This window comes from Peromyscus californicus, unplaced genomic scaffold, assembly GCF_007827085.1.
Source record: "Peromyscus californicus insignis strain IS unplaced genomic scaffold, ASM782708v3 Scaffold_20__1_contigs__length_68692818, whole genome shotgun sequence".
NCBI classification, from domain to species: domain Eukaryota; kingdom Metazoa; phylum Chordata; class Mammalia; order Rodentia; family Cricetidae; genus Peromyscus; species Peromyscus californicus.
The window spans coordinates 64127400-64268341 of NW_026294503.1; the positions used below are offsets into that span (position 1 = coordinate 64127400).

The 140942-nt window shown below is 50.1% G+C and overlaps 4 protein-coding genes, 1 long non-coding RNA gene and 1 pseudogene across 12 annotated transcripts in view; 2 read left to right on the top strand and 4 right to left on the bottom strand.

Moving 5' to 3' along the window:
* The window catches only part of Tmbim6 (transmembrane BAX inhibitor motif containing 6), a 19656-nt gene extending 6400 nt beyond the window's left edge, over window positions 1–13256 (top strand). For 3 of the 6 annotated variants that reach the window (XM_052748920.1, XM_052748924.1, XM_052748922.1), the window contains exons 2-10: window positions 4442–4524; window positions 4898–5006; window positions 7246–7366; window positions 8220–8268; window positions 8356–8453; window positions 8649–8728; window positions 9282–9382; window positions 10054–10170; window positions 10210–10297. In XM_052748920.1, coding sequence (XP_052604880.1) covers window positions 4469–4524; window positions 4898–5006; window positions 7246–7366; window positions 8220–8268; window positions 8356–8453; window positions 8649–8728; window positions 9282–9382; window positions 10054–10170; window positions 10210–10282 — 804 coding nt within the window. In that variant the 5' untranslated portion in view covers window positions 4442–4468 and the 3' untranslated portion in view covers window positions 10283–10297. Of the gene's footprint in view, window positions 1–4441; window positions 4525–4897; window positions 5007–7245; window positions 7367–8219; window positions 8269–8355; window positions 8454–8648; window positions 8729–9281; window positions 9383–10053; window positions 10336–11550 lie in introns of those variants that run through there. The other 3 variants (XM_052748923.1, XM_052748925.1, XM_052748921.1) reach the window with 2 other exon arrangements.
* Window positions 13257–27322: 14066 nt separating this feature from the next.
* Nckap5l (NCK associated protein 5 like) lies at window positions 27323–65325 on the bottom strand. 2 transcript variants are annotated; one of them, XM_052748927.1, is made up of 13 exons: window positions 65194–65325; window positions 41406–41466; window positions 39818–39946; window positions 39367–39435; window positions 39243–39281; window positions 38495–38614; window positions 34870–34983; window positions 31331–33948; window positions 29518–29674; window positions 29279–29360; window positions 28705–29013; window positions 28477–28619; window positions 27323–28209 (listed from the first exon to the last, which is right to left on the bottom strand). In XM_052748927.1, exons 3-13 carry the CDS (start codon window positions 39926–39928, stop codon window positions 28000–28002), a joined length of 3972 nt encoding a protein of 1323 aa, XP_052604887.1. In that variant the 5' UTR covers window positions 39929–39946; window positions 41406–41466; window positions 65194–65325; the 3' UTR covers window positions 27323–27999. The 2 variants fall into 2 exon arrangements, with proteins under 2 accessions (XP_052604887.1, XP_052604886.1); XM_052748926.1 differs by having other exon boundaries at window positions 41385–41466.
* LOC128117080 (uncharacterized) lies at window positions 60629–77425 on the top strand. 2 transcript variants are annotated; one of them, XR_008220704.1, is made up of 4 exons: window positions 60629–64863; window positions 69307–69356; window positions 73803–74262; window positions 77316–77425. It is a non-coding gene; the product is annotated as an uncharacterized LOC128117080 (long non-coding RNA). The 2 variants fall into 2 exon arrangements; XR_008220703.1 differs by lacking the exon at window positions 60629–64863 and having other exon boundaries at window positions 68150–69356.
* Bcdin3d (BCDIN3 domain containing RNA methyltransferase) lies at window positions 76899–83159 on the bottom strand. Its single transcript, XM_052748928.1, has 2 exons — window positions 82794–83159; window positions 76899–77901 (listed from the first exon to the last, which is right to left on the bottom strand). Exons 1-2 carry the CDS (start codon window positions 83022–83024, stop codon window positions 77278–77280), a joined length of 855 nt encoding a protein of 284 aa, XP_052604888.1. The 5' UTR covers window positions 83025–83159; the 3' UTR covers window positions 76899–77277.
* Window positions 83160–104597: 21438 nt separating this feature from the next.
* On the bottom strand, window positions 104598–114329 carry LOC128116185 (60S ribosomal protein L4-like; annotated as a pseudogene).
* The window catches only part of Faim2 (Fas apoptotic inhibitory molecule 2), a 32929-nt gene continuing 4404 nt past the window's right edge, over window positions 112418–140942 (bottom strand). The window contains exons 3-12 of the mRNA XM_052748929.1: window positions 138890–138993; window positions 138413–138477; window positions 137979–138032; window positions 131810–131860; window positions 131496–131535; window positions 131062–131099; window positions 130480–130567; window positions 130175–130270; window positions 128561–128614; window positions 112418–115720 (exon numbers count right to left, since the gene is read on the bottom strand). Coding sequence (XP_052604889.1) covers window positions 115571–115720; window positions 128561–128614; window positions 130175–130270; window positions 130480–130567; window positions 131062–131099; window positions 131496–131535; window positions 131810–131860; window positions 137979–138032; window positions 138413–138477; window positions 138890–138993 — 740 coding nt within the window. The 3' untranslated portion in view covers window positions 112418–115570. The remainder of the gene's footprint in view (window positions 115721–128560; window positions 128615–130174; window positions 130271–130479; window positions 130568–131061; window positions 131100–131495; window positions 131536–131809; window positions 131861–137978; window positions 138033–138412; window positions 138478–138889; window positions 138994–140942) is intronic.

Genomic DNA, 140942 nt, shown 5'->3' on the forward strand with positions numbered 1-140942 from the left:
TCACTTGTGCTAGGCAGGTGTTCTACCACTGAGCTATTCCTTCAGTCCAGGATTTCTTTTTTTCCCTTGGCAAAAACATAAAGCATTGCCTCTTTAAAAATAGGAAAATCCAACACATGGCCCAATACAGAAGACGGTCTGGCTGTACAAAACATCCTAATTTGGATTTTTTTTTTAAATGTATAGGTCAGGGCCAGGCATTGTGGCATATACCTTTAATGCTACCACTTGGGAGTCAAAAGCAGGTGGATTTCTTTTGTGAATTCCAGGCCAGCCAGGGCTATATGGTGAGACCCTGTCTCAAAAAAGAAAAGAGGAAAGGGGGGAAAAAAAACCTTGAGGGAATATTTTATCTCTAGTTACACCTTTATTCTGCTCAATTTGGAACAACTCTAGAGCAGGGTTGCATTTCCTTCATTCTGAGACCTACTTTTCCCCTTACATTTCAACATTTCCAAAATGAAATATGGCATATACATTAAGTAAGTACATTACTACTTTAAAAATAAGTTCAGAATTTTTATCACTGTGTGTATGTGTATGATGTGTATGTGACCATGGGCGTGTACGTGACACAGCATTTGTGTGGAGGCCAGAAGATAACTTGGTGAGAGTCAGCACTGTTTCGTTGGGAATGGATCTCAGGCATTAGGCCTGCAAAGCAAGTGCTTTTATTTTATATGAGCTGCCCCTTGGGCCTTTCGTTACCCTCCCACCCCTCTGCACTAACAGTAGTAAAGTAAATTGCTGTAGTTAGCATATTTCACCTAACCTTTGAAATAGACTGGGCATGGTGGTACAGGCCTTTAATCCTCATTCTTACACAGACTTTGCTTTACCTTTGTTTCTTTTTTGTTTGTTTGTTTTGGTTTTTGTTTTTGTTTTTCGAGACAGGGTTTCTCTGTGTGGCTTTGTGCCTTTCCTGGAACTCGCTTTGTAGACCAGGCTGGCCTCGAACTCACAGAGATCCTCCTGGTTCTGCCCCCCCCCTCCCCCCAGTGCTGGAATTAAAGGCGTGCACCACCACTGCCTGGCTTTTTTTTTTTTTTTTAAAGACTGAGTGTTTTGCATGCAAATATGTCTGTGCCCCACGTGCGTGCCTGGTGCTTTCAGAGTTCCAAAGAGGGAGTTGCGTCCCCTGGAGCTGGAGTTACAGCTGTAAGCTGACATGTGGATGGTAGGATTGAACCTGATCCTGTGAAAGAGTAGCAGGTGCTCTTAGCTGCTGAGCCCTCTCCAGCCTCTCTCTTACTTTTTTTTTTTTTTAATCAACTGAAAGCCCCAGAAAGAGGCAGTCAGTACTTTCTGGAACATGTCAAAGAGCAAACTGGGAAAGAAGAGTTTTTGCCATTGTGCTCTCTCAGAGCTTTTCCTCAGAGGGTCTGGTTACATGAGTATTGCCCCTTTCTGACTAACATCCCCTGGGTATTCAGGCCCCCTCCCCCTATTGCTGATTGAAATTGGAAGCAAGAGGTGCTGTAGCACTTGTACTGGGAGTACTGAGAAACCTGGCTGTGGAGGTTGCAGGTTCTCTCTGGGGATGCCATTAGGAGTGTTAATGGAAGCCTTAAGACACTTTCCAGTTGCTGGATTGTGCCATCCTGTAAGTGTGCTCTCTGGAGAGTGCACTCTTCAGGGTGTGGAAGACTGCTTGGCCGTGCAACAGTCTGCAATCATTGCACCATGTAGACCAAGAGGGCGCAGAGAGAGGCCGGTGACTGGAGAGGAGGGCAGCAGCTTGGTGAGGTCTGCTCTTGGTGAGGTCTGCGGCTTCTCACCAGATCCGCTCTTACCCTGAGTTAACAAGAGCCAGGGTAAGTAGGGTGGTGATGAGAAAGGAGGCAATCTGAGAAAGGCAGTCTGTACCTTTGTGATTGCTTCTTTGGAGGGAAGAGAGCCTCGGGAAACCCCTGGGGCGGCGGCGGCTGCGGCGGTGGTGGCGGCGGTGACCCTTCCAAACTGCATCTCTCCACGGCCATGGGTCCTCAGAAGTTGACTTTAGGGTTGTAACTGATTGCAGGCTAATGGCTCTTTTCCTTCCCCCTGCCCTTTTCTTCGGTGGATTGGGAATAGAGTAGGCATTGTGTGTTTAGTAAGAAGTGTGTGTGTGTGTGTGTGTGTGTGTGTGTGTGTGTGTGTGTGTGTGTATGTGTATGTATGTCTTAGTTCTTAGACTGAATGCGTTTATTTGGGATTGCATGTGAGATAGAAGGAGCAAAACTTAATCCGACTTACTGGTCTTGGTGTGATGTAACTGGATATGGTTTGGTTGGGTTTTAGTTTTTGCTTTTAAATGTGTGTGGGGGTTTGCACTGCCCATGTTTGGCTCTCAAGGTCACAGTGGAAAGAGGTTGGTAGAGGCCCTGCTTCGGTTTTAAAATGCAGTCTGAGTTACTGCAACTGTTGGGAAAATCTGAATAAGGTCTGTAAATCAGGTGATCATTGCAGCATAATTTTCTGGTTTTGATGGGTGTTTTCTGGATACACGCATTTATTAGAGCGTTGTCTACACAGTTTAAGAAAAATATTTTAAGTATTTATATTAAATATTGTTAAATGTGGAGGAGGGAAAAGCCAGATTTTAATATTTAGGAAATCTAAGAGGAGAATATCAGGTGGGTTGATGAGGTGGCTCAGTGGGTATTGTGCTTCCCACGAAAATGTTAAAGCCCTAAATGTGAGTCCTCAGAGCCCATGTAAAAGCCAGGCGAGGTAGCTCCTATATTTGACCCCAGTGCTCCTACAGGGAGAGAGGAGGTGAAGACAATAGAATCCGTAGCAGCTCACAGGCCAGCTAGCCTGGAGCTTCCAGTAGTGAACAAGAGATGACTGTCTAAAGTGGAAGAAGTGAGGACCAAGACCCAAGCTCAGCATCCTCTGACCTCAACATGTGAGCTGTGGCAAGCACATGTCCACAGTGGCATACATCACCAATGAGAGAACACACACACACACACACACACACACACACACACACCAAAGTTTTTTTGGGGGTTTTTGGTTTTTTGTTTTTCGAGACAGGGTTTCTCTGTGTAGCTTTGCGCCTTTCCTAGAACTCACTCTGTAGCCCAGGCTGGCCTCGAACTCACAGAGATCTGCCTGCCTCTGCCTCCCAAGTGCTGGGATTAAAGGTGTGCGCCACCACTGCCCGGCACAACAAAGATTTTAAAAAGAAAATAGAGGGAATATTTATACAATTAACAATCTTTCTGTAAGAAAGGTTCCAAGGAAGTCAGGCAGTGGTGGCACACGCCTTTAATCCCAGCACTTGGGAAGCAGAGACAGGCAGATGTCTGAGTTCCAGGCCAGCCTGGTCTGTGTAGTGAGATCCAGTCTAGTCTGAGCCTCTAGTAAGGCCGTGTCTTAGACAGATGACTGGGCGGGAACTGGAGAGGTGACTCAGCATTTAAGAGCTCTCGCAGCTGTTCACAAGGGTCCGTGTGGCTCCCAGCACCCACATCAGCTGACACACATACCCATAAAGTAAAACAATGACATTTTTAAAGGTTCTAATACTATAAAAACAGACAAAACAGAAATTTCTTCCTTGTGTACTTGTTTGGTTTTTCGAGACCGGGTTTCACTGTGTAGCTTTGGAGCCTTTCCTGGAACTCACTCTGTAGACCTGGCTGACCTTGAACTCACAGAGATCCTCCTGCCTCTGCCTCCTGAGTGCTGGGATTAAAGGTGTGCAGCACCACTGCCCGGCTTCCTTGTGTATCTTCCATGGAGATACAGAAATTTTAAAAATTGTGACTTCCATGGAATTTTTAAAGTGTGTTAGTGGAAATTGCCTGCCTGCATGTATATAGCTAGAATGCAAGCCCTAGCACAAGAGTTGACTTCATTCCTTGGTGGTGGCACACTCATTTAATCCCAGCACTCCAGAGGTGGGGGCAGACAGGTTTCTGTTGCAGACCAGCCTAGTCTATGTACTGGAATTCCAGCCAGGCCAGCTAGGGCTCACATGGTGGGACCATGTCTGAAAGGAATAAATAAATGGTCTTACAACTCTTTCTTTTTCTTCTCTTCTTTTTCTTTTTTACATCTTTGAGGTACTTTCCTGAGACAGTTAGTTCTCTAGTATGTCGAGACAGCGATGTAATTATTCTAAGGCTGGTAAAGCCTTTGCTGTGAGAGCCTTGAGTTCAGTCCCTGACACTTAGTCCATCTGTGGACAGTGAGAACTAACTCCCAGAAGTTGTCCTTTAAAAATGGTAGAAATTGTTGTCCTTTAAGAATTGTAATCACCTTCTGACATAGTGGAAGTCACATGATGGTAAATAGTTTTAGGGAGAAGATGGTTTCATGCCTTTGTCCTCTTAAAGGAGTTGATGGGGCCTTTTAATTGTTCAAAGCTTGTATAGTGCTTTTTTTCTTTTTTAATGTGCCTGTGCTTTTAAATGTCTCAGTGCCTATACAATCTTTTTCTTCTTTTCAGCGGGTGTGCAGAGCAGACTTCGGAACCATGAACGTATTTGATCGGAAGATCAACTTTGACGCCCTCTTAAAATTTTCCCACATGTAAGTGGTTTGACCTTGACTGTGGTCCCTTGCTGCATTTCTTGTCATACCTCGTTTCTTTCCCTGGTTGGGTAACTTTATAGATGTCAGTAAACAAACCGTCGGCTTGTTTGCGGAGATTGTGGAGAAGCCAGGTTCTCGGGGCTGCTCTGTACAAGTCACCTGTTCTGGTCGGGCACTGATGCCTGTTGGGTACCTGTTGGGGTTGGGCTCTTTAGCAGATTCTGTTAACCCGTTTTCCAAACATTCTTTTTATTATAATATCTTCCCAAAGTATCTCTAACTGTTCATAATAGAACTTTCACTTACAGAGAAATGATTTGTAGATTAGAGATGAGTCCAGACATGATGTGTTATAAACACTCTTTCCTAGAACTCCCTCGACACAGCAGCACCTAAAGAAGGTCTATGCCAGCTTTGCACTCTGTATGTTTGTGGCGGCGGCAGGGGCCTATGTCCATGTGGTCACACACTTCATTCAGGTAAGAGCACATTTCTCTCTGGGGGCGGCAACAGACTCCATTAGAAAAAAAACAACTTAATGGGGTAGTGATTCCTATGCCCCTCCTTAATATCTTTATCAGTAGTTTGATACCAGAACTCAGCCAGCTAGTAATTCAGGACACTATTAAACCGTTTAAGTTTTCAGTTCTGGCAACTGTTCCTCTCTCAGAAACTGAACACAGAAATCTCATCACTGGGTATTTGGCCCTAAAGGTGTGCAGCTGATGTTGGCTGACGCACGAGACCCCATCCTCAGACGTGAACCAGGTGCCGGCACTCCTTGGCACGGTGCCCGTCCACCTTTTCTTCTTTGTTGCCTCAGTGACTGTGGAATGCTTGGAACAAAACACCAGTTACATAATTCACTGTCAGAATGGGCAAGGTTGGGACTTGTATGGACTGGGCCATTGAATTATGTTCATGCTTGGGAGAAACCTCCAGCAGCTCGTGGTCCCGGGAGGGAAGTGTGGGTTTGACCCGCAGAAGCAGAGGCACACTTTTATTTTTATTTAAAGAATAACCAAAAAGTTTGAAGTTTCCCTAGTAGCCAACTTTAGAGTGCCTGTTGGTAGCGTAAATACGGAAGTGTATCTGTGTTGACATTTGCCACTGTAATGAGCTGTCCTTTTGTTCAGGAATCTCCTGCCAAGGGTTATATGAAAAATTGCTCCAGGCACTCAAAAGAACAAGGCTTTGATCCTTGAGTTCAAAGCAAGTTCTAGGTCTTTCTGCTTTCTGGTTGTTGTGTATTTTTGTTGTTTGTTTGAAGTAATGTAAAATGCACTCGGTTCGCAATACAAACTGACTTTGCATTTGGGATTTCAGCTACTCCAGGATCATGCTTCACTCACACGTGTTGTTTTTACAGGCTCACTGCCACCTTTCTGCTCTTTTGTGTGTGCCAGATTGAACCAGGCCTTCATACACGCTTCTTAGCGCTGAGCTGCACACCAGCCTGGTTTAGACTTTAGATCGGCTCTTATGTAGTTCTGGCTGGACGTTCTGCTTACTGCTGCCCCGCCCCAAGTGCTGCATTGCACTTAAAAGTGTATACCGCCGTGACCTGCCCTGCCTTTGCTTTCTTGAGTTTGCCAGAAACAACATGGTACTAAAGTGCTGTCTTCATACGATGGTTGATTTACTTCAGGGAGGAGACACCCTTAGCAGCTCTGTGAATGATAGGCTATGACACACATAAGTGTCCTTAAAAAGAAACACATATTGGGGCTGGAGAGATGGCTCAGAGGTTAAGAGCACCAACTGCTCTTCCAGAAGTCCTGAGTTCAATTCCCAGCAACCACATGGTGGCTCACAACCATCTGTAATGAGATCTGGTGCCCTCTTCTGTATACATAAAAAATAAATAAACAAAAAAAGAAGAAAAAGAAACACATGCAGCAAGGCTGTGTGTTAATCATTTTGTGAGAATCTGACCGAAGCGTTGTAGAAACCTCTGTATATTCCCAGGACACTCAGTTACACTCATTCAGCATCCACTTCATAACTGTATAACCTCTTACACAGTGACCTCGATAAAACTGTGCCTTTCTTTAAGGGCAGGAACTGCAGTGCCCATGATTATCCTCAGTGGTTTCCTCCTAATACCTATGGCTGGGTTTCCCTTTAAAACTGTTATTTTTGTTGTAAAAGTAATGTTACTGTAGGAAATTCAGAAATAGCTGAGCGATTTTAACCCTCCAGAAGCCAGACATCTGTGTGCATCTGTAATACCAGCACTGCAGAGCAGAGGCTGCGGGATCCCGAGTTCAAGCCTCCCCCCAGACCTTCCCTAATCCTGTCAGCCAGGAGTGTGTGAGCCTGGGTGTGTGTGAACCTGGCTGCGCCACAGGCACGAGTTTCTTCCTTTAACCATTTGGGTCCTAGGGATTAAATAATGCAGGTCAACTGGTGTTTTTGTATTGTTCGCTTTTCCTTCTTCTTAAGTGAACATAAAGGGGTCATTGCTGCTGTCCTACAGATGCAGTGTGCTTCTCGAATTTTTCTGTAGGGCTCGACCTGAGTAGTTCTGTAAAGGACCTCAGCGGGCCTTTGGCATCGATTGTGGTCTTAGCCTGGTTTCTCTCCCTCCATTCTCTCTGAGAACATACTACCTTTTCCTCTGCCGCTAGAAAAAGAAGCAAATGTTAGAAATTTCAGATGAGTATTTGAATCTAGTAAACAAGAAACTGAATTTTTGTGTGTTGACTGGTTCTACAGGCTGGCCTGCTCTCTGCCTTGGGCTCCTTGGGCTTGATGATTTGGCTGATGGCAACACCTCATAGCCATGAAACTGAACAGAAGAGATTGGGACTTCTCGCTGGCTTTGCTTTCCTCACAGGTAGGTGAAGAGGTTGTCTACTGGGGCTGCAAGAGGTGTTAAAAACCTGTTTAACTCTGACTTATCCAGGTAACATAGATTTTTTTGTCTGAACAGTTCTCTCTGTAGCGTTTCCCCAAATCCCATCACACCGCTGTGGTTTCTTTCTTTTGGTCTCCTTGATCTGTAGCCCCCAGTCAGTCACACTTGGATTTGAGTGTTTGCTTTGTTTGGGCTTTGTACTGCTTCCTTGTTGGAGGTAGATTTTAGAATTCTCATTGAGGAAAACAAGATTGGAGCTATAGAATAAAGGACTTTAAATGCACCGGGTTCTGATAGTCTGTGCAGTGTTCAGGATATTTTAGAAAGGAAGAGGTTGAAGACTAGGCTCGGGGAACACTAGCTGTTGGAGGTGGGGGCGTTATCAGGGAGGAAAGAGCCAGAGTAGGAGAAATGCTGGACTGCAGCAGGTTGCTCTCCTGTGGTCATGTGATCCCTGGGAAACTGGTCTGGCCGCTCTTCACTGCAGAGGTGTTGATCCTGCGGGGTCACTGGCTGCCAGGCTGTTTCCATCCTCTTACTGATCTGGCCCACATTACAGTCTCAGGGATACATGGCACTTGACATTTCTGCTTGTTCGTTGTTTCTAATTTCTATTCTTCCTGAGAACATCCATGGCTTTGAGCTAATGGGAGAGATATATCTATGAATTAACTCAGTTATCTATTCTCTTGAAATAAGGAAAGGGTAGAGTAAAGGAATTGCTTTGGTTCATATGTTAGTTGTGTGGATTTTTTTTTTTTTTTTTAAATGAGAATGAATGCCTGTGATCAGAATCGATGGTAATTTTGTGTTCTGGGGGTTTGTTTTCTAGGAGTTGGCCTGGGCCCTGCTTTGGAGTTGTGCATTGCTATCAATCCCAGGTAACTGGTTGGATTGTGTTCTGTACCTTTGTGAATATGCCTTCTAAACACAGTTGCAGCTCTCAACTCAGGCCTCTTCTTTCCCAGCATCCTCCCCACTGCCTTCATGGGCACGGCCATGATCTTCACCTGCTTCAGCTTGAGTGCACTCTACGCCAGGCGCCGGAGCTACCTCTTCTTGGGAGGTATGGACCGTAAAACAAGCTCTGGGCTCTGCTCTGGTAGGATTGTCAGCGGCCCCCTTTTCTACCTCTAGTCTCCCGTGACTCGGGTTAGCATTAAAAGCCTTCATTTGGGGAGACGGTTAGAAATGGCCTTGATGAGATTGTCTCTGCCCTGCTTTGGCTTTTCTCGTGACGACTTTTGCCTTGTCTTACTAGGCATCTTGATGTCAGCCATGACCCTCATGTTCTTGTCCTCGCTGGGGAACCTTCTCTTTGGATCCATCTGGCTGTTCCAGGTGAGATTTTATATAGACTTTGCAGCAGCCATTTGCCCCATACATTGTTCTCACCTAATTCTAAGTCAAAGAGGTGACTCCTCGGGCTGGAGAGATGCCTCGGAGGTTAAGAGCACTTGCTGCTCTTCCAGAGGTCCTGGGTTCAATTCCCAGCACCCACATGGTGGCTCACAACCATCTATAATGAGATCTGGCGCCCTCTTCTGGTGTGCGCAGGCACACATGCAGGCAGAGCACTGTACATAATAAATAAACCTTTAAAAAAGAAAAAGAGGTGATTTCTCTAGAGCCCTCCCTTTCTTGGGGCAGTGCCCGACAGACCTTCAGCACTTTCAGAGACATTTCCTTCTGCCGTATTGGGCGCAGCTGAGGAGAATCAGTTGCTCAGAGACTGTTCCCCTCAGTCCGGAATAGTGACCTAAGGGGTGAAAACAGAATTGTGTCTTGAGAAGGGATTCGGACTTGGCTGTCTTGTGGGTTAGCATGTGATGTGGTTCCCCACTACTACATCTACCACACGTAACTCTCCCTCCCTCTCTCTCTCTCTTGTTAGGCAAATCTGTATATGGGGCTGCTGGTCATGTGCGGCTTTGTCCTTTTTGATACTCAGCTTATTATTGAGAAGGCTGAAAATGGAGATAAGGATTACATCTGGTAAGTGTGAGAAGAACTGGCTGCATTGAGTAAAGGTTGACACAAACTCTTCCATTCCATAGCTGGACATGCATGTGAAATTTTGTTGATTTTTTTTAAGAGGCAAGGTCTCATGTAGTCCAGGCTGGCCTTGAACTCACAGTGTAACTGAGGATGACCTTGAACTTCTGATCCTCTACTTCCTGAGTGCTGGGATTACAGGCAGGCATGCGCCAGTGGTTTATGCTGGGGATTAGATACAGGGCTTCACCGTGCTGGGCAAGCAGTCCAGATAAGCTGTGGCACTGGAGCCGGGTTAGGACCCCAGCGCGGCACAGTTTGAAGAGCCTCCGCCCCAGCATCCAGGAGTAAAGGGCTTTCTCTTTTGTTTTCAGTGGGAACGATGAGAGGGTGTGCATAATTTAAGTAGAACAGTCCTTTGGGACTCTTCACTGGTCATTGGTTCTTGGGAGTTCTGGGTTCAGACTTGGTCTCTGTTCAGTACAAAGCCTTGTCTCATGATGCCTCATGGATTTGTTGAGTTGAAAAGGATAGCAGACTGTTTCCTTGGGGGGCAGGGGGTTGGAGTGTTGGAGGGAGTGACTCCCAGATGGGCATTCTGCCTGGCACTGTGGGGGCTTCCTGGTGGAGGTGTGGGAAGTGCTGTGAGTGAGCTGACTCTTGTCTTTCAGGCACTGCGTGGACCTCTTCTTAGACTTTGTCACACTCTTCAGGAAGCTCATGCTGGTCCTGGCTTTAAATGAGAAGGTTAGTGTGGCTGTGCACGCCTGTGTGCGTGTGAGGAGAAGGTTAGTGTGGCTGTGCACGCCTCTGTGTGTGAGGAGAAGGTTAGTGTGGCTGTGCACGCCTCTGTGTGTGAGGAGAAGGTTAGTGCGGCTGTGCACGCCTGTGTGCGTGTGAGGAGGTTAGTGCGGCTGTGCACGCCTGTGTGCGTGTGAGGAGGTTAGTGCAGCTGTGCACACCTGTGTGTGTGTGAGGTGGGGACAGTTGGTATTCACCATGGGGGTGAACCCAGTCTTCACTAACAAAGAAAAAAGACCAAGTGAAAACAGTTTCCTTAAATCTTAACTAATCCCAGGGATGAGTTTCAAATGGCAGACAATTTTGGTGGCTATGAAAGCAGTGTACCTTACAAAGAATTTTTTTTTCTTCTTTGGTTTTCAAGACAGGGTTTCTCGCCGGGCGGTGGTGGTGCACACCTTTAATCCCAGCACTCGGGAGGTAGAGGCAGGCGGATCTCTGTGAGTTAAAGGCCAGCCTGGTCTACAGAGCGAGATCCAGGAAAGGTGCAAAGCTACACAGAGAAACCTTGTCTTGAAAAACCAAAAAAAAAAAAAAAGAGGGTTTCTCTGTAGCTTTGGAACCTGTCCTGGAATTTGCTCTATAGACCAGGCTGGCCTCGAACTCAGCGATCTGCCTGGCTCTGCCTCTCGAGTGCTGGGATTAAAAGCGTGCACCACCACTGCCCTGCCCTTACAAAGAATTTAAGGTTACAAAGATAGTTAAGACTCAGAAAAAAGGTGTTGTAGAAAACATTGTGTAATGACAGCTGTCCTTTGTCAGAAGTAGATCAGTTTATCCACTTGTTAATCTCTTTGAATTGTGTTGTAAGTTTCTTAGGAATCTGTATGAGTGACTGCATGTATCCATGTATACTGCACGCATTGGATTCCCTGGAACTGGAGTTAGGGACAGTTAGGGCCTCCGCAGACAATTCTGAGCCCCTGCGCAAGGGCAGCCAGGGCTCGTGACAGCCAGACTGGCTCTCCAGTCCCATCCCTTTGTTAATAATTTTTCCCCAAACAGCAGTTTACTAGTCAGTCTAGTCCCACGGTAGGGAAACCAGTGAGCCTGTGAGCTGTCCTTTCTAAGCCTGGCTCAGGAGTACGAGGTAGTGAGTGCAGTCGGCTGAAGGCAGGGACAGGTGGGTTGGGGTCTGTTTGGGCTGGCCGCGGTTTGGACCGGATACCGCGGAGATAATGCTGTGTCCTCTCAGCTGCTGAACTCTGTTCTTTCCTGTCTGGGCTTGCACCTGAGGTGGGGAGACTGAGTTCCTGCAAGCGTTTCTCGTCCTCTTTGTCCAGATCCCTCACGGCCTTTGCCAGTGCTCATTTGGATTGCCTGTCGGGGGAAGAGACACTTAGGTGGGTTTTCTTTTTCACTTGTAGGACAAGAAGAAAGAAAAGAAGTGACTTGGCCGTCGGCCTCCCCCGCGTGACTCCTCCCGCCCCTCCTTCCTCTGCACACATTACAGGTCTCGTGTTCTGTGATAATGAAAAGCATCAGAAAAGCTTTTGTACTTTGTGGTTTTCTCTATTTTGAATCTTTTGATCAAAAAACTGATTAGTGAATATAGTTTGGAGTTTGGCTTCATATTCCTGAGGTTCTCCCACGCTCCCTTTCTGTCAGCCCATCCTTGCATTGCTCAGGCAGCCAGTCCACCCAGATGAGGAGTGAGGAGCAGATGTCCGCCTTCCTGCCACGCCTCTGCAGATGGACCCTCTGGACTGTTGCTGGAGCCTCTTAGGGCATTGTGTTTGGTTTTCACAGTCCAGTGAGACTGGGCAGTGTGTTTGCCCTGGGAAGGAGCTCACCTGTCCTGAGTTGTCGGCCTGCCAGAGAGCGACTCTGGTGGGTGCTCTTCCTCCTCTGCTGCCTGAATTGGTCTGGCAAACGCCTTTCTACCTTGCCATGATGGAGGGAATGTGGATTTGTGGGTGTTCCCTTTCCCACCCCTGAGGGGCCCTCAGGGACTCACCTGCTTTCCATCTGTGGGGTGGGCAGGCCTGTGTACAAAGGGCAGAACAGCTGTTGCTGGGCATCGTGAAGTGCTTTGTATGTATGGCAAGGTAGAGATGGCCGCTCTCAAGTTTCCCTATTGTATTTTGTTGTTGGTTTTTTAAAATGATCACCTTTGTTACTGATTGGCCTCCACTAGGTGGTTAAGTCTTGGGGGAAGGATAGGAAAGGGGGATGGTTGAGCCTCAAGGCTGATTGTACTGAATCCTGCCAGAAAAGCCTCTGTAAGGACTGCAGCAAGGGACAAGTCTCCCAGCCGAGCACTGCCTTGTGGGAGTCTTGACTGTGATGACTTGAAGGTGGCACTCCACTGCTCTTCAGTGCATTTTTGTCTGTCTGCCTGGACCCTAGTAGAGCCTCAGGCCAGAGATCTGAGGCAGGAGGTTCACTTACAGATGCACTTTAGTTTGGTTTGTTCACCTGTTTCTAGAAATTTGTGGTCTAGGCAGAAGCCAGGTGGCCAAACTGGGGACCCAGTCTGCACAGAGCGGCACCGGGAGTTGCCGTGGCCCTGGCTGTTTGTGGTTTCAGTCCACGGAACCAAGCCACTGAGAGCCCGTTGCCAGCGGGATGGCCTTTGTCTTCCTGCTCACAGCCAGGGCAGCTGAACACGGTGGCTCCTGTCTACTGTCCGGGACACTGCCTGTGCAGTGGTGTGCCCCGGACGGGCTCAGTGCCACGGGTACTGCCCTGTAGGCCTGCTGTCTCCGCCCTGGTTGGACTTGACCTAAGGGACATCAGCGGCTCTGCAGGAAAAGGCTTGTTTGCAAGGCCCGAGGATCTGACTTAGCTCCACCTCTTGAAGCCAGCCCCACCTCTTGTGCTTGTTTGCTTGGGATAAAGGAGTTTTTCTTTAGAAACAGTGCCAAGAATGATAAGATATAAAACTACTTTTAAAGAAAACGCCTAACGGGTTTTTAATACAGGGGTCGTTGCCGTTTTTACTTCCTAGTTCTTCAGTTTCCAGCTCAGGCTGCGTTCTCTAACTCATACTGTGAAGACAAAGGTGTTTTGATTAAAAAATATATCTACATAGTCTTAATTTGTAAAAAATAAAGAAAATTCCTTAACCTTTCCTGATGTCTGGGTGTGTTGAATCTAAAGGCAGGCTGGGTGGGGGTGGGGTACAGTTTGGGGTATTGCTGGTGGGAGCTGGGAGTTAACTAGACCCACTGTTCTCATAGAAGCAGAAGCAAGGAGCACACTTAAACCTCCCGCCCTGGAACCCCAGCATGCCACAGCCTGCAGCCCTCCCCTCAACCTTCGATGGTGGTAGTGGCTAGCAGAGTTAGTGAGGATCTGCATCGGCTTCCAAATTGGGGAGTGCAGATCACTCGCCCTACAAGTACTTGAGTTGACTCTAGCCAGGCCCTATTCCAGCTGCACCAGTGAATAAAATCCTTCTAAGTGCATGTGTAAGACGAGCTCTGTCTGGTCTCGCCCTGTTTAGCTGAACTCTTCTATTCAGCTAGACTAGGATTTGGTTGCTCTTAGCCATCCGGGTTGCTTCCAGGTGGTCTGTTTGGACCCCGTAAACCACCACCATCTGTAGTAGTTTCTTTTCTGTGCTGTGATAAAACACCGTGGCCAGGGCAACACGGAGAAGGAAGGGTTTATTTGAGCTTACAGTTAGTGAAAATGGTAAGAATCTTCTAACGGGCAAAACCTACCTCCACTGACAACAGGACCACACTTCCCAACAGTTCTACCAACTGAGGACCAAGTGTTCAGTAGTTCTTACAGGGACATCAGACCACCATACCCTGCCCCAGCTAAACACAGACACGTTCTCACCTTGAGAGAATTCCTCTTGAACCTCCACTGAAAAAAGGCTCATCCTAAGGACTTTAAAACCTAGTTTTATCCTTGTGTGGAAGGGAGGCACAAGCACTCGATTTTTTACTTCAAAATAGGAGCCCCTGGAGCTGAAATTACAGGATGCTGAAACTGCTTGTTGTGGGTTTGGGAGTTGAACTAGAGTCCTCTGAGAACAGTGTGTACTCTTAACTGCAGGGTCCTCTCCAGCTCAGCACACCACATTTGACTCTTAAACATCAGGCACCATGCAAAGTGACGTGTAAGTGCACCTGTGAGGTGGTCTTCAGGATTATTTCAGATTATTGTTGGGGGTGGGTTTTAGCACATGTTTGGAGGTCAGAGGACAACTGTGGAGTGGGTTCTCCCCCTTGTATGGGTTCGGGGTTTGGCCTTGGGTCTTCACCACCCATTCATCTCAACCCTGTTGTCTTACTAGCCAGAGAAGGTGATGCATTAACTACATCGGATCAGTTAACTTCAAGGTCACACCATCAGGTAGCAAGCAGTAAATTGTCTGCCCAGAAAAACAAAACAAGGAGCAATTGATGCCAGAGTCCTAATCTCTTCCTGTGTGCTGAGGAGAGTTCTGGGGCGTTGCCAGCCTTCTGTCCTTTGGGTGAGGGAAAGTGCATCAATTTCAGCAACATGTCACCACCCCGAATCTCTACAACCAGTATGAACTGCAGGAGCAAACCTCGTTTCAGCCTCCCTCAGCAACATTAATCCAAGGGTGACAACAGGAGTGCCGCGACCCGAGCAGCTGGAGCACGACATCTGGCGAGGGACGCCAGGTTAAACAGCACTTGACACCCAGTTTCAGTTCATCAGGGAAGCAGCTCTCTTTATTCGTACCAACATGGGCTTATATACCCCTCTAACAGCAGGGGTCAAGGAATGATTACTCTGTATCTGTAGGCAAGCCTGACACTGTTTTCCAAACAGGAAAAACCACAGGGGACCTGATCCCCAGCACCCTCCGGAAACCAACTGCACATTTTTCACACAAACAACTTAACTGGGACAGGACAAAAAAGGGCATTTACAATTAAGGCAGCAAACTTACTGCTGCCGACATGGAGCTTCTCCCGGCCAGAACCAGAGTGAGGAAGACATGGGCTGCAGCAGTGGATACTTCTGCATTGGACTAGGAGCCTCCCTGTGGTGGTCTGAATGTAATTGGCCCCCGTAACCACAGAGTGGCACTATTAGGAGGTGTGGCCTTGTTGGAGGAAGTGTGTCGCTGTGGGGGTGGGCTTTGAGGTTTCCTATGCTCAGGATAACCACCCAGTGTCTCACCACTTCCTGTTGCCTGCAAGATGTAAGAGACTGCTACTCCCATGTCCCACCTTGAGGATAATGGACTGAACCTCTGAACTGTAAGCTAGCCACCCCAATTAAATGTTTTCCTTTGTAAGACCTGCTATTAGTTAGTGCTGGAAAGATGGCTCAGAGGTTAAGAACACTGGCTGCTCTTCCAAAGGTGCTGAGTTCAATTCACCACACCCACATGATGGCTCACAACCATCTGTAATGGTGCCCTCTTTTGGCCTGCAGGGATACGTGCAGAACACTGTATACATAATAAGTAAATCTTTTTTTTTTTTTTTGTCGGAGTTGAGGACGGAACCCAAGGCCTTGCACTTGCTAGGCAAGCGCTCTACCACTGAGCTAAATCCCCAACCCCAAGTAAATCTTAAAAAAAAAAAAAAGTTGCCATGGTCATGATGTCTCTTCATAGCAATAGAAACCCTAACTAAGACAGTCCCCAATAATGTTTGTATTAGGGGTGTCTTTTCCCCCAGTGTGGACAGTCATTGTCCTCTAGCACAGGAGAGCTACCTGTAAGAGCCTCCTGTTTAGGAGGCTCAGGGGATCAACACTTGCAGTACAAGTTGGCTGAGTTCCGGTCCCCGGAACTCTTGTTGTTGTTGTTGTTTTTTTTTTTTTTTTTTGTTTTTTTTTTTTTTGTTTTTCGAGACAGGGTTTCTCTGTGTAGCTTTGCGCCTTTTCCTGGAACTCACTTGATAGCCCAGGCTGGCCTCGAACTCACAGAGATCCGCCTGGCTCTGCCTCCCGAGTGCTGGGATTAAAGGCGTGCGCCACCACCGCCCGGCTATTTTTTTTTTTTTTTTTTTTTTTTTTGGTTTTTTGAGACAGGGTTTCTCTGTGTAGCTTTGCGCCTGTCCTGGAACTCACTTGGTAGCCCAGGCTGGCCTCGAACTCACAGAGATCCGCCTGGCTCTGCCTCCCAAGTGCTGGGATTAAAGGCGTGCGCCACCACCGCCCGGCCGACCCCCGGAACTCTTGTAAAAGTAGGGTTGGCATGGACAGCCTGGGAGGCAGAGATGGAGTCGCCAGGACAAGAAGTTGCCTGACTGGAAGGTCAAGCTGTGGATTTGCTTCATGAAGCAGAGAGCAATTGAGGAAGACACGTGACTTCAGGCCTCCACGTACACACAAAACATTTGCATGTTTGAACAGGTGACCACTGTGGGCTTGCGACAGTCTTGGTGGGTCTGGGATGCTCCTTGGAGATGACATGAGCTAAGGCTAAATCCTGGAGGCTGAGTCGAAGTGAGGTGCAGTGAAGGGAGATTGGGGAAGGCTGGAGGAATGGAAGCTTCAGGCTAAGGGGACGAGAGGAAGCAGGCACAGGACACCTGTGCTCAGCGTGGGGAGCACAGGACACCTGTGCTCAGCGTGGGGAGCACAGGTTTTGTGGGTTAAGGAGAATAACTGGGAATGGGAATTAGGCAGTTACCAAGGACTCCAGTAGGAGGCGGTAAGGAGTTGACTGCCCCGAGGGCAACAGAGAACACTGGAAAACACAAAGGCTTGATTTTTACACCCTGCCGACCAGAGATTAGCAGGCAAAAGGCCTTTTCCAGACTCTGTCCCTGTTTCCAGCTGGAATCAACCAGATTGCCTGTTGGTGCTGAGAGGTCTGCATCAAGAAGTGAGCCTGGGATGCTCCGTCCAAAGCAAGCTTAGCCGAGCCCCACCACCTGGTCTAGGGTTAGGGGCCAGCCTAGGCTACATAGTGAACTCTATGATGGCCGACACCAGACTCCAAGGCAAACCCAAGGAAAATGCTGCTAGCTCAACATGGAACAATACAAGCATCAGTAAGAATTACAATGGAAACAACTAAAAAAATTCTTTTGTTTTTATTTATTCATCTTTTTAAAAAGTTTTTTCCCCTATTTTTATGTGCAATGGTGTTTTGCCTGTATGTAGGTCTGTGTGAGGGTGTCGGGTCCCCAGGAACTGGAGTTACAGACAGTTGTGAGCTGCCATCTGGGTGCTGAGAATTGAACCCAGGTCCTCTGGAAGGGAAGTCAGTACTCTTAACCGCTGAGCCCTCTCTCCAGCCCCTCATTTTGGTTTTTTGAGACAGAGTTTTGCTATGTAGCCCGGGCTGACCTTGACCTAATTATCTTCCTGCATCAGCCTCACAAGTGCTGGAATGATGACATCATGCCTGTTTTTCCTTTGAATTTTTGCTTAGATTTAGTTTATGGTATGAATGTTTTGCCTGCGTGCGTGCGCACCCGTGCGTGCATGTGTGTGTGTGTGTGTGTGTGTGTGTGTGTGTGTGTGTGTGTGTGTGTGTGTGCCCTATGCATCCCTGGTGCCAGTGGAGGTCAGTAGAGGACATTGGGCACACTGGAACTGGAGTTACAGGTGGTTGTGAGCCACCATGTGGATGCTGGGAATCAAACCTGAGTCCTCTCTAAGAACAAGTGCTCTAAACCATTAACCATCTCTCCAGCCCTCTGGGTTTTTGTTTTGTTTTTAAATCTAAGTACGTGTTTATTTTTTCACTTTTGAGACAGGGACTCATGTCATCCTGAGCTGGTCTCCAACTTGCCTAGGATGGCCTCGAACTTGTGATCCTCCTGCCTCCACCTCCCAAGTGGTGCAATTGCTAGCATCTGCCACCACCATATCTGGTTTTATTTGGTGGTGGGGTGTGAACCTGGAGCTTTGTGTGTGCTGAGAAAGCACTCTGCCAACTGAACTACATCCTCAGCTACAGCGGTGTGTGTGTGTGTGTGTGTGTGTGTAACTTTTAATTGTTTATTTTTTGTGTGTGTTTGAGTATGTCTGTCAATTTAAAAATAACTTTAAAGTTTGGGGTGTAGCTCAGTTGATCAACACTAGCCATGTGTGGAAGCGGGAGGACCAGCTCTCATCTCTACCATATGCAGCTCTGCGGTCCTGGTAGTCACCAGCTAAGCCATTCCACAGGCCCCATTTCACTGTATTCTTAAACTATCTTATCAGTCATCCTTGGAGGTGCCTAGCAACTAGCCACTCTAAGTATTTGGAAAGGGGAACAGCATTTTAGCCTTCCTTTTCTATCCTAACTTTATTTCCAGGAGCATGAGCAAGCATTTCCACGCAGAAATATTCCAATAAGGGATAAAGGAATTACAGTGTTAATGTATCCCTAATTTGAAAACCTGTGATGTATGAAGGCAGATGATGGTGGCCTTCACCAGGGTCATGTTAACAGAGGCAATGTGACATTATTACTCCGGGCAGAAGTAGACCACACTACCAATAAGGCTTTTTTTTTTTTTTTTTTTTTAATGACAATTAAATCTAAATCCTAAGAAGTTCTAGATCTAGATACTATTTACAGGAAAGACATTACAGGAACGTTAAGTAACACCACTCAGATGTGATGAGTAAAAACCAGTAATGGGAGTGGGGGGGGTGCTGCTGGAGAGAGGACTCAGCAGTTACTACCATTTCCCGCTCTTCCAGAGTAACTAAGCTCCTAATACCTATATCCAGTGGCTCACAATGTAGCTCCAGCACCTAGATCTGATGCCCTCTTCGGGCCTCTGTGAGCAGTGCACTCATGAGCACATACCCACACATGGATGTACACAAATACACATAATTAAAAATAAGAAAATAATTAAAATTTCCATAAAAAAACACTAAGTGGTAAACTAAGAAAAAAATGGGGCCATTGGGCATGTAGTTTGGTGGCAGAGCACTTGTCTGGTATGCCTAGGATGAGGCCAGAGGTTTGTGATTTTGTTCTACAGTGTATATAGACATCATTATATAATTTGTCAATTAAAATTAATTTTAGGGTGCCTAGCATGTGTGATGCCCTGAGTCCAATCTTGAATTAAAAAAAAAAAAATTTTAGCCAGATGTAGTGACTCATGCCTGTAATCAAAGTATTTAAGAGGCTAATTCAGGAGGACTGCCAGGGGCTAGGGGCCATCCTGAGCTACACAGTAAGTTGTAGGCTAGCCTGAGCTGTAAGTCCAGCACTTGGGAGGTGAAGGGAAGCCAGAGATCAGGAGCAAGGCTAATCCAGATGTCATGGGAAATTAGCTCATCAAGCATGAGGGGGATATAAGCTAAAGCAGGCATGAAATATGGCTAATATGTTTGTATATATGTGTGTGAATGTATGTGTACATATATGTAGGTATTGATAACAGTGCTGTTGAAAGTGTGGAGCAGCCGGCCCCCTCTGAATCACTGGGGATGGGAGGGGGGTGCAGCCTCTTATAAAATCCAACATAAATTAGACCTCAAACTCAGACCCTCTGTACTATGAAGCTGATTGGTGTATTGTCTGATATGCTGAGGCCACTTAGAAGGCTGGAGAGAAGTGGTTAGGAGCTTGGGTTGCTCTTGCAGAGGACCTGAGTTCTGTTCCCAGCCGCTCACAACCCAGCTCCAGGGGGACCTTTTTTTTTTTTTTTTTTAGGCGCTTACATTAACTGTTCAACCCAGCAATTGCAATGCTGGGTATCCTAGAGAAAAAGAAAGTACGTTCTCACAAAAGCTGTACCCCATACCTGTGTGTGTGTGTGTGTAGGCCACAGTTGTCACATCCGGTGGAGCTGGAGTTACAGGCAACTGTGAGCTGCCTGATGTGGATGCTGGAAATCAAAATCCTCTGCGAGAACAGTGTGTTCTTTTAACTGCTGAACCTTCCCTACTTATTTTCATTTTTGAGATGAGGTCTCATATGGTCCAGGCTAGCCTGAAACTCCCTATGTAGTTAAGGATGACTTTGAACTTCTAACCTTCCTGCCAGTCTCCCAAGTTCTAGAATTACAGGTGCTTGCCACCACATCTTGTTTTATGCAGAGCTGGGAACTGAACCCAGGTCAGGCTTTGTGCGCTTTAGGCAAGCTTTCTATCAAATGAACTATATCCCCATCTCCAGTTTTAGTTCTAATAACCTAAAACTGGCAACAATTCAGTTATTATTCTTTTCTTTGTTTTGTTTTTCAAGACAGGGTTTCTCTGTGTAGTTTTGGAGCCTGTCCTGGAACTCACTCTGTAGACCAGGCTGGCCTGGAACTCACAGAGATCCGCCTGGCTCTGCCTCCCGAGTGCTGGGATTAAAGGTGTGTGCCATCACCGCCCGGCTACTCTTCCGTTTTTGACTGAATAAACAAACCGTACATCCTCGGTATGGAAATTAATCATGGCAGATGCAACAACAGACGCATCGGAAGGCATCTTACGGTCTCCAGAAAGCTGAGGACGTGAATGGAGGGGAAGGCAGCGGGACAGTCTCAGGAATCCCACCACTTAGAGTGTACCAAGCCTCTGAAGCCTGTCTAGAAAGTCCTCTCAGAGCCCTCCCCGAGACTAACTTGGCGGCTGTGTTGGTGCCCTCGGTCACACGCCGGTCCACAGAGCCGCTCACATTCAGGGTCCACCCGAGGACCGCCCAGGGCTTCCCACCTGCTGGGAGCCCAGGGAGTGTCTGTTACAGACGCAGCGGGACTGGATAAAAAAAGAAGAGACGAAAGGACGGGTATGGTGTGAAGTTCACCTGCAGGGTCCCGACCTCACAAGGGTTTGCCTTGCCAGCCCCCTCTACACTGAGACTGGCTGCAGGAAATGTGTCTCCCGGGACGCAAGGCTGGTGGGGAGAACTGGCAGGGAGAGTTCCAGCCCTGTGAAGATGGACAGGCACGGGTTTCTGTGCAGGTTCTCCGGGCTTTGCTCCCCAGTCGGAGAACGCACTGTAGTTCTGCTTTTCACCGCACGGTGGCAGTGCAGCCCCGCAAACCACGAAGCTGCCTCCCTTGCACCATCTCCTGGCAACGTTTTGTTCTCAATTGCTAAGAAAGGATTTTTTTTTTATTGTTGCTTAGAGGACGGAAGCGTGGTATAGTGGCCCTATACTTTCAGGCCTGGAGGGGCCACAGCACGGGCAAGAAGATTGTTATGAATTCATGGCCAGCCTGGGCTACATAATGAGACCTTGTCTTCAAAAAAAAAAGGAAGATAAAATAAAATTTAGTCCAAGGAGCTCTCCTACCTTAGAGAAACACCCCTCCCTGACACTCTCAGGCTACCTGCTTGACTTCCACTAGGCAAGGACCGAAATTTAATTTCTTTTCTTTTTTCGAGACAGGGTTTCTCTGTGTTGTTTTGGTGCCTTTCCTGGAACTCACTCTGTAGCCCAGGCTGGCCTCGAACTCACAGAGATCCGCCTGCCTCTGCCTCCCGAGTGCTCTGGAGTCAGTGTCTGGACTTGAATCACAGCTCTTCTACAGACAGGTTTTATAACCTTTCAAGTGTTCCAGTCTCCTCCGCTCTATCAAGCCGGGGTAGCAGGATCACCCACATAAAGAGATTGCGTCTAGGGTTAGCTGAGCGTCCACATGCACAGCTGAGGTGCCCGGCCTGTTGTGAATGGCGTGTGTGTTTGCTCTTCTGTGAAGCCGGGGACGACCTCCCCTGGCCCCTCCCCTGCCGCCTCCGCTCCGTCACCAGCAACACTTCCCCTGGATTAAGCCCACGGTCTTCCTTTTCTAGTCCTGAAAGCAGGTGTCTGCCCCTGCTGAGAGAAGCAGTCTCACACACACACACACACACACACACACACACACACGCACGCACGCACGCACGCACACACACACACACACACACACACGCACGCACGCACACGCACACACACACGCACGCACGCACCCCACCCCGTTTTCCGCGGCTGGGTGCCACGGAGACTCCCAGCCCCCGTCTTTGGAGACTACTCCACGTCTTTACCACTTTCCCAATCCACCAGGTATGAAATCAAAGGCTCCGACAGTGCCTGGTGCACAAACCGGAAGCATGGCTGCCGTGTTCTGGGCTCCCCTCGGGACATGTGATGACTCGCGTGGCCCACACGCCAGTCCTCACACGGCTCTGCACCTCCCCGTACCTGCTGTTTCCTGAGAGCTGCCGTCTAGGCTCAGGCCCTTTTCAGCTCTGCTCCCAGGGACTAAGGTCTGGCGTGCGTGTCCTGTGGCTGCCGGCTCTGCTCCTGCAGCTTTTCCTCCTTCACACTTGGCCCTGGTGTCAGAGGCCTGCCTCCTTGTCTTCCTGCAGAGACCAGACTCTGTAGCTAGAGTTTTCCTGCCTGGCCCACAGTCAGGACAAATCTCTATCACCCGCCAGTCCCACAGCCGCTCAGACCCAACCAAGTAAACACAGAGACTTATATTGGTTACAAACTGTATGGCTGTGGCAGGCTTCTTGCTAACTGTTCTTACAGCTTAAATTAATCCATTTCCATTCATCTATACCTTGCCACGTGGCTCGTGGCTTACCGGCATCTTCACATGCTGCTTGTCATCGTGGCGGCTGGCAGTGTCTCTCTGACTCAGCCTTCCACTTTCCAGCTTTCTTCTCCTCCTTGTCCCGCCTATACTTCCTGCCTAGCCAATGGCCAATCAGTGTTTTAATTATTGACTAATCAGCAACACATTTGACATACAGACCATCCCACAGCAAGACTCAGTTCCCTAAACTTCCTCAGCTTTGAGTGTCCAGTCTTTGGTCTGCGCCACCCACTGAGCCTCCCTTCCCATTCATCTACTTTGTTGACTTTCTTTTCTTAATTTTTAAAAATCTTTCTTTTTTTAAAATGTGCATTGGTGTTTTGCCTGCGTGTATCTCTGTATGAGGGTGTCAGGTACCGTGGAACGGGAGTTACAATTACAGACAGTTGTGAGCTGCCCTGTGGGTGCCCTTTGAACCCGGGTCCTCTGGAAGAGCAGCCATCTTAACCTCTCTACAGCCCCCATCTTTGTTTGCTTGTTTTTCGAGACAGGGTTTCTCTGTGTGGCTTTGGAGCCTGTCCTGGAACTCACTCTGTAGCCCAGGCTGGCCTCGAACTCACAGAGATCCGCCTGGCTCTGCCTCCCCAGTGCTGGGATTAAAGGCGTGCGCCACCACCGCCCGGCTCCAGTTGTGTTTTTAAACTAGATGACTACTCCCATCGACCCCTCTTCTCCAATAGGAACACCTCTCTCTCTCCATCGTTCCGTTTAGTTGAGGATCTTCCACGATCTTATGATTACACTAATAACTTAATTAGCTAACCTAGTTACGTTGTTGTTTAGAGGTCAGAGACAATTTACAGCCAACAGTCTCCGCCTCCTACCATGTGGGTTCCAGGGATTGAACTCAGGTCCTGAGGCTTGGTGGCGAGTGCCTTTACCCAGTGAGCCATCTTGCAGGCGTGTTGTTTATTCAGGACATTGGTCTAGTATGTTGCGCAGGCTGGCTTCAAACTTCTAGGTTCCAATGTCTTCCTGCCTTAGCCTCCCAACTAGCTACTACTGTGGTACATGCCCCAAGCCAGGCCTAGGGGGTTGTTCAATTGTAACTCCTGATTTTCATGGTGTCTTGGAATGTTTAACAAAGTGTCCTTGTTCACAGGAAATAAGCACAGTGTATTCAGACGGTGGAGCGACAAGCTGGTGACCCTTTCGCAAGGCGTCTAGGAGAGAAAAGTTCTCTGCACCACATTGAAACATACATGCCAGTGCTTCAGAAACACGGCTTGATAATGATACACACTGAACTGTCTGCCTCACACTGGTGAGGCAGAGGCAGGAGGATTTCAAATTTGAGGCAAGCCTGGGCTATGAAGCAAGACTCTGTTTCAAAACACAAACAAACATACAAGCAAAAGTCTTAAAAATATTAAGACCGCATTTCTTTCTTTTCTCTTTTGAGACAGGGTTTCTCTGTGTAGCAGTCCTGGCTGTCTTGGAACTTGCTTTGTAGACCAGGCTGGCCTCAAATTCAGAGATCCCTCTGCCTCTGCCTCCCGAGTGCTGGGATTGAAGATGTGCGCCTCCACGTCCAGCAAAAGCCTCATCCTGACTGTCTCTTCCCCTGCATCCCGTTCTTCTGTGGCTGTCTCCTCAACCTCACAATTCTCAAAGCCTTCACTGCTCTTTGGAAATTCTGTGTACATGGGTGTTTGGTCTGCACGTATGTCTACGTTCTACATTTGTGCGGTGCACTCGGGGGCAGAAGAAGGCACAGGAACCCCTGGGACTAGAGTTCAACAGGTGTTAGAGGCCATGTGGCTGCTGGGGATCTAACCACTGAGCCATCTCTCCTGCCTCTACAATTTAAAATTTTATGTGTATGTGTGTTTGCCTGCATGCATGTACATGCACCATGTTCATACCTGGAGCTGATGGTGGTCAGAAGGGGGTGTCGGGTCCCTTGGAACTGGAATTACAGATGGTTGTGAACCACTGTATGGGTGCTGGGAATTGAACCCAGGTTCTCTGTAAGAGCAGCCAGTGCTCTTAACTGCTGAGCCATCTCTCCAGCTGCCTCAGTGAGTTTCTGTCACGGTGGGGATTGAAATCAGGGCCTCCTGCGTGCTAGGAAAGCATTCCACCAACCAAGCCACATCCACAGACTGCACTTTTAAAGGTACTGCCATGTTTTGTTTATTTATTTATTTATTTTTTGAGACAGGGTTTCTCTGTGAAACTCTGGCTGTGCTGGAACTCGATCCAGACCAGGCTGGCCTCGGACACAGGGATCCACCTGTCTCTGCCTCCCAAGTGCTGGGATTAAAGGCGTGCATGACCACTGCCCAGCCTTGCTTTCTTATTTATGAGATGGTCTGTTATTGAAAGTACAGCTCACCATCTGAATAGACTGGCTACTTATCAAGCCCTGAGACCTGTCTGGTTTTACCCCCCACCAGTGCTGAGGTTACAGGTAGACACTTTCACTACTGGCTTTTATGTAGGTGCTATACATCTGGACTAGGTCCTCATGTTCACACAGCAAGAACTGGGGTTAGAGATGGTTATTTTTATTTATTTTTCGAGACAGGGTTTCTCTGTGTAGTTTTGGTGCCTGTCCTGGATCTCGCTCTGTAGACCAGGCTGGCCTTGAACTCACAGGGATTCGCCTGCCTCTGCCTCCCAAGAGCTGGGATTAAAGGCATGTTTCACCACCGCCTGGCTAGAGATGGTTATTAACCAGCCAAAATTTGCATGTCTTTAATAATTAGAAAGTCTAAAGAAAGTTTGGCTCCTAAAATCATAGACTTGCCCACAAATACATACCACGAACTTGTGTCTTTAAGAGATTATACACTTATAGCCAGGTGGTGGCCAACGCCTTTAATGCCAGCACTCGGGAGGCAGAGGCAGGCGGATCTCTATGAGTTTGAGGCCAGCCTGGTCTACAGAGCGAGTTCCAGGACAGCCAGGGCCACACAGAAAAACTCATTCTCAAAAAACTAAAAAAAGAGACAAGAGACAGAGACAGAGAGATTATACACTTGAAGTACCTCAGAGAAGAAGGGTGTGTAGAGGAAGGAGGGAGGGTGTGGAGAGTTTGCTCCTGAGCATGCTTTTTGTTTTTAATTTTTTTAAACCTTTTTTTTTTTTTTTTTTTTTTGGTAAAGGAAACAAAGCATACTATTTGTGGGGGGGAAAAACTAGAAACAGGAAAAGAAAATAAACCATTGGCATTCCTGACAAAAAGCTCAGTTAACATTTTTGGGCGTCCCGCACAAGGAAAAGCAGCAGTGAGTGGAATCTGCTCTCAGGCCTTTGCTAATGCCCTGCCGTCTGGGGAAGGGCACGTGTCTGGCATCTGGGCTCCCTGTGTTCGGGAACGCCAGGCAAGGTCTTGCACTTTGGGAAGGCGGACATTCGCCCTTTGTTCTTGAGTTAGGGGTGAGGTCACAGCAACTTTACAAGCTGCTTCACACACTGAGATACCAAGTGTTCTGTCCCAGCCAGGACGAAGGTTTGCCAAGGCCTTCCTTGAAGTCCAAGAAACTGGGTTCCCTGGAGTATCAATAAACATACTCCTCCCCCAAACTGTTTCAGTCGGAACTGGGTTCTGCTGGGGGGTGGGTACAGTATGGCTGTGGGCTGCAGCTGTTACAACAGCTGACAGAGGATCACACAGGAGAACCATGGCGGGCAGGGCTGCCTTCAGGAACTGTCATGGCTCATGCAGCCTGTCTTGCCCTGGGACATTTCTCCAGTCAACTCACACTGGCCCAGGGACCCCAGTGGCACCTGGTATTTTCAGATTCCCAAGAACAGAGCCCAGGAGCACACCGACCAGGCCCTGGTGAGAACATGGACCCTTCTGTCTTAGCTTTGAAGGGAAAGAGATGAGACTCAACACACCATACCAAACTCCTTTCCAGAAAGGAATGGCCTCTTGAAGGCCAGGGCAGTTCTAACAGGAAATGATGTAATACATCAGGCTTAAGCCAATAACAGGCCAAGAGGCATGCCCGGAGGCTGCAGACTTCCTGCAGCCCACCTAGGAAGAGGCAGGGACATGAAGGCTGGCAAACTTACACGACAACTGTTATCAGACCCTGTTCTGGCTCCTGTCCATTTCTTCAATGATGACATCAACTAGGGGAAGAAGGTTGAGGCCAGATGTGGACGGACTGCCAACGTTACGGGGAAGCAGCTGATGGGACCCACCTGGCCTAGCACAATCTCATACGCAGATGGGAAAGCCGAGGTGTGTAGTGATTCCGTTTTTAAAATAGCAGCTTCAGTGATAAAGACCCTCGGCTTCTGGTCTAGTGCTCCGCAGCCATAGACGGATGGATGGGTAGACAGCATGGCGTGCGGAGTGTGAGAGAATTCCCACCAGGCTCCTCCCATCTCTGCCTAGGTAGTCAGTGACTGCTCCCTCTGCATGCAAAGCCAGTGAGGCCGCTCTTGACCTGGCCTGTCCCCACCAGCACACAGAGGGGCTTGGATGCGTGATCACAGTCCTCTTCCCCATCTCTCTCCAAGGCTGCCCAGCCTTGTGCCCCACCAGGCCCTGTCAGGGGCAGCCTCCAAGCTCAGATCTACACAGGGCCTCTTTCACCAGCCCACAAGTCACCTCCTAGAGGACTAGCCAGGCCTCTAGGGGAAGGGCAGGCACACAGCCTCCTAAGAGCATCTGGGGTGCTCTTCCTACCCACCCGTCCACCGCAGGGGGTTATTTATATAGAAGCTAACACAGAGGCAGATGCTGTCACACAGCATCCACGGTAGGGAGAGAGAGGCCTCCACGTTTTATTAGGGATATCATAGCAGAGGCTGGAAGCAGAGCAGCCGCCTTTTAACAACAGATAAATTAACCGCTGTGCGGGTCGGGCGTGGGGGCCGGCCAGACGCTTTTATATATATATATGTATGTATATATATAAAAACGAAGATGAAGACAGACAAACAGACCCCAAAGACGTGGGGAAGGGAAGCAGCACCATTCAGATAGCAGGGAGGACCAGGGCAGAAAAGAAGGCAACTTGTCCCCCTCACCCCCAAACTCCACAAGCCTGGGGCTTCCAAAATTGACCCCACGGGGGCTCTGGGGCAGGGTTGCAGCCAGGTTGGGCAGAGATGGCGGGCAGGAAGCCCAGCACCACAGATGGCTCCGCCTGAAGTGGGAGCTGGGACAAAGCAGCCTGGGGCCCCCAGTCCCTTAGAGAAGAGCCTGACTCTGGGCGAGTCAAGGGACCAGGGGTGAGGTCTCTCCCTGAGCCGAGCATGGTTGTCTCATCCACAGCAGCAGTGGGGTATGCCAGGGACCCCTGTCACCTTCTTATCCACCTTCTCCTTGGTCCCTTCAGATCGAGCCTCACTGGCTCCGAGGGATGAAGCATGAAAGCAGGCCCAGTCTGGGGTCCCTAGCTCCGGAGGAACTGTAGTGGGTGTGGCCCCTCAGCCCTGACTTCCACAGGATGACAGTGAGTCATAGAGTGAGTCACTTAGAGACTCTGAGGTCTCCAGCCCGGGGGCTCCTCCACTGGCCACTCTGCCTTCCTCGCCCATGTCCGATGTGCTGGGGGTACGACTGCCCCCAAACGCTGGGCCCTGAGGCGTAGATGTGCGGCTGGGCTCCAGGCCCTGCTTCCGGTCCACGGGCAGGGCCTAGAGAAGAAGGACTTCTGAGAGACGCTTCCTATGCACCTGGCCTGCTGGAGGGTCCACAGAGGCAGACCGGTGTTCTTAGTATGCACAGCCCTTCCAATGTTCTGGGGAGGAATGGAGGCCCTCTCCTAAAATGGGCCGGTGGGCAGGCCTACTCTCGCCTCCTTCTGGCTGTGCGGGCTATAAGCACACCTTACCAGGGACATCTGTCTCCATGTCACTCCCTCCCGACCGCCAGACCTCTTTTTCTCCCTTCTGTAAGCTTACCATGGGGGTCCTAGGCAGTCCCTCCAGTTGTCGGGGTGGGCACAGGAAGGGGTCACTGGAGCTGCCAGCTGCTCTGGTGTTGGGGAAGGTCCAGTTCTTGGCCAGTTGGACAGGTGGGGGAGGGCCTGGGTCTTCACAGGGATCTGCCCAGGAGAGAGAGAAAGTGGATGCATCTGGCCAGCTCGAAGGATCCTCTTGGGGATGTCCTCCTGCCTGTTGGACACTCACCATCAGGACAGGTCTGATGGCTTCGGTGGCCGGAAGGAGCAGTGAGCAGTCCAGGAAAGGCTGGCATGCTGGGGTGCCGCCCACTCACCAGCAGCTCTTCAATGCCTGGCACCTCCCGCTCCAGCGTGTGGGCACGTCGAGGGACTTTGGTGAGGGCTGGAGGCCGAGCTGGGGGTGCCCCTGGCGGTGGCTCCAGGCGCATTGACTTGGTCTTGGGGAGATTCTTGCTGGGGGTTCCACTGCTGCTGTGATCTGGGGGTGGGAAGGTCCCAATGCCACTGTCCAAGGTCCGAGTCAAGGAGCCACAGGCTGTGGAGAGGGCACACAGAAGAATGAGGCTCAGGCTCAGTCCTTTGCTCTCTCCCAGCTTCAGGCCACCCCACTTCCTGACTTAAAAGGCTCGTCTCACAGAACTCACCCCCACCCTTGAAACTCTCTCTCAGCTTGACAGAGGTGCCCCGAAGGGCAGCCACTGAGATCTTCATGCTCAAGAGTCAGGGCTGGGCACCAAGGTGCCACTCAGGATCTGGCACTGGCACTGATGGAGTGAAGTGGGGAAGAGGACCCTGCTGACCTGTAAAGTGTGTGGTGGAAACCGGCTCGGCCAGGCTGTCCTCTGAGGGCATCTCTTCCCGCCTACCTGGCTCACTGCCGGGCTGTGTGGGTACAGGAGATCTGAGTGTGCAGTCCAGTGACTCCCCCAAGTCCCCCACAATGGCTCTGGGGGTATGGGAGGCTGGGTGGTAGGCACTATGCAGGTGCCCGGGAAGGATAGAGCCAGGCCCTCAAAGCAGCCCCTGCCCAAGAACTCACCTTTCCAGAAGGTTTTCCACAGCCCTGAAGAGGGCCTACCAGGCCGTTCCGGGGCCCACAGGCAGGCCAGGGACTCTTGGGGTCAGTGGATACTGGCTGGAAATCCCCATACTCAGGCTTGGGCCAGCTCTTGGGGGGCAGCTCTTTGCCATCCACCCTAGGGACAACAGCACAATGGACGTGAGGGGAGTTGGGTGCCTAGCATGTGCCAAGGTCCAGTTAGCCAGCGTCTCCCAAGGCTTTAGGTGTTAAAATGTACCGCTCCTAATGAGGTATTAAGATGGAAACCCTAGCCGGGCGGTGGTGGCGCACACCTTTAATCCCAGCACTCGGGAGGCAGAGCCAGGCGGATCTCTGTGAGTTCGAGGCCAGCCTGGGCTACCAAGTGAGTTCCAGGAGAGGCGCAAAGCTACACAGAGAAACCCTGTCTCGAAAAACCAAAAAAAAAAAAAAAAAGATGGAAACCCTGGTGGCAGCACAAGTGTTTAATAGGCAGGTGGATTTCTGTGAGTTCGAGGCCAGCCTGATCTACAGAGTGACAGGACAGCCAGGGCTACACAGAGAAACCATGTTTCAAATCCGCCCCCCCAAAAAAGATGGAAATGCTGTCGGGCATGGTGGTGCACGCCTTTAATTCTAGCACTAGGCAGAGGCGGGGTGGAGCTGTGAATTTGAGGCCAGCCTGGTCTATACAGGGAGTTTGAGGACAGCCTGGTCTACACAGGGAGTTTGAGGACAGCCTATATATTGAGACCTTGTTTCAAACAAAGAAACAAAAGATGAAAATGCTTCCAAAGGTAGGACCTTTCAGGAAGTGACTAGGATTAGGCATCGTCATTAGGGTTCAGCCCCCCGTGACCGGTAGCTTTCAGAGGGAGATACCAACAGAGCCATGCATACACACTATCTCATTCCATGACACTTTGGGATAACAGGATTCTGGAAGCAGAAGGTAATCACCAGATATGATCCATGGATCTCTAGAATCATGGTCCAAAATGAAACTCTTTATAAAAGTAGTTTGTCTAGGACACACATTTAATTAGTGATTCAAAAGGGACTAACAGACCAGCCTCGGACCCTTCAACGGTACTGGCCCTACAGAGGTACTCCCCGCTGACCATCCTGGGGAGAGGGACATATGGATGACCCCACCTCCTGAAGCTTATGATGGGCAGGGGGAAGCAGAGAAGCCAGAGGGGGCGGGAAAAAGTGTTAAGTGGGAGCCCACCTTCAAATCCTCCCCGAGTCATGATGTTCTAGCTCACTGGCAGACCAGTTCACACACGGGACTACATACCCCAGTCCGGCCTGCTGCCCTGGGATTTCTGAGAACATGGTAGCCCAAAATGAATGCCTTTCACAGGGCCTAAGTTCTTCAGCCCCTTTACCCAACTGGCCTAGACAGAGTAAACATTGTAAGTGGGTCCCCTTCCCTAAACCACAATTTCCTTAGTGGCAGGAGGCAAAGGGATCTTTCTTACCCGCTCCCTGAGGTAGACTTCCATCAATCTGGTTAGGAAGAACATTTAATTAATTACACTTAATTAGTGTATGCAGGCACCTGAGGGGCTGCAGGGGGGCAGGAATCAGGGAGGTAGCATGTCAAAAGAGAGCTAGTCTGTGTCTGACACCAGCCAGCGAGGACAGGGGTGTGAACCCCGTTCTTCTCAATCCTAACCCTCCTTCTTGGTCAGGTCACCAGCTCACAGAGGCTTCTGTGGCACTGTATGCCCCTGGACGTCTGGGAAGCCCAAACTGCCAGGGTAGCCCCAGCCCACCGAGTATCTACCGACGGGGCCCAGGCCCTCACCTGTTCAGTAGCTGTTGCATGAAGGTGTCTGCACCCTGGTACATGCCGGCTAGCTGGCCTTGCACCTGCCCCAGACCTGAGCTGGGCACTGTGGCTGGACCCCCCGGCCGTGGGCGGGCCCTGCTGCTCAGGTAGGCCTTCTCCTCCTCCAGTGCCCGGCGCAGGTCTTCGGCCTTCGCCATCAGCTTGGAGATGTTGAGGCTCTCAGCCTCCAGCTTCCGGGCGTCCGTCTTGACTTCTTTCCGGAGCGGGGAGCCTCCGCCAGCCCCTTCCTTGTTCTTGGTAGCCTCTGCGCGGCGGTTCAGAGCCGGCAGCTTGCTCTTTTTAAGGCCAAACCAGCTGGCGATGCTGCTGGTGTTGCGGTGCTTGGCTTCGGAGCCTGGTGTCCGTTCCTGACCTTGGAGTCGCAAGACGTTCTCCTCGATGCCCTTCATCACCTTCTCCTCAATGGCCGAGTGTGGGGCCGGCCCCTCGGAGCCCTGGCTTGGATCGGCGGGGCCGTGTACTGGGGATGTAGGCTGGCCAGCGGTGCCGCCACAATCTGCCCAAGGTGGGCCCTTCCCTTTGTCAGGCTTGGAGGGCTCCTTGGCGCCCAAGGGTGCTACAGGCCGGGGTACCACCTTGGTGGGTGACTTGGAGGGCAGCTTTGTGGGGCTGCTGTGAGGGCTCTTGGGCTTGCTCAGGCTAGGGGCTGGGGTTGGCACTTTTACAGGCGTGCGGGGCATCTGGGGACACAGAGCCCCAGCCAGCCGGCTCTTGGCCAGCTCCACTTTGGTGAGGCAGCTCCTTGGTGAGATGGGCTCCAGGTCCACTCGAGCCCCCATGGAGTGGGACGAGTAGACTCGGGCCCCAGGATCTGTCAGTCCCAGGTCCTGCTGCTTCAGGCTGCTTGTGCCTAAGGCCACCGCTCCTCTCAGGACGCCCTTAGCTTCTGGCTGTTCAAGAGGCCTCGTGGTGGGAGGCATGTCTCCAGTACTGTCTCCTGACCGCCCTAGTCCCCTGGCCTTCTCAGTGCCAGGCCGGGCTGGCACTCCATTCTTTTCTGGACCTAGAGGCCCCTCGGGGCCTGTCTTCAGTTTTCCAAGGGCTGCCAATCTGTCCCGCAGAGGCGTGTGGCTAGGATCACCAGGTCGCCGCCCTGATCCCTGGCCAGGCTTCTTGGATGAGCTGCCTGGAGTCCTGCGGCTGGGATGGGGAGACTCAGGGCCTGCCTTGTCTAGACTCTTCTCCTGGGGGCTTCCATAGGGGCAGGATTCTGAGAGGCCAGGGCTGGGGGCCCCAGGGCTCCTGAGGACCTCAGGGGCCTGGGGTACCTCCAGAGTCAGTTGTGAGTAGGGGGGCACCTGCAGCGGGGATGGAGGTGGCTCTGGGGACGACCCTCTGAAGGTGCTCCGGGAAAGGTCCAGGATGTTGTCAAAGCAGGGAGATGCTACTGGTCCTGGGGACAGTGTAGTGGACACAGCCGACTGGGAGGGTCTGAGCTGCGCAGAGTCTGGGACTGCAGAGCAGGGTGAAGGGCTGCTGGGCAGACCCTGTGTCCCATCTGGGGACAGCTCTCCTCCACCCAGACCCCTGCGGGCCAGCAGTGGGGAGGGGCTGCCGTCCGAGCCACTGCTGCGACAGGGAATGCGAGAATTCCGGGGGAGCTGGGGGCTGAGTTGGGGGCCTGCTGGGCTGGGGACCTTCTCTGAGGCTGGAGGCAGCTTGAGAAACTTGAGACCTCTGGCTGGAGAGGGAAGAAGGGGTCCCTGGGCTTCCCCGGGAGAAGGGGGCCCAATTTGGAGCTTGCTTTTCACCTGAGATGAAGAATGGGGGTGGCCAGGCCGGGAGCCCAGTGGGGCATCCCCTGCACCCATGAACATGCTGAGGAAGGGAAGGGGCCCCTGGCCCTCTGAGGTAGCACCAAATCCCAGCCTGTTGGCCTCTGGGGTACCCCCACCCCAAGCTGACTTTGGGAGGCCTTTGGACTTGGACAGCTGTGGGGGTCCTGGATCTGGTGAGGATGGCTTCCCAGCACCTGGGTGGTCACCATTGAGAGGGCCTGCAGCCCCAGCCAGGAAAGCCTGGAGATAAGTCTCCGTGTCTTCGAGGAGTTGGCCCAGGTTCACCTGCTTGTGGGCCAGGGCACCTAGCAGGCTGTCGGGGCTGGGTGCCTCAGTGGGGTCCCCTGCTTCGTCGGAAGAGGAGGAGGAGCTACTGCCTGGGGCGCAGTGTGGGCCAGAGCTGGGGCCTTGGGCTGGTGGGGGTGCCCTGCTGGGAGCCCAGGGTTGCCGGATGCCTCCTTCTTCCCCGGAGCCCCCCAAGAGTCGCTCCCAGTGCAGCAGTGCCCCGAGGCTCCCAGGGCCGAGCAGCAGATAGGGTGCCCAGGGTGAGGGCTCAGGCTGGGGTGGGCCACAGAGCTCGCCATTGATGGGCTCTGGGGAGCTGGGGCCCTGGCCTGGGGGCCGCCAGGGGGCGGCAGGTGAGCACAGGAGCAAAGGGTCAGTCTCCTCCAAGGCTCGAAGCACCTCTAAAATCTGAGCTTTCTTCCGCAGAAATGGGGACAGGGCATCCAGCACTGGGGGTGGGGTGGCTGGGGGGCCTGGGCCTCCGGGTCGCAACTGCTGTTCCCAACACACCTGAGGGGAGAGAAGGCGTGAGGAAGAGACTGTGTAGCTGGCCTGTAAGGCCCAGACCTTAAGATAAACCTAAGAGAGTATCCTGGGAACAACCTTGTCTGGCTACGTCTGTCCCAGGAAGGGATATACAGCTCTTGGGATACAATGGCTCAGCTTCCTCAAGGATGGCTGAGCCCTGCTTAGCATGGCTGTTGTACCTCACACTCGGAGCAGACTGGCTACCCCATGTCCTGCCTCCGTCCCCACTGCTCCTTACATCGCCAGGCCTCACCAGCTACCGCTCTGAACTCTGTGTTTGTTCCAGGATGGAGGGAGGCCTGCCTGATTTTCTGGCTCCAGAAAGAAGAGATGTTCAGGAGGAGGGTGTATCATAGCCAGGACCTAAGTCACTCAGAGCAGGCAAGCCTGGGCCTTTCCCAGTCAGCCGAGCAGCAGGCAGGAGGGCCAGCAGAAGGGACCCGTGAGGACTCCATGCAGAGCCTTCTCCGGGACCCAGTCCTTTCTTGTTCTGGTACAGTGGTTAACTGCACGTATTCTGGAGTCAGAGTGCGTCAAGGCCAGGTCCACCTCATTTACACGACCTTCAGCAAGTCATGTGACCCCTAAGTTTTGGGGTGTCAGTTGTGAAATGAGATAGTAATTACGCTTAGCCCCATAAAAGAAAAGAGCCCCAAGGTGTCCTGCACAGTTGGTACCCGGCACAGAACGGGTGTGCAAGTGTGAGAGCTCTGACTCCTGCCGCATGACTTCATACATCGGCTTGCGGGCCACGGCTGGGGGAGGGGCGGGCCTGTTTTTCTTGACACTTCCAGCCTGGACAGGAGTCTGTGCACAGGAAACAGCCCTCCCCTCAGACTTGTCAAGAGCCAGCAGCGGGGAGCCCTCTAGGCAGTCAGACACAAAGCTCAGCCCCGCTCCTACCTCTCTTTGCCCAGCACTGTGTCCTAAGGGCAGCGAGGCGGCTGGTTCCTCAGCAGCGTTCAGGGACGGGGAGGCTGGTGGTTCGGATGGCGTCTGGAGCGGGGTGAACGGGATCTGCAGAGAGTCACAGCTGTCACCGACCCTCAGAGTCAGGCGTTCCGACCCACTGCCCCTCCAGCCATGTGGCTGACCCATGATGCGGCTCTTCTGCCAGTGAGGTAGGCCTAAAGCAGGAGCACCGAAGGCAGGACGGGTCCAGGGGGCACGGAAGTAGACGGGCACACTGGATTTGGGTTGGGAGAGATGTCCTGGGCCCAGAGGACCGCCGTAGGTCTAACCCAGTGTGCCTATCTCGGCTCCAACACAACTTTGCTTCCACTTATAAAGGAAACTACCATGAAGGTCCCTTCCTGTTCTGACCACCTAGGATCTGAGTACACAGAGATGGAAGGGCTGAAGACAACCAAGGCAGGACTGGTAGGATGGCTCAGTGGGCAGCGTGCTACGCAACCATGAGGTGCAGGATTCAGCTCCCCAGCATTCATATAAATGCCAAGTGGGCACGAGAGCCTGTAATTCCAGCGCACAGAAGACAAAGACGGGGTCCCTGAAGCAAGACGGCTCTGTGTTCAAGTGAGATACCCTCCCTCAGTATAAGGTGGGGAAGAGCAACTGAGGAAGACACACCAAACTCTGGACTCTACGTGCAAGTGCACGCACACACACACACACACACACACACACACATGTGCCCATACACATGCATGCATACCACACATACATAGACACACAGGAAGAAACAAACTGGAGCAGGCGAGCTGAGCTGGGGAGACAGGTCGGTAGTTGCTATGTGAGCACGAAGCCTAAATGTTTCGATCCCCAGTCCCCACGTGTAAAAAAAGGCAGGCGCAGTGGCATGCCCTTGTTCGTCCCAGCTCATCATTAGCAAAAAGCCAGTGAGACATCCTCTTCTTTCCTGCGTCCCTCCAGGACAAGGTGGACAGCATCTGAAGGATGTGTCACACCCAAGGCTGACGCGCGCGCGCACGCGCACACACACACACACACACACACACACACACACACACACACACAGCCAGAAGCCACCGTTCTGTGTCGCCCAGCGGTCTCATGTGAAACATCGAACAAGGAGGGTGCAGCCCTGGGCTTGCTGCTTTACTCTCCCCGCTTGGTTGTTGAGAATTTGAGTTCCTCTGGCATGTTGAACGGGAATGACTCAGCTTGAACCCTTCACACACCCTCACCCCTCACAGCCTTCACACCCGTGCAGCACCTGGGCCTTGCCTTTGGCCGTGTGCAGCCCAGATCTTCCCGCTTCTGGCCTGGACAATGCTTGGCATTCCAATGAGTCTCCTTGACCCCGCTCAGCGGCTGTTTAGTCTTGCACAAGGGAGCCAACACCTCCTTTTCCTAAAGCACTTTCCTGCTGCGGAGCCCCTTTCCCGGCCGTTCCCGGCCGTTGCCCACTCTAGATCTCCTCCCCTCTAGCCTGCGGATTCTTCAAGACCGCGGCTCCAGCTTTCCTTACTGGCCATCTTCTCACACGTCCTTCGCTCCAGCCAAGCTGACACGTGCCACCCTCGAGTGTTCTCTCCATGGGGATTCCTTCTCCACAGCGTCTACAGACTGTCATTCTCCTTCCCATCTACACAGGTCCAATGTCATTTCCTTACAGGAACCGAGTGTGTGTGTGTGTGTGTGTGTGTGTGTGTGTGTGTGTGTGTGTGCTCACGCGCGCCTACACACAGGCCTGCACACGTGCATGTCAGTGCTGTCCCTCAGGAGCCACCTGCCTTGCTTTGGGAGATAGGGTCCATCTCTGGGGCCTGGAGCCCAATGAGTAGTCTAGCTGGCTGGCTAGTGAGCCCTAGAGACCGTCCTGTTGCCAGCTCCCCAGAGCTTGACCTGTAAGTGCACAGCATCATGTCCGGCTTTTTACACGGGGTGCTGGGGATTAAACACAGCCCTAACACACTAATACCACTGAATAAATCATCTCCCCAGGCCCCTAGTCCTGCTCTGAGGGCCAACTGTCCCCATCCTGGGATGAGTAGCACTGCCACACTTGACTCTAGCATGGCTGTGCACGGACATGCCTCTTAGTGGTCTCAGCCTTCCAGGGCCACACCCACCCTGCACAGGATCTAACACCCACAGGGCCTTGAGATTCAGTTCAGTTCCTCGGGCTTTGGCAAAGGCATGGCTCACAGAGAAGCTTAATTAGTGTCTGCTCGACGGACCTTTGAACCTGGCGAAGCGCACCCTGGGAACTACATTAATAATACTAAACTGCTGCCATTTACTGATTTTCTGTGAACTAAGCACTCTATATTATCTCATTTAATCCTTGCAACAACACATAATGTAAGCATTTTTATGCCCATTTATAAGGGGAAAACCTATAGTTTACACAGTTTGATACTTTGCCTGAGGTCACACTTAGCTAAGAAGCAGTTCAGTTAGAAACTCAACCCCAGTTTCTTTGAGGCCAAGGTCTGTAATTTTCCATTGCACCATGGTAACCCAGACTAGAGGGATCAACTACCGGACAAGCCCTCAGCGGCCCCAGTGCTCTCTGCTCTGTTACCAGTCACTGAAACTGGGGGAGTCTGCTGCAGTACACACCAGCGGGGCAGTAATGACTGCACTCTGCCCTGCGGACTGGGGACCAGCTCAGGATCGAATGCCAGGCTGGATTATTCAGAGAGACACAAGTTCAGACAGACACGGCTCTGCTCCTCCTGCTAAAGGACTCCTTTTCTTGTCAGGATGGGGGAAGGGGCTGGCTGCCCCTCAGAAGCAACCTGCTGAACTAGAAGCAACGACTTCTAGACCATTCTTGACCTTCTCTCTGTGTCTCACCCCATCCTTAGTGTTCCTGACGGAGTGGCACCAGTGACAGCTGAACCCAGGACGCATCCCCAGAGCCCCCCACTGTTCCCAGGGCAGCAGGGTCCAGGCTGCAGCAGAAACCAGCGCCAGTGAAGGTGTGAGCCAGAGGCCAGTATGTGCAGCCGTGTGCATCCAGTTACCATGGTGACGAGCCTTTCTTGTCCTCTCTGTGACACGAAGCTAAGGGTTGCTTATGCTTAGCCCTGCCCTGTCCCTGGCTAGGAAGGAGCCACGTCAGTGGCCACAGGGGCCTCCGGGGAGCTGGAAACAACTGCATTTGTAACCTCCACCCAACTCCCCACACAGAGCTGGAGCAAATTCGAATTTTCTCTGTCAATAAGAAGGGCACACTGGGAGGGAAGGCCACACTTATCATCTCAGGACTTGGGTAGCTGAGGCAGGAGAATTGCCTCAAGTTTAAGGTCAGCCAGGGCCACAGAGTAAGACCCTGTCCAACAACAACAAAGGATGCTGTCCAGCTGTGGGGGAGAACCTGGAAATGGGGGGTGACAGCTAAGTCTGAGGGGGGACTCAGTGAGTTTTCCTCAGCTAAGGTCCAGGCCTGCTGGTCTGGTAGGTCTTCCCTGCATGGCCACAGCCCTGCGTTGAGGACACCTCACACCCTGCTCCTCTGAGGTGAACAGAACAGAGTGCTGGTGCCAACAGGGCCGCAGAAGCGGACCCCGGGGAGGAAGGGAAGCATCCTGCCCACCTGAGGGAGGGAGCTGGCTGTGAGTTGCAGTTTCTGCTGCAGGAGTACGCTCAGCATCTGGTTCTGTCGCTCCAGGTCGAACACCCTCTTCTTCAGCTTGATACACTCCTCCCGCAGGTCCTGTCCGCCCAGGAGGTACAGGAAGCAGAGGTGGGGAGGCAGGAGAGGACAGTGAAATGAGCAGACCACCCCAGCTAGCTGCATTCACGGCAACAGCCCCGGGAACGTGTACTCTAGGCTTACTACTAATGGGCTGGAAAGGCCAGTGTCTGTCACCGTCACCATTCAGGAGCTAGCTTCCTCCCTCTAGAAATCATGTCAAAAAAAGGCCACATAAGACACGGGCAACCCCGACGTCAAGTGGCTCATGTCACAGCAATCCTCAGGAGACAAGTCAAGGCCACTGAGCCTCGTACGTCAGTACTGCTTTGGAGGCCATCACAACCTAGAGAAATCAGCTGGGCTCAGACAAGGGAAGGTGCTGAGTCCAGAGTTCCCATAGTTCAGAGACTGGATCTGGCCTTACCTAACCCCCTTGCCTCCCTCCCAGTAGAGAAAAATGGGCCTCAGAGACAGTGGGGGTGGGGGAGAGGAGGGAGGGCCAAAGGCAAGCTCCTCCTAGATTCCTCTTGGTCCCTAGTGAAGGCTTGACCGAGCAGGCCTCTGCAGTCCCAGGACGGCCCCGACTACATCCTGGTCTATCTGGGGCGGTTGGATGGCAGCATGAGAGCTTCCTGGATCCGCTCACCTTCTGGTTCAGTAGTGCCTGCACCACGTGGTTGGCCACCTGGGGACAGAAAGCCGTGGAGCTGAGCTGGCGCCGTGTCCACCCATCCCACCCCCAGCACTGTCCTTTGGCACACCCCACAGACCTCATCCAGACAGCGCTCGTAAGTCTCCCGCTGGTTCTCATTGGCCTGGGCGAGTGCCGAGTTCTCTGCCTACAGGGGTGAGGTGGAAAGGGGAAGTTTGGCGGCTCATTCTTACCATTGCGGAAAGGGATGGATGAGCCCTGCCTTGTCCGTCAACTCCTGGGTCCTATTCAGCAGTCTCTGTGACCACCACTTTCCCTGGAGCCAGCAGAGTCGTAAGGGTAGGGAAGACACGTGGGGTACGCTAGCTCACCCCTGTGCATGTGTCTTGTCTCCAGGCTGCCAGCCGAGCTGGCGAGCGAAGAGGAAGGAAGGGCTTTTCAGGGGAACGTCACCAAGCCCCCGGCCTCCTCCAGCCGGGCGAGCCTTCTCCACACTGACCTGGGTGGGCAGCCCTGACTGCCAGGGTCCTGGCCCGCACCGCTGCCCCACCCTGTCTGCCACCACACACCTCCAGCTCCCGAAGTCGGTGCAGAAGCTCGTGGCAGGTGCCCAGCTCCACGCTGCAATCGTCACCAGCCGCTGGCCTCAGGCTTCCAGTGCCCCCGGCGGGCGGCTCCATGGCCTTGGGTGTCAGGCCCTGGGAACAAGAGAGCGAAGCCCTGGCAGGGTACTCACAGGCAAGAGGAGAAATGAGGAGGAGGATGACAAACTCTTCGGTGACCGGTCACACTTGGGATGATGTAACAACTCAGGTCAGGCTGGGCGACCCCTGTTTGCTCTTAGGGCAGAGGCTATAGAAACCCCAGCTCTTCCCTACACCCTGCTTAGGGGCCTAGACCCCCAATTCTCTGCTAGGATCCACCACAAACTGGTAAATCAATCAGCTGCCCTGTGAAGCGATGTCCCTGTTTACAAAATAACACCAACTTCAACCGATCTTACTTGCTGTTAACACATAAAAATTGAGTCTGCCAAGGTGACCTGAAAAGGTAAGGTGGGCTGGAGACATGGCTCAGCTGTTTGGAGTGCTGGCTGCTCTTCCAGAGGACCCAGGTTCAGTTCCCAGCACCAACATAGTAGCTCACCTCCTCGGCACAGCGGGAAGTATCCTGCGTGCCTCGGACACTCTCCCTTCTGGCTCCAAATGACCCGGGTACCCTGAGAGCTTAAAGCCGCCACTGGTCCCCGTGCTCGGGCAGCTTTGCGGTGCTGACCTCTCTGCAGACACCCCTTGATGCTGCCTGTCCTGCAGCTCAGCCAGGTCTTTCCACTGTCTCCTGGGCTCTCAAGCCCAGTTTGTGCTTCTGTCCTGGTCCCCTGACCGAGGCTGCCAGCTTCTGAGCACATGAGTACAACACTCACTTCCCTGCCCAAACTCACACTGTCCTCGTGAAATAGACCCAGGATGCAGTCAGGGGACCCTCTCCTGGGACTCCAGAGCATGCAGGAGACAGACTGAAGACAAGAGACTAGTCTACCCAGGCCACACAGGCACAGCGGAGCTCTGGCGGGCAGTGTGCTGTTCCTCCTGTCAACGAGGCTCCTGCCATTGCTGTTAGCTTTAAACGCCAAGGCTCCATCTTCCATCTGCATCCCACCATGTTATGGCTTGACTATGAGATGCCCCCCATGGGCTCGTCCTGGGCACACAGTCCCTGTACTCTAAGAGGCTCTGCGGTCTTTAGGACCTTTGGAGGACATAGCCCAGTCCCCTACGCTCACCCTCCCAGCTTCCTGGTCAGTAGGTTGTGAACGGTTTTCAGCTCACACTTTTGCCACCCCACGAAGCCACTCTGCAACGTCTTTTTTGCCAAAAGCCCCAACGCCTCTCCCGTTCAGGTGTTTCTGTCAGGCACTTTGGGCACAGCGACACAAAAGCCATGAATACACTGTAAACGGGGAACCTTGGTGGGAGGGGCTCCGTTGCCTCCTCCTTGCCTGATTAAAGGCCCCATGAAAGGGAACTAGAAATTTTGGATCCCAGAGAAGAGAGGCTCTCCACGCCCAAACCTCACTCCACACTGAGGCGCAGCGCTGCCTCTCTGGCCCCCAGCCCTCTCCTCAGTCCCTCTCACCAGCATGCACAGGCTGCTCACCGGTCTCTGTCCCTCACCCAGGCTGGCACGTTCACTCTGGCAGCCAGATCGGTCACCTCACCTGTAAAGAAACAGGGAGATGATGTCAGTGAGGCACTCTCTCGGTACCTGTGGGCTATGGCTTTGTGCCAGGTGCAGGGCCTAAGTGCAAGCTGAGAGCCCTCCCGTTCTGCTCTCAAAGTTTCTCCTTAGCGGATGCCGTGAGGCATGAGACAACACCTAGGTCTGACAACAGGCAGGGGCCTGCATGAGGCCTAGATGAGACCCCAGGATGGGAAAGGTACTCAGGACAGAGGAAAGGGCCAGTGCCAAGGTCCCCAGCTTTCAGCCAGAAGTCATTCACCTCACAGGCCAGACCAACTGTCCCATGTGACCCTCTGAAACCCACACTGTCTTCTTTAATCTTTGCAGATCAGAGGAGGAAATGAATTCTATTCCCAATGCTTGTATTTTAGAGCAAACCGAGGAACAGTTGCCCTAGCATACACTGAATCTACCCTGTGTGCACACAGCGCCAGAACTCTTCTGTATCCTTGCATCCAATCTCCCTAACAACCCTGGCCGGGGTTATCAGCTTTCTCAGGGTAAAGGATCTGCCACAATCATGTGACCGGTTCACACTGGACAGGCATGGATACCCCTCCTTTGTGGTCTCAGCTGAACACATTCAAGCTTTCCTGGGGCCACAGTGGCTAGAGCCTGCTGCGTGGACTCCTGGAGCGCCACGGCTCGGCGGACTCAAGCTGAGATACTGACTCCAGAGAATTACTTTCCTGGCTTAGGAAATGGGGATAAGGCTACTCAGTACAGAGGGCAGATGCAGGACACAATGAGATAATGGATACGGTGTCCAGCGTGAACTCACTGGACACTTCTGATAGCACCACGTGCTGATCAGGCAGCAAAGCCTGCTGGGACCTTGGGCTCATACACAGTAAGCCTGAGTTCCAGGCCCTCCACACTCGGGTCTTAGCTGCAGGGCTAAGGGTCTTAGGTCTTCGGCGCTGCCTAGCCTGTCAGCACAGGGCAGGCGCAGTCTTCACAGGGCGCTCTCTGCCTTTACACTAGAGTCAGCGAGCAGTTTTGAGGCCAGAGATGACAGGCAAAGGAGAGAAGCCTTTCTGATTGTTTTTGGACGGGGGCAGAGGGCAGGGCCAGAGGCCAAGGGGCATGCTAGGCAAGCTTCTGCCACTGAGCTTCAACCCCAGGCCCAGGAAGTCTTCCTTCCTTGTTGTGTGCATGCGTTCCGTAGTGGGCAGGAAAGGAAGAACTATGTAATACTTATTTTTAAACACTCCACAAAAACGTATAGTCCTGGCAGTTGGAGAGATGCCTCGGTGGTTAGGAGCACTGGCTGCTCTTGTAGAACAGGGTTCAGTTCCCAGCACCCACATGGCAGCTCACAAGCACCTGTAAGTCTAGTTCCGGGGGATTTATCACCTTCTCCTGACCTCCAAGCGCACACATGTGGCGCACTTACACAGTGCAGGCAAAACACTCACACACATAAACCTAATAAGCCTTTAAAGAAATAAAGCCCTTTGTTGTTTTAACGTTGTCAAATGAGCTGAGTATAACTTGATTTGCTGCCGACATTATCTCATTTGATATATTTAGAAATAGGGGCCTGGGAAAAATGAGAACAATCTTGAGAAGTATTTCCCTTCCCACACACATATAAGGGTTAAGACTCAGAAGGCCCCAGGTTACATTCACCCTTCGACAGTTCTGCCCTCACCCTCAACTCTGGGATCTCCATATCGTCCCCCAGCTCCAGTCTGTGGCTCCCGATGCCCAGTGGCCACCAGATTTCCCTCTAGCTTGCACTGTTTTCTCCATAGCAGCCCCAGGGAAGAGCAGCCGGCACATGTGCACACATCTGTGCCCTGGGAAGGTGGAGGAGGCAAATGGGATAAACAGGGCAGGGTCCAGAAACGATAAAGCTGCAGCTAGGGGAAGCCCAGCATGAAACAAAACCCCAAAGAGGACAGAGGTAATTTTATAAATGATAAGAAAGCAACCCAGTCAGGAGTGAGGGCCAGAACTTGAGGTCACTGGAGTTTTAGGTGCTGAAGTAGGTGGAGACCCAACACATCCCAAAGAGAAGCACCACCCTCTCCAAATCTGAACCCTACAGATGCAGAGGCAGGTGTCGAGTTCGTGGGGATGTACTGGATGACCTGACATTTCTTTCTTTTTTTCCCCTTTAAGATTATTTATTTATCTATACAGTGTTCTGCCTGCATGTATACCTGAACACCAGAAGAGGGCACCAGATCTCATTATAAATGGTTGTGAGCCCATGCCGGTTGCTGGGAATTGAACTCAGGACCTCTTAACCTCTGAGCTACCTCTCCAGCCCCGACTTGATGTTTCTACGCCACCCAGAGTGACAGTCTCTCCTGTAGCTCTCTGCAAGTGTTGCCCCAAGGAAGACTGAGTCATTCCCCCTGAGGGAGAAACGCCATTGTCCCCTTCACCAGAGGCATTGGCCAACTCAGGACGGAGTCTGCAGGCTTCCAAAGCAGGGAGCAAGAAGCTGTCAGCCCGTGCTGGGGACGGGCCACAGGACAAGTCCTGGACTTAAACTCGGTGCTGAGGAAAAGCAGATCTGTACTTGCGTCTCTGCCTATATGTGGGGCCAGGATGTGAGCAGAATACTTTTTTATATTTATTACATTTGTGTGTGTGTGTGTGTGTGTGAGAGAGAGAGAGAGAGAGAGAGAGAGAGAGAGAGAGAGAGAGAGAGAGAGAGAGAGAGAGAGAGAGAGAGAGAGAGAGAGAGAGAGAGAGGGAGAGAGAGAGAGAGAGAGAGAGAAAGAGAGAGAGAGAATGCCTGGGCACGTGTAACATCTCACACAGGGAGGGCAGTGGGTAACTCGTGGGAGTTGGTTCCCTCCTCCTACCATGTGGGCCTAGGTTGGCATGGGAAATGACTTTATATCCTGAGCTGCCTTGAAGGTGCTGGAGCTAAAGATTTATAAAAGAAGCTAGTGTGCCGGCACAAATTTGGAACACTTAGGAGTTTAGGTAGATGCATCATGAGTTCAAAGCCAGCCTGGGCTACATAGTGAGAGCCATTTATTCTTGAAAAATTTTAAAGATTTTTCAAAGAAACTTGCTGTGGCCCTCTAGGGAATACCAGAACGCACGAGTGACATGATCACCTCCAGCTCCAAGCCAAACTCAACAGGAACCCTCCTGATGACGGGTCGCATTAAAGCCAGCATCAGCTGTCTCTCCAGAGGCTGTACTGTGGGCTGTACTGTGTCATTGTGCCTCTGAGGCCAAGCACTCTCCTCCTCCCTGGGGGCAACCGAGGCTTGCATCCCAGGATTTCAGACATCCTCCACATGGTTTCCTAGTACATCGGAAAGGCTGGATCAGAACACTCCATGTCAACCAGGCTGGGTAGGGACGAAGCAGCTGGGTTTGGAAACTTAACTTGAACTGGAAGCTTCTGCCAGAACTGCAAACAAGAGGCCCCTCCTCTCACAAGGGCCTGATTCTCAGGAAAGTGACCTCAGCTGGAGGGAGGGAGGAAGGGCAAGCAGAGAGCTGAGGCAGCAGCAGACAGGGAAGGGGGAACTGAGGCTTACAAGTGTCTGGTCGGCCAGGTGTGTGGCTCACACCTGTCGTCTTGACACTGAGGCAGGAGGACAGCTGGGAGTTGAGGGAGTCTGAGATATGTAGTAAGACATACCACACCAGCCTGGATTAGAGTGAGACCCTGTCTTAAAAGCAAGATGAGCCGGGCGGTGGTGGCGCACACCTTTAATCCCAGCACTCGGGGGAGGCAGAGGCAGGTGGATCTCTGTGAGTTTGAGGCCAGCCTGGTCTACAAAGCGAGTTCCAGGAAAGGCGCAAAGCTACACAGAGAAACCCTGTCTCGAAAAACCAAAAAAAAAAAAAAAAAAAAAAAAGCAAGATGAATGAAAACCAAAAATAAATAAATGAAGTAAGAACTTTAAGCCCAAAGATACAGTGGCTCATGCCTGTAATCCAGGATCTGGCCATCCTGGGCTACAGGAAACCTGGCCACAAACAGATAAAGAAATGCCTGGGTAACCTGGGGACTTTTCTCAATGAATTGAGTCATGGTTACCTCTAATCAGTCATGAAACCACCCTTATCTCCCAATCCCAACACCAGGTCTGATGCACACAAAGCTCAGGGCCTTCGCCTCCCCCCTCCCCCTTAAATCTAGATGGTTAGGAAAGGCAGAAGTTCCTGCACCTCAAGAGATCTTGCCATACTGGCATTTAGTCAGCCAAGGACAGCAGAGGTCTGTGCCCCCAACCTCCTCTTCTCTAGTCAGGGCTTGGGGTTCACACACACACACACCTGGGCCATCAGCCAAGGCCTTCTGGCCCTGAGGAGCCTCTCACTTCCCAGCTGTTCCCCCAACAGTCCTCCTGGGAGAAAAGCCAGGAGCAGGCGGTGGGGTGGGATGGGCAGCTGCAGGGAGGCAGAGACTCACTTAAATAAAAGAATCCTCTGGGAAACCAACCAGCTCGGCTCCCCTGCCAGCTGCTTTCTGGAATCCCAGCCTGTCACATCCAGGACTCCACTTGCAAACAGGAACCTTCACACCCACAGCAGGCACACAGCAGGCTAGGAGCAGCCTTGGGTTGCAGAGGGTGTGAGCAGGGACAGGGGAAGACCTGAGAGTCCACTGCATCTCTAGCCCAAAGTACCTAAGGATTCCGACCAGAATTGGGAAAGAAGGCAGACGAGAGAGAGAGAGAGAGAGAGAGAGAGAGAGAGAGAGAGAGAGAGAGAGAGAGAGAGAGAGAGAGAGTGTGTGTGTGTGTGTGTGTGTGTCCTGTCAGACAACTGGTCCAGAGACTCGGTGGCCCTTCTGCAGTAACGCCTGCCGCATCCTCCCTCCAACTCCTTTTGGGGCACTCTAAGATCCTACCACAGAGGTGCAAGTTCTTCCAAACCAGGACCAGGCCTACCCTCCTGGGCAGGGCGGCATGTTATTAGCCCCCTAAGTCTTTTAGATTTCAACATTCCTCACCTCGGCTCTCAGAGCTCTGCTGTTCCCTGTCCAAGGCATAACCCAACAACAAAAATAGCAGCTGCTGGAGGTGGGGAGAGGGAAGGGGTTTCGACACAATGGGTTTATTTATAGGACCACACACCAGGGGCTCAGCAGCCAGGCAGCCTAGGCCCCACTCCCCAAAGGCCAGCCAAGAGCCAGCCCGGCCCAGCTAAGGGGATACGAAAAACCTCAGACCAGAAGGCAGGGGCATAGCCCGGCCCAGCTCTACAATTTAGCTGCTGTGTGACTTAAGGCGATCCAATCTCTCAGGAACAAGCCCTTTCCCACTACGTGGAGACTGTTCTAGAACAGTAACTCTCAAAGAGTGGCCTGGGGACCCTGAAGCTCTGTCAAGCAGTCCACAAGGTAAAAACTATTTTTATAATAAGAAGACACTGTCTACCTTAATTACTCGCCTCCTCTCCTGTCTCTAGTAGCATGTCCCAAAGAGTATGCAATGACCATGATGACAATGACGACACACTGACATGGAAGCAGATGTGATATCTCTCGGCTTTCCACCAAATCAGATGCCAGATTTGCAAAAATTGACAACACTGACATCCCCTCTTTTGTTACAGAATATATAACTATTTTCATAAAATATGTTATCACTTTTATTATTTCTTAAATTTTTATTTTACTTTGATTTTTTATTATTATTATTATTATTATTATTATTATTATTATTATTGAGACAGCTCTCACTATATAGCCCTGGCTGGGTGGTGTTGTGGAATATTAGTTTAACTACGCAAATATGTGTTACATTTGTTTATGTTGCAGAATATTACGTTAACTGTGTAAAGGTGTGTTACTTTTCTTTATGTTGCATTTGTTTAATTATGAGAAGATGTGTTGCATCTGTTCCACCTTGCCTGCCTAAGGCACCTGATTGGGCAGATAAAAAGCTCAACGGCCAATAGCTAGGCAGGAGAGGGATAGGCGGGGCTGGTGAGCAGAGAGGATAGATAGGAGGAGACAGCTAGGCTCTTAAGGCTCGGGAGAAGGAAGAATGAGGAGAGAACAAGGGAGCTGCTAGCCAGGCAGGCGCCAGCCCGCCACAGAGAAGCAGCGAAAGACAGACAGACAGAAGTAAGGAAGGTGACAAGCCCGGAGGCAAAGGAAACAGGTTAATTTAAGTTAGAAGAGCTAGCTGGAAATAAGCTAAGCTAAGGCCGAGCATTCAAAACTAAATTTCTGTGTCATGATTTAGGAGCTGGCTGGTGGCCCAAATGAAAAAGCCTGGTACAGGGTGGAACTTGCTATAGAGACCAGGCTGGCCTTGAACTCAGAGATCTGTCTGCTTCTGCCTCTTGATTACCCGGATTAAGGGCCCAGATAGGTTTTATTTACTTATTTATTTTGGTTTCTCGAGACAGGGTTTCTCTGTGTAGCCTTGGCTGTCCTGGAACTCACACTGTAGGCCAGATTTGCCTGCCTCTGCCTCCCGAGTGCTGGGATTAAAGGTGTGTGCCACCACCGCCGAGCGCAGGTAGGTTTTTATTATTATTATTATTACTATTTTATTATTGTTCTCTTCTCTCTCTCTCTCTCTCTCTGCATGATAGAAGAGGGCATTGGATCTCATTACAGATGGTTGTGAGCCATCATGTAGGTGCTGGGAATTGAACTCAGGCTTCTGGAAGGGCAGCCAGTGCTCTTAACTGCTGAGCCATCTCTCCAGCCCCCACTCACCTTATTTTTAAGTGAATGAAATATTTAACACTCTTAGTTCTAACCCAGCACTGGAAGGCTAGCAGGAGGGCAGAGTGGGCTCTTTCCTGCTGCTTCCTGGCTACCACATCTCTATCCTGCCCCAAGTCTAAAGCAACGGTTTGAATGAAGCATGTAAACTACAGACTAAATCAGTCTTCCCTTAAAAAAGAAAAAGGCAGAGAGCTCACACACCGAACGGCTGGAGAAGCACATCTGGCTGTTGGTCTCATTCTGTCTTGGCAGTGCTGGAGATCAAACCCAGGGGTGAGCACTCTGCCAGCCAGGCTACTGCACAGTCATCACCTCCAGAACAGAGCCACCCAGGATTGAGAGGAAACGTTCAGTTTATCATGTTACCACTACCTACAGGTGGGAATGATGGCTAACCTGAGAAATTAAGTTCTATGTATCTATTCATCTATCTATCCATCTATCATATCTCTCTATCATCTATAATTTATCAATTATCTATCTCTAATCTATCCATTCATCATATGGATCATATCTATCCACCCATCCATCTTATCTATCATCTATCTAACTATAATCTGTCTGTATTTATCCATCCATCATCCATCTATCATCTATCCATCCATCTATCATATCTATCTAATCTATTCATCCATCATATGGATCATATCCATCCATCATCCATCCATCCATCCATCCATCCATCCATCCATCCATCCATCTATCTATCTATGTATCTATCTATCTATCCTATTCATCCACCATATGGATCATATCCATCTATCATCTATCCATCCATCCATCCATCCCATCCATCCACCCCTCCACCCCACCCCCCACCTACCATTTTACGGTGGCTAAGGCTGGCCTGAACTCCTGCTCTCCCACTTCCCTAGTCGAGATTCCAGGGATTCACAAGGGCCAGATTGAAACAGCTTTTTGTTGTTGTTGTGTTTTGTTTTGTTTTGTGTTTCGAGACAGGGTTTCTCTATGTAGTTTTGGTGCCTGTCCTCGGTCTCACTCTGTGGACCAGGCTGGGCTTGAACTCACAGAGATCCACCTGCCTCTGCCTCCCAAGTGCTGGGATTAAAGGCGTGCGCCACTGCCGTCCAGGCTTGAACCAGTTTTGAAGAGCCAAGCTCCTGTCCCATCCCATGTCCCCAGAGGGTTAAGAAGCCAGCAGCAGGAGTCCCCTCTAATTTCATGCCGGGACATTTTTTCTAGTCCTATAAGAATCTTCTCACCAGGCATGGTGGTGCACATCTTTAATCCCAGGGCTCCAGAGGCAGAGAGGCAGGAGGGTTGGTCTCTATGAGCTCATGGCTAGCCTGGTCTACATACTGAGTTCCAGCCCCTGAGGGCTACATGGTAAGACCCTCAAAAGGAATCCTCCCTACCTACTCATCCCCTAGAGTAAGCAGTAAAAGCTGAGTCCCTCGGACCAAAAGAGCTAAGCTGCAGTGAAGACTCCCAGCGGAGAAAAGCTGCAAAGAAGACTCAGACCAGAGCGGCTTCCAGGAAGAAGCAGCGGACAGCCCAGGCGCCTGGAGAGGGTTAAAACCCTGGGGCACCTGGAAGGGACGCTCTCCAACCTTCCAAGCTGCCCACAGGCTGTGCAGTGTGCTCCAGGTCCCCAGCTTTGGGAGCTGTCACTCATGCTAGAGTCACTTCCGTGACAGAGCTGTCTGTGAGTCATTTCTGCTCCTGTAAGTGACCCCAATAAAACTGAATGGTTCGCCAAGCTGGGCTTTGGTGGTATCCATACTCTGGTCCATTGTGGGTTCCCTATCTGGGGTGAGTAGATGTGTGTTGTGTCTCTCCAGAAAAAGTTTTGTCACACAACACCAAGTTTCTCAAAAGCAAAATAAAACAAAACAAAAAACCCCAAAACCAAGAAAACAAAACCAAACGAAACACCACAAAGAACAAAACCAAAACTATCCGAAGTGCCTCTCACTTCTGTACGCAGGTCCTGAGTAGCAGCGTCACCACAACAGCACATCCAGCCAGCATTGTCTCTGGGCACTTCCTCCTGCATTTCCTCCACCAAGCCTGGCAGCAGAACTCATCCATACCGTCCACCACTCACAGTGTACGCGCTGGGCACGGTGGCACACCATCTCGGCACGCTCAGATGAGGGTGGCGCAGATGAGGGGATCTCACGCTGAAGGCCAGCCTGGGATACTTGGGCCCTTGCCTCAGAGGACATCCACAGAAAAGGACAGACAACTCAACAGGTTTCCCTTACTCGGGTAAGCGCACCAAGCACACCCACTTGAGGACATTCTTGTCTTTCTCCTTAGCAGCTCCCGCAGTCTAGCCCTAGGGCACCACGGTCTGTCTCCTGTCTCCATGCTCTCTTTATTCTGGGCGCTGTGCTGGAATGGAGTCACACAGCAAGTGGCCTGTTGTGACTGGCTCCTTTCACCCTGTTTACAGTGTGTTCAGAGTTCACCCATGTTGTAAGCTTTATTGCTGTAAACGCTTTATGGCCGAGTCTGTGTGCACAGCCCACGTTCTGTTTATCTGCTCACCTGAAGGTGAGCACTGGGGCTGTCTCCGCCTCTTGCCTGGTAGGAATCGTATCATCTAGGGGCACGTTTGTGTATGGCTGCCGTTTCCAGGTCTCTTAGTGATCTATGGAGATGCTGGGCCACAGGACCCAGGTCTAGCTGTTCCAGGAAACACCAGACTGTCTTTCAAAGCAGACACAGTGTTGACATTGCACAAAGGATGAGGGCTGCAGTTTCTTCACACCCTCACCTCTTGTTACCTCGTTTTCGACAGTGTGAACTGGTGTTGTCTCACTGTGGTTTTGTTTTGTAGCTCTGGCTGGCCTGGAACTTGCTATGTAGACCCTGGCTTTGAATTCACAACAGATCCTCCTGCCTCTGCCTTCTGAGTGCTAGGACTAAATATGCATTCCACCATACCAGTTCTTCCTTGTGGTTCTGGTTTATAAATCCCAGGTGATCTACAATGTTGGCCATTTTTTAGCCAGCCCCCACCCCCGCCGCTGAGATTTAATTTCTTTTTATTTTACGTATGTGGGTATTTTCCCTACATGTTAAGTCTGTATATCATTGTGCAACGCCCGGGGAGGTCAGAAGAGTTGAATCCTCTGGAATAGGAGTTACAAGTGGTTGTGAGCCACCATGTGGGTGCTGGTGACTGAATCTGGGTCCTCTGGAAGAGCAGCCAGTGACAGCTGAGCCATCTTTCTGCCCCCCCCCCCCCATTTTTAAAGTTTTACTTGGAGAAGTGTTTATTTGATCCTCTGTACATTTTCAAACTGGGTTTTCTAGACATCAGTGTTTACATGTCCTAGAGACAAACTCCTTAGGACCTATGGTTTGTAAATATTTCACCCCATTCTGTGGGAGAACAGTTATTTCCTTAAGGGGGGTCATTTTGATCTTGGACTTTTCTCAGCTTTCCAACTTCTCATATTATTCTGTGCGTGTGTTTGTGTGTCTATTTAAAATATATAGTAGCATGTTACCACTTGTATGGTTTTCTTTAGCAGAACAATTTTTAGACTATGAAATCACAGGATTTATTCACATCATACCAGCTTTCCTACTGCTCTCCCAGAATCCCACATGACAGTCAGTCACCAGGTCACGGCAGCTCTTTAAGTCTTGCCCCACCTTTCAGGACCTGGATACTTCGGAAGGGAACTGGAACGTTTTGGAGACTATCTGCCTAACTTGGGTTTGCATGATGCTAACTCTTGCTGATCAAGCTGGCTATGCTGGGAAGGGCTAGCAGACAGCGCCTCTCAGCGTGTGCTCACTTCAGGAGGGGGTGCTCTAACTGGGGTCTCTGGGCAAGGTGGGAGTCACCTGCAGTGTCTACTGCACATGCACAGTGACTGGTTTTCCATTTGTTCTTGGATGTAATCCCTAGCAAGATAATAATAATAATAATAATAATAATAATAACAATAATAACGCTTGGTTCAGCCTGGCATTGAACCCCTTTGATCCTGAGTCAGAGGCAGGCAATCACATTTGAGTTTGCAGCCAGCCTGGTCTACATAGTAAGTACAGGCTAGCCAAGGCTACATAGTAAGACTCTCCAAAAAAACAAATATCTGAACTCAAACAAAACAAACTATATTTTCTCTTTACAATTAATATTATGGAAGGCAATACGTTAAGATTATACAACCATTCTGCTTCTCATATTTCCATATTGATGATTCTAGGATTCATCAATCGATCTTGCTTATGGGAAGTGCTATGATTCAATTTCCCTCACCCCTTGTACATTCATTAACTGGAAGTTCTTCCGTAAGGAAAAGTTGACCCCCATCTCCACTTATTTAATTATATACTTCTGTTATGGGGATTAATTAAGTTTTGTTTTTTTGTTTTATAATCCAGTAGTACATCACTATTTCACTGCTCAGACTCCAGCTTGCTACTGAGTTTCGGGTTTTCTCTCATGTCCTTTCGAAATGCCCCGCCCCGCCAGCATGTCCTTACTTTCTGGCTGGGAATATAGCTGAGTGGCTGAGGTGCTCACTTAGTCTGCACCAGGCCCTGGATTCAATTTCCAGCATTGTGGAAGAGAACATAACAAAACCAAAAAGCTCTCAGCTCCTGCCCAGGCCTGGGTGACTCCCTCCAACCCTGTAACAGGTCACCTGGATGGACACGATGCTGGGCTCTCGGGCACTTCACTCAGAGCTAGACGAGCTCTTCTTGGATTTCGTGGACTCTGCAGTCCAGTAAGGGATGTAACATACACACGTATGAAAGCCAGCAGCATTCTATAATGTGGCATAGGAAATAAGTTAAGGGCAGTGAGACGCTCGCTGAGTAGACAGCACTGGCTGAGTAACCTGATGACCTGAGCTCAGTCCCAGGAAACTAAGTAAGAAGAGATGGATCTCTGTACACTCCGGGCCAGCCAGGGGCACCCATCGAGACTCTGTCTCAACCCCTCACCCCCCAAAGGTTCAAACCTCATAAACTCATTAAAAAAAAAAAAAAGTTTAAATCTTAAAAAAAAAGTTAAGGGTGCTGGAAAGATGGCTCAGTGGTTAAGAGCACTGGTTGCTCTTCCAGAGGACCTGGGTTCAATTCCCAGAACCACATGTCAGCTCACAACTGTCTGTAACTCCAGTTCCAGGGGATCTGACACCCTCTTCTACCCTCTGAGGGCACCAGGCCAGCAGGTAGTACACAGACATACAGGCAGGCAAACACCATACAATTAAAATAAAATGGTAACCACGAAACAGTAAAATACTTCGGAATAAACCAAAGAAGATACAAGACCTCTCCACAGAAACCTGTAAACTGATGAAGGAAACTGAAGAAAAGACAACTAAACGCAAAGACAGCGTATGTCCATGGACTGCACTGCTGGACTCTCCAGGCTAGTCAGCGATCTACAAATTCATTGCAACCCCTATCAAAACCCCAATGGTAATTTTCACAGAAACAGAAAAAAAGGTCAATGTCTGTGTGAAACCATAAAAGACTGAGTAGACAAGGCAATCTTGAGCAAAAAGAACCAAACCGGAGGCCTAACTGAAAATTCTCCTCCAAAGCTACAGCAGTCAACGCAGGATGGTGTGAAAGCCCCACAGAACTCTGTGGGCAAGGAGTCTGGGGATCACGGTGCCTCAAACCAAAGTAAGATCAGGTAAATGGGATCCTATTAAACCAAAAAGCTGCACGCCAACTGACTGACGAGCCGATTAGCAACGTGAGGAGATAACTTCCAGTGGGGAAATGCTTGTGAACCACACACTCGACAGGTTAACACCAGAAGTGTACGTGCTGGAGAGGCGGCTCAGTGCTTAGGATGGCGGCCTGTTCCTCCAGAGGACCTGGATTCGATTCCCAGCACCGACATGGATGCTCACAACTATCTGTAACTCCAATTTCAGGGGATGTGACAGCTGGCCTCTTTGGTCACCAGGTAGGTATACAGTGGCACACAGAGAAGATATGCAGGCAAAACACCCATAAATATATAAAAAAATAAAACCATTAAAGATATATGAAGAACTCAAAGTAAACAAATATGCCCTAATTTAAAAGTGGGTAAAGGCGCTGGCCACAAAGCCTAATGACCAGAGTTCAATCCTGAGAACACAAATGAATAAATGTTAGAAAAAAAAAATTAAATGGACAAAGGACCTGAAATGGCATTTCTCAAAAGATGTTCAAATGGCCAATAAATGTATAAATAATGTTCGCCATCACTAACCATCAGGGAATAGAAATCAAAACACAATGAGATATCACCTCCTACTTATTACAATAGCTTTATCAAAAGGTGAAAGAGAACACGTGTTGGTCAAGACCCAGAGAAGAGGGAGTGTGGCTGGCAGGAGTGTGAACTAGTACAGTGCTTACTGGAAGCCATACAGAGGCCCTTCAAAACACCCACATAGAAACACCCCATCCCCAGCAATCAGCCGAAGGACATGAAACCAGCGGGCAAAGCTATCTGCACCCGTGTTGACTGCACATTATGACAATAGCCTGACACGGAATCAGCGTCCTAAGATGAACAACAAACCAATCGAGACCCCAAACACGCCGGAATACTATTCAGCCTTTTTTTTTTTTTTTTTTGGTTTTTCGAGACAGGGTTTCTCTGTGTAGCTTTGCGCCTTTCCTGGAACTCGATTTGGAGACCAGGCTGGCCCTCGAACTCACAGAGATCCACCTGGCTCTGCCTCCCGAGTGCTGGGATTAAAGGATACTATTCAGTCTTAAAAATGAAGGAAATCTTGTCATTTGCCACATGAAGAATCTGGAGGACGTTATGTTAAACAAGTCAGGTCCACAAACGTACCTACTGTGTGCTCTCCTTTATATGTGAGATCGGAAAAAGTGGACCATGTAGTTTCAGAGTAAAATGGCAGTTCCCAGGGGCTGGGGCTTGAGGATGGGACAGCACTGGTCAAGCTACAGTTACATAGGAGACCATGCATACGCTAATTAGCTTGACTTAGTGACTCTGAAAACATGCCAAGCTACCATGTTGAGCTGGGCCTGGTGGCACAGACCTGTAATCTCAGCTATTCAGGAGGTTGAGGCAGGAGGATCTGAAGTCCAAAGCCATTCTGAGCTGTAGACTGAGGCTATGGCTAGCCTGGGTACCTTGGTAAAGCCCTAGGTTCAATCCCCAGTACTACTACAACAAACAACAAAACCCAAACAACAAAAAATACACTGCGAGCCAGGCGTGGTGGCACACGCCTTTAATCCCAGCACTCGGGAGCCAGAGGCAGGCGGATCTCTGTGAGTTCGAGGCCAGCCTGGTCTACAGGACAGCCAGAGCTACACAGAGAAGCCCTGTCTAGAAAAACAAAAGACAAAGGTTGTGCCTTCCACCCCAAATGTGCGTACTTTTCATTGGTTGATTTGCTCCCTCTGCAGAGGCAGTGTGCACACGGAGAAAGGATGCAGGAACTTGGGCTGCAGGTATGAACCGAACAACTCCGCACAGTGGATCTGAGGGCGCCCAGAGTCGAGTGTTCCTCAGCTCTGATCTAGGGTGGACACTCTTCTCTCATCCCTGGGTAGGAGTCCGTATACTGGACACGGGATGGGGAGACCGCAAGAGTGTTAGCTGCAGTTCCCTCAAGAGGACCTGTGTTTGGATCCCCAATACACGAATACAAGCCAGGCATGGCCACCTCTGCTTGTAACCCCAGCACTGGGAGAGTAGAGACAGCTGGATCCCAGGAGCCCGCTGGCTTCAGGTTCATGAGAGAACATGTCTCAAGGGAAGGAGGCAGAAAGTGACAGAACACAACACCAGTGTCACCTTCTGCCCTAGGAACACGCACCTGCACACACAAGCATGCGCCAAACACACATTTAAAAGGGGGTGAGGGGATCCTGGGTGTAATCAGAGACCCATGCTGGGGCTTTCGGGAAGGCCAGAGACAGAGGCCTGCGGAGGGGACAGTGGAGGCGACTGCTGGGCTGGTTCAGGCTCACCTACAGTCCCAGAAAGCTGGTCCGGGAGCCTTCCAGTTCCACAGGCTTAACCCCAGTACCCACTCCTCCAAGCTCTGTACCAGGATTTCTTTGAAACAGAAACAGGCTCTGGCCGGCCTTCTGCACCCAGGTAGCTCCAGTGGGTCAAGCCCAGATGTCCCCTTCTAAGCTGGCAGTTTGGACCTGGAGGGGACTGTAGGTCCACTTCACCGACAGGCTCCCACTCTCTGCTCTTTCTCATCTGCCTGCACATGGAAGTGTGATTTCTGGATTCTGGTTCTGGCTAGAGCCTGACCCCACCCCCAGAAGAGACTGAAAAAGGCCATGAACACCTCTGGGCCTCAATTTTATTCTCTGTAAAATGGGAGTGAGCCCTCTTTGACATCTCTGCCAGCTGGGTACAGAGGGATGGTATCGTGGAAGGGGCTGTGGTTGGGCAGAACCTCCCGGCCACAAAGGATGGTAGTGTGGTTTGTGTGTCACTCATGGTGCCTTTGGGAACTAGCGGCCGGCTTTGATGTTGCCGTTCTCAAGGCCTGAAGGCTTCCCAGGGAAGTAGTGGGGGAGGAGAGGAAAGGGACCGCAGAGGGCAGAGGCAAGAGTGTTGGCCGCCTTCTGGGGAGAGGGCACAGGAAGTGAGGTGCTGTCTACAGAGGAAATGAGAAGCGAGCACCCCCAAACTTCCCATCAGCAGCAGGGAGGGGGAGCAGGTTTTAGCTTTAGCAGGGCTGTGGGCCCAGGGTGGGGGAGAAAAGACGGAGCACCATTAGCACCATCTGGCAGAGTCTCCGTCTTGGACAGAGGAAGTCAAGGGCCTAGGACGTCCCCACACTTGGGAAGTGGAGAGAACAGAACCACTGAGCCAGGCTGTGAAAGCCAGAGCTCCAGCTCACGTGGTGTGGATCTGCAGCCTTGGCCAGCCGCCTGCTTCCAGCAGTGCCCAGCCACACAGCTCGGCACGCGCCTCCGCTCACACAAATGCGTACCAAGCTGGGGCAGGTCCTGCGAGTACTCACTTTTTTCTTTAAGGTCGACAGATTTGTAGTGATTTATGGGGCACGGTATCCTAATTACATGTATACAGTAAGTGACAATCACATCAGGGCTGCACGCGGCCTTTCCTAGCGCCCTTGTCACAGCTGCATTTTACAGCTGTTTAGTCGCTTGGTAAGTGTGGGCTGTCTTGATAGGAAGTTCTAGAATATCTGCTGGCTTCATGAGTGGCCTTGCACAGCTTAAAAATTCCTCCGCAGCTGGTTTGGACATGAATCCCAGCATCTGAGTGAAGATCAGCGTTTGGCCGATGAATTCTGACAGTGATTTGTAATCAAGTGCGGGAACCTGAGGGGGGTGCTCTGGCTCTAACATCTGTAAACCACTCCCCACAACATTGTCAGTTTCAGGGTGAGAGTATAAGAAGTGGGGGTCACCGAGAGGTGACGAGGTTAGGGGTGGTGTCCTTGAGGATGAAATCAGTGCCCTTACAAGAGAGGCTACGCACTGGTAGTGGTAGCTCATGCCTGTAATCTCAATACTCAGGGGGCTGAGAGAGAACGATTACCAAAGTTCAGGTTCAAGGTCAGCCTGGAATACAGTGAGTTCTGTTTTGAACAAGAACAAAAACAAAACACAGAGGCCTTAATTACAGCCTGGCTCCTCAGGCCTCTTTCATCTGTCTAACTCCTGGAGGAACCTCTAGACGCTTTCTAGCCCACGAGAATACAATGAGAAGGCTTTATCTCTGAACCGGAAATCTGTCCTTTGCAGACACCGAGTGTTTGTCACATGCTTGGTCCTGTACCCCTCAGCCTCTACAGCTGTCAGAAAGAACATCTGAAGTCATGTGACTTTGCTACAAGCAGCCTGCAGCCAGAGCGTGGGGAACCCTCTAACACTCAGGGTTGCCAACCAGTAAGAGAACAGACGGACAGGGTAGGTGAGGGGTAAAGAGAATCCACGCGTGTGTTTGTCTGCTCTTGTATAAAGAAACTCTGCAGGGGCAAGCATGCCTGTGACACACGCCTGTAACCCTAGCACTGGAAAAGCTGAGGCAGGAGGCTTCTATTTGCAGATCAGGCTGGCGGGCTACACAGTGAGAGGCGTAGCTCAGTGGTAGGGGGTTTGCCGAGCACACACCAGGTACTGGGTTGGATCCTCAGCAAAGACAAAACAGCTGGATGCTTAAGTGAGAAACTAGTAAGATGTTATCCAGGAGAAGGGCATGAAGACGGGGGATGAGTTCTCACTGCACGCCTTTTTAAAAACGAGTTTGATTTTTCAACTTTGTGAAAAAAAAATCGAGTGAAGAATTAAACTCTAGGCTGCACATGTGGTAATGGTGCACACCTTTAATCCCAGCACTCGGGAGGCAGAGGCTCAGGGATCTCTGTGAGTTCAAGGTCAGTCTGGTCTACAGACTGAGTTTCAGAACAGCCAGGGCTACACAGAGAAACCCTGTCTCAAAAACCTAAAACCAAAACCAAACAACATCTTCCACCAACGCCCCTCCCCCCAAAAAAACAACCAAACAAAAAAACAACAAAACAAAATTCTAAGCTTCAAGCATAACATACACCTCTCATGCTGTGACCCCAGTACAGGGCTACAGAACACCTTGCTCTAAAATACAATTTTTTTTTTTGAGACAGAGTTTTACTATGTAGGACCATTATGTAGGGCAAGCTGGCCTCAAACTCACAGGGTGCTGGGATTAAAGGCATGTACCACCATGCCTGACTAAAATAACTTTTTTTTTTTTTTTTTTTTTTTGGTTTTTCGAGACAGGGTTTCTCTGTGTAGCTTTGCGCCTTTTCCTGGAACTCACTTGGTAGTCCAGGCTGGCCTCGAACTCACAGAGATCCGCCTGGCTCTGCCTCCCGAGTGCTGGGATTAAAGGCGTGCGCCACCACCGCCCGGCTAAAATAACTTTTGAAATATATAAGGAGTCTGGGGTTGGGTGCATGCCTTTAATCTCAGCATCTGGGAGGCAGAGGCAGACAGATCTCTTAAATTCAAGGCCAGCATCGCCTACAGAGAGTTACAGGACAGTCAGGGCTACATAGAGGGACCCTGTCTCGAGGAGTCAGTGGATGTACAAGGGTAGTACAACCCTTGTCTGGGCTATGTCCTTAAGGCCTGGGTCCCGTCACTCCCAAAATACAATTCCTATAAGCGGAGTGGCTCACACCTGTAATCCACTGCTTGGGAGGCTGAAGAATGACTACAAATTTGAAGCCATTCTGGGTAACATAGTGAGTTCCAGGAGGCCAGTCTGAGCTACAGAGTAAGCACTTCTTTCAAAAAAACAAAAACAATTAAAAAACAAACTACTTGACCAAGTGCCATTCTGAGGGAGTCTTGCTGGCATCACAGGCCTGTACCATCACTATGGGCTAGCCAAGTTTGCTCTAAAGCGTCTCCCAGCTGTGCCCATCCACAGTCCTGCACGAATAAGCAGAGCAAACATCCCAGGAGCAGGTGAGGCAGCCTGGCCAGATGTGTGTGTGTGTGGACTCTGACCATGCGTACCAACGTCTTGGCTCCGTTTCTTCTCCGGGGTAAGAGAGGCTGCTGTGTCCCCAGTCTGTGGTGAGGGCACAGCAGCAGTACTACTCAGAAAGTGGCGAGAGCTATGTGCCATCTAGACCAGCAGTCCTCACCTGGGGGTCGCGACCCCTTTGGGGGAGGGGTCAAACGGCCCTTTCACAGGGGTTGCATATCAGATGTTTACATTAAGGTTCATAACAGTAGCAAAATTACAGTTGTGGGGTAGAAATAGGAATAATTTATGATCGGGCGTCACCACAACACGAGGAACTGTTTTAAAGGGTCGCAGAATTAGGAAGGTTGGGAACCACTAATCTAGATCCTTGGGAAGAAGCAAAGTCTCAGTCAGACAGCAGGATAAGCAGACCACCCTCCAATCCACACACAACTTGGGTACTAAGAGGTATGAGGTTGATCCAGGGGAGACTTTTAAGTCAGGTGGGAATAACATAGGCAAATGACTGCTAGAAATGCCCAGGGCTGCTGTGGCAATTTCTACAGGGATGTCTCAACACATCCCTGCACAAAAAGGACCAATTACAGCCCCTACCTCAATCCAGCTGGTGTAAAGTGAATCAGCCTTTGGAAATTTAGCCCCCGTGAACCCCAGGACCACACCCCCAGGGGTTCCAGGGTCCTTCATAGCTTCCCCCTGGGGTCAGAAGCAAATCTAGGCTGAGATGTAGGAGAAATGCAGACCTACTGCTCAGGCCCTGTGGGCGACAATACAAACACCAGCATGGATCGACCCTCCTTTTAAAAGAGCTGTTTAAACAAACAAACAAAACCAGTGTTCGAGATGGAACCCAGGGCTTTTCAAGCTCTTTACTACTGGGTTATATCCCTGGCCCTGTAATTTTTCTTTTCCTTTCCTTTTCTTTCTTTCTTTTCTTTCTTTTTTTTTTTTTTTTAAATAAAAAGCTTAGTTGAGTACTACTAAGCTCCCAGAGCTCAAGGACCCGCACAAGGTTCAGGATGCTGTGCCTAACTGGGTTCTTCTAAGCACCTACTGGGTTTTTAGAAATCAGTAATAACAATGATAATTCACCTTAATAACAGCCTGCCCCCCTCAGACCTCTTTCATCTGAGTAACTCCCAGAGCTGAGAAAAACGGTAATTATGGAGCAGGTGCCACACCCCAATGATGATGTGTTATTAATTCATGAGCCCTGGCTGGGAAACTGAGGCCCAGGGAGAAGGCCCTTGCTCCAATGGAGCTAAGACCCCCCAGTGCTGAAAGTTGCGGGGCAGTTGGGAACTGGAGATGTCGGCTCCGCACCGGCAGTTTTAGGAACATGTTCATGAGAAGTGCGTTTCCTCCAGATGTGGGTGGGGTGGAAGGTATAGACAGACCCCAGATGTGTGTCCCACGCTTTCTCACAAGGCTGCAGCAGGACCGAGTGGGCAGCCCTGGCAGGGAGTGATGGCCTTTGTCTTTGAGTCCCTGCTCTACTCTCCTGGAGTGCAGAGAAGCAGGCCCACGGCTGCCTGAACCATCATCCCTAAACGAGGGGACCACAGGATAAGAGAGGGCTCCGGACAGCTGCACGTCACAGCACAGTACAAGAGGCAATGGAGTGTCAGGGAGTGGAGCAAGTCAAGAAGTGAGGACAGGGCCTGGCATCTGTAAGGCCCTGGGTTCAATCCTCAGCACAGGGAAAAAAAAATGTCACTGTAAAACTGTGTCTTGGGAACAAGCTTATCACTGTAGCACCTATCCACCTTTGGCAATGGTCTTCAAATGATGCGATCCTTCCCACAGCAAGTGGGACTCGGCAGGGGATGCCCTGCTGGCCCAATATCCAAGAGGGCAGGTGGAAACCCGCAGTAGGCCTTTCCCGTTTGTATCCAAGGAGGGAAGCGGCGGACATTCAAACTAGGATCACGGATAACAAGATTCTGCAGCTATGCGCACGGCCTACTGTGTGTGCCTAGCACAGCCTACTGTGTGCCTAGCACAGCCTACTGTGTGTGCCTAGCACGGCCTACTGTGTGCCTAGCCCTGTGCCGATGCTGGGAACACAAACCTCAGCTCCCAGGGAACCGGAAGAGCCAAGGCAGGAAGCCATCAATGATCTCATCTTCTGTTGCTCCAGCTTTTCTTCAGCCAATTAGAAGCTGACCAAAGCACCCAGGGAACCCTAGGCTAACGCTCTAAATAGCTACCTCAGTTCAAGAACCGGCATTCTTTGATTTAAACACAACCAGTTTTCTCATGAATGAGAGACTAAGTCAGAAAACCATGTAAACCAGAGTCGAGAAGCTTGAATCCCATCTTGGGGCACTCACCACCATGTGAATCACTTCTTTTCTGTCAGCTTCCCTGTTTGGGGTGGGGGTGTTGAGACAGGGTTTCTCTGTGCAGCCCTGGCTGTCCTGGAACTCACTCTGTAGCCCAGGCTGGCCTCAAACTCACAGAGATCCGCCTGCTTCTGCCTCACGAGCGCTGGGATTAAAGGACATGGGCCACCATACCCGGCTCAGTTTCCCCATTTCTAACTTGAAGGTGGGTCTTGGACTAGATTCTTCTCTAGGATTCCTTCCAGCCTGTGGAGGCTCGACATTGTTTTGATGTGGTGGCAGATCTCAGATTGATTTACATAAATTTGCATGTTCAATCAAAAACTCCAAACTCCAAGTATAGAAAATCCAATCACTCCATTAGTGCAGCCAGACAGGCTGGAGGGGCTGCCAGGTTCAGGCGAGGGTTGTCAAGGCGGCCGGCCGGCAGTAGCAACGGGACTGGGGGAGGGGCTGAGGGAAGCAGGAGTGAAAAACGGTACCTGTTCTAAGAGACAGAGGTCTGGTGACCCGGGTCTGCCCGCCGGGGCCCCTCAGCCCTCACTTGGGCTGTCCTTTCTCCTCCACAGGGCCTCGGGCTGGCCAGCCTCAGAGCCATTCCGCAAGATGGGATTGCTGCGTCTGCCTAGCAACAGCTGCATCCTTCACTCTGATAGGAACTCCACCAGTAACTGCTTTCTGGGAAACTGACCTCCCTGGGAGTTTCCATTATCCATTTCAAGGGCTTCACAACCGTGAGGGAGGTTTCTTGGGGTTTAACCTACAAGCCTCCTGCAGAAGCTTCCTAACACAGGGTAGCAGGGCTGAGGCTAGCGGGCTCCCCAGGCCTAGGACAGCTGGCAGAGTAAAAGACAATGCAGGACAGACAATGTGCCTCACATCCCAGGGCCTCTTTAACCACCACAATCTCCGACAATACTCCCCTTCACCTGGGAGACCAAGGATGAAAATAAACAAGACTATGAAGCCTTCTGGCTCTTGGGCTGGAAAGCAAGTCCTAACCTGGAGTACCAGAGTCCTGAGAGAGCCCTACCTCAAAGAGGTAAGGGGGCTGGGAAAAACAGGGCTGTGGCAGCGTCTCCTCCTCGCTGCTTGGGAGCTGGGGTGAGTACAGAGGTGCAGTGTGTGGAGCCAGCAGGTAGGATGGGCAACAGCGGTGGGGCCCTCCTTGCCCTCTTCCCACAAGAGGGTGGATGAATGTGCTGGGCTCTCTGGCTCAGATCCTAAAACAAGTCCCAACAGCTGAGATGCAAACTGTCTCCTGGGAATTGCCTACCCCGCTGGCCCTTGGCTGCCTCCTCCTCTCTCAACCCCTCCCCAAAGATCCAACTCAAAGACTGGCCCAGTCATGATGTCTCACCTTGATGGGTGGGCTGAGCCTGAGCCAGCAGGAGCTCATATCCCAAGGCACCAGGGTGAGCAGAAAAGGACTATTCACAGGCAGAACAGAGTTCTGTTCTCTCAATCCAAAAGTCTAATCCTCATCAACTGTGGCCCAGCATTTTAGCTCTTAATGGAGACACCCTGCTGGAGGACCTTCCTCCCCTCTCCAGTCGCCCACCAGTGGGAGGGATTTTTAGATCTTTCTGCTCCTACTGCTGAGTGTTGAAGATGAAGGAAATTGAGCCCCGTGGAAGCAAACTATCTTGCTCAAGGTCAGAAAAGGCTGGAAGCGCAGGGCCCAAAGCGCATCACTCTGGCCATCTTGACAGCAACTCAGTGCCCACACACAAACCTTCCCTGCCTTCTGATGAAGTTCTCTGCAGCCTGAGACAGCAGTCTCCCTGTCTAGGGTTTTCCTTCAAAGGCTGGAGCTGGAGGAGGATACTATGAAGCCAAAGACACCTTAGGCACAGACCACAGGCGCTGAAGGCAGAACCAAATGATTACTGTAGGAATACCTCTCTAGACAAAAATACTCGTGGTCTCTCTGGAGCAAGAAACTCCATTCATCTCACCCTGGGGTTGGGGTTCAAAATCCGTGCGCCAGGCTTTCAGGCCAGATTGGGGTGTGTGTGTGTGTAAGATAAAAGAGGGTCTACAACAAAGCAATTGCTCACTTCCCCTCAAAGGACTGGACACACAATAGTGAGACAGACTCTTTCTCCATGGTTCCTCAAACCAGTTCTGGTCCCGGCCTCTGTCTCCTACCACTTCCTCTGGCTGACAATTGTGTTTAAGCAGGAGGACCCACTGGAGAATGCAAAAGAGAGTTCCTGGAGAGGAAAATGACAGATTGCCTTTAAAGCTAAGGAAGCCCTCAAGCCTAATTAAGACCCCTAGCTCCTGAGGAAGCGGGTCTTTAAAAGGCAGCTGCTAGGCAGGCTGGGTGGGTTTGGCTGAACCCTCTGGAAAGCCAGACCTATGGGGAGGTGAAGGCCTTCTGTGCCCTTGGGACAGCGCCAGGGCTAGAGAGACAAGAGGGGCCTTCTGCCCGGGATGTAGAGAGAGAGTTGGGGTCCCAACCGCCGCTTTCCCGGGCCTGCTAAACCAAGGGACTGTCAGGCACAGATAAATTCTCTGCATTTTTTTTTTTTTTTTTAGCATCCCAGCCCAAACCCAGAAAGCCTTTTCTGTCGGGGCTGCCCTGTCCACGCTCCAGCCCAGCCCTTCTCCCCCCTCAGCCTCTATTCAGCAAGGAGCCTGTCGGGCTTCTTCCCCTAGCCCCTCGGAGCCTCAGTAGGGTTGTTCCCAAGACCCGGTCACTCCGCCTTTCCCCGCCTCCCCCACGCCCTACAGCCCCGGGCCACAGGGACTGGAAGGAGTACGACGGGGTGCCCCCAGGCTCCGGTGTGCGCCTGCGCTTTGGGGAGAGCCCCCTCCCTCGGCAACCCAGCACCGCTAAACAGTACCGGGACCGCGGGATGCGGGTAGGGTGGGAGACGCAGTGGGGGCAAGGTCAGTGCTTTCAAAGAGGGAGGGAGGCCCGCCACCGGAACATCCCCCACTCCCGAAAGTTTCCCTTCCGGGGCCACCGAGTGTGCGCGAGGATGGCGCTTAGGGGCGGGAGGGGGTGGGGTGGGGGGTGGACAAAGTCACAGCAGGACCCCTCCTGAGAGAGTGCGGCGGGAGGGACTGGCAGGCGGCGAGGTGTGGGCCGGAAGCCTCGCGGCCCCTTCGAGCCTAAGCTGCCACGAGAGCCTTTCACTCCACACTCCCCGGCCCCCGCCCAGGGCGTACGGCCCCCCGCCTCACAGCCCGTTAAAGGCTAAACAGGCCTGAACTCACCGAGATCAGGTGCTGAGCCCGGCAGGCCTGGTCCGCCGGATCCATGGCCGCATCTTGGGGGGGGACAGAAAAAGGGGGGTACCAGAGCCGCCTCTTGATGTCAAGGCTTTAAAGGGGCCAGCGAGCCCCGCCCCTCGCCGAGGCCCCGCCTCCCTCCTCCCGCGCAGCCAATCCAAGCTCAGCCTGGGCGCGCGCCCCTCCCAGCTCTGTCCAGATGTTCCCAGGACGAGAGCTAAGTCTGCCCGGCCGGCGCGCGCCGCTTCCGCCCGGGTGGGAAGGGCCTCCCCTCCCCCTCGACGGAGACACACTCTGCGCCAGGCCGGAGCTGACCGGCAAAACCTTCCCAGTGCCGGGGTTGGGGATGCCAGGCCGCGCCGAGCGGGGCGGGAATGCGGGCATTTAGAACAGAGAAAACTAAGTAGGTTCCCGCGGGCCCACGGGCATGCGCGTCTGCTTCTGTGGGTCTGGGCGTGCACGTGTATGTGGTTGAGAGCAGTGTTTGTAATTTGCCATTCCTGCTTACGTGTTGGGAGTAAATCTATGGGAAGAGGCCCGAGCGTCTCCTTGGCCTTAAATGCTCTCTCTTTTCCTTCTCTAGGTCGGGGTCTTCCCAGATAGCTGGAAACTGGGCGAGGAACAGGCATCATTTGTAGAAAGCAGTACAGGTTTAAGAGGCAAGGCAGACCCAGGCGTGATTGCTCTCGCTTTTAATCCTCACACTAGTACTGGGGAAGCAGAGGCAGGCAGATCTCTAGCGCAGAAAAAGGATACTGCCTTGGATTTTAACCACTTCCTATCCGGGAAGAGGAAAGTGTAGTTCAGACCACTGGCTAGAGGAAACAAGCTAATTAACTCACTCAGGCCCTAGCAACCTAAGAGCTCAGGACCATTCTCGTTGGTCTATTGGCTATGAGGCGTATGTTGAGACGGGGTCTCCATATAACCCTGGCTAACCAAGAACTCGGGAAATAGGCCAGGCTGACCTCGAACTTACTGTGATCCTATAGCTTCTGCCACCGTTTTGGTCCTTGAACACTTACTTGCCCTTCTGAGGATAAGTTTAACCTTCACAACCTGCATTGTACGAACTGGCCTGGATGTCCAATGGATATACATTGGACACAATGTATATTTTATTAAAATGGCTTCTGTCGTATGTGTACAGGATAAGCCTTAAAGTGAAATTAGTCCAGTAAAGGGACATAAACCATAAGAGAACATAGGGTGGTCAGGTTGGCTGGGATTAATTAAAGAGTTCCTCTCTGAAGAAGGCATCTCATTTAAAGTGGGATTTTGAAGACAGAAAACTTAGTAGGATCTAGGCAGGACAAGAGAGCGGTAAAAAGCTAATTACCGGCATGGGATAGCAAGCTAGTTGGAGAGTTAGTGAAGGAAGTTTTGTATGGAAAACAGAATGAACATATGGATAAAGGAGTCATTTTGGATTTAAAAACAAAACAAACAAACAAACAAGGTTCTCACTGGATAATTCCTCCTGTCTCAGTCTCCTAGGTGTTAGGATTTGCAGGTGTGCCCAGGTCAAGCAAGCACTCGATGTGGGACCAAATCCATGGCCTTCCATTCCCTTTTCACCAGATTTCTTGATGCTCAATTATGGCATCTTTGGAACACTACAGGACTGATTAATCCTTGCCCAATCATCCGGTATTTATTGAATGGGGATTAATGGCTAATCCTAGGAGTATAACAACAATTAGACACAGTTCTTCCCTCAAAGGGCTTTAAAGTCCAATATGAATGATGTATCTGTTGTATCCTGTGCTTGGGATGGAAATCTTGAGTCTGCCAGGCATTTCTGATTACTTTGGAATATTTGCAAGTAACTGAACTTTTGGAAGCAAACCACGTCTGGATTTTTTCTCCATTCACATTTATCCTTATTTAATAAACACAGACAGAACATCTGCCTGTCCTTGCCCTCCGTACAGGCTCTCACACACTGGATATTTTGGCTGTCAGATTTTGGCAGACTTTATGCGTCACAGACCTTTGTCCAGAGACAAGATGTGAAACTGTAGCAATGTTCCATGGTTATTTTCTTTGAAGAGGCTTATTACATTTTGATTTAGTTTTTAATCAGTTTATTAAAACTTGGAAGTCCGAAAGTTGATTCTCCATTCTTATTCTCCATCACTAATAGTGTCCTTTCCTTGTCTGGAGCTGCAGGCCGCTGTTTACAAACCCCGTGTGATGGTATGGCATAACTATGTGTACAGTAATCATGACCTTGGAGAGCCACGCCCTCACCACTCACACCAGCATTTGAATAGCATACTCTTACTGTTTTTAAAGATTGATTTATTTTTGCGCATGGGTGGTGTTTTGCCTGCATAGATATCTGTGCACCAATTGAGTGCTTAGTGCTCACAGAAGTCAGGGGAGGACATCAGATCCCCCAGAACTGAATTGTGGATGATTGTGAGCCACCTTGTGAGTGTTGAGACTTAACTCTGGTCCGCTGCAAGAACAGGTACTCATAAGCACTAAGCCATCTCCCCAGATTCTCTGCTTTGATACCATGTGGTCAGCCATTCAGTGTTGGGCATCTTCAGAGGCTGACACCATAGTCACTTTACTGTTGTATCAGTTGATGAGATGACCCAGATTTAGAACTCCTGGCAGTAAGATGTGGTCAGATTGCTAACTGGCTTCTCAGAACACCCTTACCTGCCTGTCTTCAAGTTGGATCAACTCCAGGACACAATCTAGACGTTACTACTACCTAGTAAGAGGAAGAAAGGAGCTGGCTAGCGTTTCATTCATTTTCTCAGTAGGAGTAAGTCATTGCCAATATATTTTGAAATCTCTCACCTGCAAGATAATGATGGGTCTGCTCACATCCTTGAACTTCTTTTTTGAGTTGGACCCAATGGTTCAGGCCTGTAGTCCTCGATACTTGGGAAGATCACAAGTTCAAGGCTTGCTGGGCTACAGAGTGATTTCAAAAGCCAGTTTAGGCAACTAAATGAGACTCCATCTCAAAACAAAAAGTAAATAAAGGGCTGGGGATACAGCTCAGTGGTAGAGTACTTGACTAGTATGTGTGAGGTCCTGGGTTCAGTCCCCCAAATTTTTGCTGAGCCTTTACTCTATGTTAGGCCCTATGCATACAGTATTAGGCTGAGTAGCAAGGATGACTTTGGAAAAGTAAGCAGTGTAAAAGCTATACTTTATCCTAGGAGCAAAGCAGAGCCTTGGCATGGTTTTAGGTGAGGGTTAGGGATAGAGCTGGAGGGATGCAAAATCAGATTTGTATTTTGTGTTTTGTTTTTCTTTTTTGAGAAAGGTTCTCACTGTGTAGCCCTGGCTGGCCTGGAACTCCCTATGTTGACCTGGCTGGCCTCGAACTCAGAGAGCTGCCTATTTCTGCCTCCTAAGTGCTGGGATCAAAAGTACATCACTAAACCTGACTTCAGATTTATATTTTGGAAAGACCACTATGGTCACAATGTGGACAGAGGTAAGACTGAAGTCAGGACACCAGACTGAAAATATTTATAACAACTGGGGAGAAAAAGGAGAAGGGATGTGGTCTGGAGTAGAAAATAATAGAAGTGATGGGTATAAGATGACTTAAAGAAAACATAGCAGGCTAGGCCTGGTGCGGCACACTTCTATCCCAGCTCTCAGGAAGCAGAGGTACATGGATCTCTGGGAGTTCAAGGCCAGCTTGGTCTACATATGGAGTTTCAGGACAGCCAGGGCTGAATAATAGAGAGACCATGTCTCAAAAAACCCAAAACTGCTGGGTGGTGGTGGTGGCGCATGCCTTTAATCCCAGCACTCGGGAGGAAGAGTCAGGCAGATCTCTGTGAGTTCGAGGCCAGCCTGGTCTACAGAGTGAGATCCAGGATAGGCACCAAAACTACACAGAGAAACCCTGTCTCGGAAAAACAAAACAAAAAAACAACAAAAAAAAGAAAATGAAATTCATAGCAACAGAGGCAATGGACCTTGGGATTATAAGTGGAAGGAAGTGGAGAGGAGGCCAGACCTTTCAACTGTATACTTTGCAGATAGTAGGACCACACACTGAAATAAAAGATGCTGGAGAAAGAAGGCTTAGGAGATGGCGTGCTTACTTCCAAACAGGTTGACACTGAAATGCCCAGAAGACATCCAGCTGGAGATGCCTGTCCAGGGTGAGTACTTCCTTCCCAACTGCTGCTGTTCCCGGGGGAGGCTACAGACATGCTGCACACTGACCAGTGCTGTTCCCGGGGTAGGCTATAGACATGCTGCACACTGACCAGTGCTGTTCCCCATGGGGGTGGGGAGGGGGTTATGTGTACAGACATGCTGCACATCAATCCTTAGGACAAGCTTGTCCGTGCTGTATTGCATCATCCAAGATAGAAAATCCCATCATTTCCTATGTGTGCCATGATATGAAAAGATTAGGATGCTAAAACTCACGTCCATATATGGCATGAACGCAGAAGAGAGACTGGGGGAAAGGAGACGAGGAGAAATGGGGGGAAGGATGGTATGGGAGGATGAGTACAGTCAAAATACATGTTTTTTTTATGATATATTATGTACAATGAATATATACCAGTGGGCGGGGGGAGTTGGGGGCTGGACTGGATAGCTGGTTCAGAGGTTAAGAGCACTGGGTGCTCTTCGACTTGGGTCTGATTCCCAGCAGCACCCACATGAAGGCTCACAACTGTCTGTAACTCTAGTTCCAGGGGATCTGTCACCCTTTTCTGGCCCAGCAGGCACCAGGCAGACATATAGTGCACAGATACACAGGAAGGCAAAACACCTTCATACACATAAAAGATAAAATAAAATAAAAAATAAAGGATGAAAAGCAATAATGTTGGCTTTTGGTAAATAATTTTGAAGCTCAAGAGAGGATCTGAACTAAAGAAATCTACAAGTTATTAAAATTGGGGGCACCAGGCTGGAGAGATGGCTCAGAGGTTAAGAGCACCGACTGCTCTTCCAGAGGTCCTGAGTTCAATTCCCAGCACCCACGTGGTGGCTCACAACCATCTATAATGAGATATGGCACCCTCTTCTGTATACATAATAAATAAATAAATCTTTAAAAAAATTGGGGGCACCACAGGGTGGAGGAACTCATACAGGAGGAGAGGGGGTGCTGTGACAGAATCCCAAGGAATGCCAACATTAGACAGGGATCTGCAGAGGAGAAAGGAAACCAGAGGGATGTCATCACCAGAGTCCAAGCCAGATGTCCAAAGACCAACAAGTTTCCAGTGCTTCCAAGGTGGGGTCAGCACAGACATTCTTATGACTTTAGCCACACATCACTGGAGACCGGCAAAACCAGATATGGAATGGTTGAGAAAGACATACGTAGTCAGTAATGGAGACAGGAAGTGTTTAAACCTTCCAAACATCTTGGCTGTGCTGTTAGAGAAAAAAAACCAGGCAGATATAGGTGAATGAGGCAACAGGGTATTCATAAGAGTTGTTTTAGTCAGCTTTAGGAAAGCATTGCTTAATTTAGAAAATTATTTAAATTTAATCTTTTAAAAGTATGTGCATCAGGGCCAGGGAGATGGTGCAGCCAGTGAGGTGTGTACCAGACACACGTGAGGACCTCCGTTAAGACCATTAGCACCCACATAGAAAGGCATTGTGGCCGGGCGGTGGTGGCGCAGCCGGGCGGTGGTGGCGCACGCCTTTAATCCCAGCACTCGGGAGGCAGAGCCAGGCGGATCTTTGTGAGTTCGAGGCCAGCCTGGTCTACAGAGCGAGATCCAGGAAAGGCACAAAGCTACACAGAGAAACCCTGTCTCGAAAAACCAAAAAAAAAAAAAAAAAAGGCATTGTGTGGTGGTGCACATCTGTAACAGCAGCAGTGTGGGGTGATGGATCCCTGGAGTTCGTTGACCAGCCTAGTCAACTACTATGTTCCAGGTTCAAGGACAGACTTTGTTTCCAAAACTAAGATGGAGTGATCAAGGAAGACACTTGATGTCAATCTCTGGCCACCATAAGCCTGTATACACACACATACCCACACTGTGTGTGTGTGTACACCCCACGTGCCTCACACTTACACCACACACATAGTGTACACACGGGCTGGGGAGGAGCAAGCCTGAAGACCTGAGTTTGGATCTCCAGCACCCACAGAAAACCTTGGCTGTGAGGCAGCTTGTGCCTGTGATCCTGGCTCTGGGGAAGCAGAGGCAGGGACAAGGCACAGGAGGATCCCTGGGTATTACTGGTCAGCTAGTCTAGCTAATCGGTGGGATCCAGGCTCAGTGAGAAACCCTATCTAAAAAATTAAAGGCCAGCAAGATGGCTTAGCAGGTAAATACTACTGTCATGCAGGCCTGGTGACCTGAGTTTGATCCCAGGAGCCACAGTGGAAGGAGAGATCAACTCCTGAGTTGGCCTTTGACATCTACATGGCACACATGCATCTGCATTCACACACACACACTCACACATACTGCATTCACACACACACTGCATTAACACATATGCCGGGCGGTGGTGGCGCACGCCTTTAATCCCAGCACTCGGGAGGCAGAGCCAGGCGGATCTCTGTGAGTTCGAGGCCAGCCTGGGCTACCAAGTGAGTCCCAGGAAAGGCGCAAAGCTACACAGAGAAACCCTGTCTCGAAAAACCAAAAAAACAAAAAAAAAAAACAAAAAAAACCAAAAAAAAACACATACTACATTCTGACATACTGCATTCATAGACACACTGCATTCACACACACACACTCCATTCACAGACACACACACACTGCATTCACACACACATACTATATGTAATAATAATACATTAAAAAAATAAGGTGAAGCGGTCGAAGAGGACATCCAACACCAACCTCTGGCCTTGTTGCATGCACATGTGCCCCCCCACACACAATAAAAATAAGTGCACATACTTTAAGACAAAAACACTTTTGATTTTTTGGTTATGTTTTCCATCTCCAGCAATGAGCCATTTTATCCTTTCCTTGATTCTTTGATATGACTAAACCTGTTTATAAGGGTGCTTTGATTTTTTATTACCTTGAACGTATGTATTCTTTTCCATTTTTTCTTACATTTCTTTGTTTATTGTCATGGAGGACACATGCCATAGTGTACGTGTGGCTATTGGGACAGCTTCCAGGAGTTCATTCTCTTGTGTTGGCTCTGGATTCTCATGTTGTCAGCCTTGGTGGCAAGCACCTTTACTGCTGAACCATCTTGTCTGCCCTAGTTTGTTTTTTTGACAAGCTCAGCGGGCTAGCCTTGGACTCACTGCCTCCAGTGCACTGGTAATCCTGTGTTGTCTACTCTTTTAAAAAGAAACAAAGGCAGGGGTTGGGGGTTTAGCTCAGTGGTAGAGTGCTTGCCTAGCAAGCGCAAGGCCCTGGGTTCAGTCCTCAGCTCCGAATTAAAAAAAAAAAGAAAGAAAAGAAAAGAAACAAAGGCAGGATCTTTTCTCTTTCATTCCTCTTTTGCCATAGGCATGGCTATGTAGCCCAGGCTGTCCCATAGTCCTCAAACTTGAAAGCCTCTTTAGTCTTTTGAGTGCTGAGATTACATTCATGCATCACATCCAGCCAAAAGCAGAACTTACATTCACACCATCCTTATATTGGAGACCCTTCCTTCTCAGTGTGTGTGTGCGTACACGTTCGAGTCTGTGTGCATATGCGTGTGTGAATATGTGTGAATGTGGAGGCTAGAGGAAAACTTGAGTGTCATTCCTAAGTAGCTGCTCACCTTGGTGTTTTTGAACAAGATCTTACTATGTCGCCTTGGCTGGCCTGAAACTCTGTAGACCAGGCTGGAGCTGAATTCACTGAGATCCACCAGCTCTGCCTCCCAAGTGCACGGGCTGCTAGTTGTTGCAACTTGTTTTTTTTTTTTTTTTTTAATATTTATGTATTTTGTGTATGTGGGTGTTTTGTCTGCAAGTTAATCACAAGCTGTGTATGAGATTAGTTCTTTGTCAGATATATTAAAAATAATTTTCTGCCAGGTGGTGGTGGCGCACACCTTTAATCCCGACACTCAGGAGACAGAGGCAGGCAGATCTCTGTGAGTTCAAGGCCAGCCTGGTCTACAGAGTTGAGTTCCAGGATAGCCAGGGCTACACAGGGAAACCTTGTCTCAAAAGAACCAAAAACAAAATAATAATAATTGTCTTAGTTGGTTCTCATGAAGCTTTATTTTGTCCCTTTTAGTCAAATGCCTGTGGCTTCTGAGTATTTTGTTATATGTGGAAGTACTACAAAATTTACACTTGCTCCGTTCTAACACCTGCCTGTCACCAGCCCATCCTGTGTGTTCTTGCTCTGGCCAAAGGTCCCGTTCTTCAGACTCACAGGGACTGCTCCTTGCCCATCATTCCACATTCTGTCAGTGACAGCTTGTCTCTCCTGCCCAGTCTCCTGTGCCCACTGTAGCTGACGGACTTCGTTTCCCGAAGCTTATGACCACATTAGCTGCTATCAGCTTCTTCTTGTTAACTTTAGTTTGTAAAACAGGCTGACTTAAACAGTGTTTAATCTGCTCCCGGACGCTAGCTATCCCGGGGCAGCTAAGAGCATGACAGGCACATGGAAGGACCTAACATGAAACCTCCTAATTTGCCATAGAAGTACATGAACTAGCCACACGCTACTGAACATCCGAAATACGACTGATCCAAATGGAGATGAACTTCACCTGTATTGAAATGCCAGACCTGGAATCATCAGTGTAAGGGGGCGTTGGTGGGTCTCACTCTACTGCTAACTGAATGAAAACATTTTGGAGATATTCGATTACATACCTAAAATTTCTTTTTTTTTTCTTTTGGATACAGGATCTTGTCACATAGTAGGTTGGCCTGGAGCTCCGCTGTATACTCCACACTATCCTCAGACTTGGCCTCGAAGTGCAGAGATTATGGGCGGAGCCCCCACACCCAGCTCATGTCTTTTTACAAACGTTAAAGTATACCCAGCCTCCTTCTCTGTTTATGTCTGTCCTGAGGCCTGAAAAGGCTCAACCTACTGATGCCAGCACCTTAGTCACACTGGGTTGATATACAGATGATCTCTTCTCAGAGAAAAGGTATTTTCATGGTCTTCACGGCTCTCATAAGCAATTAAGCAGTCATTAATTGCTTGGATCCAGGGCCTCATCTTTATGAGCACTAATTACACATTTTCTTCTAGCTGCCATGCAGCTCGTAATGAAGTACAGCGGTTCCTCCTAACTGATCAAGCAACTGCTCGTTCAGTAGCATGTCACTAGTGAACAGGTCAGCCTCAGACCTAAAGGCTTTCATGGTCCAAGTACTCTCCTCTAACTGTGGAGATGAAGCTCCTGCATATCCTTTGGTCACTGAGACCATTTCCTGCATCGAGTGGTTTGGGACAGCTGGGCATGGTGGTGCACACCTTTAATCCCAGCACTCGGGAGGCAGATGTAGGCAGATCTCTGTGGGTTGGAGGCCAGCCTGGGCTACAGAGTGAGCTCCAGGACAGTCAGGGCTACACAAAGAGAAACTTGGTCTTGGAAAAAAAAAAAAAAAGATATACAGAGGAGGAAACTTGGCTCTGTCTCCAACTGTGACCATTCTGAGACCACCCCAAGCTAGCGCAGTTTCTGTTCTTCCATTCCCACGGTCTCCAACATTTAAAATGTTCTGTGGCCCTCAATCAGAGCTCCTCATTGTAACACTTCCTTCTCCTGGAAAACAAGTAAGACTCCTGTTTTCTGCCATTTCCCCTCTAAGCCTTTGCTCTAACAAGCATAACTGTTGCCCGCAGCATGTTGACAGAGTGTCATCACAAAGCGACGGCACCTTATTTTTGTTTAATACTTTATTCTGAAAAATTCCTTCTGATCCTTTGGCTCGTCTGGGCTCAGGAAAAGGAGGGCACTATTTCAGTTGTGTAGGTAAACTGTGGCTGAAGACAGGACACGGACTGGAAGGCAGGTGCTGCCACACGGATGCAGTGAATGGGATGCACGTGCTGTTGCCGAATTGGAGGGACTGTGCACCGATTTCAGTGTGGGGAGCAGACAGGAGGAGCCCACTGGATTCTCGAGCGTGTGCGATGAATGAACGCCACAACGGGATTAGGTTGGAATAGGATTAGTTTGCTTTTGGGATCTTTTGAATTTGAGATGCCTAATAACTACTTCAGGGGATTATGATTACAAAACAGGAAAGTATTAGTCTGCAGCCCTGGGGGCGGAGCTCCCAGGATATTTAAGAGCCATTAGGGGTGTGGGTAAGTTAAAGTAACAGGAAAAATATGCAGAAGGCTAGATGGAATCCTAAATCACCCGTGTCAGAATCAAGGTGCCTGCTAAACACAGAACCTTCACTGTGAACGTACTTAAGGCCACACAACTGTACACTTAAAAATGCCAGCCCGGGGGCTGGAGAGATGGCTCAGTGGCTGACAGCACCGTCTGCTCTTACAGAGGACCCACGGCCCACACACCATCTGTTAACTCCAGTTCAGGGGATCCGACACCCTCTTCTGGTGTCTTTGGGCACTGCATGCACATGGTGCACAGATATACATGCAGAACAACAAAATACACATAAAATAAATAAAAATGGCTAGCATGACAAATTTTGTCACACACATTTTGCTACAATAAAAGAATACAAGGCTGGGCATGACAGTGGAAACCTTTAATCCCAGCTCTTGGAAAGCAGAGGCAGGAGGATCTCAGTGAGTTCAAGGCCAGCTTGGTCAATATAACAAGCTCCAAGACAGCCAAGACTACATAGAGATGTCTGTGTCAAAACAAAACAAAACAAAAATAAAAAAAAAGCAAAACCAAACCAAACTAGGCCGGGATGGAGTCAGTGGCAGACTCGCCAGTGTGTGCAAGGTCCTGTGTTTGAGCCCTAGTCTTGAAAACTAAAGAGAGAGGGGGAAGGAAGAGGGAGGAAAAGCAAGATTACTAAGCTGTATTGCAGAACCAAATCACAAATCTCCACCTACCTCAAGGGTCACAACTAAATTTTTTTTTTTTTGGTGGGGGGGTGATGGGGGATGAGACGAAGGCTAGGGATCAAACCTTACAGGTATCTCGTAAACATTCTGCAATTAAGCTTTACTGTGAGCCCTAAACATCTGCTGTCATTGCTTTGGTTTTGTTTGTTTTTTTAAACACAGGGTGTTAATTTATAGCCCAGGCTGGCCTCAAACTATGTAGCTAAAGCTGGCCTTGAACTCCCTTGAACTTCCTGCCCCTGTCTGTCAAGTGCTGGCATCCACCACTACATCCAGTGTCTAAGTACTTCTAAGTATTTTTTTTTTAAATGCTGGTTGGCGAATCTTTCTAGTGTCTATAACTACTGTGCGAGGCTTGGCCTGCTCTAGAAAGGTAAGCTGCCTTCCCTACTGGCCACTTCCTGTAGCCAGTCCAGGACCTCTTATTGCAGATTTCATTGTGAGGCTTTGCTTCAAGGCAGGCCTAGCAGGTTCAGAAAATGCCTGGAGACACCAGATTGGATTTAAGGAGTTCAAAGAAATGACAGTTTGGAGCTTGAGAAATGGCTCAGGGGTTAATAGCACCGACTGCTCTTCCAGAAGATCTGGGTTCAGTTCCCAGCACCCATATAGCAGCTCACAACTGTTTGTAACTCCAAGATCTGACACCCTCACACAGACATACATGCAGGCAAAACACCAATGCACATAAAATAAAAATAAAAAAAAGAGAAAGATGACACAGTCTAAGATTAAACTGGTCTTATTTTTTATAAATAACCCCTTAGAGCCGGAGATGTAGTTTGCCTAGCACATTAAAGACCCTGAGTTTGATCCCCAGCAAACAAAAACAACTTCCAAAAGCAGTTTCATTTCCCAGGACCACAATCTCTACCCAGACTGCCTAGCTCACTGCTCTATGAATTCATTCCCCTCGGGGCCTATCCAAACAATAGGGAACACAGACACCAATTCTTTTTCAGTTGCTTGCTTCCACACTTTGCCAAAAGCCCCTGCCAGGTCTGGAGGCTGCCGGATCGCTCCAGGATGCGAACACAGTTCTCAGTATGAAAGCTTCAGTGTCTTTTCTGTCTTCCTGCGGTGTCCTTCTACTGTCCCCAGTACCCTAATCTGTTCCTTTCTGTCTCTCTGTCGGTGACTCAGGGGTTGGATGAGTCTCCATGGTGTGCTTTGCTCTGAACAGCAGAAGGCTTCGGTCCCAACTGGTATTGCCGAAGCAGTGCACGAATTCCATCGCATGGTCCTGCGTCAGGATCCGCACGATCTGGCTGGCCATATCGCCTCGGATGGTGAGGGAGCGGAAATGATCAAAATGATGGAGTCCCAGCTTTCGGAGGCGCCTTGCAGCTGCCCGGTAACATTTCCAGGGCTGTGGCTCCACCAGGAGGTATTGGCAGAGTGAGGAGAGATGGGCCAGGAACTCCCACAGACCATGGTCCCCATGGTTCAGATGAATCCACATGGTTACTGACATACAGAAGACAATGTCAAAAACCGAACGCCCAAACTGGCTTAAGAATGAACTCAGGGGAACCTTTCTGTTCCTTTGATCCATGATGTCCAGGGTGATAAAGGTCAAAGCATCAGGAAAAGGACATTCTTTTTTAGCTCGCTCCACAAGGACTGGGTCTATATCACAGCAGAGGAGGCGGAATTCTCTGGAGGCACCTAAGCAGGTCTCCCCATCATGCAGGGGAAGGAAATGTTTGTACAGAGCCACACTCAGGTCCTAGAGGAATCCAAAAGAGCCTTGTCACTGCAGCTCCCAAACAGCCAGTGGGAAAGAAATCTCTCATCCTTGAGACTGCCCCTACCTCTGACTGTACCGGATGTGAGGCTCTTAACATAATAATCTAAAGAGGCCAGTTTTTCATGAGCAGACTCTCAGCGCCCTCCAGGGGCTGCAGGCTGTAATGCACCTGCTCTAAACCCTATAATCTGTAGAATATTATTTTACGGTGTGTTACTTCTGTTTATGTTGCATTTGTTTAACTCTGTGAAGCTGTGTTACTGTGCCTGTCTAAAACACCTGATGGTCTGAAAAAAGAAATGAATGGCCAATAGCAAGGCGGGAGAATGGATAGGCGTGGCTGGCAGGCAGAGAGGATATATAGAAGTAGAAATCTGGGAGGAGGAGGAAGAAGAGATGGAGGAGTGAAGAAAAAGAGGAAGTAGCCAGAGAAGGAGGAAGACTCCAGCGGTCAGCCACCCAGCCACCCAGCCACCCAGCAAGCCATGGAGTAAGAGTAAGATTTACAAAGTAAGAGAATGGGGAAAGCCCAGTGGCAAAAGATAGGTGGACAATTCAAAGAAAGCTGCCAAGAAACAAGCTAAGTTAAGGCCAGGCAGTTATAATTAAGAAGCCTCCATGAGTGATTTATTTGGGACCTGGGTTGCAGGGGAGTCCCCCAAAAAGAGAAAAACAATTTGGCACCCAGTGTGGGGCGCCAATTGTTGTCCTTTTATTTAATTGTTGCTGCCTTTTAAGCCATGGCTGTCTGAATCAGCAACAGCAACTGTGCTACTACCAGCAGTGGTCAGGCCACAAGGGCCGTAGCCAGGGAAATCTGTTCCCTCAGGCTCTGACTCTTGCAAAGCTACTACAAAACCTGTCCCTCTAAAGAACTCAAGATTCAAAGGTTAAGGTGGAATTCTGCTCTTCAGAGAGGCTGAATAGCAAGTAGTTCACCTCCTCTCCTTTCTCACATCCTCCAAAAGCCCTCATGCTTCTCCTCACCCTCATAATAGTTTTTATTTTTTTGAGTCACTCTTAAGTGGCTCATGCTGGCCTCAAACTCACTATATAGCTGAGGATGGCCTCCGCCTCCTGAGTGCTGGATTACATGCACACACGATGCCTGGCCACCTATATCCTGACACTGACACAGATCGAGTTGTGCACTTGGAAGTTACAGCCCAAATGATGTGGCGAAGGCAACAAGGAGCCCAGAGCAGCGTCTTCCAGCTTAAACAATACACTGGCAAACTCATTCTTTTTCCGGGTGTCTCATCACCAAAAGAAAGGAATTCAGAAGTATGAGGGGTGTCCCTTATCAGGAAGGTGGTGAATACAGCAAGCAGCATCTTGTAAAAATCTGTTTCTCGGAGGCAGTTGGCAAAGTCCGGATTCTAGAAGTCCTAATCCAGCCTTCAGCTCCACAGCCTTCATTTCTACTGCCTGACCTTTTACCAGCTCCAGTCGCTGGGAGTCTTTCTAGCCATGTGTAACGACACGATTCTTACCATCTTAGCATGCCCCTGACTCTCAAACACGGTACCGTCTCATCCCTGCGTAATTAACCACAGTTATGCAACCACAGCGAATTCAAACACGTTTTTTTTTTTTTTTTTTGGTTTTTCGAGACAGGGTTTCTCTGTGTAGCTTTGCGCCTTTCCTGGAACTCACTTGGTAGCCCAGGCTGGCCTCGAACTCACAGAGATCCGCCTGGCTCTGCTGCCTCCCGAGTACTGGGATTAAAGGCGTGCGCCACCACTGCCCGGCTCAAACACGTTGTTTTTTACAAAGTTTCTTCCAAGGTGTTTCCTGTTCTTACCTCTGCAACTTTTCATGCAGGGAAGACCGTTCACAGTGGGAACCACTCACGTGTCCATTAACAGTAGCATGGACAAGTAAGAATAAGAGTCATTAGGATGGAAGATTAGCCTGTGGTGGCACACACTTTAATCCTAGTGCCCGGGAGGCAGAGGCTGGTGACCTCTGAGTTAGTTCCAGGCCAGCCTGGTCTATGGAGTGAGTTCTAGGCTACACAGAGAAAACCCTGTCTCAAAAATCCGAAGAGGGCCGGGCGGCGGTGGTGGCGCACGCCTTTAATCCCAGCACTCGAGAGGCAGAGGTAGGTGGATCTCTGTGAGTTCGAGGCCAGCCTGGGCTACCAAGTGAGTTCCAGGAAAGGCGCAAAGCTACACAGAGAAACCCTGTCTCGAAAAACCAAAAAAAAAAAAAATCCGAAGAGGGAAAAAAAAGATGGAATATTACTGACAGTATAAAGTTGAGTACCTTGGCTTAATGCACCAAAATAGAGTATTTTCAATTCTACCACTGACTGAATTTTCAACTCCATACTACTGACTAGAAAATCAAGTCGCAATGAAAACATATGGCAAGTTTCCTTTTTTGTTTTGTTTTTGTTTGTTTTTAAACAAGTCTCACTACGTAGACCAAGCTGGTCTCTGTGATTCCTGCTTCAGCCTCTCAAATGCTGGTATTACAGACATAATGGTGGTGTATTGACATAATGGACATGTAAGTTTTCCTTTATAAAAAAAAAAAATCCCCAGGTGGGAAAGCTAAACTAGATTGTTCAGGGATAGAGAAGGAGTAAGTTATAAACAAAAGCAAGGTGATAACAGGCTAGCTGTCACCTGTGGGTGGAGAAGGCTTCTATAAATAGGAAATGGCACACACACATAAAGACCCTCTGGGGTACAATGCTTTATTTTGTTTTTCTTTACTCTGACAGTGGTTATAAAGGTGTTGCCTTATAATCATAAAGTACAGATTTACGTTTTATGTACTTTAATGAGGGTATAGAGTAATTAACCAAAAACTCTGCATTTTAAAAATTATGGATTGAGGGCTGGCGGGATGTCTCAGTGGTTAAGAGCACTGGTTGCTCATAACCATCTGTAATGAGATCTGGCATGCAGGCAGAACACTGTATACATAATAAATAAATAAATCTTTAAAAAAAAATTACGGATTGAGCCGGGCGGTGGTAGAGCATGTCTTTAATCCCAGCACTTGGGAGGCAGAGGCAGGCGGATCTCTGTGAGTTTGAGATCAGTCTGGTCTACAGAGTGATTTCCAGGAAAGACGCCAAAGCTACACAGAGAAACCCTGTCTCGAAAAGCCAAAAAAAAAAAAAAAAAAATTATGGATCAAGGTTATTTACTTATCTAGAGTCACATAGCCAATGACATAGTAAGACTTAGGCTACATTAAGTTCCTTTTTCCACACCAGGCTTTCCTATCTTTTAAATAAATTACTTTTATTATTTATGTGTGTGCACGTGTCTTGGTGCTTACATATGCCATATGTGTGCAGGTGCTCAGAGAGGCCAGAAGAGAACATCTGGTCCCCTGGAACTGGAGTTACAGTGTTTGTGAGCGGTCTGATGAGGGCGCTGGGAACTGAACTTGGCTCCTCTGGAAGAGCAGCGAGCACTCTGAAGACTTGAGCTGTATCTCTAGCACCTCTTCTAACTTCAACGGTATACAGGTCATCCAGGGAGTCATCTTAAAATACAGACGCTGACTTAGTGGATATGGGGTAAAGGCTGAGAGTCTGATTTCTAATAAACTGTGAAGTCATGCTAACGATGTAGTTCAAAGTCACACTGGAAGGCACAAGAACCCACACCACACCGCTAAATTTACCTCCCTCCTCCTTCTGAAACTGTGTTTGAGGCCAGCATGGTCTACACATATGGAGGGCAGTGTGGCTACCCAGTAAGACCCTATGTAAAATTAAAAAAAAAAAAAATGCATATTTGGGAACATCTGCCTTGGTCAATTGCAACTGTGTCTTTTCTATAAAAACTGTGTGTTTTTATAGACGCTGCTTTCAACTTTAAAATCTTCGGTGGTTTCCAGGTTCCTTTCAGGAAATCTTTTTATCTGTTTTCCCACAGTATAGGAACACAGGGACACAAAGCCCACCTGCTGATCTCCAAAGCTCCACTCAACGGGAGCTTTGGCCTTCAGCCATCTACCAATGTCTGTCTGTCTCTCTGTCTCTGTCTCTCTCTCTCTGTAGTTTTTGGAAACAGGGTCTCATATAGCTCAGGCTAGCCTCGAACTTGTGGGGATGCCCACCCTTGTCTTTTGAGTGCTAGCATAACACGCCGGCAACCCCTGTCTCTTCCACCATCATCAGAGTAAAGCTCTCCCTCCACATCCCTCTAGTTCCCACTCTGGACTGATGGGGATTGGCCCTAACTTTGGAAGCATTTGCAATCATAGGGTAAAACTGCCTGCTCCATTAAGATATCCCAGTGGCTATGAACAGGTGAGATTGGCATTTCCTTATTTTGCATGTGGTTTGACTTATAATCATTACATGCCTAAAAACACTTTGCGGTGGGCAGGGTGGTTACGGCCTCCCTCCTCTAGCAGAACGATCTATTTTCTTTCTTGATCCTTTCTACTGTTCACTGCTGTACTCTGTTAGCACAAGGTTTAAGTAAATACGCACCTGGCTCCAGGTCTGGCCTGCACTGTCTATTTGCAGCCTTAAGTTTCAGACATGATTCTGTTGCCCTGGCTCTTCTCTTCTAGGAACCAGTGTTCCCAGATGTGGGTCCCCGGTCCCCAGCCAGGAGGCCAGCAAAGCAGTAGAGGAGGCAAAAGGCGGAATTCAGATTAGACGGTCCTCCTCCCCCGCAGTCCGGCGGGAATTTGGAATGAATTTGTGGATTACTCAAAATTCCTAACTCGGGGGAGGGGGAGGGGGGGCTGGGACGTGCACGTGTCTGTCAATGCTATTCTTTAAAAGCCCACTTTGGGCAAGTTTTGATGCTGCGCCCAGGCCAGAACCACAGGGGACGTGGAGGCGACACCTGCTGGGCTCCCGGCGCTCCGATCCCTCCCGCGTCACTCACCCCGGAGTTACACCCCACGTCGAGCCCTAGGATCGGCCTCCTCTCGCGACCCTCGGGAGGGAAGAGCTGTCGAAGAAGCTCCGGGGGCAGAAGGCAGAGCCTTTGCTCCGGAGGGTGGAAGCGAGAATAATGAGGGAAATTGCCGAACGGGGCGGCTCCGGGCTGCAGAGCGCCCGGATCCTCAGTCTCCACGGCCTCTTCTGCGGCCAACTCCGCCGCCGCCGCCGCCATTAGCCTCGGTCCCTGGGCCCGGGCGGAACCGGAAGCCCGGGACCTGCGGCGGGTGAGCGCAGCGCCAGCGCGCGTGCGCCTAGGGGAGAGGTCCGCAGGATGGGGTGCGATGGGGAGCGTGTGCGTGTTACCGTAAACGCTGGTGCAGAGATGTTCAGTACGCTACTGGGTGCCAATCGGTGACCACACCGCCGGATCTATTTGGGGAAAAACGAAGTGGAAGGGAGAAAGTTAAATTGAAAGAGAGATGCTGAGATGAAGTCAGCCAAAAAGTGGGCTGAGGGCTGTAGATTCAGTGAGTGTAGATTCAGCCTGCTGTGTGAGCATGTGGACCTGAGTTCCGATCCCTAACGCCCATGTAATAAACTGGGTGTGGTGGGGCATGCCTGTAATCCCAGGGCTGGGGAAGCAGAAATTAGCGGGTCCCTGGGGTTTTCTGGCTAGCTAGAGCTGGTAAACCCCAGGTTCGTTGAGAGATTCTGTCTCAAGAGGTAGAAGACCCGTGACACCAACCTCTGGCCTCCACACACATGTACAGGCACATAAGAAATAGTAATACTTACGAAGTTTTAAATGTCTAAATCAGAGATTAGGCATGGTGGAAGCTGGTGAGGAGAGAGACTGAAGAGTCAAGTCAGCCTGTCTTAGTCACTGTTCTGTTGCTGTGAAGAGACACGTAACCATGGCAACTCTTAATTAAAAAAAAAAGGATTTAACTGGAGGCTTGCTACAGTTTCTGAGGTTAGTCCATTATCATGGTGAGGAGCATGGAGGTATGCAAGCAGGCACTGGAACAGTAGCTGAGAGCTACATCCTGATGCATAGGCAATGACACAGACTCTGAGCTTGGCATGGGCTTTTGAAACCTCTAAGCCCACCCCCAGTGACACATCTCCCACAAGGCCACACCTAATCCTTCTAATCCTTTCAAAGAGTTCCACTTCCTGGTATCCAAATATATGAGTCTATGGGGGTCATTCTTATTCAAACCACCGCAAAGCCTAAGAAGCAAGTTCAGATTAGAAGTGAGGATGGCCCAGTATGTCAGACAGAATCAACCAGTGGAGTTGTGTTCTGACCAGCCTGTCTTATGGATATCTTTCACTCATTAGGCCAATGATGTGCTAAACCTACAAGAGATCGCAGCATGACCTCTATAGAAGTCCCAACAGGGTTCAAATAGGTCTGTAGCAACACCCCCACCCTACCTCACCCCTGTGCATGAGTGTGTTTTCTTTTTTTTTTCTTTTTTTTTTTTTTTTGAGTCAGGGTTTCTCTGTGTAACAGCTCTAGTTGTCCTGGATCTTTCTCTGTAGACCAGGCTGGCCTTGAACTCACAGAGATCCACCTACCTCTGCCTCCCAAGTGCTGGGATTAAAGGCGTGCATCACCACTGCCTGACTGGGTGTGTTTTGTTTTAAAATTTTTTTTTGACAGACTCTCATGCTGGAGTCTAGGTTGGCCTTGAACTTGTTGTGTAGCAGAGGCTGACCTTGAACTCTTGATCCTCCTGCTTCCACCTCCCACATTATAATAGGCCCACCATGTCCAGCTGAGGTCCTTATTTCTTCCCAGTCTTTACTTTGTATTTTCATCTCTGCCTGATTTCCTATTTCACTCTCTTCTTTTAAGATTCAAAGACACAAAGTAATGGCCAAAAGTCACAGTGGAATTGAGTAAAACAGAAAATCTAGGGAGAAAACCAACAGTATTTCTCTCTGTCGTAGATAGATGTAATTAGATTGTTTGGGGCAGGGTCTCACTCTATCTTCCAGTCAGGCCTGAGCTCATTACATTGCCTGTTCTAGCTTTGAGCAACCCTTCCTCAGTCTCCTGAGTGCGAGAATGACTTGTGGGAGACATCCTGTGCTGGACAGGTTTTGGTAAACTGAGTTAACCCTGCTCTGTCACTAGATGACACTATGACAAACACTTAACCCTCAGTTCTTCAGGTTCCTGAGTCACCTTCCCTAAACACCTTCAAGCACTCGGTGGAGGTGCTGGATGTCCTTTGCTTTTGTCAGTAAGGATTTAATTTCACTAGGAGGTGGGCACATCTTTGCGTTCTCAGAACGCTGTCAGTCACGAGACAAATGGGCAACAGGCGAGAGGGTGAAGGGCAGGGTGGTGGGCGGACTTTTCTTTCCTGCCCACCAGTTCCCAAATAACCAACACAGAGTCTTAATATTAATTATACATGCTCAGCCAATAGCTCAGGCTTGTTACTAGCTAACTCTTACATTTAAATTACCCATATTTCTTATCTATGCTTTGCCACGTGGCTTGGCACCTTTCCTCAGTACGGCATGCCCGTCTTGCTTCTCTCCTCTGCATCTGCTGGCAACTCCTCAGCTCTGTCCTTCCTCATCCCAGCATTCTCAGTTTGGCTTTCCTGCCTAACCTTATCCTGTTCAGCTATTGGCCAGTCAGCTTCTTTATTAAACCAATCACAGTGACATATATTCATACAGTGTAAAAAAGTATTCCACATAGGATCTTCCAAAAGCAGAGACAGGTGTTGGCCTGATGATGCTACTGGTTACCTAAAATGTTTTAGAGGTGCCCCATAAAGAAGCATTTTAATGTGACCCATTCTGCTACCTTTTTTAATGTGTACATTGTATGGAGTCTGATCAGCCTGGGGTTCTGGTCCTGTTGTGTGAAGAACCAGTCTCAAACAGTTGCAGCATCTCCTGGGAACTTGTTCTGAACTGTGGTGAGCTGTGTTTTGTGGCATCTGATTTATGCCATAGGCCATTCACTGGGTCAGGGATCAGGACTAATGACAGAGGATGTGTCCTCTGTGAGAAAAAACAAAAACTAAAACAAACCACCAAGTTATAAATATCAAATTATAGAAGAGAAAACTTATAATAATTACATAGTTTAAACATTAGCATTTATCAAAAACATCATTAAAAATTCCTGTAATAGTTGGAGTAATGGTTGCATTAGAATGTTACTCCCATTTTTTGCTGAATGCTATTTGATACCTCTGTGTGTGTGTGTGGGGGGGGGTGTAGGTTGATGTTAGTGTGCTCTACACATTATTTTTAAAGATGATTATTATTATTCTAAACATTTACTTATTTGATATGTCTATGTACATACCTGAGTATATGTATGTGCACCATGTGTATGCAATGCCTTTGGAGGCCAGAAGAGGACAGTAACTTCTGGAACAGGAATTACAGGTAGATAGGAGCTGCCTGATGTGGGTGTTAGGAACCAAACCTTGGTCCTTTACAAGAATAGCAAGGGTTCTTAATTGCTGAGCCATCTCTCCAGCTCCTAAGATGATGATAATAATTATTATTATTATTTTGCTTTTGTTGTTGTTGTTTGGTTTTTGAGAGAGGGTTTCTCTGTGAAACAGTCCTGGTTGTCCTGGATCTCTCTCTGTAGACCAGGCTGGCCTCAAACTCACAGAGAACCGCCTGCCTCTGCCTCCTGAGTGCTGGGATTAAAGGTGTGCACCACCATTGCCCAGCTATTTTTGTTTTTATATAGTATACTATGTGTCTATGTGAGTGTATGCCACGTGTGTGGGTGCCCTTGGAGGCCTGGAGAGGGTGTCATATCCCGTGGGACTGGAGTTATAAGCAGTTCTGAACTGCCCAACATAGGTGCTGGAAATAGAACTTGGGTCCTCTGGAAGAGTAGCAAGTCCTCTTAAGTGCTGAGCCGTCTCTACAGCCCATCTACCTTTTTTTTTTTAAGGCATTGTTTTAGTTAGGGTTTCTATTACTATACAGATATACCCTGACCACAGCAACTCTTATAAAGGAAAACATTTAACTGAGGTGGCTTACAGTTCAGCGGTTTAGTTCATTATCAGCATAGTGGGAAGCGTGGTGGCATGCAGGCAGACATGGTGCTGGAGAAAGAGCTGTGAGTCCTACATCTTGATCCACAGGCAGCAGGAAGAGACTGAGACACACTGGGCCTAGCTTGAGCTTCTGAGACCTCAAAGCCTGCCCCCAGTGACACACTTCCTCCAACAAAACCACACACCTCCCAATAGTGCCAGTTTCTTTGAGCCTATGGGGCCATTTCCGTTTTAGCATAAAGGGTCAAATTTCTCTTCATGTTTGAGTTTTTAAAAGTTTCTAGTACTAGGAATGTAATTCTGCTGATAGAGTGTTTTCCTAGCATACACAAGGTCCTGGGTTCAATTCTCAGTGCAACATAAAAACTAGGAATTCTTGCAATCCTAGCACCCTAGAGGTAGGAGCAAGAGGGATCAGAAGTTTATGGACATATTCTAAAAATGTGATTAAATTTTCTTTTAGTCCATAACTTCTTTAAAAACAGAAATAGTTTATTGTGATTTTATTTTTACATACCTACATGTAAGTGCAGCATGTAGTGCCTGAGGAGGCCAGAGAGAGTGTTAGATGCTTTGGAGTGACACCCATGGAGTTACAGACAGTTGTGAGCTGCCTGCTGGGGTGCTGGGAACTGAACCCAGGTCCTCTGCAGGAGCTAAGCCGTCTCTGCAGCCCCCTCCGCCATACAAACCTTTTCGTTTGCACTGAGAGCAGTGTTTTATATCAAGTCATCAAACATTTACACATAAGAGTTCTTTAGAATTAAAGAAATATTTTATTTTTAAAGTGTGTGTATATGGGGTAGGGACAGTTTGTGCACACAAGTATAGTGTCAGAGGAGGCAGGAAGAGGGCTTTGGATCTCCTGAAGCCAGAGTCTCAGTTGGTTATAAGCTGCCTGACAAGGGTACTGGGAACTGAACTTGGGTTCTCTGTAGGAACAGGATATTTTCTTAACCATTTAGCCATCTCTCCAGCCCCTAATTTTTTTTTAATTACATTTTTTTAAAACCACGTATGTGTCATGATGCACAGGGGCAGGCTAGAGGACAATTTCTGGAAATTGATTTTCTCTGTCCAGACTTGGCAGTAACTTCCTTTACTCACCAAGCCCTCACTAGTCTAAACATAGGAATTTTGATACATTATGTTTTGTATGGTTTCCACAAAAAAGGAAAAGAATGAACTGGATGTGGTGGTGAACTCAGAGACCGAAGCGGGAAGGTTAAAACTCGGAGGTCAGCCTAAGCTATATAACGAGACTTAATCTAAAAAAAAAAAAAATGAGGACTGGGGATCTAGCTCAGTGGTAAAATGCTCCCCCAGCATGCCAAGCACAAGGCTCTGGGTGTTCAGTTCACAGCTTGTATACATTAACGTGTGTGTGTGCGCGCGCGCGTGTGTGTGTGTGCACATGCACGCACATACATACACGGTGCTTTTATAATTATATATTGTATTAGTGAGTATATTGCCAACAGGATAAACTTGTTTTCACTGGTGTCAGTATGGAAAGGAATTCTCTGTTAATAATTTTGCATGGCTGATGATTGGAAATTTTTCCCTCAGACCAGATTCTGGCTTCATGGATGTTAAAACCTTGACTCTTCTCCACTCCCACAGGTTTCCAGTCCTAGGTGCTGTCGGACACGTTTAGTGCCCTGATCTGACCTAGATGTGTACACACAGGCACAACCCCGGGTGATTCACACAATGGGTGGATGCGATACAGCTGTAGAATGCTCCTGCACTGTGGAGTAGTAACTATGGCTGTGACTAGACATCGTAGACATAGCCTCAAAGTGGGGACATTTCCAATTCAGCTTACCTTAGCTGGATGCAGCAAATATGCCGCAAATGCTCATGGGCACTGCTGTGTCATCCAAGGCAGGGAGAAATGTGAGCAAGGGGAAATTAGTTGCCTTAGCCAACTGCAACGAAATAGCCAAGTGTTTGAAATCTTGCAAAACTTAATGGCTTTTGGACCATCGCTAGACTCTTGGAGAGTTCTCAAGGGACAAAAGCCTGGAAGCTTGGGCTCAAAGGACTAGCTCCACAGGGAGCCTGTTTTTGCCCTTCACAGGACAGACACTGAGTATCATTTAAATGAGGAGGCGCCGTTCTGACACTACTGGTGGGAATATGAGTTAGTGCCACCGTGATGAAAGAGAGTATGGAGGTTCCTCAAAAAGTTAAGAATCCAGCCAAGGAGATGGCTCAGCAGGTGTTAAGAGCTTGACTCCACGTCCAAGGACCTTGGTTTGATCCCCTGGACCCACAGGGTGGTATGGGAAGAGAGCACTAACTCCCACAAGTTGTCCTCTGACTTTCACACACACGCGTGCGTGCGCGCACGCATGCACGCACACGCACACACGCATACACACAAATAAATAAAAATGTGCTTTTTTAAAAAAAAGTTTAAAATAGAATTCTCAGTCTGGTGTGGTGGCTCACACCGTTAATCCCAGCACTAGGGAGACGGAGTCAGGAGGATCTCTGAGTTCCAGTTCAGCCAGGGCTACAGAGTGAGATCCTGTCTCAAAATAAATAAATGATAGAATTCTCAGTCAAGTGAGGTGCTATATAAATATAATCCCAACACTCAGAGAGAGGGCTGAGGCAGGACGGCTGCTGTGAGTTTGAGGCACCCAACTGTTACAAACTGTTACAAACAAACAAATAGGAAACAGAACTATAGTGCCTCACGTATGTGGAGTTTCAGTCCATTATCCTCACAGTGGGAAGCATGGCGGCAGGCAGGCAGGCATGATGCTGGAGAAGTAGTTGAGAGCATTACGTCTTGATTCACAGGCATTAGGCAGAGAGAGACACTGGGCCTGGCATGGGCCTTTTAACCCTCAATGCCCACCCCAGCAACATATCTTCTCTAACAAGGCCACACCTCCTCCATTAAGGCCACAACACACCTCCTAATCCTTCCCAAACAGTACCTCAACTGGGGATCACGCATTCATATATATGAGACTATGGGGGCCATTTTCAGATCCTTTTAATAAATGGTGCTGGAATAATTTAGATTATCAATAGACACAAGAGGAGGAAGAGTGTGAAGACAGAGAATTTCAACCTGAATCTCCCAAGATTTAAGAAAATATTGAAATCAAGGATGATGGTACATGCTTGTCACCCCAGCACTGGGGAGGCACAGACCGAAGGCTCCTGGGTCTTGCTGGCCAGCTAGTCCAGCCTAATAACTGATCTGGAGGTCCAAGAGAGAGAGAGAGACTTTGTTTTAAGCTACAAGATGATGGTAGGTATGATGGCCTGTGCCTTTTTTTTTTTTTTTTAATTTTTTAAATTTTTTTGAAACAGGGTTTTTCTGTATAACAATCCTAACTGTACTGGAACTTGATTTGTAGACCAGGCTGGCCTCGAACTCACGGAGATCCACCTGCCTCTGCCTCCCAAGTTCTGGGATTAAAGTTGTGCACCACCATGCCCGGCTCGACCTGTGCCTTTTATCCCAGGCCTGGGGAGGCAGGTGGATCAGGAGGATCATTGTGAGTTAAAAGCTAGCTCTGTCTCCATATCTAGTTCCAGGCCAGCTAGGGTCCTGAGGAACAACACCCAAAGTTGACCTCTGACCTCCACATGCATGCACCTATATACACATGAGCACACACATATATCCATTACTTGAATCAAGAAAATAAGAGTAATATGTAAAACCAAACATGATTCACAAAGTAAAAAATCAGGCCAGCTGTGGTGGCGCACGCTTTTAATCCCAGAGCATGGGAGGTAGAGACAGGTGGATCTCTGAGTTCCAGGCCAGCCTGGTCTATGGAATGAGGCCCTGTCTAAAATGAAAAGAAAAATCAGTGAATGGGAATTCATCAAAATGAAGCAATTTTACTCTGAGAAAAACTCCATTAAGTGGATAAAAAATAAGCTACAATCAGGAAAAAGACACCTGCAAGCCACATATCTCAAAAGGATTTGCATCTAAAATATGTAAAGTTTTCAAAACTCTAAAGTAAAAAACTTCAATAAAATCAACTAAAATATGCAAAAGATTAGGAGGCAACTCACTGGAAGGGATACACTAAGTCAGATAAATACAAATGCTTTAGACATAACCATTCCTTAGGAAATTATAAAATTAAGACCTCCGTGAAACACTCCTCCCCATCAGTTAAGACAGGTTATGCTCGAGTGGTTGGAATGGGGAGAAACCGAGTGTGGCACACTTTGTTGGTGAAAATGTCACAGGCACAGACACTCTGAGAAACATTTTGACAGATTCTCCTTTAATTTGTTTTTTTTTCTTTTTTCTTTTTTTTTTTTTTTAAAGATTTATTTATCTATTATGCATACAATGTTCTGCCTGCATGTATCCCTGCAGGCCAGAAGAGGGCACCAGATCTCATTACAGATGGTTGTGAGCCACCATGTGGTTGCTGGGAATTGAACTCAGGACCTCTAGAAGAGCAGTCAGTGTTCTTAACCTCTGAGCCATCTCTCCAGCCCTAATTTGTTTGCTTTGTTTTTACAAAACAAGGTCTTGCTTTCTAACCCTGGCTGGCCTCAGATTTGCTATATAGTAAAGGCTGGGCTTGAACTCATGGGAATTCTATCTCAGATGCCTGAGTGCTGGGATTCCAAGTGTGCACCATTATATCTAGCTTGGCAGATTACTATTTCTTTTTTTTTTTTTTAATTTTAATTTGTTTTGAGACAGGATTTCTCTGTGTAGCCCTGACTATCCTGGAACTCTCTATGTAGACTAGGCTGGCCTTGAACTCAGAGATCCATCTGCCTCTGCCTCCCAAGTGCTGGGATTAAAGGTGTGTACTAACACTGCCTGGCTATTTCTAATATATAATAATAAGATTACATATATTATACTGTTATATATGCATATATACTAGAAATAGTAATCTGTCAATCAGAACAGCTAAACATAAATAACACATACATGAACTGGGCACAGTGGTATGAAGGCCACTGAGGCCCAGGAGCTTGGAACCAGCCTGAGCACCATAATGAGAGACTGTCTCCTAAATATAGAACAAACTTACAGGTTACTTGTTGAAGAAACAGGTCATTTGAGCCTGAGTATTTTGCATTCTGGATAATGTGGGTTATGTGACTGAATTCTCTGTCTGGTGTTAATACAAACTGTTGGTTTAGTTGAGGCTTGGATTTGGCAGGATAAGAGCCTAGGGGGGCTGCATTTTCTTTTCTTTTCTTTTTTTTAATGCTGAATGCCGTTTATTGAAGGAGGGAGGAGGTCTTAAATACAGGCTTACAGTACAATGGGAAACACTACCGATGTTTTACAATCTTGCATCTAAGCTATTAACGCCCAATATACAGGATACACAGACAAGGAACTTCCCTTAAGCATTGAGGAGGGTGGAACCCGGCAGGGAATTAGCACAGGAAGGATATCAAGGTCAAGGTCAGCAAGCAAGGCAACAGTTACCCAAAATGGGGGGCCAGGGCCCTACAGATCCCCCTTTTACTAAAAAATGAGCTTCTGACTTAGGTTGCATGGGACATCAGCAGGTCACCTTACCCATCATGGAGACGCCTGCCCAGGACACACAGGCGGTCTGTCTTAGGTTGGTGAGCGCCCCCCAGGCATTACCCGTCTCTGAATACTCATTATCATACAGGCTCAATCATGTGTGAGCTGCAGAGTTAACTGCTGCCAAAGATCTCAAAGTGGCGCTGGGCTTGCAATCTGTGTGTTTGACACAGAAAAGACCAACAGAAGTCCTAACCCACCCATAGCCAGTAGACTAAAGGCAACTGAGCCATTTCCTTCCTTAATGAGCCTTACTGCAAATTGGAGTCCTTGTAAGATGGTATACTAAAAGCCAATGGAACTTGAGTTTATAAATTTATAATTTTCAAAGCCAATTGAAATGTATATAACTATTGAATTAAATTTATCATGCCCAATAGAATGAAAGATTAACTAGCTGTGGTAGCTACTTTTGCTGTCAGGGTCTCCACTGTGCTAGCTGTAGTAACCAATTATGAAATGGTAATCCCAGAAACAGTAGCAGTGGTGACCGCCACTGCTATAACAGGAGCTGCATTTTCTATGGTGCTACTCTTTGTCTCTTTCCCTTGCCCTTTCTTTTTGGGTATTCCACAAAGTAGGTCAAGAAAGATAAAAGATGGAAAATAGAATACAGAGTCTTCAAAAAAAAAACATTCATTTTTATTGTTTGGGTGTATGAGTGTTTGTCTGCATGTACATTTGTGTACCTTGTGCATGCGGTACCAGAGGAGGCCAGAAGAGGGCACTGGATCCCCCAGAACTGGAGTTACAGAGGGTTGTCAGAGGTCACATGGGTGTTGGAAACTGAACTGGGGGTCCTTGCAAGAGAGGAAAGTGCTCTTAACCACTGAGTCATACATCTAGCTCCACGAAAAATTAACTTAAAAAGCAGATTTTTGGCTGGGAATGCAGCCCAGGCGGTAGATTACTCACTGAGCAAGCACACGGTCCTACGATTGATCCCTAGGACTTCATAAGCCAAGTGTGGTGGCACATGCCTGCAATTCTAGTTTTCAGGAGCTGAGGCTGGAGGATCAGAAGTTCAGAGTCATCCTTGGCTACACAGTGATTTTTGAGGCCAGCCGGGACTACACAAGACCCGGACTCAAGAATCAAAACAGACTTCACAATCATAGTAACAGTGGGTTTCTAAACAGAGATGCTGGCAGTATGAAGTAGCAGGACAATGCTCTGACAATTATCTTTTATTTTTAACTTTTTAAGATTTATTTATTTGGGGTCTGGTACAGTGATACATGCCTTTAATCACATGCCTTTAATCTCCAGAGGCAGAGGCATGCAGACGAAGCCGGCCTGGTCTATATAGTGAGTTCCAGAATAGCCAGGACTACATAGAGAGATCCTGTTTCAAAAAATCAAAACCAGGGCTGGAGAGATGGCTCAGAGGTTGAGAGCACTGACTGCTCTTCAAGAGGTCCTGAATTCAATTCCCAGCACCCAAATGGTGGCTCACAACCATCTTTAATGAGATCTGGCAACCTCTTCTCTGTACATAATAAATAAATAAATCTTTAAAAAAAAACAAAACCAAACCAAAAAATTTACTTTTATTTTATGTGCATTGGTGTTTTGTCTGCATGTGTATCTGTGCACCCTGTGTGTGTAGCGCCCACAGAGACCAGAAGAGGGCGCTGGAAACTGGAATTAAGAGACAGTTTGAGCTGCTGTGTGGGTGCTAGGAATGGAACTCCAGTCCTCTAGAAGAGTAACCAGTGCTCTTGACTTCCGACCATCTCTCCAACCCCTGCTCTAACAATTCAGAAGAAATTCAGAAAATCTAATGATTTTCAATGTTTCATCCTACATATAGCCAAATGATTAATTAAGTGCAAAATCACATTGAAGACACTGCTAACATTTAAGGAGCCACAGGCATTTTCTTCTGTAAGGTCTTTCTTAAGAAGCTGCTGCAGAATGTGTTCCCCCAAAATGACTCAGAGAATGCGCTGGAGAGAAGAAGACCCAGAGGCAAGCATGATGACCGGAATCTCCGCAGAACTCACCTGAGTTTGGGTGTGAAGCACGCATCTGCCTTCCCAATGCTCCCACGATGAGGCGGGAGCAGAGGTAGAAGCTTGGGTCAGCTGGCCTGGGCATGCAGTGGAGGGCAACAGACCTTGTCTCAAACAAGATGGAGGGTAAACACCGCAGCTTGTCCTCTGACCTCCACACGTGTGCTGTGGCACACACACACACACACACACACACACACACACACACACACACACACAAGATACAGAAATTAAATGAATTATGACTTATAAAACCAAGAAGAGATGTTCATAGACTCTAGAAGGCAGTTTCCAAGACAGGGGAATGGTGAAGAAGAGCCACAGAGTGGAGAGGAAGGAGCAGCCCTGGACAGCAGCTAGGTGCCGATCTGCAGAGTGACCAGTGCGGGTCGCAGCAGTCAAATGACCGTGGGAGAGCAGCACAGGAAGCTAACGGAACGTCTAACGAATGTGAATACACGGAGAGAATGCTCACCCCCTTAGAGGAGAACCACCCGCTGAGCTGTTGATGAGGCCTTAGAAAATTCAGAAAGTGAGCAAACAACTAACTAACAATGGTAGTTAACACTCAGAACTGCGAAACTGCGCCGGAAAAGCAAAGCAGTCACTGTGTACAACACAGCTCAGTGGTGAACAGAGCTTAGAGTCTTGACCCTGTGAACAGTTTCTCATGCTTGAGCAGCGAGCACCTTACCAGCTAAGCCGTCCCCTCATCCCCTATAACTGCTCTTTTGTGGTTGTTTTTTTTCTCTTCAAATACAATATATTTTGAGCTTTCAATAATGGACACGTGTTAGTTTATAGTGAGAAACCCAGGAGCTCACCCTAAGCTATGGCAAAGAACATGTTAGGGACCATGTCTCTGGAACCCTCAGCTCCCCTTTCTGATTCTTAGAGAAAATGTCGGTGGATTTTTCTGAATGTTGTTTGAGCCTCCCTGTGTCTCCAGTAAGAGTTCCCTCTCCTGGCCTCCGTGGACTCCTGAACACAAGTGGTGCACATAAGTTACACACTCAAGAAGGCAGGCACACACTTTTTGCCGTGTTACAAAGCGGACAGAGAACATGATATTCAGGAAAGGACAGTTGAATACCCAGGAGAGAGGCTTGCTGTAAGGCCACCTCTGTTGCTAAAGTTTTCCTGCCTGGCCCACAGTCAGGACAAATCTCTCTCACCTGCCAGTCCCACAGCCGCTCAAACCCGACCAAGTAAACACAGAGACTTATATTGGTTACAAACTGTATGGCCGTGGCAGGCTTCTTGCTAACTGTTCTTACAGCTTAAATTAATCCATTTCTATAAATCTATACCTTGCCACATGGCTGTGGCTTACCGGCATCTTTACATGTTGTTTCTCATCATGGCGGCTGGCAGTGTCTCTCTGACTCAGCCTTCCACTTCCCAGCTTTATTCTCTTCCTTGTCCCGCCTACACTTCCTGCCTAGCCAATGGCCAATCAGTGTTTTATTTATTGACTAATTAGCAACACATTTGCCATACAGAACATCCCACAGCACTTCTCCCCTTTTTTTTTTCAAAAAGGAAGGTTTTAACCTTAAAGTAAAATTACATATAATTTGGGAATTTGGGCGTAGTTTCTCTTACTACTTCCTGCTGGAGGGGGGCGCTGTATCTTATGGGGACACAAAGAAAATTTAAGGATCATGGAGTAGTCCATGAGGCTGTATCGTCTGAGCCAGTTGCCTTCAAACCATTCTGGATGTTGGATCATCTGGGCCTTGGTGTCAATGGAGACCTTTCAGGGGGTCTTGGCTGGTCAAACCTGATGTATCTTAATCTGGAACAAATCCATAGCCTTTGGCTTTCTGTGGGAACAAAAGCAGAGACTCTTTTCCAAAGCAACACACCTCTCTCTGTCCTCTCCTTCCTTTCTTTTTTTTTCTGCTGTTTTTTTGTTTTGTTTTGTTGTTTTATTGATTTGTGTGTGTATAGGGGGAGCTTGCTCTGTAATCCTGCTTAACCTGGAACTTACTGTGTCACGCAGGCTGGCCTTGAACTCACGATCTTTCTGTTTCAGCTTCCTGTTACTAGAATTACAGGCATGAGCCACCACACCCAGCTGTATTTATGTAATTTTTAAACTTCCCTTTAGAATATATTTTATTATGTAAGTTATATAATCATTCAGTATAGAAACATTAATAAATCCTTTAGTAAAAATTATAAATTCAAGGGGCTGGAGAGATGGCTCAGTGGTTAAGAGCACTGGCTGCCCTTCCAGAGGACCTGGGTTTAATTCCCAGCAACCACATGGTGGCTCACAACCATCTATAATAGGATCTGATGCTCTCTTCTGTCACACAGGTATACATGCAGTAGATGCATACATAAAATATAAGTAAAAATTTTTTTAAAATTATAAATTCAGTATAGAAAATTTAGTAGATAGGATGCAGAAAAGACCTAGTCTTACCTACTTTCTTCAGATAACCATAAATGTGTGTGTGTATGTATGTATGTATGTGTGTGTGTGTGTGTGTGTGCATAGGTGTGTGTGCATGCATATGGAGATTAGAAGTCACCCTCAGCTCTTGTTTCTCAAGTGCTGCCTATATGGGGGACCTGCTCCCACTTTTACCCCAGGGTACTCTTGAGGAAGTAGAAGTGAGAAATCTTTAGATAGAAGGATAGAGGGGAGAGGGGAGACAGAAACACAGGATAGCTCGGGAGGGCCTGGATCCTTATCCACTGGCCCAGAACTTTATTCAAAAGGGCTTTTTATAACAATGCCAAGGGGTGAGGCAAAAGACCTCCCCCTTGCTAGATACAACCAAGTGTAGACCCTTCCAAACCCGTGGTCCGTGGTCCACCCAGGCCCGTGGTCCAAGCATCCTCTTATGCAGCCCTGCTGGTAAAGCAAGCTCAGATCTCACTAGGAACCTTTGTGGGCCTCCACATGCTTATCTTGATATTTTTTGAAGTTGTCTATGTGTAGGGATGTTTTACCTGTATGTGTGTCTATGCACCACACGCATGCCTGGTATCTGTATCTGTGGAAGTCATAGAGGGTATTTAATCCCCTGGGACTGGAGTTACAGACCATTGTGAGCCACCCTGTGGGTGCTAGAATCGAACCCAGGTCCTCTGGAGGAGCAGCCAGTGCTCTTATCCACAGAGCCATCTCTCCAGCCCTTGTCTTCTTTGCCTTTTTAGACAAGGTTTCTCACTGGCCTGGAACTCACTGATCTCCAGCGATCTTTGGAGTCCATGTGTCTCTTTCTCCCCAGCACTGGACTCACAAACCTGCAGCCACAGCGTCTTTTTAGTGTGGGTTCAGGTCCTCTTGCAAGCACTTTACTGACAGAGCTCTCTCCAGCCCCCACGGTTAACATTTTAATGTCTATCCCTCTATGATCCCCCACTATTTGTAAGCAAATATAAAATGTGTGTGTATATTCAATGAACATTAGACAAATAAAGCCTTTAATATTCTTCAAATACAACTGTGGGAATGTTCTCCTTTGAAGACAGCACCAAAGAAAGACTATTTCGAGGGTTTCATATGGGTGTACATTCTAGAACAACTTTGAGGATATAAGCTAATCAGTTGACAGGATAGCCTTCATCTGACTGTGTCTAATGTTTCTTGCAGCTGAGACTCGGGCCTTGGAATTATGTTTTATTGAGTTTTGTTTTTCCAGTGCTAGAGATTGAACCCAGAGACATGTGTGTGTGTGTGTGTGTGTGTGTGTGTGTGTGTGTGTGTGTGTGTGTGTTAGACAAGCACTCCACCACTAAGCTACGCTCCCAGGCCTTGATTCTCTGAAAGATCTCATCGCGTAGCTCATCTGGAACTCGTGATCCTCCTGCCGGCGCATCTGGAATGACGGGCTCAGAGGTGCACGCCACACTCTGTTGCTAGAGTTTTCCTGCCTGGCCCACAGTCAGGACAAATCTCTCTCACCCGCCAGTCCCAAGCCGCTCAAACCCGACCAAGTAAACACAGAGACTTATATTGGTTACAAACTGTATGGCTGTGGCAGGCTTCTTGCTAACTGTTCTTACAGTTTAAATTAATCCATTTCTATTAATCTATACCTTGCCACGTGGCTTGTGGCTTACCGGTACTTTACATCTTCCTTGTCCTGATGGCGGCTGGCAGTGTCTCTGACTCAACCTTCCACTTCCCAGCTCTATTCTCCTCCTTGTCCCGCCTATACTTTCTGCCTGGCCACGGGCCAATCAGTGATTTATTTATTGACCAATCAGCAACACATTTGACATACAGACCATCCCACAGTAACACTCCCAGCAGTTGTCTTGTAAGTAGACTTGTGTCTTTTCCAGCACATAGTTCAGGAGGCACATGGCATCAACTTGTGCCATCATTTGCCATGTTAACTTAGATTCATGATTATGGTAGAATCTAGTTGCTGTCATGTTATAATTTTCTATTTTGTAATAAAAAATTAATCCGTGGAAAGAGTTTATTTGTGAGCCCCAAATAAATACTAATTACTAGTGAATGCAAATCCACAGCGAGACACTTCACTCCGCCACAATGGCTGAGGCAGTCAGGAATTGCCTGAGTGTTGGAGAAATCAGAATACCGTGTTGGTAGGAGTCTAAAGTGGTCCTGCCGTTTTGGAGGCATGTAATATTTCTTAGCATTTCTTCAAAAGGTTAAACACAGACACATTTGACCCTGAGCAGAGGAAGCCCTGAGAGTGTGAAGTTCTGAGTGAATGTGTGCTGTTGACATGAGCTGGCCATGCCGTGAACCCTAGCCTCAGAACCATGGCAAATTAGCAACCCCACCACCACCCCACCAGGGCTGAGGTTCAGAAGGAAACAGCAAGGCAGACATTGACAGAGTGTGCAGAGGATGTCCTCTGGAGCTTTCTCCCTGGTGTCTAGGTCCTGAAGATTGCTTCCTGCAACCCTCCTACTGAGATCAACTTAACTGCCTCCTTGATCCAGCTGTATACCGTAAACCCTGCTCTTTGTTCAGCCATACACAATAACGCCACCTCTCTGTGTAATAAACACACTGAGCTTCCAGGGTGCTGAGGTTTCTCCATCCAAGAGCCCAGTCCACTCTGTTCCAGCTTTCTGTCTGGTAAGTGTCTGACATTCCTTCTTTCTCTTGCTGCCCCCGTCAGGTCCATCTCTGGAACCACGCAAGGATGCAACGTTTGACCCAGCAAAGTCTATTTCTAGGTTTATTTTTTTGTATTTTTAATCTTACCTGTATGGGTATTTTGCCTGCATGTGTGTCTGTGACCACTTATATGCTTGGTACCCACCGAGCCTGTAAGATGTCATTGATTTCCCTGGAACTGAAGTAAGACGGCTGTGAACCACCATGTGGATGTTGAGACTCCAACCGTGGTCCTCTGGAAGTGCAGCCAATGCTCTTAATGCCTGAGCCATCTCCCTAGCCCTGTCCCCAATATATTTCTAAAGGAAAAGAAAATATGCCCACATAAAAAATGTACAAGAGCCGGGCGGTGGTGGCACACTCCTTTAATCCCAGCACTCGGGAGGCAGAGGCAGGCAAATCTCTGTGAGTTCGAGGCCAGCCTGGGCTACAGAGTGAGTTTCAGGACAGGCTCCAAAGCTACACAGAGAAACCCTGTCTCGAAAAACCAAAAAGGAAAAAAAAAAAGTACAAGAATATCCATAGCAATATTATTACATATAGAAAAAAGTAACAACAACCTAAATGTCTCTCAATTGATTTGTAAAACATGGTAGATTTATACAGTAGGATATTTTATGAAATATTCAAACTAAGTAAATTTCTAGCTGGGAATAGCTCACTTGGTGGAATTTCTTCTGAGCGTTCAAGATGCCCCAGGTCAGTCCTTAGTGCTGCATCAGACTGGATGTGTTGGCAACACCTGTAACCAAATACTCAAGAGATGGGCATCGGAGGATCCTGCAGGTAATCCTTGGCTACATGGTGAGTTCACAGACAGCCTGGGCTAGTGAGACTCTGTCTAAAAAAAGACAGAAGGGAAGGAAGGAGAAAGGGAAGAAAGGAGGAAGGGAAGGAAGGAAGGAGGAAGGGAAGGCAGAAAGGAAGTCTCTGAAGGCAGGAAATAAATTATTGGCTGCAGCGGTTGAGGAGCATGATGGAGGGACGGGGTGCTCACTGTAATGAGAACAGGAGCAAAGACTCTCAAAAATTAGGTTGTGATGGTTGTGTCACTCTTTGGATACACGGATGAACACTGACAGAGCGTGTTAAATGAGTGAAGTATCCATTTGTGAATTGTTTACCAACAAAGCTGCTTAAACAAAAGGAAGCAGTTCAGGTCTATGATCCCAGCACTCAGGTCTGGGAGCAGAGGTGGGAGGAGCATGCGTGGGAGGCCAACCGGGGTAGTGAGATCCTGTCTCAAAAAAAAAAAAACACCAAGAAAACACAAAGACCGGAACTACTGTTCTGCAGTAGAGTGCTCTCTGGCTTCTCTGGCTCCATCCCCAGCACCACAGGAAGAAAAACAAGTCTCTGTCAAAGTCTGACGGAAAAGTTTTCACATCCGTTGATGGTTCTTGGCCAGTCAGTCATACTTTGATCTTTGCGATGTGATACTTTTCTAATTATTTTCTTCCTTTTATGTTATTAGTTGGAGGGAGCAAGAAGATGGTCAGTGGTTGAGAGCACTGGCTGCTCTTCCAGAGGACCCCGGTTCAATTCCCAGCACCCACATGGCAGCTCACAACTGTCTGTAACTCCAGTTCCAGGGGATCCGACACCCTCACACAGACATACCTGCAGACAAAACACCAATGCACGTGAAATAAATTAAAAAAACTTTATTTGTTGGCATTTGATTATAAGGAAGAGTTATGAAAATATTTTTCATTAAAATGGGACTGTACATATTACTTTGTAATTTTTTTATTGTTTTTATTTTATGTGTATGTTTTGCTTTCATGTATGCTTCTGCACCACTTCGGTGCCTGGTGCTCACAGAGGCCAGAAGATGGTGGTAGGTCTCTGGGAATTTGAGTTACAGACAGTTGTGAGACACCATGTGGGTACTGGGAATTGAACCTGGGTCCTCTGGAAGAGTAGCCAATGCTCTTAACCTCTGAACCTCTGAACTTACCGACGTGCTGTGGGATGTTCTGTATGTCAAATGTGTTGCTCTGATTGGTTAATAAATAAAACACTGATTGGCTAGTAGCCAGGCAGGAAGTATAGGTGGGATAAGGAGAGAGGAGAATTCTGGGAAGTGGAAGGCGGAGGAAGGAGACACTGCCAGCCGCTGCCATGATGAGTAGCATGTGAAGATGCCAGTAAGCCACAAGCCACATGGCAAGGTATAGTGTAGCTAGAGTTTTCCTGCCTGGCCCACATTCAGGACAAATCTCTCTTACCCGCCAGTCCCACAGCCTCTCAGACCCGACCAAGTAAACACAGAGACTTATATTGGTTACAAACTGTATGGCTGTGGCAGGCTTCTTGCTAACTGTTCTTACAGCTTAAATTAATCCATTTCCATTAATCTATACCTTGCCACATGGCTCGTGGCTTACCGGCATCTTTACATGCTGTTTGTCATCATGGCGGCTGGCAGTGTCTCTCTGACTCAGCCTTCCACTTCCCAGCTCTATTCTCCTCCTTGTCCTGCCTATACTTCCTGCCTGGCCATGGGCCAATCAGTGATTTATTTATTGACCAATCAGCAACACATTTGACATACAGACCATCCCACAGCAGTATAGATTTATAGAAATGGGTTAATTTAAGATATAAGAAGTTAACAAGAAGCCTGAGCCATTAGGCCAAACAGTATAAATAATATAAGTGTCTGTGTGTTTATTTTATAAGTTGGCTGTCGGACTGCTGGGGTTTGGCCGGACCTGGAGAGAAAACTCTCCAGGTACACCGACCCCTTGTAATTTGCTTTTTTTTTTTTTTTTTTCCGAGACAGGGTTTCTCTGTGTAGCTTTGTGCCTTTCCTGGCACTCTCTTTGGAGACCAGGCTGGCCTCGAACTCACAGAGATCTGCCTGCCTCTGCCTCCCGAGTGCTGGGATTAAAGGCGTGCGCCACCACGCCCGGCGTAATTTGCTTTTTAATTGAGCATCGTTCAGTTTTGTGAGTCTGTGCTCGGTCCTAGTCACTGACAAAATGCCTGATGCGAGCACTCGAGAGGAGAGAAGAGTTATTCTGGCTTCAGTGGTTTCGGTCCATTTCAGGAAGGGCTGGCAGAGTACAGCTCACATCACGAGGCTGGGAAGCAGAGAGAAAATGCCTGCACTAGCTGGATGCTTCCTCCCCACTCATTATTCTGTCCAGGTCCCCAGATGATGGGATGGCACCAGCCACACTCAGTGTGGGTTTCCTGAGGTTAATCTCATCTGGAACACTTCATAGCCCCTTCAGATGAGTCTACTAAACTCCCAGGTACTTCTCTATCCAAAGCTGCCAATCAAAGCTAACCATTATGAGTCTATCCCCTGTCAACTTGACACCAAATTGTATCTCTTTAAACAGCAATATCCCATTTGTGACCTCACAAAGGCTTGTGTCTATCTCACAGTACAAAATGGGATTAGCTCATCTCCGAGGATCCTCATAGTCTTGAAAGCTGCATCACTCTCCAGGAGTCCAAGGTTTATGTCTCTTGAGACTTAAGGCAAACTCTCTTAGCTATACACCACTGTAGAATCAGAAAGAAAATACGTATGTAGTCGAAAGTTTTCTCCAGTCCCTCCCAACCCCCCAGTCCCTCAGCTGCTTATAAAATAATCACTCAGAGGCTTAATATTATTTCCAAACTGTATGGCCAATGGAAGGCTTCTTGCTAGCTAGCTCTTATATTTTAAATTAACCCATTTCTATTAATCTGTTTTGCCATGTGTTCTGTGTCTTTACTGGTCTGCTGGCATGTTGCTCCTTGGGCAGCAGGTTGGCGTCTCTTCAGACTCCACCTTTCTCTTTCCTGTCTCTCTCCTTGGATTTCCCTCCTGCTTCTAAGCTGCTCTGCCATAAACCAAAGCAGCTTTATTTATTAATCAATGGGACCACATATATTCACAGCGTACAGAAAGACAACTCCCACCACTTCCCCTTTTTTATCTAATCAAAAAGGAAGGTTTTAACTTTAATATATATAAATATTATTATATATTATTAATTTTATAATATAATATAAATAAATGAATATAATATATAAAATAATATAAATAAAATTATATGTAACAAACAGTTATCAAGCAAGAATTATAGTTACAATGTCTAGGCTATTTGTATTTGGAAAAATTAAAGATATTCTATCTATCCTATATTTCTGAATCTAAAGTTTCATATGTACTTTCAAAATCTGTGGCACAGTGTGCATATTTCCATTGGAAAAAGGATGAACAGGAATGGCAAGGAAGAATCAGGGCAAAACAAGATGGACACACAACACGACAAACATTCGAGCCTGTAGTTCCATGTCTGGCTTCCAGGGCACACAATGGCATGATGGAAGTGCCAGAGGACTTGGCTAGTCCTGCACCTATAGCCTCCTGGCTGCGTTCCTGACATTTTCCTCTTCCTAGGAGCGCTGTTTCAGCTTAGGCCCCGCCCTCTCAGCAGAAGGCTCCACCCTCTCAGCGGAGCTTCTCCATTCCATCCTTGAACTGCAGTTGGTGAGGTGCGGTCAATTCCTGTGATGAGCCCAAGATGTCTTTCCTATTTTCCCAATGCAAAAATACTTAGTTTCTTTCTTTCTTTTTTTTTTTTTTTTTTTGGGTTTTCGAGACAGGGTTTCTCTGTGCAGCTTTGCGCCTTTCCTGGAACTCACTTGGTAGCCCAGGCTGGCCTCGAACTCACAGAGATCCGCCTGGCTCTGCCTCCCGAGTGCTGGGATTAAAGGCGTGCGCCACCACCGCCCGGCCTTAGTTTCTTTTTAAAGGCCTCAACCTCTTCAGCCATCACACATTTCTTTGATACCAACTTTACTCCTCTCTTTTTCTTTCATTGGGTTTTTGTTCAAATGGGTTGCTGTCTCCCTTTGCTCTTTATGGAATGAAGCAGGTTCAAATTGCGAATGCAGCAGGCTTCCTTTCTCCTGTGGCACGTTCCTTTGCTGGTTCCTCGGAGGCTGCAGCCTTTCCCTCTCTGCTTCCTGACATGTGCAGGTACATTTCCTTTCCTGCTCTCTGCTCTGATCTGGCTCCTCTGCTGCTGCACTTCCACTTCATTCACCAGAGTTTGTGATTTCTGGCCTGGCGAAGAATGGCATCCTGTAATATAGTCTTTGTGTACAGGTCCGGCTTCAGTGTGATTCTCAGGTTTTCAGTGATTCTTCTTCAGAAATCTATGGTGAATCTTCTTGCATGGGACTTCGAGGGCTCCTTGGACCTCTGGGCTTTTCAAGATTCTGCTGAGGTCTGTGTTTGTCATCGTGTACTCAAGAAAGTTATAATTACACTTGAGGAAAGCAGCTTTGCGCCAAATGCCAACAACTCATCTAACTTCCGGAAAGCACTTTCTGTTCAAATGTAGGATGTCCCACCTGCCCACCGGCAGTAAGTTTCAGAATGCCCAGTTTGCTCACGTTAAGCAGAGTAACACCAGGGATGTTTTTGAAGGCCTCGATGATCCCACTGCCTTCGTTGTCGATGATGCAAGGTTACCTGCGCTGGACATAATGTCAGCTTCTCCAGCCTTGCCAGCTCTCATTGGCAGAGAGACGTGGACCTTGATGATGTCATCCCAGGCCTCCTTGGTCTTCTTGTAACTTTCAACTTTATTTCCAACCATGGAAGGCGGTTCAGGAACTTCCTCAACATGATGACCTTTAACCATCACCAAAGCTAGGGAGGGAGGTTGAGGCAGCCAGGGCAGAGAGGGCATATCGTTCTGGGGTTGTGTTCACTCTGTGGAGCCAATGATGCTAGGTTAGTGCAAACATGTGGCCTCATTTCCAAAGTCACCCTGGCCAGAACGATGGGGCCCATCACCTCAAACTCTGGGAATTTGAGCCACAGCTCTGCCAGTACTACCCTGAAGCTTAGTGCTGGTCTTGATGACCTGCCAATTTATTGACGGCACAGGGCTGTCATTTTTTGCACAAATTGGTGTGAACAAAGTTTACACTATCTGGTGAAATGAGAGCCTTAAACACAGCTGGCAAAGTGACATTTTTGACAGGCGATTCCCCCTTTTCAGAGTACACTGCTGTGAAGGCATGGTCACATGGCATGGCAGGGAGAGGAGAAGGCTATGCCCCACACTTCTTTTTTTAAAAGATTTATTCATTTATTATTTTATATGTCTGTGTGGGTGTCTGAGTGTATGTGTGTGCACTGTATGTGTGGGAGCCTGTAGAAGTCAGAAGAGGGTGTCAGATCCCCTGGAATTGGAGTCACAGGTGGCTGTGAGCACCTGGGCAGATCCTCTGCAAGAGCAGCAAATTCTCTTAATGCCTGAGCCTTCTCTCCAGCCCCTGTACATACTTCTTCTCTGGAAACACTGCAAGTTTTAAAAAACCTTTCCCTCTCCTTTTTGCTCATAATTCTCAGTACTGTAAACTCGACTAAAAGCAACGAGTGCTATCAATGCCACAGCCCGAGTGTTGGGTTCCCTTGAAATTTCCCCCACCTTATTAATTAGACCGTTACCTTTTAACTCAGCCTCTCTCAAAGTCTTAGGGAATGGACAAAATATTGACAGGTTCATTGCCAGAATGTAACAGGAACGGTCTATGGTCTAAATTCCCAACAGTTCTAATTTCTCATGTCCATAGTCTTTTCTGTCTACATCCTCGTCAGCGTTCTGATCTTTTGAGCTCCCAGGATCACTCAGTAAGCCCCAGTTGAGCACCCTAAGCTTTTTCTAGCCTGGTTAAACTTTACCAAATCCCTTCTGCAAAATAACCGGAAAGGCTTAGGATCCATATGGCTGTGTCATCATAGACACAGTCTTACTGCCACTATTGATTTTCAGTGTTAGGCTTTTTTTTTTGTTTTTCGAGACAGAGTTTCTCTGTGTAGTTTTGGTGCCTTTCCTGGAACTCACTCTGTAGACCAGGCTGGCCTCGAACTCACAGAGATTTGCCTGCCTCTGCCTCCCGAGTGCTGGGATTAAAGGCGTGCGCCACCACCACCTGGCCAGTGTTAGGCTTTTTGTGGCAAAATATCTGACACCACAGCTCAGGCTGAGAAGGCTGTATTTGACCCAATGACTCGGCGGCCTTGCCCCATGGTTAGCTCGTTCCCTTTCTGTGAGCCTGAGTTGAGGCTGAGCACCATGATGGGAGCACATTGGAGAGCAGCCAGCTTTGTGGAAGGCAGAAAGCGGAGAGAAAATGGAAGAGGTGAGGCAAGATCTAGTCCTGGGGCTCAGAACGCTGTCATGGGGCTTAAGGAGCGATCCTGGGAGCCCCGAAGACTAGAATGCTGACAGGGGTATAGATGGCAAAGACTACGGATGTGAGAGATTCTAACTCCGTTGGGAATTAGACGAGAGGCCACGCCTGTTGCATTCTAGCAGTGTTCCCCTAAGTGCCTGCTTCCTGCATCTAGGCCTGACCTCAAAGCTCCTGAGCACCCCCAAATTTAGCACCAACACAGGAGCCTGTGGGAGGCATTTCATATTCAAACTATAGAGCACTGTGTAAATGTTTACCTGTTTCATAATTTTTTGTGGCTGATAAATGTTTAATAGAATGCACACTACCATTTGTTGAGCAGTCCTTTATTATTTAATATTTACTTGCCCCGACTTTCACTCCTATGAATAATATTCCTGTGAACAACCCTGTTCCTCCTCGGAAATTATTTATTTAGGATGAACATCTATGCTGTGGGATGTCTTTCTGTATGCTGTGAATATGTGTTACTCTGATTGGTTGATAAATAAAGCTGCACTGGCCTATGGCAGAGCAGGATAAGGTTAGGCGGTGCATCCAAGCTAAAGACGAGAGAGTGGAGTTGGGAGATGCCAGCAGCTGCCGAAGGAGCAACAAGATGCCAGCAGACCCGTAACGCCATGGTCACGTGACAGCGTATAGATTAATAGGAATGGGTTGAATTAAGTTGAAAGAGCTGGCTAATATAAGCTGACCCATAGGCCATACAGTTTGTAAATAATATAAGCCTCTGTGTCTTTACTTGGGACCAAGTGGCTGTGGGACGCAGGGGTGGGGGGCAGGGCAGGACCAGAGAAACTTCCAACTACACATCTGGAAATACGATTTCTAGTCAGAGAATGAATGGTCTTTCAGAGTTGTTTCTCAAACACTGATCTGACTCCGTTATGCCTCTACTTACCCGCTTCCCGTGTGCCTCCTGCCAGCAGAGTTGAGTTCCCTTCATTGGCCGTCATGGCAGGTTCTCCATAACACGTCTCTTTTGTAGGTCTAGGTCTTCACTCCCCACTCGCTTCCATATCCCATGTGCTCCAACTACACTAGGCAGCTAGCCATTCCCGTGCGTGTGTGTGTGTGTGTGTGTGTGTGTGTGTGTGTGAGAGAGAGAGAGAGAGAGAGAGAGAGAGAGAGAGAGAGATGGGGCATGCACATGAATTTGCAGGTAACATGCACATATGTAGGCCAAAGCAGGACATTGGATAGCATCCTCTGTATCAGTGGTTCTCAACCTTCCTAACTCTGCAACCCTTTAATACTATTCTTCATGTGGTGAGCCCCAACCACAAAAATTGTTTTCTTTGCTACTTCATAACTATGATTTTGCTGCTGTTATGAATCGTAATATAAACAGCTGATATGCATGATATCTGTTATGTGACTCCCAAAGGGGTCGTGACCCACAGGTTGAGAACCAGTGCTCTGTCTCTTTCTACCCTATTACCTTGAGACAAGATCTCTCACTGAACTGCAAGCTTACCATTTCTGCTAAGCTGGCCAGCCAGTGAGCTCCCAGAGTCTCCTTGTCTCCACCCCCAGTTCTGGGGTTTCAGGCCTGCACGACCATGTACTTCGTGGTTGCTGGGGGCAAATACATAGCTCACAACCAATCGGAGCAGCACCTTCTACCTCAACGTCATGGAGACTTGCTTAAGAGAAAGCACATGAACCATGGAGGGCCGGTCAGAGTTTGCTTAGAACTACTGCTGAAATCGATGGGCCAGAGAACTCTCGAGACTCACACATATCACTTCCAGCACATTCCACTGAGCAAAGAATTTGGAGCCATTGTTTTAAAATGCTCCAGTTTAGCCTCCAGCTCGGCAAAAATACACTCACCCCCCACCAAGACCTCCCCAGATCCCATTCCATTCCAGCACAGCTGCAGGCCTGAGGTCTAGAATTACATCTAAATCAGCTCTCCTCCGGGTTGGTTTGAATAAGATCCCTCTCAGTCTGAACTAGGAAGACACATTTTTATGTCCCTCATATGCCACCCCCACACAGCATATGATTTTGGGGACCTGCTGCCTGGCAAATGACTTTAGACTTAGTGGCCCAAAACCATGCTGTTGTAGGAATTTAGCGGAATCACTGTATGGGGTAGATATCAGAATGAACAACTGTTTTTTTTTTTTTAGAAGTGCTTTGACCTTAAAGAATTCTTGTGGGTGATTCTTTTGCAGATGGGGCTTTGCAGCCATCCCATGACTTTGGTCTGTAACACACCTGAGGCTCTTGTATTATTGTGTGTTGCACACGATACATAATAAAGGACTAGAGTCATGGAGGCATGTGATGCTCTCCTTCAGCATGACATGTGAATTAAGATTAGGGACCTTGGCCGGGCGGTGGTGGCGCACGCCTTTAATCCCAGCACTCGGGAGGCAGAGTCAGGTGGATCTCTGTGAGTTCGAGGCCAGCCTGGACTACCAAGTGAGTTCCAGGAAAGGCGCAAAGCTACACAGAGAAACCCTGTCTCGAAAAACAAAAACAAAAACAAAAACAAAAAAAAAAAGATTAGGGACCTTGATATGAGGAAATACTTTGTGTAACTTTCAATAAATATACATTTGTACGGCTGTTTGGTGTTCAGTCCATCAGAAGAGGCTGGATCTTCCTACTGCCACATAGGCCTTAAAATTTCATCTTGGAGTGCCTTCTTTCTTCAACCGACCTGTACTACATGATACACCCTGACACCGTGCCATTTAACTGTGCTCATAGGGTCTGTGGGTTAGGAATTTGGACAGGACAGATTCGTCCACGTGCCGTGACATCCTGGACCTCAGCCCGGAAGACTCAAATGCCTGAGCCAGAAGCAGCTGAAGTTAGAGTGGTCACTTCCAAATTGGCTTCTTTCTCATGTGACTGCCACCTTGGTGGGTGGGCATGGCAGGAAGGCTGAGCTGCCGCTCCTGGGAGAGTACCTGCCCATGGTCTGTCTCTCCAGCATGGTAGCCCGGGGCACTTGGGCTACTTATATAATGGCTCGAGAGAGAAGAAGCAGCCAACAAAAGGCACTAGAGGTGTTATGGTAAGGGGCAGCAAGGGCTGGCTGCTTTTGAAGGGGTTTTTCCCAGAAAAGAGAATGGAGGGGGCTGGGGTTGTGGCCTGGGAAGAAAGTGTCTTGACTCTCTGTGGGGTGTAGGAGGGCATAGTCCAGGAGTCAGCAAGCAGGTTTTCTGGGAGTAGACATACTTGAGTAGAGATGGATGGTATGTGAGCTGGGTCAGGCTGTGAGATTTGTCCAGCTTTACTGGCAATGGGAATGAAGGCTCTCTCAGCCATAGGGGAGGGAGTGGAGTCAGCAGCTGCCTCCAGAGGGAGTGGGTTGTGTAGTGGGCTGACAGTGGTCCACCTGGATATGTCCTGGTCCTCAACCCCATATGTGTGCATGGGACCTCGTGAAAACTGGATCTTTTTCCAGAAGAAGGATCTGGTCCTGAGCCCATCATCCTGATGTGCAGCAGGCTATAGTTTCAAGCAGGAGGAGGAGAGGCAGGGGAGAGTCCTTGGGATGAAGCAGGTAGAGTCTGGAAGACGGTGGTAAAGAAAACTAGCAGTCCTCAGTATCGCCCAAGGGCACGAGCATGCCTCAGGCCTCCACAACTGGGGTGGAACAGACTATTTCTGCTGTCTTAGGCTACCCAGTTCATGACCATTGGTTACAGCAGCCCCAGGAAACTGATGAAGAGAGTCAGGGGATGAGATGAGGAGGCTGAAGGCTGTGGTGGCTGGGAGAAGCCCAGGAGTCCAGTGTTCCCTCTCCCCAACCTAGACCGCTCCGTCCCTCCCTCCCCGCCCATTCCTGCTCCATCAGAGGCCTGAGTCAGAGGTCCCCAGGTCCCCTGTACTCTATCTCAGCACTGGTTCTTTCTAGGGTTCCATTAATGAATATGCACAGGCCAGACAGGGTGGTACATGCATATAATCCCAGCTCAGGGCAGTAAGACTGTGAGTTCGAGGCCAGCCTGGGCTACACGGTGAGACTCTTATCTCAAACAGAACAATCAAAAAACAGGAAGGAAGGGAGGGAGGGAAGAAGAAAAAGGAAGGAAGGAGAGAAGAAGGAAGAGAGGGAGGAGTGTTTCTCAGGACTTGAGGCTGTTGTGCGTCCTCTGCTTTGGCATGCTTTGTACGCACTGGCTGCCTAACGCAAGCTACTGATGTTCCACCATCCCTGATTCCTGCTACCACTTCTTTCCTGGCCCCAGATAGTTTTTCAAGACAGGGTTTCTCTGTGTAGTTTTGGTGCCTGTCCTGGATCTCGCTCTGTAGACCAGGCTGGCCTCGAACTCACAGAGATCTGCCTGGCTCTGCCCCCCCCCAGCCCCCGACCCCGCCCCCCAGTGCCCAGCCCCCAGCCCCCAGATGAATTTCTATTGGATAATATCCCCCCCAGTGTGATCATGTCCCCTCCCACATACTTGGAAAAACCATGACCAAAAGCAAGTTGTGGAGGCCAGGGTTCATTTGGCTTACACTTCCACATCACTGTTCATCATGGAAGAAAGTCAGGACAGGACTCAAATGGGGCAGGAACCTGGAGGCAGGAGCTGATGCAGAGGCCGTGGAGGGTGCTGCTTACTGACTTGCTCAGCCTGCTTTCCAGAACCCAGGACCACCAGCGCATGAATGGCACCACTCACAATGGCCTGGGCCCTTCCCCATCAATCATTAATTAAGAAACTGCCCTACAGGCTTGCCTACAGCCTGATCTTACAAGAAGCATTTTCTCAATTGAGGTTCCTCCTCTCTGGCTTTAGTTTGTGTCAAGTTGACATAAAACTATCCATCACTTGGCCAGGCAGAGATGGGGCACACCTTTAATCCCAGCACTTGGGACACAGAGCCTGGTCTACAGAATGAGATCCAGGACAGGCACCAAAACTACACAGAGAAACCCTGTCTCGAAAAAACAAAAAAAAAAAACAAAAAAAACCCCAAAAACCAAAAAAAAAACCAAAAAACAAAAACCCAAAAAGTAAAAAACAAACAAAAAACCACAAACAAAACAAAACAACACAACAAAACCAAACTATCCGTCACTCATGGAACCTTTGGACAGAATCCTTAACTGATTTGTCTTCTGATGCCACCCCCAGGTGGTAATTTGTTCGTAAGCTTGGGCTGGACACTGAAACTTTTGCTTCTATTTCCTCTTATGTAAAATAAAAGGGTTGGCGTAGATCTCTACCCCCCTGCTCTCAAACGGTGCTTCTGCCCATGTGCTGTAAGCTGTCTGGCTCTGGGGTGCACACACACACACACACACACACACACACACACACACACACACACACACCCCACTCGCCCGCAGCTCGAGTTTTACAGGTTCAAAGCTACGGCTTTGGGGGATGCCTGGATACTCCACTTAAAGGAAACACTTTTGCTCAAAATAAGGAAGGCTCCTCTAGCAGAAGGGCCTGGAAAAGGGCAGGCTCTCACAGACCAGGCAAGTTTGGGTCTGTCTGCAGAAGGCTCTCAGGAAAGGGTGTAGCTGAGCAGGAGGACCCCTCCTCACCTTCCCCCCACGAAAACAAAGATGGGAATGAGAGCGAGCTTCTGCATGAAAGCTACTTCCCGCCGCTGAGTAACACTTCACATGCTCTACAAAAGCCGGCGGCGGCCACAAGCAAACAGTTCAGGTGTCTTAGTAAATGCTTTTATTCTCATTTCCAATCAGTCACACGTCCTGAGCAGGTGAGGTCAGAGAAGGGCACACAGGGGACCCTGGGGAGCCCGTGGGAGCTGAGGTCAAAAGGGCAGCAGTATCTGGGTGTGTTGCAGATAGATCTCTGTCCTCTGACACTCCTGGGGGGTGGGGGGTGGGGGGGGGGGGGGGGGGGGGGGGGGGGGGGACTCAGGACAGGGGCCCTAAGTCCCGCCCCTTGCCACTATGACCAGGGATGGATTCTTTCTCTGAAAAGCCAGAGTCTGCTTTTCCTCTAACAGCCAGAAGGGGGCAGCAAGGTCCTTGTGGAAAATTTCCAACTTGCCACCCCCCCTCTCAGCCTTTTGGAAAGAGGGTGCTTGAGGGACCCTGACGCCCACAGGAGAAAGGGTATGGAATGGAAGAACCAAGATTCTTAATCTTGTGGCTTCCTCGGGCTATACCAAAAGAGCAGTACACGGACCCAGGAATTGGTGTGGGGAGTGAGGGATTTAATGTGACTACTCCCTCCTGGGACCTCCGTATCTGCCACGGTACCTCAGGGGACCTTGTGCCTCTCATCACAGAGAGATTCCTGGCTCCCTCTGACCTTAGGAAATTCAACCTACCCCGTCATAGGTCCGGCCCCACCCAAGCTAAAAATGTGAGGGGCCAGTGGGAGTCCTTCCTCCTTCACGGCTTGCCACACCTGCCCAGCTTCGGTTTCTTATAATCCCACATTCCTCATAATCCTGCATTCTTGTTCCCGCCCTTCCTCCTGCCAAGACCCACCCAGGTGTTCCTGGGTCTCCTCACTGCTCCATCAGGGGTCGACACCAGGGATTTCTCTGGCCCCACTGCCCGTTCAGCTGCGGGCTTGGGTGGCAGGCTGAAGCGAACCCCGCTGGGCCTCCCCACCTCCACAGCCATCCTTGAGATCACTGTGGCTGGTGCCGGCCCGGGTCACATTATTTATGGTTGAGGGCTTGCCCCTCCCCCCAATTTTTTTGGAACTTAGCCTCGGAAAAATTTCTCAGCCCTCAGTCTCTGCATAGATTATCCCAGAAGAGGAGGACTTGGACAAGTGGATTCTGGGAAACTGGCCAGTGTGAGGGTGGCAGGTCAGTGGGGGAGGGACTTTAAACCTTTCTAGCACTGAAGCCAGAGATTAGGAGAGGCCCTCCAGGTGGAGAACTAGAGGAGGAAATCAGTGGAAGTGTCTTGGTGCCTCACCCTGCCCCACACTGGCACTGGTTGGGGACAAAACACAAGTCCGTGGGCAGCCAGGCCAGATCAGAAGCCAGGAATCCTGCCTCCCAGCTGACTTCCAGGGAGTGAAAACCTCAGTTCAGCATCTTGGAGTGCCAGGCTGGGTGACATGGGGGGTGGGGGGGATAACAAACTCCTAGAGATGCCAGGGCTTGACCACCCACATCTATGGGCTCCACAACTCTCAATCCAGCCCCGACTCACACTGGAGGGAGCCCTGAATGAAGCAGCTGTAGGCTGGCCCCCAGCTTACTAGATGATAATGGACTTATCACCAAGCCTTTCTGAGCCACTTGGCTTTTGCCTCTGCGACAGGGCTATGCTGACCCCCGTTGCAGGACCCCATTTCTGGACTACAGCAGCGGGCTCCTTTGGACCAAGACTCACCCCAACTGCCCCGCACATACCACACCCCTCCGGTTCTTGATTACTTCCCTTCTCAAATATCCAAGATAGAACAAAATTTCAAGTGCCTCTGCACTCTTTCTTGAAGGCTGTAAGTAGGAAGGGCAGGGAGGGGCATGGACAGGAGTGGATAAGCTACCTAGTCCCCTTTCCTGGGGACAGACAGAGCCCCCTACAGCCACAGAGCCTCCTAGCCTCCACCCAGTAACTTTCCACTGGCCTAGAGCTGGCCATGTGTGTATGTGGGCTGCATGCTGCCCCAGGTGTGGCCCCCTGGTCCCCTCTCCAGCAGGCACTCAGCCAGGGCAGGGTGGCTGACGCACACTCTGCCTGAGATCCCAGCCGCCTGGAGGCCGATAAGGAGCTCTGGCCTCAGCACATGGGACAGGCTAAGGGACTGGCCCTAGCTGTGACCATTAGCTGGGCAGCTTCCAAATTACAGAGATGTGGAGATAAGGAGCAAGGGTCCAGGGACTCTGGGCTGAGTGGCCAGGGAGGCTGGGGGAAGGGACATGGGTGCCTCAACTCCTCGGGCCTCAGGAGGCCTGGCTGGAGATAAGACAGGATGTAGCAGAAGCTGGGAAAGGCTTAGGAAATAGGTGTGGAAGGCTGGACTAGAGGACAGCCCCTGGTAAGGGCTGGTCCAGCAGCTAGAACGGCTTCCACCAGGCCTCCCCACCTCACGTCCCCCTCAGGCCTGTGGGAACAGCACGGGGTGGAAAGATGGGTTTTTAGTCCTGCATTCCCACAGACCATCCCAGTGGATGCAGTGTGATGGACTGCCCCGTCTCCAGTCCTCCCAGCCAGCTCACTTGCCGTCCCCTGCCTGGGAGCTCAGGACAGGCCCACACTTAGGCACACCCCCCCACCCCCATCCTATGACCCAGGAGGGTAAACTGAGGCAAGTAATGGGAGCATCCCACTCCTTTCATATTGTCCAGGACCTTAGAACAAGCTCCTGGTCCTAACAGCTGAGAGAGGAACAGCCTGGGACAGCCTTGCCCCCCCCCCCACCTCAGTGCCCTGTCCTCAGGTCCCAGCCATGTCCCTCAGCCTTTTCTCTTACAAATTGTGGTTGCTCAACCTGAAAGAGAAAGTGAAGCCCTAAAAGACTCACTGGGGTCACAGCCTCAGCCAGGTTTTCTGGGGTCTCCTTCCCATCTCTGAGGGGCTTCCTCCCACTCATTCCCCGGGTCTGCAACTCCAGAGGTGCCCTCAGCCTTGACTGTCCCGTTTGGAAGATGTAATTGGGTGCCAGGGGCACCGCAGGGGATGCTGGGGCCTCAGATCTGTAGGGCCCCCGAGGATGGCATATGTACAAGCCACAGAGGGCAAGGTGGGGGCTGGCTGCAGGGGGAGCGGCTGTTCACAGGCTGGCTGCAGCGCGTTTATGTCTGGTTTTGCGGGAGTACAGAGAGGGTCACAGGACAGGGAAGGGACATTCTCCGGAGGAAGGTAGGGATGGGGAGGGCTCCTCATTCCCGACTGGTGCCAAAAAGCTGCAGAAGGAAGGTGAAGATATAGATAATGTCTAAGTAAATGTTGAGGGCGCCAAAAATATACTCCTCGGGACTCAGCGAGTGGCGGCGGTTCCCCATGAGCAACTGAGTGTCAAGAGCCAGGAACTGGAAGAGAAGAAAGAGCGAGAAGTCAGATTTTCAATCAGCGTGGACACTAAGGGGCTAAGCCGCTGGCTTTGTTTCCTGGTGGTTTAGGGGCTGTCCTGCTACAGCCCAGAGCTCGGAATTTTCACAGCACCTCCCACCCTTAATTGTATCCAGCACCTATTTACTGAGCGCTTATTTTGTTCCAGCAGGGGTACAGCAGAGTGTTAGGGGAGTGTGTGTGTGTGTGTGTGTGTGTGTGTGTGTGTGTGTTTAGTGAGATGAGAGTAACCCCATAATAATACAAAGTGCTTTCTGGCGGTGCTGAGGGTTAACTAGGAGTCATCTGGCCTGGGTGAGCATGGCAGCTTAGGCGGGCTTCCTGAAGCAGGGGGCTTTCTAGTCCAGACATCTTCATGTTGTCCCAGGCCCTGCTCCACGTTTGAGCGTAAATGCCCACTTCAGGTAGTCCGGGAGCTTGTTATCTGCTTTACAGACATCAACTCCTTCCAGGAGAATTGCTATCACTAGAGGAAACTGAGGCCAGAGATGTTAACTATTGATCTAAGTTGACTCATGTGGGGAAATGGCGAACTCGGTGTTTGAGCAGGCTGGCTCCAGCACCCACACACCTAAGCATTCCACTCTGTTGCTCTCCACAGCACCCAGGATTCATGTGTCTCCTGTCTTTCCAGGGGAACCTTCTGGGCCTAACTGATGATTGTACACAGATTGCCTTAGCCACGCCTCCCTCTGTCCCCAACCACCCCTGCCAACCCTTCCCACTGTCCACAGAGACTCCGCCCCTCCCTCAGAGCTTTCCTCTGGGTTCAATCTTGGCGGCAGAAACCCCTTGCAAGCAAGCAGCCTATGACATCAGGCAGGCAGGGACATCTTTTGGAGGACAGAGACCTCAAAGTCTCCCAGTGTCTAAAAGGGGAAGAACCGACCCCACACAGATTGAGATTTCTTTAGATTCACGCATGTTCTGTGCTTAGCTCCTTCATCACTTGTATGTGGAAGGCCTGTGTTCCTGGGTTCCTCACACACCATCACACACACACACACACACACGCACACACACCATCACACACACGCACTCACACACACACGCACTCACACACACTCACACTCACACCCACACACACCCACACATACACACTCACACACACCCCACACGCACTCACACTCACACACACACTCACACACACCCACACACACACCCACACACTCACGCGCGCGCACACACTCACACACACTCACACATACTCACACGCACACACATGCGCGCGCACACGCACACCATCACACACACACACCATCACACACACACCATCACACACACACTCACACACACACACACTCACACACACACACACACACACCATCACACCATCACACACACACACACACACTCACACACCATCACACACACACACTCACACACACACTCACACACACGGTAACAAATGCATGCCAGGTACTAAGAGTTGGAAACCGTAAGGGACACAAATCTGTGTGCTGTGGCGAGACTCGCTGCTTACTGGGGTCGGGGAGAGCTTTCAGATAATTACCGGAAAGCGGGGTCCTTGCTATAATTAGGACTGTGGAGTTGATTGTTCAAGAGGAAGGTGTCCTAGGAGGGACATGTTACCTGGGGTGTGAAGAAGCATGGGCATTGGCTAGACTGGGCAGACCTGAGGAAGCCCTGGGGACGTGGAGACCTGCTGTGAACAGTGAGGAGTTAGGTGCATGGGAGCCTTGTGGGAAGGGAGGTGGCAGAGGGGTCGCTACCTGACCTTGAAGTGGCTACTTGCCCAAAGGGAGGCTGAAGGATGTCCCAACCCCTTTCCTTCACCCCATCCAAGAACTCCTCCACTCCCAGGACCCAGACTCCTGGGAGTTGATTTAGATGTAGGCCACAGGGAACCCTGGGAGGTACATCTGGCATTGCCCTCCAGGCTGACGCCACAAACCACAGGGGCCAGAGACTCCAACAGGGAGCAAATCCAGCACACGGTACACGAGGTGGGTCACCCGGAAGGTGTAGCGGAGGAGGGTGATTCTGAGCTCAGTCTTGAGTGCTACCTGACTTGGGAACTCTGTCCTGCTACTCACTCAGTCAGGAGATTGAGCAAGATGCCGAACCTCTTCTTGGCCTGTGAGAGCCCCTAGCTGTGAAGGGAGATGAGGGCGCTTGCCTCACTAGGCTGTTGTGAGACCGTGATAACCATACTGTGTGTGAGACACCTGGCCCACAGCCGGCGCCTGATGAATGGTAGCTGTTACTGGGGCTCTTCTGCTGCCACTGTGGGAGCATCCTCCTCCCAAGAATAGGCAGACACAGCTAATGGGACTCAGGTGGCTCCCACATCACACCAGGGAGGCAAATAGAGTCCGAGGGGAATCCGCACAGCTTTAACAGAAGGAAAATGGGAGCCTCGGTAAGGGTTGAGGGGACCCCGCATGCAAGAATCAGGCCCCCAGGCAGCAGCAACCCCCGGACACGGACTGAAGCTGGAAGGCTGAGGTTTGAGTCCTTCGCTCTGTGTTTCAGGAGTCAACTTAGCCATGTGACCTCTGCGCCTTCATTGCACAAAACAGGATGGCCACAAGGGCCACGCCACCCCCTGACTGTGCAGAGGCGTCGGCCGCCACCATTATTCTTTGCTATCATTTCACTCTGTTCTACTTGGCAGAATGAGATGTGGCTTCCTAAGTGAAATTTCCTCTGCAAAGAGAAGGAGCAAGCGGGGGTGTGGGGGGAGGGAGCTCGAGTGCTGTGGGCCGTTTGGCAGGTACAGCTGCCAAGCAGAAGTTAATAAATTGCTGAGCTGGGCTTATCAATCAGCAGCGCTTGGTTGATTTCCCGGAGCCTGGTCACCCCTGGGTGAGCTCATGAAATAGAATCTTTCAACCTGGAAGGCTTGGACCCGATCAGGTTTGGGGGTGCCCTTCCAAGGAACACCCACCCGGGGGCCTCCCGGAACAGGTAGCTGGCTACAGGGAACAGTAGGATGGCCGACCGCTGCTCCTGTGCTTGGCCCCTGGTTCTGGATGCTCATCCCAACGGTGCTAGCTGGGGTGGCCTGTCCCGAAGGGGTTACCGTCCACGGCTGCAGCCTCGTGCCCGAGGGCCAGTTGGAAGCTTTTGACTTACTTGTGCTCACTCAGATTTACTGAGCACCTACTATGTTCCAGGGAACTTGTCCTCAAAGAACTGACAGTTTAATGAGGGCAACAAAGACCATCAGAATTCCATTATAAGGGCCAGCGAGTCAGCTCGGCAGGTAAGGGCCCCTGGTGGCCTGAATTTGATCCCTAGAACTCACACGGTGGAGAGAAATGACTTCTACAAGTTGTCCCCTAATCTCCACACACACGATGTGGTATGTACTTGCGCAAGCACAGACACAAACAAATGTAAAATGATTTTTAAAATTCCATTATAAGTCCGCATTACGAGGTGTGTGTGTGGGGGGGAAGTAACGGGCTAGCATCTCCCTGGTAACTGAAGCGTTGCCAACCTTCCGAGCCAACAGCAGGTTACTTTGTTTACAGTTAACATACTAGTTGCAAACTAAGGTCAACTGTTGACACCTGGAAAGGTAACTCCAGTCACGTTAGAGGCCAGCTGAACACAGGACTCTGCGGGAAGGGGTGGGATGGGGTCAGAGGCCGTGCAGGGCTAGAATATGAGTAATGTGTGTGGAGTGTGTGACAGCCCTTGTGCATGCTAATACGCTCTCTCAGCTCGCTGTCCCCATGTGCGCTGGCAAGTGGGCACCGTCACTCTGCAGCCTATGAGGCCAGGGGTCTTAGAGAGGAATGTGGCTTGCTCGGCCACTTCTCTAGTGCTGGAACCTGACCCTCACCCCTGTTCTGGTGGAGCTGGGACAGAGTAGGCTTGTGTGTGTGGACCCTGGGCCAGTCCCCGACTCAGCAGGGCTGCATCTACACCAGCGGTTCTCAACCTTCCTGATGCTGTGACCCTTTAATACAGTTCCTCATGTTGCGATGTCCCTCAACCATAGAATTATTTTCATTGCTACTTCATAACTGTAATTTTGCTTAATGTATTTCTGTTAATGAATCATAATATAAATATCTGATCTGCAGCCCCTGTGAAAGGATTGTTCAACCTTCCCAAAGGGGTCATGACCCACAGATTGAGAAACACTGATCTACACAGACGCTGGCCTGACCTTGCTACACTGGGAATTAAGCTTATATCTGTTGTTTGTCCCTCCCTCAAACACGGCTCAGAGGTGAGCCTGAGGCACTCTGGGAGGGCCACACCATGGTGAGGCCATCAGCAGACAAGGGATGAATATAAAAAAAAAGCTGGGGCTGCAATGTGTTGAACCAGCATAAAAAGGAACTCGTGGACCAGGTCTGTCCTACAGAAATGGCAGCGCAGGGCAAGAGTGGAGAGCCCTGGGCCGTCCTTGCAGGACGGGTTGTAACAGAGCTTTACTGGAAACCACCCAGTCTGATGACAGGGGCCAGTTAACTAAACTGACGCAGTACTGAGGCGGAAACATCTCTGATATCTGCTACCATGAGAAGAAAGCAAGCCGCAGCAAAGTCCTTATCACATGATTGCACAAAAGCACATGTGTGGCCCAAAAGCCTACAAACAAGCATGTCTACAGAGCAGTCTAGAAAGAGAGCAACTGCCCTTCATGGTCACCTCTAGGGAAGGTAAGGAGTGTGGTCCATATTTAAGGTTTTCAAAAATTGAAACCCAGGAGCAGATGTATTCATATATTGTGAAGTATGACTTATATACAGAAGGATTAAAATAGCACAAGATGGGCTCGTGACTGTTTTTAAATATGTAAGCCTCTGTGACAAATGCCACATTACTGTCCTCATCACTGGTTGACGTGACTGGAGCACAGAGAGTGTAACCAACTCGCCCTCACCACACAGCCAAGAGGATAGCTCAAGTCTGCTGATCCCAAATGCCAAGAGGAGCAATGTGGACTGCATGCACGCTGGTGTGTGTATGCGCATGTGTGTGCAAATGTGCGCGTGTGTATGGTATAAGAATGACATGAGAAGAGATGCAAACATCACCTTTGCTCAGAGAAACACAGGCTTCCTAGCTGGATGGTGCAGAGAACTGAGCCCCTCTCTGGTGCTCTGTCCCCTGTCCCCTCCTTTAGAACCAGAGGGTGACTCTGGCCTTTGGGATGTTCCCCCTACCGTACACTTTCTCTTTAAGATAGGATCTTGATATGTAGGCCAGGCTGGCCTCCAAATCTCAGTTCTCCTGCCTCTTACCTCCTGAGTGCTGGTGTTACAAGAGTGCACAGCCACCCCTGGAGGGCTTTGGATTCAATAGAGAAGCAGCTGCCAGGGCTGTGGGTCTCGCTCAGCTAATAAAAGTAAAGAGAAAGCTTGAGGGTTGCAGTTTGGATCCCCAGCACAAACACAAAAGCTGTGCATGTCATGTGCTTGGAATCCCAGGTGCTGGGAAGGAAGAGACGGGCATATAGATCCCCTGGAGCTAGCCAATCGGTACTGGTGAGCTAGCTCCAAGTTCAATGAGAGACAGAGAGCAATTAAGACTGTTGTCTACCCTGACTTCTGGCTCCACACTCATGGGCACACACAGACAGGCAGGCACACACTCACACAAACGCACACATACACTGCACACACGCAGAAAAGAAAGAGGCTGGCCTGTGAAGACCTCAGTGCCTCCTGGCTGGCTGCAGGTATGTGGGGCAGCAGGGGAGTGAGGACAGGCTATGAATGGAGGCCTGGGCCCCATTTGTTGCCTGATGCCAAAGGAAAGTCTCTTCTCTGGCTAAGGAATCAGAAGTATCAAAGGTCACACACAACCTTCGTCCTCCAGGCAGGCTACTGGAGGAGCAGGGTCCAGCAGGAATTGCAGCCAGCAGGTTCAGGAAGCATTGTCTAAATGTGTGTGAAAGTAACCACAGCAGAGAAGGCAAGACTAGACCCCCGTGCTTGAGAGCACAGGCTGGGAGACCTCAAAGCATGACTCTGATCTTGGGCAGCCCACTGTTCCCCTCAGGTGAGGGTTTTAATAACTGGCCACATGCCCTGCCCCTCCTAAGCGCTAATACATCATCAACTCATTTTAAAGTCACCCTAAGGGGTGGGTTCTGTCGCCGGCCCCACTTAGAGAAACTGAAACAGAGAGATGTTACCTAACGGGAGCGGCTCACACAGCTGGAACTCAGCATAGGCGCACTCCAAACATGGTGCCCTGGCTCCCAAGGCCTGCCCTAACGTGAGAACGACGGTCAAGGCCGCCACGTGCCAAGTGCTAAGTTTCTTTTTATTTCCATTGTACATGACCTTCACAATAGACTTGTGCATGTACAGAAAATCAGCTCCATTTTATAGACAGAGAGGTCCAGGGTCAAAGCTTGCCAAAGGTCCTACTGTGGTAAAGATGAGCAAGGCCTTGGATGTGGCTTGGTGGGGGTGTTCCTTCCGGTCGGCAGAAGGGATTCTCCTCTCTACATGCCCATTGGCCCGTCCCTTTATGTCTCTGCTTGGCTCTGCCGTGGACCCAAGAGTTGGGATTCCTCTCTCGGTGCGCTGCCCTACAGGGAGGTCTCTTGCCTGCTTTGGCACAGTATCCTAGCTACCCTGACCCCTCCTCTTGGGGACAGGGATTCCTTTCCCCTCCCCTGGCAAGCAGCTGTGACCGTTCAGGTGTGCCGAGGGTGTCTGCGGGAGGATTAGACTCTCAGGAGGTGGGACCGTGGTGATGACCAGGAAGTAGACCCCAGGACAGCCAGCTCACCACACCCTCCCCCTACCTCTGCGCCAGCCACCAGCAGCTTTCGCACAGCTTGGGGGAGATAGCATCTCCTGTACCAGAGGAAGGTAACAGGAAGGAAAGTCCTCACATATTTTTGAGGCTTATAAACCCCTTGGAACAAGAGAATGAGTTTTGACAACCTTGGGCCCGTGGGGCTGGTTTTTACTTTGCATTGTTGTCTGGATTTGGGGAAGACCGGGCCTACACTATTGCCCTCACTAGAAGATCAAGTGAGAGGCAGAGTAGGGAGGGGGGAGACTAGAGAGTTCCCTTAAACTTCCGAGACGCTCAGGGCTGGCTTAAACTGTAGAGAGCCCAGAATCTCTGTGGGGCTGGGTGGACTGAACAGTCTAAAGCTCCCTCTGGGGTGACAGGCTAAGAGGGCCTCTCTAGTCCATAGTCCCCCATTTCTGTTTCCCTACCTTATAAAGGGCAGGGCTGAGTCAGGAGGACTGTGATACCCTCTGTGTGTGCGTGTGTGCGAGCGTGTGAGCGTGTATGTGTGAGAGCATGCACAAGTGTATGAGTTTGTGTGGCATGTGAATGTGGGGTGTGTGTGTGTGTGTGTGTGTGTGTGTGTGTGATTGTGAGTGTGCACATGTGAGTGTCCATAGTGCGTGAGTATGCAAGTGTATGAGAGTGTGGTGTGTGAGTGTATGAGAGCGTGAGTGTGTGGTATGTGTGACTGAATGTGTATGTGTGAGTATGCATGGGAGTGTGAGTGTGTATGCGTGAGTATGAGTATGTGAGAGCATGTGCAAGTGTGTGTGCATATGTGGTGTGTGTGTATGAATGTGTGAGCGTGTGTGTGCCTGTGTGTGAGAGAGAGAGAAAGAGAGAGTATGTGTGTACATACACAACTGTTCTCTCTGGGCCTCAGGGGTCAGCACCCCATACAGTAAACTTCACTCACTCCTCAAGCCTCACAACATCCGATCCTTACACAGCCTTCCCCGATACCCACTCCCTGATGTGGAGACACAGAACTAGTGTTCACTGGTCCCCCGACTTCTGGCCTATCCACTCGGCTATCTGCTGGTTTTCCCAAAGTGTGGGGACTGCCATTTGTCCTGTCTACTCTCAGTGGCTCCCCAGGTCCTCCAACAGGCTGCATTGGGTCAGAGGCAAAGCTTTCTTCCTAGTGCGCCTGAGTTCTGAAGCCCTGTGTCTGATTTCTTCCCTGGGTTTCTGGGACTTGGCTTCCTGCTTTGGGTGACTGGGAAGACTCAGCTACCCCAGGAAGGTCTGCCAAGTTCAAGGCAGCTTTTCCAGGCGCGGGACCCTGAAGGCTCAGCTGTCGCTAGAGACAGAGCAGCCAGGCCCTTGACCCACCCTGCACAGTTTCTGCCCAGCCCCACAGCTCTGCCCCATTACCCTATGGCCCATGAGTTCACCTCTCAAGAAAGCACCCAAGGAGAAGGCACTGGCTGGGAGAGGATGGCGGAGTCACTCAGCCGACACCTTTCAGCTGACTCATCTACTTCTACTGGCGTTTTGTCCTGGCATCCAGAAAGGGGTCAGGGTCGGGGTCAGGGTTGAGATGCAAGGTCAAGGCTTCCTGACAGTGTGCCAAAGCTGGACATGGGAGAGACCTAGGAGGGGCCTGCTTCTCGAGGCTGGACCAGAGGCCCATGGGGCCTTGGCTTCCAAGCCAGGTGGCCCTACCCTGAACGATGGAAGAATCTCAGAGTGGGAGCTGAGGAGGGATCAGGGAGAGAGACCCATTGGATGTTCTCAGTCTCAGTAAAGCCCACACTGGTGGGACAGGAAGGGAAGCCCCACCGAGGGTTCAGGGCCTCATCTGACGCTTCTCTTTATCCCTTCCTCATACTTCCTTGACCAGGCAGGAACCAGGCCGGGAGGTGGTGGTGTGTGCCACCCTGCCTTGCCTGACTGCAGAGCAGGGAAAGGGTCCCATTGTGCCACTGAGCCACAAAAGGCTAAGCGGGAGATGAAGAGGCACTGAGCTCCAGTTTGGAGGGTTGGCAAACAGATCCCACAAACCGGCGATGGTGGGAGAGGCCAGCAGGGGCCAGCACAGAGCACTAGGCAGGGGGTTAATGAGATGACACAGGGATCGCCTTCTGGGGCAGCTGCTGAAAGGCATGCATCATGGCACCCGAGGGCCGGTCTTCCCTTCTCTAAGCAGAAGGGCCCACCCACACACTCTCTCAACTACTCTTTATGTAACTTTCGAGATGATCCCAACCAAGGCTTTTGGATGCGTTGATTGACTGAGACATTCTGGGGGTCACTGGGCACCCAAGTTTCTTCTCCTCCCTGTGACTCACAGGAGACAGCTGGGCCAGTGCACATTCAGCTGCGCAGCTGGGCCATCCCAGCACCTCAGACATGCCCTGCCATCACCCCACTCCTCAGGCATCCATTCACCCCACAGACATCTGTGGGTGTCTGCTGTGCACTATGCTGTTCCAGGTGTTGGGGCTACATCAAGGAACAAACCAGCGTGGTGTGCGAACCCCACTCTCAAGGAGTTTAAATTCCCCTTGAGTCAGAGAACCAAACAGATCAGAAAAACCCCAGAACGTGTCCGAGAAAGAGATAGGCTATCTAGAGTTAAGAATCCAGGCGCAGGGCATGAGTGCGGAGGCGCTCGCCCTGTGCTGTGAAGGAAACAAAACACGGAAGGAGTAGAGGCTGGGAGGGTCTCAGGGGACAGAGGAGCAGATCAGGTGTGGAGCCCTGGGTGTGGGGATGGAGCCTGTTACACCCAGGCAGCAAGGGACCCGAGTGGACGCAGCAGGGTGGGGGTCAAAGGGGACTTGTGGGAAACACCGGGCCGCTGGATGCCAAGGAGAGTGTGTGTGTTCTCACCCCTGCCTGCTCGCTGGACCAGAGATGTGGGCACAGCACGGGAAGCTGCAGGGTCCATCGCAACAAGCCTGGTGGGAGGCGATGGCACCTGGCACCGGGAAAGAAGGGCCGAGAAGCCTGGCAGAGCGCTTAGGCTCTAGAGAAGGGCTGGAGCCCCGAGACCCGCTGCGGAGTCTGGTGTGTTAGGAAAGGAGCAGAGTGGCCAAGGGATTTGTCCTGAGTGGGAACAATGAGAGAGGCTGGGGGAAGAACCCAGAGGCTGGGGGCCCAGGAAAAAGAAGTTGTTTGCATGTGTTATAGGCTGAAGGGTCTGTTAGATGGCAAATGGGCATCCCGACGAGGCAACTGAACATTCTAGTCGGGAACTCAAACACTAGGGCTGGAGGTGAAAATTCACAGTCATCAGTCTAAAGCATAATACAAAGCACTGAGGCTGTCTAGGCTCCTGAGGGAAGCAGACGGAAAGAGAAGACTCGGGGACCCAGGGCCTGCTAAACAAAAGCCAGATGCAAGAGGCCTGGAGGATGCTTCTGGGAGAATGAACAATGAGTCAGATTCTGCTGAGCTAGGTCCAGGAGCGCTGAGGCTGCTGCTGCATGGAGGTTGCTGGTGATCTACCGGATGGTAGCACTCTGCAGAGTGTGCTCAGTGGACTAGGGAAGCTCAGAGGTAGAGCTCATGCTTTGCATGCACAAAGTCCCAACTTCAGTCCCTGGCATTGAAAAGGCACACAAGAGAGGATGGGAGCTGACAGCTGGAGGAAGGGAGGCTGGGGGTGGGGCACTGTGGGAGATGAGCATGGCTTCTTAAAGAGTTTTTGCTATATATGAGGAACAGAGAATGGGCCAGGGCTTTAGCAAGATGTGGGTTAAGAGTATTTTGTGGTTTTTACTTTTCTTTAGATGGGAGAAATTACTGCATGTTTCCATGCTGACACCAAGGTCTAGGAGAAGTCAACACATGATACACTTGGTGGTGATGATGATGATGATGATGATGATGATGATGATGGTGATGGAGAGGACACACCTCTCCCCAAGGTGACCACAGAGGTACTGGACACCAGTTTCAGGACACCTCAGTCCTGGGCCTGGACCTGTCTTTTATTGGCCACGAGACTCTGCCAGCCCCACCGCAACTTAACCCTCAGGGCCTTCAATGAGCAAGGCGGTTCTTAGAAGACCAGCCTTGCTTCCTTCCCTGGATTGTGGTCGAGACGCAATGGAGCAATAGGTGTGAAAGTGTTCTGCAGGACGCCATGGGTGGGACGGATGCCTGGGATTATTTTTGTTATTCTAATAACACAAGAGATTATTAAGTAGACTTAAAGGCTTAGTACCATCCACCCAGCCCTGCATGCATGCATAGCCTCCCTGCATAGCTTCCATTGCTGCTGCCACCTGCCCCTCAGGGAGCAAAGTGCATGCCCTGGCCCTCCACAGATGCCCACTCTCCTCCAACTCCACCGGCCTCCCTCCGCCTCTCCTGTCCCTAGCCATGACTGCTCTCGGGGGCCTCCTGATGCTGCTGCCTGGGTCTGTGTTTCTGCCTTTTCTAATTCCTTCTCAGGGACTGAGCTTTGCTTGAGAACATATGACCTGGAAGGAGGAACGCTCGCCCAGGAGCCAGAAGTGGGCGTCCCAGGGTAACCACTTTATCTAGGATTTAGGGGTTCCCAAGATGGGATCTCCAGTGCTGATACTGGGGTTGGTACTACATAGATGCAGCACCCCTCAGATCTGGCCTTTACTACAGCGAGACTGATAACTCAACCCTAGGCTTTCTGATGTGGAAGACGCCTGGCTTCGCTTGGCAGGATTTTCTACTTCAAATTTTCCAAGTAGCCAAGGATGACTTTAAACAATGATCCTCCTGCCTTTGCCTCCCGCACGCTAGGATTGCAGGTGTGTGCCACCCAAGACAGGGCTTTTTGTGTGGCGTTGGAGCCTGTCCTGGAACTCACAGAGATCTGCCTGGGAAGAGGCAATTCTTACATCAAGGTTGTCGACCCGCCTGGGATGTATTGGACATTCTTGTCATCCATGAGTCTGGAATTTGTAACAAAACTAGGAACTCTGGCCACTTAGCAGAGCTGAGCAAACTGGAGAAGGAGGAAGTCTGGCAATAGACGTCTATTTGGATGGCTTCCCATGAAGATGTCATGGACAGCAGCTTGTCTCTTGGGTAATCGTGGGGCACATATTCAGGTGCTTGGGGGCTACCTGACCAAAGGATATGTTGGGCTGCCTTGGGCAGATATGTTTTGGTCATGTTGTCTGGGCACCTGCTTCTAGACACTTCCCACCAGGTCTCTGCCTTTCAATGGGCCTCTGGAGCCAGATGTCCGAGTTCCCAGCCTTGTCCAGCCTTGTCCTACCATTCCTAGGATGCCAGGATGATCTTGGCATGCTACCTGACATCACTGAGCTTCCTCTTCATTGTGATCTCAGAAGAGCGGAACCTATCTGCTAGGTGTGGTGTGAGGATTGGGAACAAGGGAAAGATGGCTGGGGAAAGTGAGTGCTCAGTATTAGCTAAACCCAGGTGCAGTGGTGCATGCCCATGATCCCAGCGCTCCAGAGGCCAAGAAGGGAGGATGGCAAGGTCAAGGCTAGTTTGTTTTTGTTTGCTTGTCTTTTGGTTTTTCAAGACAAGGTTTCTCTGTGTAATGGTCCTGGCTGTCCTGGAACTCGCTTTGTGGACCAGGCTGGCCTAGAACTCACAGAGCTCTGCCTGCCTCTGCCTACCGAATGCTGGAATTAAAGGTGTGTGCTACCACTGCCCAGCGAGGCCAATTTGTTTTAAAAAGGCAAATAAGTAAATAAACACATACATAAATAAATTAGCTATTACTGTGAAGTGAATTTGGTGAGAACAGCAAAGAACAAGGTCCCTCTTATGGAGCCTTTCACGAAGCATGTGACTCTTGCCTGACTGCCCTAGGACCATACTAACTTGGTCCACACAGCAGGACATCCCCGAGCTCTGCCCCTCTTCTTAGCCCTGCTCTGGTAGGCAGCTTGAAGCTTACTGCTTCACATTCCTGCACCCTGCTCAGAGAGCAGGTCTTGGACACAAGACGGAATTCCCTGAACGTGGTACTGCACCAGCCCCACCCTCAGATGCTGCAGAAAGCTTCCAGAGAGACAGTGAGGAAGACACAGGGTAGAAGAGTCATAAAGTTGAGAAGGCGGCCCCAGAAGCTGGGCCAAACTCACCAACGTAAACACGCACGCTCCTAGCACGGCATAGACGGCGTGGAGCCAGGGGACCTGTGGGTACAGGAAGGGTGGGCTTAGTATGTGGAAAGGGCAGTGGGCCGAAGGGCCAGGGGTTGGGGAGAAGGCTCAGTCCAGAGGATGGAGGAAGTGGGGGTAATTCTCCCCAGCACTCTCTAAGCAGCCCCAGGACCAAGAAGGGCTTGTGGTTCTCTGGGTACTCACAGTGTAGGACAGAGAGACCCCAGGGTAATCATGGGGAGACCTGCAGGGAGTTCTCACAGACCTGATATTTTTTCCTTCAAAGCACAGCCCCAGGCTCAGGCTGGCCAAGGGTGACTCATCCTATCTGACAATTATCCTCTCAGCCTGAGTCTGGCTCTAGGCTCCCCCAGCTGTCCCCATCCATCCCTGCTCTATCTGGGGTCTGCCTGTCCCTCTCACTGAGAGCTCTCTGTCTCGGCCTTGGGAGCAAGGGCTCACATGGAAGGAGTCAGCTGAACTTGGGGGTGGGGTGGGGAGGTAGGGATAGGTATGGAGGTGGAGGCACCTGGAGTCTCTGCCAGATGGCCATGAAGGGCCTGCCTCGGGAGGCCAGAACAATGCCCTTCCCAGTGTGTGCTCACCCCCGGATTGTGCATGCCCGCAACTATAAGGTGCTATGTTAGCACTGCCCTTTGTGGAACGCTTCTGGAAAACTTTCCAGAAGATTCCTGGAAATAAAGGTGTCCCATCAGCTCAGTGTGGGTCAATAAAGGGTTCTTTGAAGTTCTGGGGCCCCTTCCTGCAGCCCCCTCCCCATCCTAGATACATAGAGGCCCCTAGGCCAGCTCCGGCCCCTCCCTTTGTCAACAGGATCCTGGGAAGAGCCAAAGAAATGCCAGAATCAATCTTGACATCCTCGACTGGGTGCCAACTACCCGGAGGCTGGGGCTGGGCGGGATGGAGGTAGGTTAGGGGATGAGGAATGCCATCCCAGCTTGGCAGACGAGGGGCGATGGGAGATCGCATACAGAATGTGGCTGGAGAGACCGCCACTGAGCCCCCGAATAGACCCTTTCTTTCTTTCCTGTGTTCCCAGGACTCAAACCACCTGTCACGTCCCCAGTCTGTCCCCAGCTTTGGTGGCTTCAGCTCCCGCACAGCAGGCACTCTGCCAGGCAGGCCAGACGCCCGTGGGTGGGTGGTCTGTGAGATGGGGTGGAGAGTCTGTCTCGGCCTCACTCCCCTCCACCTGGCCAGCCCGATTCTGCCTCTTTGGGCTTGGCTGGTCCCCCAGGAGGTCCCCTGAGCCTGGTGGGCCCCTGGATCTCCCCAGTGTATCTTTCTCAGCTATGGCCTTCCTCCCCCTTCCCTCCGTCTGCAGGGGAGGGGAGGGAAAGTGAAGCCGGATGCGGCTCATGAGCTGGGCAGGTGCCCAGGCCGCCAAGAAAAGCCTCCTTGTTGGCTTGTGTATGCTGCCAACACACCTAGGGCAGGTGCCAGGAGGGCTGGCCAGGGTGGCAGGCTGTGGGGCTTTGGCCCCGGGCCTGCCCTGAAGGGGTAGGAGAACACGGCACCCTGGGCATCGGGCCGTCCCCACTCTCCTCCCGGGCCTGTAGGCTGGAGACTCACGTATTGGAAGGGCAGGAGGATGGCTAGGAGGAGTCCGCTGAAGAACAGGGTCATGAGCATCACGAACAGCACACCTTGGCAGGAGGTGAAGTCAAACTGTGGGGCACAGGGGGGCATCAGCACCGGGCCTCAGCAATGCGCTGGCCAGAGGCTGAGACCCACAAATTCTGTGCTCACCCCCACAGCCCAGTATAACCCTCTTCCAGGGGGTATCCCCAGACCCAACTCAAACCCGGGCCTCTCCTCAGCCCCACGTGGATCTCTGACCCATGTGCCCTCCCCTGCCCACAGGCCCCAGGGCTGACCTTGGTCTGGAAGCTGAAGATGGTCACTGAGAGGCAGACAAGGGCCGTGATGCCCAGGCACATCAGCACAGATGTGGTGTTGTAGTAACTGAGGGTGGACATGGGGTCAGTGGGATTCCGCTCTCCCCATCCCTCCTCACAGAACCACCCTTCTCTGCCAGAAGCTGACCTCATGACCTGCGGTCCCAACCTGTCCCCTTCCCAGGACCTCCCACTCTCAACTTTCCCAGGCTTCTCTGTCCTCGAACACTCATGAACGGGGCGAAGGGTCTAGAACAGGCAGAGTGGGGTGCATTTGTGTCAGTGTCTGGGGGCAGTTTGCACCGTCAGGGGCTTTACAGCGTGGGTAGCGTCATCTCACTCTCCGCCATCCCTTACCCCAACCCCGCCCACCTGCTCGGGGCTTGGAGCCACTGGTAACTAGTGCCTAAGGAGGGGACTCCAGGCCAAAGCGGCCTGTCTGCTTGAGTCCTTTCCCCACCCAACGGCTGCCCAGAAAGATGAGATTTATGGGGTGGTGTTCTCTTCAGGTATGGCCAGACCCTGGCTGCATGCCTGCCTAGGACACCCTGTCCCATTTACCTGGACAGCATCCCAGTGAGATAGGCCATGGACAGGGTCTGAAAGAAAAGCAGGGTGAAGGAATGCTACTGCATGTGGACTTGGGGGCTCCGCCGGGCACTCCCAGGGTCCCCTGGCCAGCTGCTGGCAGCTCGGGACAGCTGTGCCTTTATCTCTTAGGCAGCCTTGTTCTTCCCATGAGAAGCCCCACCAGTTCTGGCTGGAAGTCCCACACAATCTCCCCAGGACAAGGGACTGGGCACAGAAATGGCTTCATCCCATCAGAAAGGGAGGGTGGAATGGTCTGGTAGAAGAGGGGTTCAGCACTTCTGTCCCACCAGGAACCTCACATTGACACCCCCAGTCTAGACTCTCCGGCCTTCCAACCCCATGCTGCCTTTGCTCTTCCTCCGTTCCCACTCAGCGTCTGTCCCCAGCTCACCCCAGTCACTTACAAAGATGGCCAGCAGAATCAGGTTCCAAGGGAAGTGTCTCCTGCAAGGCAAGCCACAGGCCTCAGAGGCCGCTGGAGCCTGCGGGGGGCCCTCTGTACACTGTGGGACCTCTTCATTCAAACCCTCTGATGCCCACATATCCGCCTCAGAGGCCCAAAGTGAAGGGCAGAGGGGCTGGCCCATCTGACTGCAGTTCAGAGACCCATGCGGCCCTTTCCGGGCTGCACAGCCCCCTGGCGGAAGGCAGAGCTCAGAGCAGATTTTTAAGGTCCTAGGAACAGTTCCACAAGTAGCCCCCCAAGTCACGATCATACCTGGGTCCAGAGCAGCAAGCCAGAGTCAGGTAAGTTGCAAAGAACACGGCACTGGGAGAAAGAGAGCCAGGTGAGCAGATCGGAGGGTCTCTCCCCAGGCCCTCTGCCTAGTGCGGCTGCTCCTACTCCGCCACCCTACCCAAACTGCACCAGGCAGGGTGGCAAGAGCAGAGGGAAGGACATGGCCATCTTAGGACTGGGCAGTGGGTAGCCCAATTCCCAAGAGACATTGGTAGTCGGGTGGGGCAAGCCTACTTCCAGCATATTCAATCTCGGGAGCTACGGCCATCCTTCCGTTTCTCACCACTCAACACAAGCGGCCTCAGGGACTTTTGCTGTTGTGTGTCTCCTGAGGCAGAGTCTCCCTAGGTAGTCCAGGTTAGCCTTGAACTCTCTCTCTCTCGGTGATCCTCCTACTTTTAGCCCTTAGTGTCCTGATACTGCAGGCTTGCATCACCTTACCTGGCTAGGAAACCTTGGAAAGTCCACCCCCCAGGACCTGAGTAGATCGCTCAGTCATACACAGGGGCTGGAGAGGGAGCTCAGTGGGAAACCTGAGTGGCCAGCAAGCATGAACACCTGCCTTCAGTGCCTAGAACCCAGGTGAAAATGAATGCTGGGCATGGTGGCGGGCCCTGGGAATCCCCGCACTTGGAGAGGTAAGGACAGGAGACTTCCTGGGGCTCAGCTCCATGGCCAGCCAGTCTAGCCTCGTTGGTGAGACACTCTGTTTCGAAGGAGTCAGATGGCTTTCCTGAGGACAACACCCAGAAAGTGGCTTCCAGCCTCCATGTGCACATGTGCGCATGCACACCCACACCAATCCATGAGCACACATGTGCACACCCATATGCATGCATTAAAGAAAAAAACAAAAAAGCTCATGCCAGGTATCGTCGTATGGTGATGCAACCCTAGCACAGGAGGTAGAGGCGAGAGGATCAGGGAGTCAGGGCTATCCTGATCTATTTATGGAGCCTGAGGCCAGCCTACTCCACGTGAGACCCTGCATCAAAAACAGTAGATAAGTCTAAAGCAAACTAAAAGCTACCGTGGAATATATTTTGTGTGCTGGGCAGATTTTTATTTATCATTTATTTATAGTTTTCGAGACGAGATCTCACTGTGTACCTCTGACTGGCCTGGAACTTAGGCACAGGCCAGGGGCACTGGGCTTGATGTTTGTTTTGACAGTGTTTAATGAATACTGACATGATCCCTCTTTCTTTATGGACTATGTCTCCTTTACAGAAGAGGTCAGGCGACTTGTCCGAGGTCACGCAGCTGTCCTGTTGCCGATGGACTCGGGAGGTGCTCCGGTTGCCGGGAGCTAGCCCCTACCAGCCACGGCTGCACACTGCCTGCTCTCATCGCTCCCTGCAGCCATCCTGCTAGCTGCTTTTTTAGTGCTCTGCCTTACCAGGCTGCGGGCTCAGCACGGACGGGCCTGCCAGCACCTGGCAGAGCAGGAAGTGGAATCAATTTCTGGATCAGGTAGCCATGTCCAGTGGGAAGTGGCTGAGAGGGTGGCTGACGGCTGAGAGGTTTCTGGAAAGCGAGGGGCAAAGACCGGGCGATGGTAGATAGAGAATAAGCTCCCAAGACGGCTCGCCTACCAGTGCGTGGCCTCCACCCTCAGCAGGCCTCCAGCATGGCCAAGCAGCTCTTTCTTTCCCCATCTCTTCAGCATCTTACCCGCCCTCCATAAGAGCGATTCCACACAGCCTCCTCCTTCCCCAAACCTCCCAGGCTGCCTCAGTCTCTGTGATGTTCCAGAAAGATCTGAGATAATGAGGCGTGGCCCATCACCTGAAAACCTCACGTGGCGCTACCAGACTTCTTGTCCCTCATCCCTTTCCAGGCCAATTCCCCCAACCTGGGTTTTGGGTCCCAGGCTCTCAAAAGCCCAGGGATGGCTTACTTTAACACTCCCCCCCCCCACCGGGGGGGGGTCACCTCTTCTCCCGCATCTACCTCCTTGGCCTCGCCTCATCTCCACTCAGCGTCCTCCCTAGCTCCAGCGACTCTGCACCCTTTGTGTCCTCTGCTCAGAGTGCCTCTTCTCCATCTCTTCAACCCGCCCAACAACCTGGCCTCAGCCCCACGTCATGAGAGCTGGCTTGGCCACATCAGGGTGACCTTGTTGAGTTCAGCTGTCACTCTTCGGTCTTTACATGACCTGACTTCTCAAAGTCTGGTCACCCCTATTGGTTCCACAATGACACACTTTCGGGTCCCCTCCTCCCTTCCTGGCCACTCCTCCTCAGTCTCCCTTATGGAGCCTCTAAAGGAGCTGATGGCTTCAAGGCGGACTCTTCTTCCTTGGTCCCACTCTCCCTCGGGAGGCTTGCTCACCAGAAGGATGAACCCACCCTTTAGAGTGGGTGTTCATCTTCCCTTCTCAGCACTAAGACTGGGCAGCCAGAGAGATGTTCCGGCCACCGGTAGCTTTGCAGAAATGCATCAGACTCAAGGGCATGGGGCTGAGCTCTGCTCTTCTCTCTGCTCCCGAACCCCCACTGCTGAGAATTCCCAGCGACTGTCAAGTCACCCAGCCAGAGGCCTCAGCATCATTCTTGGCGCTCGCCCTACCACGCCCAATTAATCACCTGGATCTGCTCACCCTCCCACACAGACCTCACTCCATCGCCAACACCTCCCTTTGAAGTTGGGTCACCTCTTTCTCTTCTCTCTCTGGCCGGGACTGCAGCCTTCCAGCCTTCAGCCCAGCCTCTTTTCTCCCCTCCACACCACAGGCCGATCAGAGCACATATTTTCCCAGGACAGTTGGCAATGCCTGCACCACCCGCCACTGGCTCCTCGTCTCTGCTGTCACCATACCTCGTCCCCCCCCCCTCCCCGCTTCTCATCACAACCTGTTCTGCACCCTTCAAACATGCCCGCCACTCCGCTGACAGGATGGAGACTCCCTCTTCTACCTGGCCTCCTCTGGAGCACAGACACAGCTCTGGCTGCAGTCTGCACCCCTGCCCTGGCCAGCTCACAGGGCCCCTGCTCCCCTGGAGGCCAGCGTGCGACTCCCTTCTTTTTCCTACATCTAACCTGGAACCTGACACCCAGGAGTCACTCTTCAAATACTTCTGGATGAAATGGAAAAGCCAAACAAAAACAGTAACAAAACAGACAGTGCAGGAATGCAAGCTTACAGCCCGGAGGCTCCGCTGCAATCGGATGCCAGGTGCCGGAGCTGTGCCCACCCTGCCCATGTGGGACAGCAGGACCCTCCTATCCCTGGTGAAAAGTACCCTCCCCCCATGGTCTCACTTGAGTCACTGTTCAACACTTCAACAACTATGACAATAACAGAACTCTTGGCTGTGTGTCTCTGTCACTGTCCAGACCGGAAGCTTCCTGGGGGCCTCTGGTCCTTTCCTCTGTGTTCTTCAACCCTTAAGAGGGGCATCGGAAGGAAGGGCAGAGAGACTCAGGATTCCAAGACCATGGCACAGCTCTGGAGTCTGGTACTGAAAGTCCTGCCTCATGCCTGCTACGAGTCTGTGGCTACGGACAAGGCTTGAATAGCCATGGTCCCAGTCCCCTGCTTGGCAGAACAGGAAGACTGCTCCCCAGTTCTGGGAGACCTGGAGGGAGGGTACAGCACTTAGCACGAGCTTGGCACCGGGCTGGACTCGTGGATGGGAGCTGCTTACTGTCGGCAGAAGCTGGCTGACTGACAGCTTCCCGGAGCCACGCCCACCCCAGCCCTAGCCTCACACTTCTCTCCTCTGCCTGCTCTTCCCTCATCCTTCTGCTCTGCCACAGATACCACGCTCAGCGGGAGCAATCAGACAATAAGGCAAGAACCCAGTGGAGAGAGAGACGGCAGGGACCTTGAGAAAGCCAGAGCCGTTGAGGCAGAAGGGGGTGGGAGTTGTGTGAGCAAGAACAGTCTGGTTTCATGTTGAAGCCTCAGCCCCAGGGCCTGGGACAGTCTGTTTAGTGTCAGGATGGGAACCGAGACTCGGGTGAAGGCCAGGGACCAAACCCATTGGCCTTCCCCAGCTGACTTGCCCTCACACTCAGGGCTAGGGCCAGCAGACCACAGTGGGCAAGAGTATGGTCATCAAGCAGTGCCAGCTTTCTACCTGGCTCTGATGCCCAGGAAGCAGCTTCTCTGCCTCAGCTTCCTCATCTGTGAAATGGAGATTGTAACAGCACCTGCTTAGCGGGGTTATTAAAAGGAGGGTTGAAAACTAGACTCGCAACACTTGGCGTGGCGCCTCATGCATAGAAAAGACCTGTTTTAGCCTCACTGTTATGCAGGCTGTTCCAACAGGAAGAGACAAACAGGGGAGTCCTCAGGGAGCATTTGATACGCTGGAGGTGAGGTGAGACCTGATAGGGTGAAGGGGCAGGATAGGGAGGCTAGAGGGGTGTGGAGGGTAGGGTAGATCCTCGGGCAGGCCTTCTGCAGGAAGCGGAGGCATACTGGTGGTGGAACTCACAGCAACAGCAGTGTTTTGTTGTGTCCCAGGAGAGCACAGTCCATGCCCGCGTCTCGCCTCTCTCCACCTGCTCCCACCTCAGGGCACCACTGCTTTCCACGTGAACTTTACCAAGGCCAGACGCTCACTCCCCCCCCCCCCCCACTTCCTCCTCAGCAGAGTGCAAATGTACTCCAAGCTGTTCCCGCCACTACACACTCAGGACATGGAGTCCCACAGACTGTCCTAGAAGAGGGGTCCAGGACACCAAATCCAAGGTCTCAGGGGAGGCCCTGAGCCTACCGGATGGCGCTGACGTGCTGGGAGCCATGCCAACCTGCTGTGTGGGCTGGCCAAGGTGGCAGTCCCTGGGGCCTCATTAGCTGTACATACAGTGCCTCCCAACTCCTCAGGACTCAGCCCTCCCTCTTGGGATGCTGACTGTCCCTCTGTCCTGTGCCCTAGGAAAGGCTCTGTGCATGGATGTCTTCACCTCTGGAATCCTGAGAAGTTTCCTTGCTGTTAGTCTGCGGTCCACTTGAGCCAATTCTAAGCCCAACTTTGAGACCACTCTGGTGGTCTCAGGCTCCGGTGGTTCCGAGGGCCTTGGGCTGAGCTCAGCTCTGCCCTTGGTGCCTATGGAAGAACAAGCTGGGCCGGTCAGTGTGCACACTGCTCTGCCATGCTCTGTCTTCATGCTTGGCCCACAGGGGCCCCAGTGCTCTCTGAGATGGCCTTCCGTCCCTCGGTCAATCTAGCCCCCAATGTAGGGAACACATCTCAGTGTTCTCACTCCCATCCTTTCTTATCCACTCCTCTCTCACAGCCCCGGTCCACCCTGTGATCCCCCCCCCCACCTCTGACAACTCCTCTGCAAGCTCCTTTGCATACATCCTACCAGCCACCACCTTCCCCTACAGGCAGAGGTTGCCTGCCCAGTAGCCCCAGTACAGGGCTGGCTCATACTGGATGCCAACGGGGACCATGGAGAGAGCAATTTTCTGAGTCTAGGATGGTTCTGGTCTGGAAGTATCCAAAATTATTCCTTAGTTACCAAGAAGGAGGGTCTGAGTCACCTAAACCTCCAGCCTCCTCTTGCAAGTTGCCCGCCATGCTCCTTAAAGAGTGCAGGATTAATAGAAGTCAGTGGCTGGAGGGCGGAAGGGAGACTGCCAAGCAGAGGGATTAGGAGCACAAGACTTAACTTGAACCCAGCTCCATCACTGACTAGCTGTGTGACCTTGGGCAAATTACCCAACCTCTCTGAGCCTTAAGGTTTTCTGAGGTAATCCTATCCAGTCGATTTGAGAATCAAATGCAATACTATACACCAAGCACACAAAACAATGCCCAGCCCTTAATTAGGCATTCTTTAAGTGGTGGCTCTTATGATTAATAATTTCATAAGCATTAATAACAATGTTAATAAGAGAAGCAACATTATCATTAAAGAAGGTCAGGGTGTTCCAGCCCCTTCCCTCGCAGGGTCAAGGTACCGGCTCTCTCCAGCCAAGGCTCTTACCAACCTGTATGGGGGCTGTCACCCCCCCCACACACACACACCTCCAGTTGTCCTGTCAGATCTGAACAACTCAAACGGTGCCCCTGGCCGTGCTATGGGCCTTTGAGTCCTCCCCCTGGGGTGTGGGAAGGCTGTGGTTTGGATCCATCAACAGAGCACAGTGGGCATTTCTAGGCAGGGGTCTGGGGTGGGGCATACTCACTAGGATGCCCAGTACCAGCCTGGGTTGGCCTGAATGTAGTCCTTAACGACGTCACTGTAGGAAAAGGCAAGCAGAATCAGAGGCGGCCTCAGGTCTGTTTGTGTTCAACGTCCCTACCTGCCCCACGTGGACTCAGAGAAAGGAGGAAAGACTGCGCTCTGGATGGCCAGGCTGGGATGGAGGGGAGCCTGGCTGGGTGGCTGGGGAGCAGAGCCACGTGACACCTCACAGATACCCATGGCCTGGAGAGCCCGCTGGACACTATTTGGGGGGATTTCTCACACGGGGTACACCCAACATTCTTCCCCAGCGTGAGGGTATCCACTGCCCCCCATCTATCCGGGTGGGCATCCCAGGAGAGGTTTGATGGAGTGCCCTGCCCTGAGCCTGACCATGGTCCTCCTGGAAGGTGTCAGTCCACATCGCCAACTCACCAGAAGGTAAAAAGAGCAACAACAGTCAAGGTCACCAGCAGCTGGACCAACAGGATAGTATAGACCTGAGGGAGGAAGGGAGGGGTGATCAGTTTGGGGAACCCTGGGCTCCAGCAAGGCTCCGAGAGACCCCAGTCCCCAGGGACTCATCTAGACCCACCTGTTGGGCACTTTTACTCTCCTTCATAGGGGTCACTGGGTGCATTCAGAAAAGTAGGGGACAATAAGGGTACCAGGCCCTCAGGTGGAGCAGCCCACAGAGCCCAGGGGGCGTGGAGCAAGGGCCCTGGGTGAAACCTCAGAAGCACATGCCAGGAGGAGCATGAGCTGGGTGGGATGGGAGGAGAAAGGGAAAGGAAGCCCCCACCCCACCCCCCGCAGACAGAGGCTGGGTCAAGGTCCTTCCAGGAGTCCAGCACAGGGCCCCAAATCCTTCACCCGCTTCGCCCCAGTCCAGAGCGTGCGAGAGGCAGTCACCTTTCTGATGAAGAGTCGGCGAACTTTCTGGTCATCCCAGCTGAAGGTGCTGTACAGCTCATGGTTTCCTGTGGGGAATCCGCCTTCGTAGCTGGAGCTGCTACCTGCGTGGGTGGGTGGAGGCTGTGAGAGCGCGCGGGTGCCCAGCGCACGTCAATCTGGCTCTCAAGGCTACTGCAGTCCTTCTCTCCAGCCCCGCTGTCAGATACCCCCGGTGCCCCACACTGCCCACCCCACAGCTGTCTTCCTGATCACTTCATGTTCTCTCTTCTCTGACCCCAGGGATGCGCTGTCTCCTCTTCTCTCCCTCCATGATGGCTGGGCTCTGGGAACCAAGCCCCGCCATACAAATGTCCCTTTCCCTCTTGTGTCCGACCGAGTTCCCCTCCCTGGACACTCCAGATCCTGTGACTCAACCAGGGACAGTCAGTCCTCCTGGCCAGTGTCCGAGGACCCAAGATCCTGAGTCTGGCTGCTCCGAGGCCCACGGATTGGAATCCAAGGCTGGGTGTAGGAGCAGGGCCTGCTGGTGCTCAACTGCACGCCAGGGCCAGTGCGGGCCGGCGGGAGGGAAACGAGGCCAAGTGCAGCGAGTGGGAGCCGGGCCTGGAGTAAAGACCCCAGAGCCGAACAGACCCACAGGTGGATCTGGCAATCCGTGGGACAAGCTGTGTGACCCAAGCACATCATCGGCCTCCTCCGAGTCTCTTTTGGTGGGGACAACAGGCTCACTTCACAGGGGCCAGATTAGGTAAAACGGAAAGTCTGCGCGTTCTGTGCCTGGTGGGGACCACACTGCCTTGGCCCTGTGCTCCTCTTTAGAGACATTCTCAAGCCCTGGGATGTATCTACTCTTGTCCCCTCCGCTGTCCCCGTCAGGTCTGGCTATCTTCCCTTTCCCCCAGCAACAGCCTCTGCCTTGGTCTTTCAGAGATGACCAGGCCACTGCCGTGTTGGGCTCTTCAATGGCTCTCCTGCTCATTGCTCAAGTCCTTTTTTTGTTTTGTTTTGTTTTTTTGAGACATAGTCCCAAGTAGACCAGGCTGGTCTTGAACTCACTATGTGGCTGAGGATGACCTTGAACTTCTAATTCTCCCATTTCTGTCTCCTGAGTGCTGGCTGTGGACACATACCGCCACGCCAGGCAAGCTCAAGTTCCTTTAACAATGCCAGGGTGCGTGGCGTCCTCCAGGCACGCTTCACTGTGAACAATCCTCTCCCCCTTTCTTAGCCTGACTGACAGCTGCTCACTTGCCTGCCTTCTTGCCCTGGACCCTGTCCACTCAGTGCTTTCTGAGGGACGTCCTTTGCTCTGCCTCCTCAAAACACTCTTCAGAGCTCTGCATGGGTACAGGAAATCTTCTCCGACTGGCTGGCCAGACATAAGCCACCAAGCTCTTCACCGGCACTGACGGTTCCGGGATCCCAGCAGCAGCACCTTGGCTGGCTGACTGAGCAGCCTGCAAGAACTTCACCACTGGCTGTGAGGAGGGGGGACCCCTAAGTCCTCAGCCCCATGCTAGCGAGATGGCTCAGCCCCCGAGGACTAGCTGTCCCCTGCTGATTCTTGGAGCTGGAGTGTCTAGGGAGGGGGACGGGGACACAAGAGGGAAGGGACATTTGTATGGAGGAGCTTGGTTCCCCAGAGCCCAGCCATTGTGGAGGGAGAGGACAGGAGACGGCTTATTCCTGGGATCAGGGCAGGGAGAAGAGGAAGCGACCAGGAAGACAGGTGCGGGGGTGGGCAGACGTGGGCCAAAGTGGGATTTGACGGTGGGACTGGAGAGAAAGACTTCAGAAGTCTCCAGAGCCCGGTAGGTAGGGCGGGGCACTACCCAGCTCTCTTCTGCCTGGTGGCCGCCGCCACCGCACTTGAGGCACTGTGGCAGGCATCCAGTGACAGTGAGCTCAGGGGAGGCAGAGCCATGGACAGATTCTGCATCTCCTGGAATGAGCTCAGATCTGACATTTCCCAGGCGACGCTAGGAACTGTTTGTCTCCTGTTGACTGCAAGGATCGGCCCTCCCTTCCACCACAGCCCCGCAGAGGATTT

What these genes read in the sequence shown, in the direction of transcription:
- Nckap5l (XM_052748926.1), bottom strand. An exon ending in ACAGTGCTGGGCAAAGAGAG is followed by an intron (nt 33,949 to 34,869) that starts GTAGGAGCGGGG and finishes CTCTCCCCTCAG; the next exon opens with GTGTGTTGGGAACAGCAGTT. An exon ending in TTCCACCACACACTTTACAG is followed by an intron (nt 29,014 to 29,278) that starts GTCAGCAGGGTC and finishes CCCTCTCCACAG; the next exon opens with CCTGTGGCTCCTTGACTCGG.
- Bcdin3d (XM_052748928.1), bottom strand. Translation starts at nt 83,024, where the DNA reads ATGGCGGCGGCGGCGGCGGAGTTGGCCGCAGAAGAGGCCGTGGAGACT. An exon ending in ACGTGGGGTGTAACTCCGGG is followed by an intron (nt 77,902 to 82,793) that starts GTGAGTGACGCG and finishes GGATTCCTCTAG; the next exon opens with GACCTGAGTGTGGCTCTGTA.